Source organism: Colletes gigas, unplaced genomic scaffold (assembly GCF_013123115.1).
Source record: "Colletes gigas isolate AHSC1104 unplaced genomic scaffold, ASM1312311v1 Colletes_gigas_Sc00031, whole genome shotgun sequence".
In the NCBI taxonomy this organism is placed as follows: domain Eukaryota; kingdom Metazoa; phylum Arthropoda; class Insecta; order Hymenoptera; family Colletidae; genus Colletes; species Colletes gigas.
This window is the reverse complement of record NW_025106660.1, coordinates 906,078-1,049,381: the sequence shown is the minus strand read 5'-3', so window position 1 is coordinate 1,049,381 and position 143,304 is coordinate 906,078. Positions and strand designations below refer to the sequence as shown.

At 37.3% G+C, this 143,304-nt stretch overlaps 13 protein-coding genes across 17 annotated transcripts; 7 read left to right on the top strand and 6 right to left on the bottom strand.

The window, feature by feature from the left end:
• Positions 1–3,305: 3,305 nt before the first annotated feature.
• LOC122402011 (nuclear hormone receptor family member nhr-48-like) lies at positions 3,306–7,511 on the bottom strand. Its single transcript, XM_043404502.1, has 3 exons — positions 7,353–7,511; positions 5,235–5,312; positions 3,306–4,743 (listed from the first exon to the last, which is right to left on the bottom strand). The coding sequence occupies exons 1-3, from the start codon at positions 7,509–7,511 to the stop codon at positions 3,706–3,708; spliced, it is 1,275 nt and encodes a 424-aa protein (XP_043260437.1). The 3' UTR covers positions 3,306–3,705.
• A 16,258-nt stretch (positions 7,512–23,769) lies between these two features.
• Positions 23,770–25,083, top strand: LOC122402015 (tRNA-uridine aminocarboxypropyltransferase 1). Its single transcript, XM_043404508.1, has 4 exons — positions 23,770–24,203; positions 24,273–24,413; positions 24,491–24,674; positions 24,788–25,083. The coding sequence occupies exons 1-4, from the start codon at positions 23,973–23,975 to the stop codon at positions 25,081–25,083; spliced, it is 852 nt and encodes a 283-aa protein (XP_043260443.1). The 5' UTR covers positions 23,770–23,972.
• A 465-nt stretch (positions 25,084–25,548) lies between these two features.
• LOC122402009 (UBA-like domain-containing protein 2) lies at positions 25,549–45,263 on the top strand. The gene is made up of 4 exons (XM_043404500.1): positions 25,549–26,135; positions 33,196–33,270; positions 41,026–41,119; positions 42,910–45,263. Exons 1-4 carry the CDS (start codon positions 26,028–26,030, stop codon positions 43,059–43,061), a joined length of 429 nt encoding a protein of 142 aa, XP_043260435.1. The 5' UTR covers positions 25,549–26,027; the 3' UTR covers positions 43,062–45,263.
• Positions 45,264–45,595: 332 nt separating this feature from the next.
• LOC122402039 (1-phosphatidylinositol 3-phosphate 5-kinase) lies at positions 45,596–53,352 on the bottom strand. Its single transcript, XM_043404550.1, has 14 exons — positions 53,232–53,352; positions 52,852–53,063; positions 52,585–52,774; positions 52,272–52,509; positions 51,974–52,180; positions 51,689–51,903; positions 51,289–51,631; positions 50,864–51,224; positions 50,521–50,791; positions 47,737–50,449; positions 46,742–47,295; positions 46,310–46,642; positions 46,082–46,243; positions 45,596–46,015 (listed from the first exon to the last, which is right to left on the bottom strand). Exons 1-14 carry the CDS (start codon positions 53,344–53,346, stop codon positions 45,819–45,821), a joined length of 6,111 nt encoding a protein of 2,036 aa, XP_043260485.1. The 5' UTR covers positions 53,347–53,352; the 3' UTR covers positions 45,596–45,818.
• Positions 53,353–56,054: 2,702 nt separating this feature from the next.
• Positions 56,055–58,000, top strand: LOC122401993 (targeting protein for Xklp2 homolog). Its single transcript, XM_043404482.1, has 2 exons — positions 56,055–56,082; positions 56,287–58,000. The coding sequence occupies exon 2, from the start codon at positions 56,489–56,491 to the stop codon at positions 57,998–58,000; it is 1,512 nt and encodes a 503-aa protein (XP_043260417.1). The 5' UTR covers positions 56,055–56,082; positions 56,287–56,488.
• Positions 58,001–60,067: 2,067 nt separating this feature from the next.
• Positions 60,068–66,436, bottom strand: LOC122401992 (probable chitinase 2). The gene is made up of 8 exons (XM_043404481.1): positions 66,293–66,436; positions 63,965–64,162; positions 62,387–62,546; positions 62,217–62,313; positions 61,632–61,838; positions 61,357–61,554; positions 60,402–60,530; positions 60,068–60,328 (listed from the first exon to the last, which is right to left on the bottom strand). The coding sequence occupies exons 1-8, from the start codon at positions 66,354–66,356 to the stop codon at positions 60,068–60,070; spliced, it is 1,314 nt and encodes a 437-aa protein (XP_043260416.1). The 5' UTR covers positions 66,357–66,436.
• A 1,457-nt stretch (positions 66,437–67,893) lies between these two features.
• On the top strand, positions 67,894–69,115 carry LOC122401975 (protein KTI12 homolog). 2 transcript variants are annotated; one of them, XM_043404450.1, is made up of 5 exons: positions 67,894–68,084; positions 68,171–68,432; positions 68,501–68,603; positions 68,718–68,780; positions 68,910–69,115. In XM_043404450.1, the coding sequence occupies exons 1-5, from the start codon at positions 67,922–67,924 to the stop codon at positions 69,105–69,107; spliced, it is 789 nt and encodes a 262-aa protein (XP_043260385.1). In that variant the 5' UTR covers positions 67,894–67,921; the 3' UTR covers positions 69,108–69,115. The 2 variants fall into 2 exon arrangements, with proteins under 2 accessions (XP_043260385.1, XP_043260384.1); XM_043404449.1 differs by having other exon boundaries at positions 68,501–68,639.
• A 732-nt stretch (positions 69,116–69,847) lies between these two features.
• LOC122401974 (carnosine N-methyltransferase) lies at positions 69,848–72,593 on the bottom strand. 2 transcript variants are annotated; one of them, XM_043404447.1, is made up of 7 exons: positions 72,413–72,593; positions 71,666–71,891; positions 71,155–71,312; positions 70,873–71,013; positions 70,629–70,791; positions 70,332–70,565; positions 69,848–70,262 (listed from the first exon to the last, which is right to left on the bottom strand). In XM_043404447.1, the coding sequence occupies exons 1-7, from the start codon at positions 72,517–72,519 to the stop codon at positions 70,092–70,094; spliced, it is 1,200 nt and encodes a 399-aa protein (XP_043260382.1). In that variant the 5' UTR covers positions 72,520–72,593; the 3' UTR covers positions 69,848–70,091. The 2 variants fall into 2 exon arrangements, with proteins under 2 accessions (XP_043260382.1, XP_043260383.1); XM_043404448.1 differs by having other exon boundaries at positions 71,684–71,891.
• A 7,149-nt stretch (positions 72,594–79,742) lies between these two features.
• On the top strand, positions 79,743–84,819 carry LOC122401991. The gene is made up of 2 exons (XM_043404479.1): positions 79,743–82,828; positions 84,666–84,819. The coding sequence occupies exons 1-2, from the start codon at positions 79,743–79,745 to the stop codon at positions 84,817–84,819; spliced, it is 3,240 nt and encodes a 1,079-aa protein (XP_043260414.1).
• Positions 84,820–92,411: 7,592 nt separating this feature from the next.
• LOC122402006 (phosphatidylinositol 5-phosphate 4-kinase type-2 alpha) lies at positions 92,412–98,588 on the top strand. Of its 3 annotated transcripts, XM_043404494.1 has the most exons (9): positions 92,412–92,728; positions 93,623–93,720; positions 94,179–94,289; positions 95,163–95,342; positions 95,927–96,065; positions 96,129–96,428; positions 96,494–96,669; positions 96,742–96,884; positions 96,953–98,588. In XM_043404494.1, the coding sequence occupies exons 1-9, from the start codon at positions 92,591–92,593 to the stop codon at positions 97,138–97,140; spliced, it is 1,473 nt and encodes a 490-aa protein (XP_043260429.1). In that variant the 5' UTR covers positions 92,412–92,590; the 3' UTR covers positions 97,141–98,588. The 3 variants fall into 3 exon arrangements, with proteins under 3 accessions (XP_043260429.1, XP_043260432.1, XP_043260431.1); XM_043404497.1 differs by lacking the exon at positions 95,163–95,342 and having other exon boundaries at positions 96,760–96,884; XM_043404496.1 differs by lacking the exon at positions 95,163–95,342.
• A 1,713-nt stretch (positions 98,589–100,301) lies between these two features.
• On the bottom strand, positions 100,302–104,955 carry LOC122402005 (kinesin-like protein KIF23). The gene is made up of 15 exons (XM_043404493.1): positions 104,945–104,955; positions 104,198–104,767; positions 103,648–103,818; positions 103,382–103,580; positions 103,184–103,322; positions 102,920–103,119; positions 102,737–102,841; positions 102,576–102,661; positions 102,374–102,504; positions 101,912–102,015; positions 101,750–101,854; positions 101,528–101,674; positions 101,197–101,466; positions 100,851–101,087; positions 100,302–100,772 (listed from the first exon to the last, which is right to left on the bottom strand). The coding sequence occupies exons 1-15, from the start codon at positions 104,953–104,955 to the stop codon at positions 100,584–100,586; spliced, it is 2,664 nt and encodes an 887-aa protein (XP_043260428.1). The 3' UTR covers positions 100,302–100,583.
• A 414-nt stretch (positions 104,956–105,369) lies between these two features.
• LOC122402007 (CDGSH iron-sulfur domain-containing protein 3, mitochondrial) lies at positions 105,370–106,029 on the bottom strand. Its single transcript, XM_043404498.1, has 2 exons — positions 105,953–106,029; positions 105,370–105,729 (listed from the first exon to the last, which is right to left on the bottom strand). Exons 1-2 carry the CDS (start codon positions 106,016–106,018, stop codon positions 105,370–105,372), a joined length of 426 nt encoding a protein of 141 aa, XP_043260433.1. The 5' UTR covers positions 106,019–106,029.
• Positions 106,030–122,313: 16,284 nt separating this feature from the next.
• On the top strand, positions 122,314–127,476 carry LOC122401990. Its single transcript, XM_043404478.1, has 2 exons — positions 122,314–122,470; positions 127,205–127,476. Exons 1-2 carry the CDS (start codon positions 122,314–122,316, stop codon positions 127,474–127,476), a joined length of 429 nt encoding a protein of 142 aa, XP_043260413.1.
• Positions 127,477–143,304: the final 15,828 nt, after the last annotated feature.

The following is a 143,304-nucleotide window of genomic DNA, read 5'->3' as shown; positions in this document are numbered from 1 at the left end:
TTCATACCGAGACGACTTACGATGTTTACTGTGCCCGAAGTTACACGCATACTCTAGCATATCAACGTTTCCAAACGCGTACCCGACTAATATCGATGTCGAAATTAAAATTGCCTTACTGGAGCCACGTTCAAGTTAGACGGTTCTTCGAAAACAAACAACGTGAGAAATAAATCTCTCCGAAAGAGATAAATCCCCACTTTACTCTTCTTTTGTCCCGCCGTTGCTTCATTTTTGCACGAACAGTGGTCTAGAAGCTGCAGAAACCGGAAGAGCCAGGAGGACTGCCTCCAATCCTTCTACCCCGATTTGCATCTCGCCGCGTATTATCGATTTCACGCCTCGTTTATTTAATTACCGGTTGCTACTTCGCGCTTAATTCATTATCGACGCCCTTTTGCATTCCCGTCGAGCAGGTACATCGCGATTTTTCACGTTGGAGCATCGAAGGATTGCGTCACCGTGTGGTATTCCAAAGAGTGGCAATAATCGACGCTGATAAATCGCGACACCTAGAACGATCCTCGTCGAAAACAACGGCGAACATTTGGCTGTACGATCGAGAAGACCTTGATTTCGACGATTCGCGAGTCTGTGGCCGTCTGTAAAAGGAGCCTCTGTAACCGCGAGACGTGTCACAGGTGTCTGATAATGACACTTGCTCGTTGTTTATTTTTGCAGATTTTTTGTCAGACGACGTCCTTGGATATTCAATACCCGCGTCTTCCAAAGACGCTCCTCGAATTCTCGATACGTTACATCCGTGAACCCAAAGGGTCGAAAACGATTCGGAATCCTTTAAATTTCTAAAATCATATTATTGTTGTCCTTTCTAAATTATTCCTGGCGACCGGTCCAGTATCGACGAAGATCAGGTAAACCGCTTCCAGGCAAAAAAAGCGTTGCTCAAACAATTACACAACTGGCTTCGACGAGCTCGATATCACCTTTGCTCGGCCGAAACCGCCCCCAAAAAAATGGTCTGTTTGGCGAGTTTACGTAATCCAGGAACTCCGTGCCTCGTGATGTGTGTTCACGCGTGTATGCACACGTCATCGCGCGTTGGTAGTACTTTTTCTCCGCGCCCGTAAAGCAGCCAGATCCTCGGAAACCTGAATCGTCGGGCCAAGAAACCACTAGAGCCCGTTCGACGGACATCGAGTGGCCCCTTCTTCTTCGTCCCACCTAAGTCAACAAGCGAGAAGTCGCCAGGCATTTTAACGTCCGGGGTTACGGGCACGAGTGCTCGTGAATACACGCAGGTGCACGCAGGTGAACGCTGCCGATTGTGTCGCTTCTCGTGAATTCTCTCTCTGAACGGTCCGAGGAAAGCCGCCGGAAACCGCGCGCTTGTGCGGTCATTGAAATCTCCCGAGAAGCGTTCGCTTTGGAAACGCATATATAAGAGACGATTTCGCTGTTCACGAAATTATTGGTCGCGAGTCCTGATTCTCGCGTGCAATAAGGATTAAAATCGTCCCTTTCGAAACGATCGAGGCTCAAAACCCTGGGAGCGTAAGAAGGTTTTAATGATTTTACAATTTTTGCTTGGTTCGTCCGTGTATGTCGCGACCTTGCGCCGAAGCACGCGCGCAAGAACGAGAATCGTAGGCAAGATTTATGCGGTGTGTATTACGCGGCAAGGGTTTATAGATCCGTAGAGGAGGAATGATAATAAATCAGAGGAAACGCGTTTCTATTGTTGGCGCGGCGAAAAATAAGAAAACGAGCGGCTTCTTGCGTCGTGCCATAAAATCCACGAAACGTTGGGAAAAAAGTGGCGTTCGCGATCGTTGGGGAAGTGGAATGGAGTCGCATTAGAAACGCGATACCCGGCTACGATCCTCGTCCGAAGATCGAGACCGGGAAGTCGTGCATCCAGTTCCTCGTCGGTGCACGTTCATAAATTATCGCAACTTATGATATATTATCCGAAGACCGTGAAATTCCCTCGATTCCAGGCCAACGTAATTAGCAATAAACGCGGCGAGCAGGGACGCGTCCCGAGCCACTTCCTCATCGCTGGACCTTCACGTCCGACGCGTCCTCTTAAATTCTTTTCCCCTTGGTCAAGTACCGGTGTCACGGTTAGGTCAAATGGTCCCCGGCTGCTTTAAAACCCGATATACACCGGGGTGTTTATTGCCGGACTTTTAAGAGAGTCCCCGGCCGTCTTCGACGTCGTCAGGAATCGCGTCGTTCTACCAGACGTCGCGTTAGAACGGAATTATCGGGAAAACGTGTTTTGCGTAGTACATCAAGACGGGAAAATTTATTACTAAATAAATAACTCGTGAGACACGATGATACCGCGTATGTGCGTACGTCGTTGAACGACGTACTCGGCGGTACGCGCCGACGATCCCGGAATGTGAAAGACGCGCGAGACGAAAGTAATCGAATACCATCTCGAGTTCGAGGTACGCGATTACGGACGCTCGCGTAAGGGAAACGATGATCGAGGTGAGATTTAATGAACGCCGATCAAGGCGCCACATATTGGCTATACAATATTCTTTATTTTACTTCGTATTTTTCGCCGAACGCTCGGTGTATTTGCACGCGTATCGGTCGATCGTGATCGCCTCTCTCTCGGTCGCGCTCCTTCTCCCCCCTCGCCGTTCTCTAACCGACCGTTTCGCGTAGAAAAACATTTTTAATACGAATTACAATTTTCTGCGAAAGCATCTCGCGGGAATAAAATATTTCGGGACTCTGGAATTTCTTGATTTCGCAAGCTTGAAAATGGTGATTGCTACACTGATTTCTTAACGATACGGTTTCTGAATTCGCGAACGATCTTTCCAAGGAATCGATGCATTAATTTTTTGTCTTCTCGTGGAGAAAAAAACACTCGACGCGAAATACGTTCGGAATTCGAAAGAAATTGGTGGAGAAAATAGAGTAATGAGTTTCCAGCGACGCGGAGAACGATGGCGCGTGCACACGAGCGACTGGATCGCGTTAAATAAAGAGTTGGACATAAATAAAACGAACAAAATCTCGTCGAAACACTGGCCATTCCCGAGCGTCGAGAGACATCGCTCTCGATCGCTCTGTTCGATCGCGGTTCTGCTTACGCGTTTCCACGATATACTCACCGCGTGCATGGACACGCACACACACACATACACACACACACACGAACATATCTATCTATGCATACGTGTTGCACGCGCGCAGGTTATTATTTAACGTTAAACTATCACGTGGTTTTTACTGGCACTCTCCTGCTCGGTGGAGAAGCTCAAAGGCACCGGTTAAGGCACAATCGTCCGTCGTACATCACGCTGCGAAAGGATGTATCGAGCTGATCTTCGGTCACTCCGTCGACGAGCACCTGGCGAACCCGTGCCGACCAAAGGGACCTCTGTATCGACTAATACCGAGGACTTGAGCAATTTTACGTCGATGCGATCGCCGATCGTAAAGTCATTTGTGCGAGGCTGCTCGCGGGGCACCGTGACGTCCGCTCTTCCGTCTGATCCATTCTTCTCCCTTATCTTCCCTCTCGAACCTTTCACCGTCCGTTGCTAAAAAATCTCCCGTTCGTCCTCTCGTATCGAAATGTCCCTAATTCTCGAAACGATCGGAATTCCTAGAGTCCCCGTTAAAGACTGTTCACGAACAGCGGTTTTAGAGTCGAGCCACTCTGGCCAGAGCGAGGCTCGTTCTTATCGAGAGCCGTCAACGCAGCCGCGGGGGTCATGTCTTTCTAGTGAGATCGAGAGGCGGCCCAGTGTCCTGCAGAAGCTCGTTGTCCTCGCTGTCCGTCGACCTTTCCTCTTCCGTGGTGGCGGCGTCTGCCTCCCGTCCGTCCGTTCGCCCGCTCTTCATGCTCAGGTCGATCGGCTCGTCCTGCTCGGGTCCCAACGACCGCAGGAACGCCAGGCTCTTGTCGTATGTGGCCTCCATTTGCGTCCTCTGGCAGCCGACGTTCCCATCCGCGCATCCATCGCGGGAATTTCTGTTCTCGTCGTCCCTCTTCGGCGACGGCGTCGATCTGGGACTGACGCTGTCGCTGGAGGAACTGGTCAGGCTGGCTACCATCTGCGACGCGCCTACCTGATTAACGTAAGGGACGATGAACCGCTGCTGGAACGGGAAAAACGGCGCGTTCAGCAGCTGCATGTGCGTCAGAGCCGGATGGAAGAACGGCGGACCCCGCCACATGGGGAACCTGGACACTTCCGGCCTGAGAAGCTCGTGGGGCGCCCTGACCAGGTCCACGGGCCTCAGAAGAGGATCTTGGCCGGCTCTGGCGGGCATGTCCGTCGCCCTGAGCTGCGGGGGAAGGTCCTGCGTCCTCAACACCACCGAGTCCTCCCGTTTAGGATACCTATCTTGCTGATGGTGGTGATGGTGGTGGTAACTGTTCGCGGTGGTGGTGGTCGTCGTGACCATCCCAACCACCGAGGCGCTCGTGGTGCCTGCGTTCTCGTTATTGTTATTGTTGTTGTTCGCCACGTCCAGGGAGCCGAACGCCTTCTCGTACGCGGACTTCGGGTCCTTGATGAGTCGCGTCTGCGCCTGTTGCGACTGTTCCTGGAGCAGGCAGTGGATTTTGAACCAGTTCGAGCGACGTCCGTAACGAGAGCCCGACTTCGACATACCCACGATCAGGCACTTCCGCAAACGGCACGCCTTGCACGCGGTGCGATTCTTCTTGTTGATCACGCACACGCCGCCGTTCTTGCACTCCGAGATGCTGCCCAGGTTGTTGTACGTGCGCCCGAAGAACGACTGCGGACCAGAAAACGCACGGAGGATGCCATTTTTCAAATCACACAACTTGCTCGCGTTACAGGGGTGGTTTTTACATGGTCGCACCGTTTGAAACTATATTTAGAAATTTATGTGCTTCGGTAAATGATAACAGCTTTCAAAGAGTCGATCGACAAAATGTAATTTACGTTTAGGATCTTTGACAATTCCAATGCAGGATAGATTGACAAAACATTCGATGAATAACGAATACTCAAAGAAAGTTAAGATACGTCACGTTCACCCTATTTGACAACACCAGATTGTTTTCTTCAGGGCTACTTGAAAGAAAAAGTCTATGACGATAAGCCAACAACAGCTTAAACGTTAAAAAATGTTTTGTTTCAACGTTATTCCGGAACAAAGTGGTGCTCTCGCGTAAAAAACCAGCCTGCGTTGGAAATGCGTTGAATTTGATTGATGCAACATCGACGATCTAGAAGGAGGAAAGGGCTTGGGCGGATACTGACCTTGCAACCTTCGCACGTGAAGGCCCCGAAGTGAAAACCCGCGGCCGGCTCTCCGCAGACCCTGCAGAGCTGATTCATCTGCAACAAAAAGATGCGACACGTGGTTACGCTTCGGCTGTGAAACTGGGGGCGCTTAGAATGCGCCGGTGATCATGCTGGAAGCACGCGCAATACGTGCCAATCATGAAAGAGTATTTCTCGCCCGGCCGCGGCGCCCGACGAAAAACAAGCAAAAAGATCGCTCAGACCAGACGGGACGAGAGAAAAATAGCGTTTCCCGCTGGTAACGCTATTTATTTCAGCGACGATCGCGAAACGTGCCCAATAACGATTAATCATCGGGTATTTAACCCCTATCCGAAGAGTTTTTCCGGGGCTCTCGCAATTAGATGGATTTTCACGTTCGTAATTTAACATTGCAACTCTGACTTTCCTCTCAAGTCGTAGCCATCTTCGTATTCCGACAAGTATTCGAAAACCGAGCTGGTGTAATTAATTCTACTTAACTATTTGTACACAATGTTCCGTAACTCTGTGTTTCTCTTAATGGGGGAGATTAACAAGTCAATTTCATGCAAATTTCTCGACTGGTCGTGTAAATTATTCGAAGGAGCTTCGTTTGAGTAGGATTGTGGTTTGTGCACACATTTCGGTCTAACAGACAGTTCTAGAACGGTTTTTTAGCGGATGGATGGATCATGTATGTCCCGCTAGAGGCTCCAAAAGTCACCTTAAGAGCTGATCGACAAAGGCTATCCAAAGAGCCTCCAGTTTAGCCACGATTTACAAATTATCTAACTCTTTTACATCTAGAGATTTTGTATTGATTCGAAAAATTCTAAAAAACAATCGTTGATAGAATTCTACCATCGATTCAAATTCTAAATCATTAGCCGTGGCACGTACATACTTCACGCTCGTTCGTTAAATGTTTGGTGACTTATGGACGTATCTTCGAGACCACCAACGGCTTTCGAAAAGCCTGAAAATATCAGAAAACGGATGTCCCGTTTCACCGAGTGCGGGGGAATCTGGGTGAGAGGACGACGCGTTGTGGGAACGTTCGCAAAAGCTCTGTCCGTGTAAAGGTAAAAAAAGGTTAAACGTCCAACAGATGACGCGGCTGTGTCACCTCGGTTCTAATCCCATGCTCTCGGGCCTGAGCACTCCAACGGAACCGCATAACGTTCCTCGAGAACTCGATGGGCTCTCTCGCGTCGGCGTTCCTTCTCCCGTCGCCGGTTAGGCTATCGCGTTCTCTCGATTCCACCTCTCCCGACACCCGCGATTCCGACCCTCTCGGGGCCGCTTAATCGCACACCCGCATCCGCGGAGACGTCTCATTAAGTAACGCGCGAAGGTAATGCCGATGACGAATGGCACTCGACGGAGAAACGAAAGTAGCGTGCCAACCGCGGGGATCTTTTTCCTCGCGTTACACGGCCGATGATTCGCCTCCGCGGCGTTCAACCAGGGGTTACCACGTGCCATCGATTTTTCCTACGTCGAGGATCCTCGCGCGAAATGTGAAAACATCCAGCTTCTTACATTTTCTCGATTCGCTACGCGCGCACCAGAAGACAATTAATAGATTCGATCCGTGAAAGCTGACCCTCTCCGGGTGTAGAAACTAAACTGTCGCGAACTCGGTATATTCATCGAAATTCCACGCGAATCCTCGATGGAGAATATTTACGATTCCTGTGGCTTCGAATGTAGAGTCTGAAATCTGAAATTGACACGTTCCATGGATCTGGCGTTAACCCCTCGAGGTACGATTTAATTAATTTTTAAACGTCAGACTTCAACGCGAACGTAGCCTCGTTACTGTGAGAATTGGCACAGTATAGATTTGTATAAAATAGGCCTATAGGTTTCATTTCTCTCAATGTGGCCACGGTCTAAAATTTCTAACAGGTAGTCGCTTCATTAAAAATTATTGTGACTTCGTGGGTCGTAGGTCACCATAATGTAGAAGCAAAGCAAAATTTAAGAAAGAATCGTTCAAGCGTTAAATGGTACCGGAATGGCGGACGATCGACGAGGATCGATCCCGTCTGGAAGATTCGAGGACACGAACCAGGTGTAGGAAAAAAAATACTCTTGAAAAGGACTCACCACGTCGGTGTTGGCCGCTGCCGAGGCGATCGTCGACGTAGGCGTCCACCACCCTGCGGTGGCGGATGTCGTACTTGTAATGATACCAACACCCGTTGCTCCAGGGATGGATCCGCTCCCAGCCAATCCTGCCGAGCTCGACAAATCGCCCACGTCCATTCGATGTTCTTTAATCTCTGGATGTAAACCGTTCGCGCCGGTCCTTCGAGCCGTCTGTTCCGTGTTTGATGTCGCGGGCCGACATTTTCGCGCGTGTCCTACAACCGCCCCCGCCGTTGGAAATTTCGACCGGCGCTACGGATTCTTACGATCACGTCCTCGAGGTTCTCTCCGAACTGTAATCACGGAACAGTGTTTCGAATATTTCCAACGATCGATGGCCCACTGCTTCTGGCGGATCTCGAGAAGAAAGATTCGTCGGATCAAAACCGTATAATATTCTGCAAGACTAAAATTTCGAGTTCAGACCTACAATTATTTTTGCAACTACTTTATTTTGTACTAACTCTTTGGTAGCTTTAGATTTCTAGTAAGCATCGATCTGATTGTTTACAAACCCGACGTAAAGGGTTGCAAATTATTTTCGCATTCGTGAAGCACATAAACCTGTACATATGGTTTCAAATGTTAAAGAAACTAAAGAAAGCTATTCTGTTTGAAAATTGAATTCGGTTAGCGCAGAAATCAGAGCGGATATTGGTGCGGAGTCGCAGCTACCGTCGCCCCCGAAAAACTCCGGAGCGCAGCCGCCATTTCTTGCGCGAATCTCGTCGGGGTCGGTCGAGATAACATGTCGTGTTTACAGCGGTGTAACGCCATTACCATGTTAACGGAGCCCGCCTCGCATGAGGCGCATAAATACGAGCGCTAATTACAGCGCCGACCACGTATTAATTTCATCCGCGCGCGGGAACCGAACCCCGTGCACGCCTGGTGAACCCTCGACGCGTGTAAACGTGCCCGCTTCCGATTAACGAGATTTCATTTCCGATTCGATAAAAAAGGATCAACAGTCGCCGTTGCTTCCTGCGGCTCGCGTCGCTTTTGCAAACAATCGCAACTCGATGCCACTTTCCGCTAAAAGATTTCGCCTCTGAGAGTTTTACGCTACGATCTTGGCATTATTTCAGAGCTAATTATTATCTTTTAAAACAGAAAACCTTGAAACTTTGATATCCACCGGAGAATAACACGAGAATCTATCGAAAGCTGGGATATTATTCGGGAGACTTCGATGCTTGGTGTGCAGCATCGTCCGAGTTTCACGCGAATTGGCAACGGAATATGTAAAGGCTATTCGAGTGATTTGAACGCGTGGGAGGCGGGGACTCCGTACCCAAAGGGCGTTAAAACTATTCGATAAAAAGGAATGAGCTTTGTAAGCTCGAGCAGCGCGTATCGCGAGAGAATATGCCATTGAAACGTTATGGAATTTCAGTAATGATCCGGCAAACGCGTGAGAGGATTAATGTCTAGGTGGTTGTGGTCTATGGGAGTCTGTCGAGGAAGCTCAAAGAAAATTCGAATGATGCATGAACCGGGAAGCGGTTTTCATCTTTTTCTTGTTAGATTCGACTTGTTTGGTTGTCTGAAAGATATCGATTCGATTGAAAGATGAACGACAAGCGAGAAATACGACGGGTATCCCGACGCCGTGACGTCTGGTAAATTTTATCGCGGGACGTCTTCCTTAAATAATGACAAATTAATTAAGAGTCGTATACCCGCAAGAGAGACCGGTTCGGTTGAATGTGTACTCGCCTCGCAGCCGAGTCCTATAAATCCCTGTTTCTGCGGGCTAACGTTCTCGTTTAATGTGGGAAATATAACGCGGTGAAATGAATTTCCATAATGGAGTGCGGTCCGCGGAGAGAGACCCGCGAGAAGATTGCAACGTCGTTTCGGTTTAACGGCGGAAGAATTAAAACTTTTAAGATCGGCAAATGGGACGTAATTAACTCGACGTTAAAATGTGTGTTTCTCCAACGATAAGCAATCTAGTAGTTAAATTGTTCGGGTAAATTCACCGAGGCTGATTCACGATTACCCGCTGACAGAGTCGATCGCCGTCGAGATATATATTTTCGTCGTGAATTCTGAAATTTCCATTAGCCGTCCGATGTCCGTCGTGTTCTCCAAACACGGAGGAAGAGTTTCTAAATTTAGGGGCAATTGTGTGGTATTAATATTCATTACAAGCGCCGTTGCGTAATCCTGACCGTGGTTAGAGACTTTTCGCGCCTGAATCGTACGGCTTTTAATCGGCAGGCCCCATTACTCGTATCAAGATTGAGTCGTAAAGAGCGTCCCTGAAAGTTTGACTGGATAAGCGATTCAAGCAGGAAATTAAGTGGACAAAATTCTTTTCCAGCTCATTTTCTAAATCCAGCGATTAATATTCACACGCGTCGATATTTTCAAAGCCACGGAGAAGAACAGAGGCTCTGTGCATCGTTACCGCGACAGGCTGGATTAGCGGCACACACAACGCATTCGAGAAACACCGCGAATTATTTCACATTCGGGGCAGAACGTACGAATTTTTGCTATTTTCTAACTGCTAGAAGAAAACGCAGAGTCTCGTTTCTCCATCGAACAATGATTTTTTTTCTACTTTCCCGTACCGTCGCGGATCATTAATATCCTAATTGTCGACTTTTCCACCCCGGCTCCGAGAGTCCTCCGCGACAATAATAATGATTGAAAGGTGAAACACTCGCGTCAAAAGTATCGCCCGTGTATCGTTATTTCTTTCTTTTTCTTTCCCCCCTCCCCTGGTTCGTTACCCCTACCCACCGGGTGGCGTGCTTCTCTCTTTTCGAGCAGCTCTTTTTTTCTATCGCAAACATTCACGATCGCTGCCAACCCGTGGCAGCCAATGAGTGACGAGCGGCTGCAGCTTTAATGAACCGGTTGTGAGCGGCACGTCACACGGATATCATGGCACCGACTGCAGACAGTTGAAATTGTTGTGCCCGGACGTCGTGACAAATTAATCGTCGGCGGACCGTACGAGGAGCGACAGAGACGCCCGAATTGCTATTTCGCGCGATTAGCCAGCGGCTAGTCGGCTCGTTACAATCCACCGAGGCGGTTTCGACGATTCCCCATTCGCCACGAACGTTCCCTAAACGATCCGCTACGTTCTGCTCTAAACTGACCGTCTCCTTAACGAACTACTAAAGACTAAGGAACCAACACTTTTTCCTCCCCCTGTAGACATACGATAACGATTCCTAGTTTTCGTTTACCCCAAACTCGCACTGAATACACTCCTTCGCACCACGAAGGGAAGCTGTCCACGCACAACGCGCGATTCTTTCTTTCCGATTCCAACCGGCGGACCATGTACACCTACCATCAGCCGGGTACTCTGTGTCTCGGTCAAGTATCCTGGTTCGAGTCGCGTCGCACAGATGTTTCAGAGCACGCTGGTCTCCGTTCGCGCACCATCCTCGACAGCGGGCAACGTTCCCATCCCCCCGCCGTCGAGACGAAACCGTGAAAGCGATCCACCCGCGTCACAGAATCCAGCCGCACGTCCGGTGCGTACCACTGGTCGATCGCGAATTTCGAACGGGAACACGCGCGTCCCCCGCGAGACGCGCTCGAGCGGCGTCCACGGAATCCGCGCGTGGCGAGGACGCCCGGAAACGGAGGAGGCGAGCGCCGATAAAAGGGTAGAAAAAAAAAAAACTAAAAAGAGGACCGTAAGAGGAACGCGACTCGGTGCACGAAAGAAGAATGGAAGGGAGAAGGAGGACCCAGGGAAGCGTGGGACAAAACGGGACGACGAAGAAGAGGACGGAGACGTGGCTGGACCACCGGCCGGCTCGGGGCGTGCGCTCGTGTAGCACGTGGCCGCGAGACTGAATATCCCCTACCTCGGCCACCTTCGTCAGTCCGTTTGTCCGCCTCGTCCTTATCTTACCTGCTCGACCGAGAAGGACTACCGCGGCCTTCTCTCGTTCTCACTCCTCTCCCCCACCCCCGATATCCCCCCTTCTAGCATCGTACGCTTCTTCTTCCACTTCCTCTGGATCCTCTTCTGCTGCTTCTTCGATGATTCTGCTTCTTCTTCTTCTTCTTCTTCTTCTTCGTCGTCGTCGTCGTCGTCGTTCTTCCTCCTCCGCCGCCTCCCGTGTTCGCCTCTTAGGTTCTGTTTCTTCCGATCTTGTCGATCTCTCTCCGCGCAGCATCCATCTCCGGGGCCCCGCGAGTCTTCGTCTCCCTTTCCGTGTGCACGCCGCGGTCTCGCGAGCGATTCGACGATCTCCGTTTCGCTCGATACCGACAACCTGTTCACCATGGATCGCGCCTCCCGCGACACAGCGCGCCTACGTGATCCCCTCGGTGGGTGGATCGCGATCTGAAAACCGGAAACAGTTAAATTAACACTGTGCGCTTGAAACTTTCCCAACGGGAGCGACGGATCTTTCCATCGAAGGAAAATGAAGACAGTTTCGGCGAAAGTTCTCTTCTGTCAATTTTACGTATTTAATTATTTCCTGCCAAGAGGAATTAGGAACGAATGGAGGCAGTTGGTTGTCGTCCGGGCAAGAGTGATACTTTTGACGCGAGTGTTTCGCCTTTCAATCATTATTATTGCGAACGCCGCTGCCGCGGAGGATAATCGAGATGAAAGAGTTGATGGACAATTAGGATATTAATGATGCGTGAACGGGGTCTGGGAACGTCGAAAAAAAAACCTGTACACGAGCGAAAGCACCGACTCACGATTTTGAAACGACCGTCTCTCGATGGTTGTTTTTGGATGAAAATACGACTCTAGTAGCTTCTTCCGCGAGGAACAATTATTGTATTATCTGTACCATCCAATGAAAATTCGTCATAATCGATCTTAAGCTAATGCCTAGGCCAAGACCTAGGATATATAATCCTCCGTAATCGAATGCTTTTTCGTGTGTTTCGAGAACAGCGTTTCTTTCCTTTCCTTTTCGCGGCGAGTCGAGCCCGACCTTTGCGGACACTAATTTATGCCGAATATATTTCACCGGGCTGAAAAACGCCGTTCAATTTATCCGCGGACTACGGAATCACGGGATGACAAATTTCTCCAATGAAATTCTTCGCGCGTACACGCGTCATTTATACCGAATTGATTGCGCGGCTCCTCCGGTGCGGGGATCACGAAATCCGACGAGACGCGGCGCGAACCGTGACCGGCAATGAAAATTATAAACTTTCCACGCCGCGAAAACATTTTCTAACCTTTGTAACGAGACGACGGTTCATAAACTTCCCGGGGAGTACATTTTCCCGGGGCCGGCCTCCGCGTAAGTATCGAGATAACCATCTATATTTAATGAGCCGTCCGTTCGACGCGATTTCCCCGACATCGAACCCGCAACACGTGCGGAAAAGCGGCTCGCCGCTGCAAAATCCGCTACGACGCCTCGCCTGACGGTTAGTCGCCCAACTATAGCAAACCTAGGAAAAACATATGGAGAACCATTCACCCGGACAAGCCTCTACCTGACTAAACTATTTTTAGAGCCGATGTTCCATTAACATTTTATTCGTTTTCCTCAAAGCACGATTCAGACGATTTTTTAAACGACACTAGAAATCATTAAATGAAGTTACGCGACAGTCTTAAGGCAGCAATTATTGAAACACTTATCCCGTAACCAATTCTTAAAAATCACGCGGACGTTAGCCAATTATTTATTGTCATATTGAAGTAATAAGGAAGTTGTAAAGAAGTTATCAAGCAATATTTATAAATACACGGAACGTTAAGCAAAAACGATTGCTTACGTTAAGCATTTTTGCTTTGTGATTCCGGTAGGACCGACTTGAAATAGACAAGAGACTTCAACGCCTGGCCAGCAGGATCGCATGGTGATTTCAATAAAGTTATTTTAATTTTCCTAAATTATCATTTACTTGAATTACTTTACTTCGAATGTGGTGCAGTTTCTCTGATAAACGATTGAGCGGATCCGTCGAACGAATCGCGTAACGCGAAACAATGAAAAATATCGTATTAATTTTTACGTAATCGCGTTAGAATTTCCATCGGACGACGCAGCGACGCGAAGCATGGAAGATGGTACAGCGCTTGATTACGTCGGATCCTTTTTAAAAGTAACGCTTCGTTAAAAATCGAGTCGTGCGAGCTGCGCCTTTGTTGAGCGCCGGTCGAGAGATCCGCGAATGTATTTCAATTACACCCATCCGCCGTTCCCTTGCCAACTCGTTTGGAACCAGACAAATGGTATATCGCGGTATCACAGTTGAATAGAATAAACCAAGAGAAGGTTACGTCGTTCGAAGTGGGAGGCGCCCGATCAGCGACCAATAGAAAGAGCCGCCACCCACGAAGCTATAAAAATTAATTTATCACATGGATCGCCGCCTACGCCATTGCTCCGTACGCGGGGCCATGGTTCCACAGCATCCCGCGAGATAGCGCTATCTGTCGGGTCCCATCGAGGACCGGGACTTAAATTTTTATCAGAACTGTATTGAAAATCTGTGCTTTGTAATGTTAAATCAACCTCTTGAAAAGTTTTACTAAGTATATCTTAATAGACGCGCAAATTTCAAACATTTTTGTACGAAAAATAATAAAAAGAATGTCATCTTTCGTACCTCTACATGTAATAATTTTTATTTCGCTTATCGTGGAAATTGTGATGACGATTGCAAGTTCCATTATAATTTAATTTTATATTACACAAGCATCAGTCTTATTCTCGGAAATCGATGTATACTTGTAGGTGTAATTTATAATAATATACGTGTTTGCACGTTGTATTTCATATTTAAAAATTGACGGTGATATTAATTCTGTATTTACATGTGTTTCTATCGTAGATGGCACTACTCTACAGCTATTGAATTATCCGATGAGATTTCACGATCGATTCTGAAATACCGACTGGAATCGAAGAAGAAGAAGAGATAAATAAAAGATAAATAACTATCGCGAGTGAATAAAAGATATATAATCACAGACGAGATATATGAATAGACGTTTCACGTAATGTAATTTTTCGGCCGGAGTTTCTGGGGTCCCGGGACCCCATTACCATTTTCGTGTCACTCGCTACGTTATCAACAGATTCAGAAATTAACACAAGAGGAAGTGAGACAGAAAATAAAATTACATAAATTTTATTATTTTTTAACGGAATTAAAGCTGTAGGGTCCATCATTGGACATTAATCGATTAATTTCATTGGAGAAATCAATCGATTAAGAGTATTTAAAAATTTCAAGATTATTAAAATTCATAAGGATGTATTTCATTGATACGTACACCGCAAATTCTCTATTTTTTATTTTAAATTGTAATACATCATTTATTAAAAAAATAACTCGGCAGAAACGTATTTGCGACTTGAAATCAGTTTAATCAGACTGTGCATCGGGGCCCCGGAAACTCCTCATTCCTCGCTTTCGCACACTATGCTCAATTGCGTGTACGTGAGCTCGTTGAGTTTCGGAAGAGCCGAGAAGAACAGGCTGATACTCGCTTTCCTTCTCGCTCTTGCATCGCTGACGTCGCTTACATTTCTCGAAAGCAAGCCTGGCATCGCCAACAATTTGAAGATTCATTGATTTTCCATACGAAGCGACCATGCGTTATATACATATACATGTTATACATCCTAGGAACTATAAATTGTATAACTTTCGTTGTATATCTACTTTCTAATAACATGGGAAAATTTTAAAATATAAAAAAATGTAAGAATACTGTAGAATTTTTGCAATGGAGAATTATTGAAAGAAAATGAGGTAATTATTTAGAAAAGGCCGGGTCTCACCGATTTCGATGATTTTTGAATATGTTGTAGAAATCAACATTTTGAGCAACTTTTTTCTATACATATAACCGCCGCTCGGCCTTAGTTTCCGAGATTTTTCTTCAAAAAGATCGCTACTACTACAATGAATTCTGTCTATATGTACATATCTGTGGCTCTGTATTGCATCAGTCCATGATCGTTGCTTTTTTCTCTTATTTGTATTAGTCGGCATGACAACCGACGACAAATAATGTATAATGTGTCGAGCTAAATCTAGTTCTGCATTGTTGTCAAAGGTTCGAATATTCTGAAGTATGGAACTCGCCAAATACATTATGTAGACTATTTAGGTGAATTCTTCTTCCGTCGACAATATCATGCTAATGATCTAATAATTAAATTTGTCGAAATAATGGCTGAAATCTTTCCCACTTCTGATAATATCAATAAAGAAAATTGAAATAGAAAATGAATGCGTGGCCGCCGTTAGGCGGCCGGCTACACAAATCGAGTTTTTAAGCACAGCTGTTATACGCATTCATTGCCGGCCGCCTCGATGTATCTATAGAAACAATAAACAATCGGCGAGTCGTATACATACTGCAGATTTTTTGTCAACAATCGGCGAGTCGTATATATATAACAGGCACGTAAGTGTAGATAGAATTCATTGTAGTAACAGCGATATTTATGATATTATATGGTACAACTTTGGAACCAAGTAAGGCATTGTGTTGAAATTTGGTTTATATGTATTTATGGACATTGAAGAACACATATTTACAATACAAAATAAAAATTTATTTCTCATAATTTTCTATGGTATGGTAAATTCTGAAACAATTCCCAATATACATAGCAGGTTGATTTATACATGTTTCACAATAAAATGTTGTTTGACGTCTTTCTCCTGGTGTTTTCCTGTCGGAACAAATAATGCAGTCCCGGTTTCTTTGGCCTACATTTGGAATATGTAGCTTATTATTCATTCTATTGTCCGACAAAGAACGTTAATTTATTTAGATTATAACGAAGATAGCAATAGGAATGGTTCGACTTTGAATGAAGTTTCGATTTTACGTTTATCGTTTTTTACGTTTACGTTTTATGTTCTTTATGTTAAATAATTTTAGTAAACATTAAATAATATAGTTTATATAGTTACGTTTATTGTCCACGTGTTTGAATCCGACCATACGCCTCTGACCATCCTCGACAATCCTTCCACTTCCAGCGTAAAAACGGCTGATATATTTCTGATTTTAATAGAATATTTCCCATTTTAATAGGAAAGTACAGGAAAACATGTGTTTCTTAAAAAATTGCGGTGAAATCAGTTCATTCTCCTTAATCACTAATAAACTTTCATGTCCCCTCAGAGGGGACAACCGAGTGCAAAGGGTTAAAATATGTTCATAAAATATTATCGTTTTAAAACGTGTATTTCCGTAAAAACAAATTTTTGTAATTTTTTCTTCATTATGGTATATTGCTTATACATTGTATATGCCTACACAGGTCGGAAAGTCAAAAATGCCTAGGCAGTCGAGAATCTCGGCTCGAGAATATGCGAGATCGAATTTCAGCTGTGTTGAGAGCAAGAAGGATAGACTGACATTCGCCGCCTTTCTCGAATCTACGAAGCTATACGAAACGCCAGAACTCATATACAAGGTGGTTGGCATTAGTGTGTGTGAGTGGTGGGGCAGTTCCCTATGGGCACGGGTCTGCCGTCTGATAATACTCCACTGTCTTTTCCAATCCCTCCCATAATCAACTCACATGTATTTACGTAAACACTCAGCTGGCTGCCCATCAATCCTAATTCAGTGCCTAGTTTCTCAACTAACCGTCATCCATGAGAAGAGGCCGCTAAAATCAGCTCCGAATTTTCAGGTCGGTATGGCAGTCAGATTCGGCCGCGAAAGTCCATAAGGTGAAAGGTCTATTCATATATCTCGTCTGTGATATAATCATTTACCTGTTATGAAAACTCTGAAATTACGGATATTATTAACTCTTTAAAAATGTTAGTAATTAAACCAGCATCCTTATATCATACGTGCATGTAACTAGTGATTAATTGATGATGGTAGTTTAAGCATTTATGTGTATTTACCTTAAAGCGAATAAGCAGAGGGCGCCGTATGTTATTATTGACCAGAGCGCCAAAATACCTAGACACCATGTATGAATTTCTTCGCTTAATTCCAAACACTACGAGTACGCAAGTCGTATTTTAGTCTAAACGAATAATCTTGGCAATTACATGGAAATGATAATGAAACTCGCAAGCCATAATCTGTGTCACACAAAAGTCTATGGTGTTATTCTTGTATTGTAATTACCCATCTATGCTATATATCATCTATGGCGATGGTAATTACGTGCATATATGAATAGACCTTTCACCTTATGGACTTTCGCGGCCGAATCTGACTGCCATACCGACCTGAAAATTCGGAGGTGATTTTAGCGGCCTCTTCTCATGGATGGCGGTTAGTTGAGAAACTAGGCACTGAATTAGTATTGATGGGCAGCCAGCTGTAGTGTGTGCGTAAATACATGTGAGTTGACTATGGGGGGATTGAAAAAGACAGTGTAGTATTATCAGATGGCAGACCCGTGCCCAAAGGAAGCTGCCCCACCACTTACACACACTAATGCCAACCACCTTGTATATGAGTTCTGGCGTTTCGTATCTCTTCGAGGATTCGAGAAAGGCGGCGAATGTCAGTCTATCCTTCTTGCTCTTAACACAGCCGAAATTCGATCTCGCATAATCTCGAGCCGAGATTCTCGACTGCCCAGGCATTTTTGACTTTCCGACCTATGTAGGCGTATACAATGTATAAGCAAAATACCATAATGAAACAAAAATTTTTTTTACGGAAATACACGTTTTAGGACCCCTTGATCATATTTTAACTATTAAAAAAAAGACATTTTTTTATTATGCTTATGAACGTGCGTTCATATATTTATACTATTAATACTATTGGGTCTAAACAACCGAATAAATTTCACTGTAATTTAAAATTTTTAAATCTGAAAATATTTGAGAATACTGTCCTATTTGTCCTCTTTGTTTAGCAATTTAAAAAAACGCTGACTCATTAAAATCAATCATATGAAAATGAATGGAAGTTGACACCGCCCCTACTGAAAATAAAGGACTGGAAAATTTTTGTTCTTTCAATGAAGAAAACTCTTTTGCTTAATCTTTTTCGAAGGCGAAGGCAAAAAAGTCGATTTCGCCACGGCAACAATGGTTGGACGCGACGCGTGGACATTCCCCCGAAATAGGGGATCGGTTTTTGTTTTCCAGAGACGCTAGCAACAATGTATTTTCCAAGAGAGTCGAATGTAAGGACCACTGAAGAACGCTCAGTCTACGATACATTTATGACAAAGTTTTGGGGTGCATGTGGCCTAAAGAGAGAATGAGACTAAACAGGCCTGGTAACGGGTGACGCGATAGCGGACGACCGCGTTGGGTCTCCAGGTAGCGCGTGTCGAGGCATTGATTGTTTATGAATAGAGAAAGAGTAGTTAAAAGAGGCAGACGACCTGATGTCGTACTGCTGGAAAAAATAAAGACTTTGTCCTGAAGGATCTGGCCACGGAGTGGGGAAGGCGTGGGACCTTCCGGTAAGAGCACTGTGAGGAACGGCACAGGACTTACCCCAGAACCGTCAAAGGCAAAATTTCTAACATACAGGCATGTCTCTATAAATTTCAAATCCATTAATCAATATGAATTTGTGATATCATGTCAGCCAATTTCGAAAATATGGTTTCGAGAAAAACTCATTTAAAATTTCTGGTATGATTATTTACCGTTGGGTACTCTTCCCTCTAAATGGCTATAACTTTGTTATTTTTACGAATTTTAATGAGTCTACGTTTATTATAATTGCTAAATGAAGAGGACGAGTTCCGAGTCAAAGATCAGTTGCGGGGTTTTAAAAAAGGACAGATTTGCAGTTTTGTTCTCATTAATGTTTGCAGCGTGTTTGCGAGGGATGTGTCCGATATATACATATGTATATAATCAATTCATTTTCCTTCAATAATTCTCCATTGCAAAAATTCTACAGTATTCTTACATTTTTTTATATTTTAAAATTTTCCTATGTTATTAGAAAGTAGATATACGACGAAAGTTATACAACTTTATAGTTCCTAGCATGTATAACATGTATATGTATATAACGTATGGTCGCTTCGTATGGAAAGTCAATGAATCTTCAAAAAGCGCCCAGGTCCGATTTCGAGAAATGTAAGGTCTGTCAGTCACGATGGCTTTTGTCGTTTACTGACGATTCGAACGGGTGGCGATGCCAGCAGGCTTGCTTTCGAGAAATGTAAGCGACGTCAGCGATGCAAGAGCGAGAAGGAAAGCGAGTATCAGCCTGTTCTTCTCGGCTCTTCCGAAACTCAACGAGCTCACGTACACGCAATTGGGCATAGTGTGCGAAAGTGAGGAATGAGAAGTTTCCGGGGCCCCGATACACAGTCTGATTAAACTGATTTCGAGTCGCAAATACGTTTCTGCCGAGTTATTTTTTTAATAAATGATGTATTACAATTTAAAATAAAAAATAGAGAATTTGCGGTGTACGTATCAATGAAATACATCCTTATGAATTTTAATAATCTTGAAATTTTTAAATACTCTTAATCGATTGATTTCTCCAATGAAATTAATCGATTAATGTCCAATGATGGACCCTACAGCTTTAATTCCGTTAAAAAATAATAAAATTTATGTAATTTTATTTTCTGTTTCACTTCCTCTTGTGTTAATTTCTGAATCTGTTGATAACGTTGCGAGTGACACGAAAATGGTAATGGGGTCCCGGGACCCCAGAAACTCCGGCCGAAAAATTACATTACGTGAAAGGTCTATTCATATATCTCGTCTGTGGTTGCGTAAATACATGTGAGGTGTCTATGGAAGAGATTAAAATTCATTTCTGAATCTGTTGGTAACGTTGCAAAAGACACGAAAATGGTAATGTGGTTTCGAGACCCCACAAAAATAGGCCGCAAAAATAAATTGGATGAAGGATCTACTTCTATACCACATCTGTGACAACACTCTAGAATCTTTGATGAATCAATGAGAATCAAAACTAGCCTAGCGAAGAAGCTCTATATTTATGATGACCTATGCAAAGCGGATCGCAGCCAATTTGCTAATAATATTTAGTTTTTAATTAATAATTGCATTACCCAGCTAAGAGTGATACGATTATTAATTAAACGCTAAATAATATTACCCAGGTCTCACCACGAGGAGGTTGCTGCGAATGGAGACCCGCCCTAACCGATTCCCAACCACCCTCCATTAATAAAAATCTGTGACCAACAATCGTTGGTCGAAGAAGAAACAAACGAAAGTGCAATCAACGATGGAAACAATCAACGAAAGAATTTTTGAGAAAGAATTTGTTTCTAAATTCTCATCAACAAAACAGAGAAATAGACCAAAATATTGCCTGCCTGATATAATGATTAATATAGAAAATCAAACTCCTGCCTAACTATAAATCTAAATTCATTTACATCCTACCTATCTAATCATCTAACAAAATACATAGTAAATATATTCTTCCTTGTTGATCCTTCGACGAAGATTTCCTGAAACATACTGTTACATTCTACCTAACTATAAACCTAAATTATTAAAACATAAATTGAGCAATGTGAAACAAAATACATGAAATACATTCTTCTTTCTTCTTTCTTCTATCTTCTATTTATCCCACGATGATTTCCTGAAACACGAACAAAGCAATATCAAACAAAATTGTAAGAATTCTTAACTGTTACCTTTATAGACCTAAAACTTCCATAGGAATATGCTCTGTAACAGAAACTTGTTTAATAGATTAGTAAGAGAACAACACTGAATCTGTAAAACTACAAATACTACAACTACAGGCAAGTGCTGTGACAAAGTAAAAATAGTAGATAATATACGAGGTTACTTTGACTCTAAAATATATTTATCGCGAAATATCTTCTTGCACGTAAATCTAATGATATATTTTAATAAGTAAAGAAAGACTTTGGGTATCCTCGATATCGAAGATACCCAAAGTCGTCGACTAAATTATGAAAATGAATTTAATTATCGAAGAATGTAAAGAACAATCGGAAGCTACTAATTTGACACTCGTTCTAAAGTTAATATAATTATAAGTATTATAAATGATATTAAAATCATGACTCTACTTTCGATCGATATTACGATATTTGTCATATTGAAAATTGCGGCGTGTAAAAGCATCGCACGCTTGAATAAAACGCGACGCGACACGTGCTCATAAGCGTGCAGTGAGTGTGGGTATCAGATTGATCCCCCCCCGGCCTTGATTATCAGAAAAGCAAGTCGCGCCCCTGACCCACGTCTATCGGGCCTCTCTACGTACAACCGCCGGGCCCTGGAGGACACACGGTCACAACAGGACCCGCTTAGTACTCGAGAACGGATATGGGTCAGGAACTCTCGCCGGAGGTCATTCTCTTTTCCGTATAAAGAGGAGAATATATGCGCTCGGCGAGGCCCCACTTAAGCTGAACCAAGCTGCACCGGGGTTGAAGCGGTAAGAGCTATCACACCTACTACACAGGCGTCACATGTTTCATTCTATCAAACAGAGGTGATCGAGCAAAACTCTCCGATCCTTTCGGTCGAGACATAATCTCGGAAAGCGAGAACCAGAGAACAAGCGAACGAGAGGAAGTTGTACTATTCATATATGTATATGTACTCATTATATATTCATTTTAAAATCAGTGTCAAATTAAAAATGAATCTACTATGACATTCGTCATCTTGAAAATCGCGGTGTGCAAGAAGATTATAATTTTAAACAAAAGATACTCAGATAAAACAATATACATGTGTTACTATTCACGGGTAACATTCATACCCGCGGTCACTACACTTGCCAAAGGTAGCACGTATACAACCAGTCGAAGCTTAAGTCTAGTTTAATTGTACCGAGCAATTATTTTGTTTAACCCCTTGCCTTACGATTTAATTTCCAACTGTGCGTGCCAAAAGGTCCAAGGTCCATAGGTCCGGTAGACTTATCACATCTTTGAGACGTCTTGTTCATGTTTGGCCCGGTAGACTTATCGCTTCTCTGAAACATCATTGTAAGCTGAGGTATTAAAAAGGAGGTTCTTAAACACTTAAAAATGATCTATCACCTAGCTAAAGGGAATTGAACAGAGTATATTGGCAATATGTTACAAGAATTTAAGCTGAAACGTAAAAATAAACATCTTATATTCATCAGTGTCATCGAAGCAAACATGGTATATGCATTGACACCATGTTATACATGTCAAAAGGGGCATTGTTATATTCATCAGTGTCATCGAGACACCAAGTTGAATCGACACCAAACAATCAAACGAAATGGAAAAATCAAACAAAGTATCTCCGTAGAATGTTACGAGAATTCGAGCAAGAATATACTATTACATTATTATATCTTGCAATATTATACATATCAAAGCAGTCAGATACATAAATAAAGTTGAATTCACATCAAACAAACAAATAAAAATAATAAAATATAAATAAGTGGAGTGGACTTACTACTTGTTGTCAGTATATAGGGTAGTTACCACTGGATCAGCTGTAAAGTAAGAAAATATTCATATTATAGCAACGTCAGTTAGGCAAGCAAGGCAAAATCAGTTCATTGAAACGAAATTGGTATCAAACGATAGAATAGAAGAGGGGAGAGAATTTTTAAACAGTTCTTACCGTAGTCATCACCGTCCGGCACTGGTCAGTAGTGGTCAGTAGTGGCAGGAACGCGAGCCAGCACTCGTCAGTAGTGGTCAGTAGTGGTCAGTATTGGTCAACCATGGTCAGCGCTGGCCAGTAGTGGTCAGCAGCGGCCAGCAGAGGTCCTCGGTTCACTTCAGGCGATTTGTACACTCCCGAATCCGCGACGCGACTGAAGAATTCTTCGCAGTGACCCTGCTTATACGTCTAAGGTGATGGAAGGGTGGGGAGACCAGTCAGAGCCAAAGCTGGAGTTAACAGTTAAGACTGGCTTGTCTACGAAGAAACTATTTCGATTGGTCCCACCTCTTGACCATTTCTGGCTCCTCACTGGAATGCTGACCTCGATGTCAACCTCACTGTTGACCACTAGTGACCATAAGCTAGTCATTGTTGATCATCGACCCACCGATCCATTACGAAGATTAAAGCCTTTTTACGAGGAGCCCCTTACAATTTGATGCATGATCTTTTTAACATTTTGTTCCACTTTGGAAGAGTGCATCTCCGCAACCAAAAATAATTTTTCCAGAACGATTTGAAATTTTTTGTGTTTTGCAGAAAAATTTCTGCACCTACCCCCGTCAACAATATTTTGAACAGGCTTGAAACACAGACGAGATCGTCTGTGGTTAATAGACACGAAATCGTATGCCGATTGGCGCGAGTCGAAGTTTTTAGAGGGAAAAAGAAAGGCTCACGATCACCATCTTTCGCGAATTCCTGAAACTAACTGAAGTTATCCGCAGTGCAGAACTCACGTACACGTAGCTGTGCATTAGTGTGCATACGTGGAAGGGCAGTTTCCTTTGGGCACCGGTATGCCGTCTGGTAACACTGTATAATTCATTACGAAATTTATCACACAACTTGAGGTTATTTTTCTATAGCTATGTGTACTTCCGCATTCACGAGTGATAACCTGCTTATTAACGATACTTATTACTTTGATAATTGTGTAAAGTATCGTTACGGATAGGAATTATATTTTATGTTTAATTAGACATTCATGTTATTAAAAATATGGCGAAACCCGACGTGACAATTGATCATACCAAAAAACTTTCAAACTTGGAGAAAGAACAGAGAGTAATTGATAAGGCGCCATTTCGTCATTTAAAAATTACTGACGCCCAAGTTTTGAACACGATAGAAGGCCGAGAGATATGTAACCGATGTTATAAATCACGTAAATTCTTTTGTTACTCGTGTTGTTTACCGGTCATCGCTGAAAAGTACTTTCCTAGAGTGAAGGTATTGCAATTAACAGAATACATTTTTATATTTTACGTGAATTACAACTGAACAAGTTTTTGTTTTTAGTTACCAATTAAGATAGATATTATTAAGCATGCACGTGAAATTGATGGGAAAAGTACAGCAATTCATGCAGCTGTATTAGCACCGGATGATGTGAGAATTTATACATATCCTGATTTCCCAGAAATATTAGACAAGGAAAAGGTATAACTGCAAAAACAACCTACGTATCGTTTAATTAAGTAAAATATTAATTTGATCTGAATAACATCATTGTTTAGACCGTCTTAATTTTTCCTAGCCAAACTGGCATAAGCATTGAATCACTTTTTGAAAACAAGTTTAAACAAGGTAATAACAGAATCATTAATAGGACAAAGAATACATTTCCCATAAAAAGAGCTATTTTTATCGATAGTACATGGCATCAAACAAAAACTATTTATAAAGATCAAAGACTACGAGGTGAATATAAAAACAATTTTTATATATATATTTAGATTTCGTAGATAATCTTTAGTAAGACAAATCTATTGATACAGAAAAAATGTAAAACAATATTTAATGTTAATTTGTAGACTTACAATGTGTCATTTTAAAATCAAGAATATCCCAATTTTGGCGTCATCAAAAGAAAAGTCCACGATGGTATTTAGCTACAATTGAAGCAATTCATCAATTTTTAGTAGAATTGCATACGTGTGCATTTGGTACGATAGAAGGATACACTGACATAGAAGATATACCTGAAACTGATCAAAGGTACAAGGGACAATACGACAATCTTTTATATTTTTTTAAATACATGTATGAAAAAATTCATACTATCTATGATCATGATAGGTTATGGGCATATAAAAGACCATTAATATAATTCTGTGATAATGAATTATTCTATAAAAAAGTATTTAATGTCTTATAGTTTAATTAATAAAAAAAATTGATGTTAAGAGTTTTCCTGTAATATATACTTTAACCATAAAATAAGTCACTAAGTATGTAACAAATCTTGTGGTAACGACAAAATTATTAACCTAAATTAATTTTTTCAATTACTTATACATCGATAAATGAGGTAATAATTTTATATAATTTTTAAATAGAAATACACACAATATAAATGTAAATGTTTGTTACTTTCTTCTCTTATTTGTTAACCACAATCGGCAAGTTAGGAATCATATTATAGGAAAACGCCATAAGCAGGCTTGCAAACTTACAAACATTAAACGTAGTCTCTAAACATTACGAAAACGATGTTTCTCGAACAGAGGTGGGTGACCTAATAGGTATTCCCAGCAAACGAAACACGAAATCATGTTGTCTATTTCTGTGTTAAAATTCCAACTTGACCAATTCTAGAACGTAAACACGTAATTTATTGAAAGCAAGAACACGAGAATATTCGAAAAAAATCAGGTACTCGGAGATGCACGAGTGGATCGTTTGTCACTTCGAAACATTTTACACTGTTTATTATGTATGAAAATAAACAATCGAAACGGAGAGCGTGCACGGTAAAAAGAACGTCCCCAAACATAGGGGAGGCGGTACGCTCGCTCGCAAAGAACTGGTAGTGACGTCACACCATCCTCGTCTCTTACGTTCCGTAACCCGCGGTGTCCATCAGCCGACTGCGATGAGTTTAGTTTTGAAAACAAGAGGCTGGTCGCCGCTCGTTGGCCGCGCTCGCGTCTAAACGAAAGCTCGAGGCAGAGTCAAAGCTCGGTGATACGGAAGATTGTGCCGTACTCGTGTCTTGTGCGTGCCTCGTTTCGTCTGGTATTTTCTCCCTTTTCGGAAAAACGTGACGAAAACATGGACGCCCTTCGCGAGCAAGTGATGATCAATCAGTTCGTACTGGCCGCAGGTTGTGCCAGAGAGCAAGCGAAACAGTTGCTGCAGGCGGCACACTGGCAATTCGAGGTGAGAGAATGCTTTTCCGCATCTTTTTCGTGCGAAACACGGGGAACTTCACTATGTTTGCGTACACCGCGGTTCGATATACGGCTACGTAAACAAAGCCAGCGAAAATGGCCGACCGTCCAGGCGGTACTGTCGTCGATTCGACTCGGAATTATTACGTGTTCGCACGATTTGAATTGATAAAGCCGACGTAATTCACTGGACCAACGTTACGTTGCCGGTTGGCACGTACGTTCGCGTTGAAGCCCGATCGATTCGTAACAATTCCGATTCGTAACAGTTCGCGAGTCCGTGAATGCATTTACTACCACATAGAGACGAAGTCCATTCATAAAAATCGTACGATGTTGCTAAGAGGTTTTGTTCGTTATTTGTTGCGACCAGTGGGGATCGTCTGTAGCCCGCCAAGGTTACAGCAACGCACGATACTTTCTGATTAACGCGTTACAAAACGGCTTTTGTTTGTTTTCATTTACCACGCTTGTATTTAGCAATAAATTTCGATTTTAGACTTGGCTTTTATTCACTGACATTGTCGAAACGCGCGTAAAGTTTCGTTCTCTTAAAATAGATCTGTGTATCTATGTATATCGCGTTCAATTTCTTCGAACATACCTTGTTAACTGGCTCGGCTATTAACAATGGAAACAATGCTGACATCGCGTGTGCGGCAATCGTGAACAATAATTATCTTTTCGGTGCCAGGTTTCCAGGCCTATCGATTCACGAGGTATCGTTTGTGCTAAAAGCCTCCTTCGGTTTATGCAAATTAGATCGCATTTAGCTCTCGTCCGATATACCGTACACTTGCAACTTAACGACCCTTCCTACGTAATATCCAAGAAAAGTAGTATAATCCGTGCCGGCGTCGTGTAATTATTAGAACTCGTGTGATCGTTCATTAAAATTGTAAATGAAAACAAAGCGCAACGACCATCTGTGAACTGCCGCGTTCGATGTAAACAATCTTGATGTACAAACTGTTTCGTTCGTTCGTATACGAAAGTGTATTTTTGTATACATTTTACTAAATCCTTTTAGTACAAGAAACGTATCGAAAGTACGATACCACATGTTGTACCTATCTTGTTAATTTAGTCGTGTCTCAAATTATCTGTTGAATATTATTTCTCGACGTGTCTACATATCACGTACCCATATACAGGGTGCTCATAAATTAATGATATGAATTTTATCAGTACTAGGTTGACTCTCATTGAAATAAATAGAACAAATTATATTTTCTCTGTCAGCGATTAGTCAATAATTTAACATTGTTATATTGATATTAATTATTATCTTATTATCTTCGTGGCTACTTGTGATGTATCTTTAATATCGTAACTTGAATATACTTAGTTTTCGAACCCACGTTCGCCGACGTTTCCTTATCTATTTCAATGGTTACCACACACATGCAAAGTTGGTATACCACGATTCTATGACCACATTGTAAACGCGTGGCGTGTTTTAAACGGAATCCGTAACGAAATTCGCGCTCGTTCCTGTCGATACTTTCACGGATTCGTACGGCTTGCGATTTTAAGCTTAACGGCTCACAGTAATGCCAATCCACGAGTTAAAAATTAATAACGCTACTCGTCGTGTAATTCCACGCCGTTAACCGAAATACGCGAAGTTGACGTTTCTGGTACTTTCACATGACATACACAATGAGGTCAAGAACCTGCAGTGGCCTTTCCAGCAATTAGTATCTTATCCGCGACCGAGTATTATCGAGAATTTCTTTCGCGAAATGGTTCGGCGTTTCTGGTCGCGAGTTCGGGGAATAAACAGAGCGCAAAAACAACGCTGCTAGAATTTTGCTAGTACTATTAATAAATACATAGTGGTCGTTCCAACTCCGTGGCGATTGATCCTCCTTATTCAGAATAGCAGGTTATGTAACCAGATCGTAATATTAAATTAAACGTAACTGTGTTTACCAGGCGATTATTAGCGCGTTTCATACTTTACGCTTGGACATCAGTCATGGTATCGTAGATACAAAAGTTAATATATATTTAACATGATTGTTTTTACACGAAGTTAGCGGCGAACGTGTTAATTCATAATTAGTTCCTCGATGATAGGTTGCGAGATTAGATTGGTTATTCCGCGCTGTGTTTACTAAGCGATTGCAACAGAAGGCTAGACTTGAAATTGTAATCTCGCTTGTACTTCAAATATGAGATTTCACAAGAGTCGTAAAGGATCTTTAATATTTATGTAATTCTGTTACTATTATCGTATAATCGCCTTTTGAAGACAGGAATACGTTTTAAATAATTCTGTAATAATTTAATTCGGTACCGTTTTCAAAATTATCTAAATATAAACACGTAGAATGATGTATTGTTATTGTTGTTAGAAGTTACAACACGTGTAATGTAAAATCAATATTTTATGTCTGAGAAAGTATTATTTGCTACTTTTTAGTAGTTTAGAGTAGAGAGAATTCAATGCTTTCGTTGAATTCAGACTGAGAACTTTCTCTGCTCGGCTGCTAATACGTTTAACAACAGATTACGACATGAGTTGTAATGACTACTGGCAAGTCTGTTACGTTGCTCCAGTAAGTACCTTTCCAGTTCTCTCTCTCTCTCTCTATTCCCCCTCCATCTTGACCCCTCTCCTCCCTCTCTATTTCACCGTCAATACACAATACTCAAGGTATTTTCTTGATTAGTAGCGATGGAATCGAACATATCGCAAGTACTAACGAAATCTGATCGGATATATAGCAGGGTTTCTCAAACTGTGAACTACGAACCCCCAGGGTCGATGGTGCATACAGAGGGGCGTCCAAAATGTTTGGAACGTGCCCCTAAAACAAAAGCAGTGTCCTTTAATGCAGGCTCAGTATTCGCATTTATTATTAACTTATTATATTTTATTAGTGAAACTTTATTCTTTTATTCATATTTTTTATTTATTTATTTATTATACTATACAATTTATTATTTATTACATTTATTTTTATTTTATTCATTCATATTCTTTTTAGAAACAAAAAAAGTATTACGTAGAAACGGTATTTTTTAACAGTTTTAAACGACGCGGTAACCTTTGAGCCGCCATTAAATACGTTTCCACAGATTGTCTACGGTCTTGTGTCAACACTTTCATATTAAAATATTAATTATCTTTCGTCATCGGCTCTAGACAAAGAGAATAATAACTGTACACAGAGAAAATAAAATAAAAGGTGGTGCAAATTACCGCGTTCAAATATTTTCCAAGCAAATCGTATACTTTTGTATACAGTATGCAATAAACGTTGAATCGTTTCGAACACCTTTATTCTTTTTTGTGGTTCTGTCAGGAGTAAAAATGGTACAGAAGAGTATTATGCAAATATTTACTGCAGACTCCCGAAGAAACAGTTTCAATATTCTACTGAACGATAAAACATTGTTCGTATATAAAACCAACTGGTAAAAATTTAGTGGTTGTAATAGAAAACCTGCTAACGTAACGATACAAAGATTGAATATCATCTTGAAAATAAACTGGTAAAGAGAGATAAAATGTCTAATATGAAATTGACCGTCAAATGACCTTGAGCAACAAAAGGTACGCGTAAATTTACGAGTTCCGGTATAAATATACGCGTATTTCGTTTCAGAATAATTTTGTCAACCAATATAAGAGAGGTTAAAAAAAGAAATACGTGACACGAAAATAAAATTCTATGAAAATCAGTCTTCGTCGACAATAAATTCGAATACTAACTGCGAATGTGTATGTATATCCTTTTTAGCTCGGTAAACATGTTAAAATTTAGTTGTAATTGGTAGCATAAACCAGGATTCGATGACATTCAGGGGTCTAGGATAACGTAGGATTTGGATGATGCAAGATTTAAATGACGTAAGATTTGTGTGACTCAGAGAAAGGCAGATATGAAATTTATGTATGTGTATGTAGTTCGACGAGTTAGATGGGATCTCTGAATCCGTGACAAAAAATAAAAGCTATACGACAAAGGTACATAAATAAATCGAAGATATTGTAAAAAGAATTTTGCCCGCTTCGGGCGTACCTAAATACACACACGACCGTCATCGTATTCTTAGACTTCGTTCGGAACTCGCGCGATATTGATCACTCGAGATCGACTTTTCACTCGTAGTCACTGTTTATTTTTAGCATTTCGTATCGTATTAGCGGGAGCGTGCAAGTGCCAAATATTTTTCCTTATTTTCGCGCTTCATTCTAAAACGTTTTATTTCGTCATACGACGCGAACCGCTATTAGAAGATGCGATTGCGCGGTTCGCCCGCGAGGATGTTCACTCGGCTAGGGGAAAACGAGACTATTGTTATCATTATCGTGCGCCCGATCGTCAAGGCATGCCATTTAATCAGAGGTCCCTTTCAAAGATCGGGTTCCAAGCTAGAGACGCGGGCAGATTACGACGATCCATTGCAGTGACATCTGGCAAAGTCCATCCGTTCTGTTTTTGTCACCGTCAGTGTGTCTCATCGTCGACTAGGGATGTTCGATTTAGAACCGATGTTCTAGAGATCGAAATTTTTTATCTGCGACCACAGTGTCGTACCGCGGACAAATTGATGGTATTATGCCCCTAACCTATTTCGTTCGACGTGTTTTTATTTCGGCCATAGACTCGCGAATATTTCTTAAAGTCGTCAAGAAAGATCAGTTCAGCCGGTCAGCTCGTCGCATTTCCGAAATTATTCGTGCACGTTCGCATATAATGTTGATCGTAAGATGAGAAAACAGTGCCAGTACATATCGGAGAACCGTGAAAAATAGCACACAGCATAGGTGGCAACGTGCCATTCTCTTTTATTCTTAAGACACGGCCCGGTGTGCAGGATACTTTGTTTGCAAACAGCGCACAACCGACTATTCGCGAACGATGTTTTCATGGAATTGGTGTTTTCGTGAGAAACTTACCTCTTTCAATTAAAAATGTTACTTTCGAGTGTTATCTATTAGCAAGGATGGTAAATCCAATGATATGCGATACTCTATATAAATTTCAATTTTTGACGATGGAAAAATAAGACCCATCCTAATGTATACTATAATTAATGTAACAAACGTAATGATAAGAATCTTCCAGGTACTCGTACTGTGAGATAATTGAGTACATATGATTTAACTACGGAAAGCTTCCACATAACATAATCATCCGATCGTTTTATCAAATGATCAAATAATTTGATTATTTGTTATCTTTTGGCAGGGTTTGTTGACGTGAGTAGAATTAACATTAACATACTCGTTTCGGGATTGTTTGTCGTACGCAGCTTTTTCGACAAACACAGATAAGATTTATTACTAACGGTTTATCGGTATCATTTATGCGATACAAGAAAGACAGTTATAAATGTGCTGATACCTCATGCACCTTCAACGATTCTTCCCATTCGATTTTATTCTCAAAATCATTCGATTCAAAAAATCAATTGAAAACTCTAAATAATTATAGTACGAAATATATCCACACGTATTTGCCCTATACTTTTCTATCGACAAGTCGGAAGCTCATAACCTATTCGTGTCGACAATTTTCTGCGGTTTGTTGTTGCACGGAAAGGTATTTCCGACGAAAAGTGAGTAATATTATGAACGTAGTTTCCAAAGAAAATAAAGGAATACCAAGAAACAAACAAACGGAATGCGTCATGGTTTTTCTTGGCATTAACTTCGTTTCAGGCTTCGTGAAATCGAGACCGTCTCTATCCATGTGTATGCGAGAAACGAGCGCGAGATTGTGTGTAAATTTCCGTGGCAATTGGGTCGGTTAAAAGTCGTTACGTTCGCATCAGCCGTTGATCAGCGGTCGGTAAACTTTCGTGTGATCGCCTAAAGCGCCGATAAAACGCGCGTTTATAATGTTCTGTCCCGTAATTTAGTACGCGGTACTCGACAAACACGAACGTGTCGCGGCGAGCACGTAAGGCATCTATCGACGTGTGCATTGCGGTCGAACTATGGTTTCAACTGTATCAACAAAATACCAAATCAAAGCATGTATACCTGTCCACGTCACATTTAATATTTCAACCAGGGCTAAGACATCTTGTCAAAGATGATTATTTGCCCGCTAGAAAGTATAGTATAAAAGAATAATGATATTGGAATAATATTTTAGGTTAAGAATGACACCAGAGCTCTCCTACGCGCGTTAATATTTAGTTAGAGAACCCGACCCGCAATCGTTGACCAGAGTCACGCGATATACATACATACATACAAATGTATGCTATGCGCCGCAATGTACCGTTTATAGCAAACTGGCATTTACGTTCTCTGGCGAGCACACCAAATTTTTCGCGCGTAACGATCGACGAAGTATCCTGACAAAAATTTCGATGAACTCGGCGTAGAATTCAACGTACGTAGGAATTTTCGTACGTAACGAAATATCATTGGGGGATCGTGTTTCAGCTTGCAATTCGATCTTGTAACACTCATTGAAGTGTTAACATTATCGCTATACCATACCACCGTTGATAAAGCAGAGTGTTTGCATGTAAAGTAACGATAATCGACGAAGGCTTGACATTTAAATAAACAGCAGAATTGAAGAATTAATTTATCCTTAAAAAACAAGACACGCTTGTAACTTGAGAAATATCGCTGAAGAGTTAAGGCAGTGTTTTTCAAGCCGATTTAACAATAATATTCAACTCTGTATGCCACTATCGATATTTACAAACACCAAACAAATATTACAGAGAAAAGAAAAAGTCAGTCCTGGTAGGTATGGCAAGTTGTATTGGGTCAGACATTTTAGTCAGGATTTGTAATACTTGCGAGTAAGCAAACATGACTCGACACTGTCCACATTCTACTTAATGATGTTACCACATTCCCTTCAATCTGGAATTGATCTTCCTTTCTCTCTGCAATAGCAATAACGAGTAATCGCCAGATTATAAACGTATCGTTACAAGACCAAGGAAAAGTACGTTTTTACTTTATTCTACGCTACTGTCGAGTGTAAACTAGTTTGGTGTAACCGGAGAAGGTGTCGAGTGTCGTTCGTATCTAATCTTGGTTCTTTTTTTGTACTTTCCAGACTGCCCTCAGTATTTTCTTCCAAGAGGCTGCGATACCTCCATGCGCGCAAGGACCTGGTACGCATTTCGGCCAAGTAAGTCGAATCCGTCGTTTTGCTTTCGACGAAAGTTATCGGTTAGCGTAATGTAAATAATGTTCGAACGAAAGGCACAGCCGGTCTTCGATCGTTCGTACTGGTGAACTAATCGATACGAAAGTATTTTCGCGTCGCGAGCGTCGACGGCGGTTTCGTCCCAGCCCCTCTCTCTCTTTTCTCTCTCTCTCTCTCTCTCTCTCTCTATTCCTTTCCAGCGGCTCTGTTTTATTTGTGTCACGTGCAACGATCCGCGACGCATCACACGAACGACTTTATTCATTAAGTTCGTCGCGCGAATTGCGACGAGATCACGTGCCAGAAAATAAATGTTTCTTTCATATATTTTTTTATTCGCTGCGGCCTTTCGTTCGCGCGAAAGCGTATTTAATTAGTTCTCGTAAACATCCGCGTATCTGGAGACCTATCGGCTGTTTTCGTTCCGTGCGAAGTAATCCATATTTTTGCTGTACGTTTCTTTAAATAGCCATCAATCATTGTTTATCGATCTGTTCGAAATAATTATACTGTAATCGTTAATTAACGTCACACGGTAATTGTAACGATCGTCGAAGAACATATGTAGTATGTTATACAGGGTGTTTTAAAATTATTTGATCAAACTTTATCAGCATGTTTTGACTAATTACAACAATGAAAAGGAGTCAATGCCTTATGTACGCGTCTGGTTTCATCAAAATCAGAGATCGTCGATTAGGTGATATTTTTTACAAGACGTAACTTGTTCGGATAATAGAACGATTGAGTATTAGGGTACATAGCTATTCAGATAATAGCGTTTTCATTGTAGCTTTATATCTGTGCTCCTTCCATACCTAAATATCCGAGTTATCGGTACTGAGTAAACGTAAGCTTATCTAAGATACACGTAACCCTCCAAGATGTCCCCTTTAGAATTAAGAAAGCCTACGTATCAGTGTTGTAATGAAAATCCATTGCACGTAGATAATTTTATGCGTCGGTGTAGAAACACACAATCTGTGAGTACAGATACACGCAACAGGCAAACAAACGCCACAGGTGCAAATATAGGGTGAGTCATCTAACTTGACGACTTTAAATTACTCGAAAATTACTTGCTGTACGGAACAAAATGTTTCAAAAAAGAATAACGAAACGAATTCGAGGGAGACAAAATTTAATGTAAATAATTTTTTTTTTGTAGACTTCCGAGTTATTTAACTACTAAAGTGTTGCTATTTTGGACGGGTTTGATGGTAACGCAGTTTCATATAGAATTTATTATTATTTCACAGGCGCGTCACGCGCTAAATAACAATAAAAGATTTTCTTTCGCGACCTTCTTTGATTGCAGGGCGCACCTCACCTCGGTTAGGGTCGGGCCCCCACTTTGGAAAATACTGGTTTAAATTCAGGCCAAGGTGATAATCATGATCATCATTCTAGTAAACAGCGGTCCACTGCAGTGTTTGACGTTAACTAGTTCAGACTCCTCTTCTTGTACGCGTACTAATATTTCACACATATCTTTGAAGATATACAGGGTGTTCGGCCACCCCTGGGAAAAATTTTAATGGGAGATTCTAGAGGCCAAAATAAGACGAAAATCAAGAATACTAATTTGTTGATGGAGGCTTCGTTAAAAAGTTATTAAAAAATTAAATTAAAAAGTTTCAAATTATTCTGAAAAAATTATATTTAGTTACAGGGGTCAATTACAAGCATTTTTTGTGAGTAGACATACCCCTGAAATCCTGCCCACTTTCGAGAAAAAAATTCAATGTGTGAAATTTTTCGACTAAATTAAAAAATTTCAAATCGTTCCGGAAAAATTATTCTCGGTTGTGGGGGTCAATTACAATAATTTTTGATCATTTGGCATACCCTCGAAATCCTGCCCACTTTCGAGAAAAAAATTTGAGAAGGTGTGAAATTTTTCGACAAAATTAAAACATTTCAAATCGTTCCGAAAAAATTATTCTCGGTTGTGACAAATTATTGTCAATTACAATAATTTTTGGTGAATAGACCTACCCCCAAAATCCTACCCTCTTTCTAGAAAATAATTTAGTACGAGCGTAACTTTAAACGTTAATAACTTTTTAACGAAGCCTCCATCAACAAATTAGTATTCTTGATTTTTGTCTTATATTGGCCTCTAGAATCTTCCATTAAAATTTTTCCCAGGGGAACACCTTGTATATTGTATCATACATATTAAGGAGTTGGACAAATGGTTCGTTTTTGTCACAGTATTGCAATTATCGTGCTTTTGTAAACTGAGTATCTCCTGAGGCGAGAAACGTCAATCATTTGCATCATCGGTCAGAATAACCTACGCAAATAGATTGGTCCTATATTCGTATACACTTCGAGTATGTTTATTCGTGCACCGAGTATTATTAAACAGTACGCAACAATGTTGATACTCGAAATGCAACTGGCACTATTTCTAAATCACCGACAGTAGCCAACCACCCTGTACGATAAATCGACTATAAAATTCGTCGACTCACCGCCAACGATCTCGCTAACTCAATAGCCGGAATTATTATGAAACGCGTGACAAAGTATGTATGTTTGGAATCCGCCTCGTGATTAAGCAGGCAATTTAATGACACGGGCATGAAATAATTGAACCATTTTACATTCTTACGATTAAGTGAGCCTCGTTCGGAATTAAGTACCGTTTACCGAACACTTGTCTGGTTAATGCGCAATAAAATGTTCATCATTTACGTTTTTTTTTCTTTTACGTCCGACATTGTTAATGTACCGAAATGAATCACTCGATAACATCGTAATTAATTGTATCGCGAACGTAACGTGATCATGCGTGAAATTTATTTCGATGAATGACATCAGCGGCGATTCTCTGCTATTAAATCTTGAAAAAATATAACATAATATTTGGTATCGTTCTATAAACGTTCGATTCGCAGATACAAACTAAAGTCAAATACTCGTGTACTGTAATAAACGTTGATCTGAAATTAGTATATCGTGTTTACGTTAAATCTACCGTGAACGTCGTAATGCTTTTTCATTGTCTAAATCAGATAATATTACGAGATTTCTTTGTAAAGCGATTTTCGACATCGATAATTGTACATATTAGCATGCAACGTTACATAATCCGGCTAGAACGAAACTTCTGATAAATAATCAATATTGCCGCACCTAAACGCCGTTTTATACCAGTATTTATACTTTCTCGTATCTATTACGCTCAGCAAGCATTATGGAATTTTAAATATAATCTTTTACACTTTATTTGGAGCACGTGGTACACTTCGGCTGTCGGAATTAATAAATGTATACATTCGCTCGGTTCGTGCATTGACTGTGGCATGTATGAATAGTATCCTCGTTCGTTCCTTTTGAAGACTCTAATTTCTGTGACAGTTTTTTTTAGTGAAAACCCTGTCCCAGTTTGTCAACCGTTTGTCGTGTCTTTTTGCGTTTCAACTCGCTCTGCGACCGATCTATACCTGCTTAGAACGACGTGTCGACATGACGGACCAATAGGATTGCAAATCACTTTACACCACTTCATCTTTAACTTGAACAGATAGTAGCCACGCGTAAAAGAAATTATAACTGCACACATACCACAAAATTATAATTATCTTAATTTTGTTTTAAATTTTGCACATATAATTCTTCTTACTTAAAAAGAAACGAACTTATTTTTTTTATATTTAACGACTTTGTTTGCCATAGTAAAAAAAAAATATAAATTTAAGTGCAAAAAACATAATAGCAGAAGAAATAGCAATGTGAAATGGTGAGATTCGACAAGTTAAACCTATGCATTCGATATGATACAGAAATATGAAACATTGATATTTCCATTTTAAAGAGAAGTTCAGATATCAATATTATTTGTTTCGTTCCGATCACTTGTAGATAGTACAGGAAAAGTCAAGACCTGTTTTATTATTTATTGGTATCGCAATAACAGTGTTACGCAACAGTATATGACTTTTACGAATAAGATAACGAGTATATAAAATTTTCATTGATTTATTTCCGAATCTCAAACATTGGTTGATACGTCCCTAAAGGTTTCAGCGGTGCATGTTCCCGTTATCAGTCTCGTATAAGGAAAAAACATCGCGGAGGGTTTCAAACTACGCGTTACGTAAGATTTTGATAAGAGAAGAGGCAATCTCGACCATGTGCATTTACTTTTCAACGCTTCCGTCGTTCAACGTCACTCCATTGATCGATTCTAAAAATGTTAGTCACCGTAGGTCTCCTCCCATTTTGTTGCCAGTACCACGCTCTAAAATGAAGCTAAAATACTTAAAATCCTTAACCCTAATCCTATTGGACTGTTTGAATCATATTCCAAGTTTGAGTAACGATAGGGTTTGTAATTAAATTGATATGCTAATGACATCGTATGTATTATTAAGGTTTCTAACACTTGTTCTTCTGTTCTAACAAACAGTCGCATAATTTATAGTTCAAAGGAAATGGTGCATACGTTTACAACTTATGATTATCTTAAAGATGACTCAACACGTATGAATCAAATATTAATAAAAATAGCTTGTTTATGGTTGATATAATTAGCTATAATGAATGATTGGAATTAATGTTTTGAAAACATAATGGCAAAGAAATATAAGAAAATTTATGGCACATTTGTTCGCTTGTGTTCTTCCCGTATTAGATGTAAGTAATTGACATTATGACCCCGTCGATAAGGCACTGCGACAAAAAATTAGGTCATACAAAGATAGATACCGTTTGCTATGCCATTCAACATTTTCTTCCAACACGGTTTTCCATCGTGAAACGTGCTAGAAATAGGATGATTCACTCTGTATATTATGTACATTTATCTGTACACATAAACAAGTAAATACTTTCGTACATGTCTACATGTATACGATGTATATTCATTGTTGTCCGTTGGACGTAGCGTGTGTTTATTAGATCGAATCTGTACTCGAGTTGCAGCACGTGATACGTTTCGCGAAGTTAAATTGTCAATTAACCGCTTTAGGATCAGGACAAAATTTTACAATTGTTTATCATTGATTCGATGATATTCGAATACGCTTAACTTTATGTCGCGATTAGAATTTTTAAACACTACTAAATTCGAAAGAAATCGTCTCCCTCAAAATTAAAAAAACCCCTCGGGACCCTTTGACTCGTTATTACGAAATAACATTGGTATTTTACGGAGCACTTCGAGAATTAATTTATACAGGGTGTTCGACCACCCCTGGGAAAAATTTTAATGGAAAAATCGATAATACTAATTTGTTGATGGAGGCTTCGTTAAAAAGTTATTAAAAAATTTCAAGTCATTTTGAAAAAATTATATTTAGTTATAGGGATCAATTACAATCATTTTTGGTCATTAGACATACCCTCGAAATTCTACCCACTTTCAAGAAAAAAATTCAAGGTGTGGAATTTTTTAACAAAATTAAAAAATTTCAAATCGTTCCGAAAAAATTATATTTAGTTAGAGGGGTCAATTGCAAGCATTTTTGTTCATTAGACATACCTTCGAAATCCTACCCACTTTCGAGAAAAAAATTCAGTACAGGCGGAACTTTAAACGTTAATAACTGTTTAACGAAGCCTCCATCAACAAATTAGTATTCTTGATTTTCGTCTTATATTGGTCTCTAGAATCTCCCATTAATATATTTCCCAGGGTTGGGGAACACCCTGTATATCGCTGATCGCGATAATTCTATCAATTGAAATACTGTTGCCGTGTTACTAAATACGTTAACATTTACGCGATTCGAATCCGCGTAACCGCCGTCGCCGTTAAAGCCCTATTATCGGAGAGGGATCGTATTAATTTCACAGTCTGTTATTTTCAGACATCTGCGCAACAACGAATCGGTCGTATTTGGCTTAATTAAAAGACTCGTAAAGCCACGGCGGCATGACCATCGTTGATTCAGCAGAACGAGTTCTTCCTCGTTAACTTCTGCGCCCGGTTATTCAGCCGTCGGTTAAGATTTTGTTTTCTCGTCTCGCCTTCCCCCTCCACCCCCGCCTCGCCCCTCGCCTGTAACTTCGCATTCTTTTCGCCCCTTCTCTTCCCCCGCTTTACTTCGCGACTCCCCCTTGTTGCACTTCGTGTCCTCGGCCTGTTCCTTCCTCCCACTTTATTTCGGTCCTCTCTCCTTCCGATACTTCACATTATCGCCATGCTTGTCGGCTGCGGTTCGAACTTCATTGAACGAACTTCAATACGATAATGAAAGGCGGAGAGAACCACTGCAGGCAGACAGTTGCTAGGTGCGTTACTATTCTCGGTCGGCGGCATTCCGATAAGCCGTGTGCCAAATCTTGGCCCAACTACTGGACTAACGACAACGCTCGTATCCGACTGCGAAACCTCTTCGACTCTCCGCAGACCATTTTCGCTTTCCATTGTGTCGCGTAGCTGTTCCACAGATTTCAACGTCTTGGACAGTTAACGCGAAGATCACTGCTGGGACTTGCACGATACTTTATCGACTACGTTAACACGTTGACCTGCTACTCTGCTCTCTCATATGTACCTTCACTGGTCTCCATAGATGAACTTTAATTAACCCTTCGCACTCGGTTGCCCCCTCTGAGGAAACACAACGATATTATTGTTTTGAAGTGATTATACAGGACCAAATACATAAACAGAGAATGTAAAAAAAAGATACGTTCACTTGGATATTTGCTATCTATTTCGCAAGGAATTGTGTTTGAGTTAATAGTTAGGTGGTCGAAGAAAAGTCTCCGCGTGCAAAGGGTTCCAATTGCACAAACCGGTGGACTTTTACTTAAAATGTTATTAATATTTTTGTGCAATTAAATTTCTCGAGAGACGAAAATTATAACTCTTCGTCTAGGCAGGATTATCGAGAAGGGAACTCGAAAGTATTTCGCAGTTATTAAGCCCTCTGTTTAGATTCTTCTATTTATTTATGTAATCAGCCGGTCGTCGCCGCCCGAACACGTGTGCCCGTTGTATTGTCGCGTTCTGTCCACCTGGTACACCCGACGGTTACATTCAGGTCCTGGAGGTTCGACGACCTTAACAACCAACGGGTTCTCGGCTCGCAGAAAGCTGCTTTTGTTGCTCCCTTTTCACCCACCTACCATAGATTTGTGTCGCTTCGTTCGGCGGCTTACGTAAAACATTCGTTCGATATTTTTAGCTTCGCGGGCGAAACCGATGTTCCGCGGCGTATTTCCAAAATACAAGCAGAAAACGGCTGTAACTCTTCCCACCGTAACGTCTGTATGCTTCGGGCAGCAGTCGCAGGTGAAATTACATGAATGAAACTCGAAATGCGATTCAGCGAACGGGACGCGTCGTATTATTCATCGGCTCTGAAACACGATATAAAACGCGAATAAAATCTTAGCGTTTTAACAAATGACTCTATCGCGGAATGCTTCGTGAGCAGCTCGTACGGTGCATAACCAAATTAACCGAGTGAAAATCAATTTGTTCGAAATCATGTCGCGCAATATACGGTGACGGTATAACAATAACCGCGATATAAAATCTCTGCGTTCTTGTGACTGGCGGAAAGGCACGCGAAAGAGGTTGATTGTAGGTATCGATCCACAAACGAAGAATCTATGTTTGCAACCGTACCAGTCATGCGCCCTGATCTCGACCTAAATAATCATACACGCGATCCACACTAGAATGTAAACAAACAATGTTATTAAACGGACATACATCAATGATATTTATCGAGGCTTCTGAAAAGTCATAAGCATACATTTCTTTCGTAGATAACGCCCTGCAACACACCGGCCACGCCGCCAAATTTTCCTGACGCGCTTCTCGCGTTCTCCAAAATGTCCGCAGGAGAGAAAACTCCCTCGGGTAAGTTTCACTCTAATTATTTCTGCACTAGCGCGCTTTTTATTCGACAACTACCCGATCCTTTGTATTCATAAAAAAAAAAACTTTTCCTGAAATGCATGTAATCTTTTTCTGCGTTGCGTAATGTTTCATTCGATTAAAATATTAATTTATACGATAGTTATGTACGGAGCAGTAAGTAAGTACTTGCCAACCTTTCTTACATCACGACACATTTGGTGGTGGGGAGGTGCTATCATTTGGAGAGGCTAACATTTATGCGTCACGCTTGTTCAAATAGTAGAGATTGTGGTAACATAGTAAAGTAATTTTACAAGCAATTTGTAATAAATTAAATTCACAAACAAATCTTTACGATTAAGAACAATGTATTATCTAAATAATTTACGCGGCACACCTGTTTCGATGCACATTGATACGAAGCACCTGATTAATTCTTTCTTGAAATTTGAAATATTTACGAGGAGAAATTGTATTTGTTAACGTTTATAAAAACGATGAATATTATAAACTAATTATGATTGATTGACCTTTTATCAATTGAAATTATCAACGGATGTTGCAATATCGTTTTTATAACACCATTTGTTGATAACATTGTCTTATGATTAAAACAAATTTAACGCGGAAATTTAAAATAAATTAAAGCTAATCGGAATCAATTGGCTGATCGGCCTAAGGAAGCCGTAGACAAACGATGAATGCTAGTTGTATCTTGTTGGCAAAAGTGTACCGAATCTGTTGAAGCTTGCTTTCGCTAATAAAATTTAATTCTAAACTATTGTTATTATAGAGTAAAGATTTCATGTACAAAAATCTGATGGTAATTTCATATAACGATAAGACAGATACTTATGTGATCACATTTAGATGAGACACCTCGTATATTATACATTGTACCTGTTTTCAATATGTATCGTATTTGTTCAGAATTTGATAAGGTTCTCCTTAATACGATGAAAAGCACAAAAGTAATTGTTAACCTAAAACAGAAAAACGATAAATTAACTCGTATAAGTAATTACAATTATTTCGTTCGATAAAGTATTAAAAATAAAAAATTAAATAATACATGTCGCATAATATATTTTGGTAGTATTAAAACTATTAGTTTCTTCGTTTAAATAGACGATCCTATGTTTAAAAACTAACCATGTAACATTTCACTGATACGTGGCTTTTGTTGTTATAATGGTGTACCTAGATGTATTCTGACTTATTTTGTATTTTCATTCTAACAGTACTATTATTTTTAAATTACTATTCCACTGTATATCTGTTTTATGAACGTATACCATCGACGTTCGCGTCGTAATTTTTCGCCGAATCACATTTCGTTTTCCTTCCACCGAGGAACTTGTCGCGTTCCTTTTGCGCATACTAATCGATTTGGTAGAACGTTGAAAAACATTCTTGCACTTCGTATACGTTAGCCGTTGCTCTGTAACTCAGCCCTCGTGGCCATTTGTGGCCTACTTGGAACTTTAAATCAATCATTAAAGCACCGAAATGGTGCATTCTTACCGATTATTGAATTTGTTTTCGATACGAATACAAACTACTCTATTCAAATTGCTATAATTTCGACATTACATTTTGTTACTGTTTGAGTTTAATCGGTTTCGAGAAAAAGAATTCTCTATCCACGCTTTGTATATCATAAATGGCGGCGGTTCTGATTCTCGAGCATTACGCGATGCGCTACTGTATGCTTGTCATTTGCCGTTTCGCACGGTATAGCTGAAACGAGAACGAGGGGTTTAAATCAGAAATTCGTTGTACCATTGCAGGAATGTCCCCGAGTCAGAACGGATTGCACCAAAACTCGATGCAGATGGGGTCGACGGCGCAACATCACGGTGGCCGGTGTAGCGTGACCGGGAACGCGCAACAACAGACGCAGAGTCAACAACAATTTGGCCTAGGCGAGCCGCAGAGATAAAAGAAACTGGTCACTCGGCGGCCCCGTGCGCGTGATCCCGAGATCGCTATGCGATATGCACGTTAACGGCGTTTAAAAGAGGATGCAATGGTTTCACGAAAAAAATCTACTGCTCCCAAGAGTTACGCGCTGTTACGACACGAGCGATTATACCCCGAGATTCGCACACGCTCGTATCCTCATCCTCAAAAGGACGCATGATTTCCTTAAAGATACGCGCACACGCGTATGCGCACCGAAAAGAGGTTAGATTTATTTAGCGCGTGCGCGCGGGTAGAAGAGGCGATCTCCGTAAAACGGTCCATCGCATCGAATCATGGTGTATATGGATCTCTAGTAGCCGGTTACGACCCTCGATTGTTTGTTGTTCTTTGATGGTGCATCGAATGTCAAATCGTGTGATCGACCAAGCCTCCCGGAGCTCTCGTAACCATTTTTCTTCCGTCGATATACGTGTATGGTATGTCAAGTGATGTACCCAGAACGCGAGAGCAGAGGCTGCAAAGACTATTATCTTATTTTTTTTTTTTTTCTCACCTTTAAAACGCGCTGGGACGGTTAGTTCCTACAATTATGAAAGACAGCGATACTCCTTTAGCGTTTATAAAACAAAAGTTAGTATGCATCCAGAATGCCGCTTGATTGTAAATGAGTAGCGAGAAGCCTCCTCCACCGTCCCGGGTATCTTCCTCGTTGTTTCTCGATCTACAGACTCGCGGCTAGATAGGAAACATTTGCGGTCCGAGTACCGCGGAAGTCAAATGAGAAATTTAATATCACTTCCACGTCATAGTACAAAAAAAATTGCCGGCACTGGATAGCGTTTAGCGAAGAAAGTTAGGTTTCTTATTTTGTTATAGACGAACCCAGAAATATTACAAATCTAATTAAATTCTATTTAACATCGACTGATTAACAGATCGAAAAAGAACTCGACGAAACTTGTATTTCTTGTCGCCCTATTTTCGAACGATGATCGAACTTGATCAAGAGATCGACACGAAATCTGATATTGTTCTGTTTTGTTTTGTAACGATAACGTGTAAACGAATTATTCATGCTCGTCGTGAAGCGAGCGACGAATAAAAGAAGAAATACAAGAGGCTAATCATAGTGAACAAGAAACTACCACGAATTATAGTTATGTAAAAAAATGTAAAAATGAACATATTCATTATGTAATGTCCATTAGATGTATTTATATAAAGTTATTGTTTAAAAAATTACGAATTTCCAATCGTTATTCACAACAGAGAGATGACTTGCTCAGATTGTGGTATCCAGTGTGGGTCATTTTTTTTTTCTATTGGGAAAATAAGCAGTGGAGCCATATTAGCTGAGCTGTTTCATCGTCAATTGAATTTACAAAATACGAATTACAAATAGAGATTTCGTACTGCCTGTTTCACGTATAAATGATTTCATCATAGAATTTTCATATTATTCGCAGAAATTCTTGTACGGCAGCTTGCATAATTCACCGCAGATCAATATACAATAAAAATGATTTTTCATTCAATCATCTTTGTTTATAGTATGCCAATCAATAACGTAATGCTAAAATTTATTTACATTTTTCGCTCGAACGATTGTTTTCCACAACAGTGTATTTAATCTCACAGCGCATCTACAATTCGTATTTAGTTTGAGAGACAGTGTGAAAGAAAATATTACAAATGGATGATAGGTATCCAACAATGAAGCTTTGCTGTGAAAAAATTTATCTAAAGTTCAATTAATCCAGTCATAGTTTGTAAATTGTTTACACACAATTTATAATCGTAGCTTCGAAAAATGCAGTAAAAGATACTGTGATCAAGTGTAAACTAATTTTCATGGATGGAATAGTTCAAATATTCGAGTTTCGCTGCAGCTTCATCACTATGCATTCATTTATGTAAATATGACAGAATTATGGTCATACAGAATTTAGTACGACGAGATGTTTTTCTGTAAGGTGTATACGCTTTAAATATCTTCCCTGTGTTTGTAACGTATAGACCAGTGTCCCGAAATTTATTTACCGCAAAATATAGTTTATGTGTTATACTTTGTTGTTGTGACCTGATTGTAAAATGTGTATAATGTATTGAAATTACATTGGCGTGATACAATATTTTTTTAGAAGATATTTTGTTTGTCCTAGAGGCACACAAATTCCGGAACACTGGTCTCGACTATTATGAAAATACTATTATGTTAAAACTCATTATTATTATTATCATTATTATTATATTATTATTATTGTTTATTTGACTATCAATAATAATAAATAATGTTCATGTACATAATTCTGAAAAAATGATCTAAATAAAACATTAATAATGGTGCTTTCATAGATTTTTATATAATTTTATCTAACTCATTCATGCCCTTTATACTTTCAGCTAAAAGAGACATTGCTTGTAAAATTTATAATAAATATTATATACATGTAATACAGTCATTAATATGCTAACAAATATAAACATAACTGATATGATGTAAATGTTTATCGTTTGATAAATTATTGAATTGAAACTATACAACGGGGCTTTGAAATACAATAAGGGTAACTTATTTTTATCACTTCATTACAAAATGCTGTAATGTACTAGTAATTCCATAAAATATTAATATACATTATGTACCTCTATACGTAGCACTGTTCTTTTAGATACGTTAGTTGTACAGAAAATGTATGTACAATATTTTTAGTGTAGAATATTTCTGAAAAATTGATAATCTCATTTATTGGAAATTATGACTTTTTTTTTTTTATTTTTCCACGTCTCTACCTAAACCGGACCATCTGTCCGGTACAGGCAGGAAATATCGGTGCATAGCAGCTATGAAACGAGCTCGATATTCTTCTGGCGATATTATTGTTGGTAATTTTCCTTGGCCACCTAATATGCCTGATTTTTTTACCATTGTTTCTAATTTTTTATCCCACGTAAACGTTCGTATGTAATCTACAAATACGATAATAAGGAAAGAAAAAAACTATGTACCTGAAAAAAGATAATCATGTAACTTACCTATTATACCTAGTACGAGTTCATCTGAATTTGGCTCTAAGCCAACTAACAATGAATAATCCATCACAGAATTATTAGCTAAGAATTTTGTGTCTTGTTCAATGGCTCTGTTTAAAACCGCTTTGGAATGCGATCTGATGTATAGCGGCGAATCGCAGCTCACTAAAAATACAATTTATCCCGTAACTAAAAAACTTTTCACACGAAAAGCATTAATATGATACTAACTATTTAATAAATTTTCATCGAGCAATACTAATTCTCCCTCGTGACACGTGTCGTCAGGATTTACAAGTCGATTTCTCACCGATCCTTTCAAATCAAATTTATCCGTTATCGTTCTATTATAAAATAAATTTTCCATCACTAGCACGCTCGTGCGAAGCGCCGCATTTGTCGTGTTATTTTTGAAAGATACCCTGTAAACGCCGACTATTTTGCCTAATAATGTCGGCTGTTTGGTTTGCTGACACTTTTCCATGTAGGAAAAGTAATTCGGCGCAAAGTCAAGAAATATTTGCATTTCTAATCGTGACATCTCTTTTATAATGAACCTATCGTCTGTAAAAAGAAATCCTCTCGATTATTGAAATTCATATCATCGAACGATAAGTTCAAGCAGTTTTTATACAAACGATCCGACGTATAATAATTATTCACCTCGACTTTTACAAAACGTAGTACCACTCTTTCCACCCCTCGCGGCCCATTGCACGCTACGACTCAAGCTTCTTGTAAATCCATCTTCGCCGCACGTTAAAACGCTTTCTCTGAGAGCAGCGAATTGCGCGGCAAAATATATTCTGCAATAGAAATTAGTCGTCTCGTCGTTGAATTGAACCTCGATGTAATTTTGCTGTTTTGTCGCCTTCTTGTCCTCGTCTGTCATCTCCGACGTCGATGCCAAACTTTGCGCGCTAAAATCTATATTCGAAACGCTTCTATCGGAGTCTATCGGACTGGCTGGATTTGGACTGTTCCCTCGGAAGAATGACAAAACGGACGGTCGTTTAAATTCTCCCGACTGAGTCAAGTCGGAAAGGCTCTCTTTATTTTCGGGGAATTTACGCTTGTTCAATGGGCTGGGATTCAAATCGGGTCCTTTTGTCGTACGCATCAGTTCGTGCAATGCATGTTTGTAATCGTGCGAGTCGAGCGCGTGTGCAATAATGGACGAGGGTTCTGATTCGTATACCACAATTGGCACAACCGATCTGTAAAATAAGAATATCTTATACAAGTAATGTTGCAAAGACTAGCAGTTTAATGAGTAAGTGTCTGCAATTACTTTACTGCTATTAAACTTAACCCCATTTAACTCTTTGCGGCACAGGGTTTCAGATAACAAAATGGACCCATGTTGCATAGAAATTTTATTGCGATTTAAATTAAACAATAATAGTATATTTTTATTAATAAAGGTATCACATAATGTAAAAACATAAAAAAATAGTAATAGCTTAATTAAATTATGAACCTGATTTGGCATGTTGAATGTTGCCAACACAAGTGAATACAAGTAAATAAAACAAAATATAAACCTATGCGCATGCAGCTATTGCTTTTAATCCCAGTGTGCCACAAAGAGTTAAATGACTCGTTAAAGATTAACCAGCTCCAAGTTTTCAGATACTTCTATTCTACGATTATCTTACCCAAGAGGCAGCAAATGATGTTCCAAAGAACCCAAAGGATTTGGTATCGGTTGAGTTACAGGTACAGATGACAATAATTGAGATAAAATTGTTTTCTTCTTCTTCTTCTTATCCGGCATGTCTTCTAGAGTGAGGGGCAACACATCAGAGTGTGATCTTTGATGCATTTTTGGGGATCCCTGAATGACAACGATCTCGTCAGGATTATTATTTTCTAAAGGTTCGTTATCGGAACTTTCTACGCCTTCGATCGCTTGTAAATCATTCTGTGCAGCCGCGATAGCGTCGATGGCATTGTAATCCGCCGACATAGGGCTTAAATCTTCGATTTGCGATTCCGATGCTGTGTCCTCCGTTATATATCCGTCTGTATCGATGATGCTTCCAGCCGTTAACGATCGTTCGGTAAATCGCCGTGGTCTTTCGTCCTTTTTCTTAACAGACATTTCCAAAATCTTTATGTTCCATTGAAATACTTTTTCTGATATCAATCGTTTAAGAATCACAATCCCGTCTTCGATTCTAAACATCAAAGCTTGAACCTGTTTCTCGGACACCTTGCCCTCGAGCTTTTTATTCTCCAACGTCGGGGATGTCAGTTTCAATTGAATCTCTTCTCTTTTATTCTTGAAATACTGTTGATCTTTGGTCAATATTTGCTTGGCAGCATTTATACTATCTATATCCAACTGCAAAGTCGTTAGTTTCTCTCGTATGGTGGAGAAAACTTCGTCGCCCTTCAATGCCAAACTTTTCATCTCTTCTATCACGTCCGCGTGTTGCCTAGGATCGTAGATAATGTTTATCAATGGCGGCGGCAAAGAAATTTCCCATTGCGATATCTTCGTATATTTAAACACGGCCAGCATGTTTTTCTTTGTGAAATATTGATAATGATCGTGGTGTAACAAATGCTGACAAGTGTCCGTGCCGCGTCTGACGTAAGCGTTTCCATGAAACCGTAATTCCAGATACTTGGCGAAGGACAACGACCAGGTATCGTCCGACATCGGTACCACCGGTGAAACGCTTTTACATTTCATGCATTTGCTCCACATCAGAATTTGATTCGTGTCCTCCTGGGCAAATGGTTCGCTATTCATTTCGTTTAAACTAATGTGTATGCAACCACCGTCATGCGCGAATCGTCGAACGTGGTGAGCGATCTGCGCTCGACAGGCCTGAGCAGGACACTTGTACTCGGACGTTAAACAGTAACGTTCTAGAAAACGTCCAAGTGCAATATCGTTTCTCCCATATAAATCCATATTAACTACCCACGGATTCACACAGAATGCTGGTGTATCGTTCCCAGTATGCGAGAAACTACAAAACAACACGGACAGACGTTGATGACTTGCTAGATCCAAGCAATCAGGCCATGTAGGAGTTTGATCGTTAACTTCAGTCTGTATTAGAATTTGTTGTTTGTCCGACAAAACGTTATTTGTTGGATATAATCGACTACCACATGCCCTAAAATTAGCTAATAAAGTTTGTACTTCCCGACTGTCGACGTCCGTGGTTAACCTTGCTTGAACAAACGGATGTTGAGGCTTCAATTTTAATCTCATTAATGGATTTTCAAATTCACATATCTCTACGGACACGTTGCTCGTTTTAACCTCTTTCACTTTGTCTAAAAATTGGACAGAATAAAAGATTTCTCTTGGGAAGAAATCTCGCAACACGCAATTCCTTCCTGTTTCGGTTTCCAAGTACGGTATAGAAAATTTCAAATAGGGCGAAACGGTTAATATAGTTCCCTCCAGAGCTTTTTTAAATTTATTTAGTAATGGTAAATCAGCAACGCTTAAATGCTGACCGTTTGGACTAGTTTGATTAAACACGTCCTCTTCGTCTTCGTTTAAATACTGATGCAATGGATCGCTCCAATCACTAATAGATTCTCCATAAATACGTTTCTCCTCTGAAATGAATTTGTCCTTCATTTTTGGTTTTTCTATTTCTTCTTCGGTTTCTTTGTTCGCCTTTTCACCACTTTTACCACCAAACAATTCCATAGTACTATTTAAATCGTTGCTACAGTCTGTACCAAGTCCAGAAGTATTATTTAGATTATCGTTACTATTCAATGTTTTACTTGTTGTGCAATCCTCTGTGCTTTTCGAATCAATTACGGAAGACTTTGTTTTAGTTTTGAATAATTTTAAAGTATCGTAAGGGTCAGTGTCTTCGGATAATATAGAAGATATTTGTTTAATAGAGGTCGAATTTAACTTATTCTCGGTATAAGTCTGATCTGCTACTTTATCTTTCAGAGGTGTACTCCTACTAGCGGGAAACTCAATTTCTATGCATTGTCTATCGTTTGATGTACTTCTCGAATCCGCTTGAACTTTTGACATTCTTAAAATTTCCATACTATCTGCATAATCTCTGTCCTGACTGAAAGCTGTATCATTTCCTTCGTTAGTTTTGGTGAGCAATACTTTACTAGTTTCTTCAAACTCTGTGGAGTCCTTGTGCGATGTTTCATCCAAAAATGAATTATCCTTAGGAGATGGGGGTCTTGCAAATTCATCCATTAGAAATGACTTTTCAAGGCGCCAAGAGTAGGCTGCAAAAATCATCATTGATGTTACATTTTTTACCTTTTTCAATTCTGCTTGAGGGCCACCTCGTAGTAAAATTGTAGCTCCAAGATGTGGATTTGAACACCCCTCGAAACACATCAATGTTTTAATACCATCTGAGAAAAGTCATTAAATTCTACACCACTAAAAGAGAAACTATAAATTAAAGGAATCTTTAACTACTCACTTTTTTCACATGAAAAATTTCGTAAGTAAAATTTTTTACATGTACCGAGCATATATCTTGCACTTATATGTGCGTCAATGGTATTGACGATATTAGCTCCTGTACAACGTGCAACTCTTTCTAAAACACTAAGTTTCACGTTTAAAACAAGCGTTACACCACATTCTCGAAGCCTATCTTGAGCTAATCTTGAAACAGATCGATGTACGAGAACAACGTCTGGACCAAGGGCTGTAATTTTAGCAACTGTATGACCCAAGTATTGATTCTCCTACAAATTAGACATTTTTATCGCGGTATAAGATAATAATATCGAATATAAGTTAATAAATTTTATTCATACTTGCAACATCACAGGCTCTAAGCTTAATAGTTTTCCTTCTACGCGTTGATACATAAGTCCGCACTGAAGTAATAATATCTTTGGATGGGCTATCATTGCATTCATTCCTCTGTGCGCAACATTTTTGGTGCAAACTACACCAGACACGATTTCACAGTCGTCCCTATTACCGCCTGGACATTTTTTTATTTGAACATATTGTCGAATATCCAGATCATCGACGTTATGATTTAGATCGGGTCTAACGTAGTCTACAATTTGGTGAGCAATAGGAAGTATTATTTCTGACCAAGTTTGGGATAAGCCTTCTTTATTCAGAAGTTGTTTAATTAGTGAATCTTCGTGCTGCTTATACGCAGATCTATAATTACGTCGATGTAAGCATAAAGTTTAATTACTTTTATTTATGTATGCATAATACTTACGTCAAACACTCATATGCATGTAATTCACCTAATGTGGTTCTAAGGTTCGACGGTTTATGCCAACCGTTTCTTTCTTTAAATTCTTGTACCTGTAGCGTGTCATTCAAAAGATCATCGGCAATCTTAAAATTACACTTATGAGACGTTACTGTAGCTTCTTTCTGTTCGATTACACCATCACTGCTATCTATAGAAATTGTGGTTAAATCTTCCGAGGTGGGTCTTTTTAATGTAACAGTAGATGATTCTAAATTTAGATCTAAGTAAAAACTTGAACTGGATGATGGTAAACGTCCGCTAGTTTGTTGCATTACATTTGAAGGTTTCGTTTCACTTTCAGAATCTGAAATACATTTATATAGACATTTCTTCTTGCATAAAATACAATAATAAATATTACCTGTTGTTGAATCATGCTGTGGAATTGTTTTTACCCATGCAGGTTCTTGTGCATCACACGTAGTTTGAGTTTCATTTAATAACTCCATACTCTGCATATGAGATAATTTTACTGGTTTAAATACTGTTGCTGTATCGCTAAACACATTATCAACGATTACGGGTTCGATGAAACCTGCTTCCAGTAAAGCCTGCCCTATAGCAGTAGCCTGCACACTAGAAACACATTATGTTTTAATATTTTATCATAATACTTTTTCCGTTTATCTATTTGTTGTATTCGTACCGCGTGGCTGCTTTATTTTGTGCTATCATCCAGTTTACTAACTCGCTAGCTAAAAAGCAGTTGTAATAACTTTTCAGTCTAATTCTGTGAGTTTGTAGAAGAATTGCTTGACTCGATCTAAATAACTCTTCGTAAATCATTCTTAATGAAGCAGAGTTTTGTAAGACAAGAGAACGTTCCTGAGACGTTAAGTAACTATTTCCTGATCTGAAAAGTATATTTATAAGACAGCTTTATATTTTGCAAATTTTAACACTCGTGAGATTCATTAAAATGGCAGAATAATGCAAAATTATACCGTCCAATAGCATATTTTTCTTCCATGTATCCTACACTTGGTTTTCTGCAGATTAAAGTTTCATCCTCTACCAATTCGTTTGCACATTTCAGAGACATAGGTGGTGAATCATCTCCATATTTAACTTGAAGATCTTCTTGCAATGCTTTTAAATCTGCTGATAGATTGCTTCTCATGTCTGATGATTGTAAATAGGATAAAACTACTTTGCAGCAATATGTACAGACTCTAAGATCCCCTACAACCAAAGTTTTGTTACAATTAAACACACAAGAAAATAAATAATAGATACATATATGTGATATTTTCATACCTGTACATCCCATAATTTTTCCAGTAATCTGATCTGAACAGCACTTTGAGCAAAATATTTGACCGCAAACACGACAATGATGTCTTCTACGAAATGTTGTAAATCGTTCGCCACATTCATAGCATTGCTTACTTACACTATCTGGCATCCAATAACTTTTTAATTGGGAATCTTTGTACGAGCATAGGTTCTGTATTTAAACAATAATAATATAAATTTGACTATATCTACTATTAACATTTGCATAACGTATAAAAAATAACTTACATTACTTTTCAGAGCCACAATGTTACTAATACGTTTCAAAACATTTGGTAAACTTCTGCCTTCACGAGTATCTAATGGAAAATTCATTATACTAGAATTGTCATCCTCTGGTGTTTCTTCTGTGCTTTCTGATTGTTTCCACGATTCAGAATCAGATGAACTTTGCTTCTCATTATTAGAAGAGATTGTAGAATCGTCAACATTTTGTGAACCTAGATTTAAGTACTACATAGTATAAAATCTTCCATGCTTATTAAATATTTTTATTGTACGTTATGACAAGACACAGACAAACATTCTTTTAATTAAAAAAAATTTATTTCAGCAACATACACGCTTCTTTCATTACATTCAAGCACAAAGTACAAAAAGGTTCTTACTCCTAGCGAAATTAAAGAATTTCGAAAATAAGGAAGCTACAACAGGTTGACTTTCTTCAGGACTTAATGGAGCAAACTCCGTAAGCTTAGACGGTGAATTTATATTCTTATTCATTTTGTATGATGCTATCTTCTTACAAACATCTTTAATATAAACATTCACGAGAAGCCGTCTTCGCACCTGCGCCGACAAGTACAGACAGAACAGTTTTCGGCAGAAACGTCAGATGATAGTGCCGCTACAGACGAAGTCGTCTGTATACTATATTGATGACGTTATATGATGTACCTACACACAGCAGTGTTATCAGACCGGGCACCAGGTGCACCAGAGAACTCCTCATTCCACTTTCGCACACTATGCCCGATTACATATACGTGAGCTCGTAGAGTTACAAAGAGTCGGCAAAGGTAAACTAACACTCGTCCTATTCCCCGATTTCTTGAAGTGCATTCGCACTCACGTCGGAGGGCTTCGGAGAATCGAGGAAGAGGATAAGTGTCAGTTTGTCTTTGTCGATTCTCTGTAACTCTACGAGCTCGTGTATATGTGATCTGGCATAGTGTACGAAAGTGGAATGAGGAGTCCCCTCCATTGTAGGTTCGATAGGCCTGGGTTAGGTTAAATATTGAAACCAGAAACTTGTAAATATATTCCATACGCAAAAGAAAAAGTTAAAAGAAGATGTGAGAATTAGATAACACAGTTAAAAATCTTTCCCAATTTATAATTAAACAATACATAGTACATAATTCACAAGCCAAATGCGAAACTGCTCCGTAATAAACTAAAAGAAGGAAAGACGGAAACTCCGATTTGACACGGCCTTTAGAAAATATCGCCAGCTTGATCGCCCACGTTGAAAAGCATACAATTGCATTGTTCATTATAATACGTTGGTCTGTTTGAATTTCGCTCTTAATTAGAATGCAGTTACATCACTATGCACTCGACGGTGAGTAATCGGGTTTCAATTAATTCCCGTTGTGGCGCTACGTGCATTAAACTGTTGCGCGTCCGGCGGCGTATTTCCGAAACTTCGTAGGGAATTCGGCGGGGAACGCTGCCCGTGGAGTGCTAAGGCACTCTGCTCCTTGGACGCGGGAGTTTCAAACGGAGATCGCTAGATAAGGAAAATAATAACTGGATACAAGGATTTGAACACACGTAAATAGTACTTTAATTAACTCAATAAAGGAATATAAAACAAAACAACCAAGATTTTGTATCTTGTAACCCGTTCGTACACTTCCGCTCTCTTAATTCAAGATGCATCCTCTCTTTGCCGATTCAACTCTATTAACTAACTCAAATAATACAAGTACGATCTCGCTTAAGTTACAATGATACGTCCGTTCACTTTCGATCTCCGGATTCAAGTGTCGCTCTGCCGGCCGGTCGAGGCCCAGCCCAGCCCACACGTAGGTCCCTCCAGATCGTCCCTTCCTTTGTTCGGGCCGGGCGCAAAACTCTCGCACGCGCGTTCCTCGGCACACCCCCGATCCCTCGAGAACGGTCCTCTGCAGCACGTGGCCGTTATCGGCTTTCCCACGCAGCCCGTTTCCGGCTATCGATAGCGCACGGCCCAAGTTCCAGGAATTACACACTTAGGAGAAGGGATCAAAGGGGAGCTCACGACGATCCAAACATCCGTCTCCAATAAATTATTGGCTAATTTATGACCCGAAGTGAAGTCATTAAAAGAATCTCTAACCACTTTTAAACCTTAGAATTGGCGCGGACTCCACTTTGTCTCTCTTTCCTATTACATTCGTGTAATCTGATTTAAACCTCGCGCCCCCCAGAGCTTCTGCTACACGGCGCCAGGCGGCGACCACAACAAAACTGTTGCGTCCCGAGATCGTGGTTTAGGGAAAAAGGACGGTGGATTGGTGCCCGTGGAGCGCTGAACCGCTCTGCTCGGCGAGGCGCGCAAAAATCAAACTACTAAGTATGTTCGAAAAATGGTTGGTAAGATTTATTCGCCTTCGTCTCGACTTTTAGATACAATTTGGTTGACTTTCGAAATCGATCTGTTCCTCCGCGGAAATCTTCTCGTCGTCCTCGATGTTCATCCCTTCTCCGGAATATTCCTCGATCCTCCCTCTGGATTGTCCTGGTCCAATCGGGGTTTGTGCCCTGCCCCATCCGTCCGGATCGTCTTCGATCGATGATCCACCCCCGAGCCGCGTGGAGGTGGAGGTTACGCGGCCATGTTGGAGCGGGCGCGCGTGAGAGAGAGCGTGGGAGTCGAGAGAGAAAACGAGGCTAGCGGCCTAAGCAACCCTTAAGAAAATTTATGACCCTTGTGAAAGTAAACGAAACTCGAAGCGAAGTGTCGCGAGGCCCTGCTGTGTGTCAAGACCATTGAAACTCTTAACGGAAATAGCTAATTCGGCACGGTCCGTAATAACTAAACAATAAACTAAAGGAACGATGGAAACTCGAATTCGACACGGCCTTTAGAAAATAAACTAAGTATCTAAGAAATGCTTTCCTTTCTCTCTACCTTCCCCAGCTTGATCGCCCACGTTGAAAAGCGTACGATTTCGTTGTTTATTACAATACGCTGGTCGGTTTGAATTTCGCTCTCACATCAAACCTTGATATCCCTATGTCTTAGAGCTAACTTCACATAATACACAGATTCATACCAGCGGAGATCGCAACAAAACCTACGTTCACGTGATAGCGTAACAGTGCAAAATTATATAGTGATATTTTGTTTTTAACGTGTGCACACAGTTGTTTTCTCAACCAATCAAGTAAATGTTCAACAAATTTCAAACTCAAATTCGTTAACGTATACTTTAACCGCGTCTCCTGTCTTCGAAGACTAAAATATTTAAGGTAAGACGCAATTTCTTCCTAAGAATGAGCTTGTTTCCAGAACTGTAACAAGATTATTAAACGCACAAACGATTGGTAGTATGAAATTATGAAGATGGTATAAATTTTAATTATTACAAATATATTTTCAAGATGCATATAAATTCTGTCACGTACGAAGTACGTAATATTTCATATTTTATTTATATTTTTGTTTCCTTACAGATTATGCTCACATATTATCCACTTGGTGCCAGTGTAGTGTAATTTCTTCGTAATTTTATTAACTAATTGATCACTTTTTAATGATGGACGACTGTATTACAAAAAAATATTCTGACAAATATAAATCAAACTAAAATGAACCAAATGAACTAATAAAATTTATTATCTAATTGATTAGTACACTTTTTAAGACTTTTTAAGAATGGACGACTATTGTGCTCCACAATGGACAGACTTTACATGCAGTCCGCAATTGCCATCCGATAATTATTTTGACACACATATCGAATATGAAGCACATAAACCTTTGATACAATTGAAGTCTAACTTGAAATCCAATTTATCTGTATTTTACAAGAATGATAGTATAGCTAAATCACCAAATACAGAAAGACATTTCGATGATAGCTTAGAACCTGTACAAAATGCTAAAGATAACATATCATATTTTATATCACATGATAACAAAAAGCATTTTGTGAAGACGAAGACCAAGAATAGTCTAAGCAAAGTTACGAAAAACTTGGTGAAAACAAATTTCAATGATAGTTTAGAACCTGTACAAAATACTAAAGACAACATAACATATTTTATACCGTATGATAATAAAAAGCATTCTGTGAAGACAAAGACAGAAAATAGTTTAAGCAAAGTTATGAAAAACTTGACACTGGATGAAAAATCTTATAAAATTGGTTGTGCATCGAACGTGCTGCAAAGACAATCTAAAATGTGTAAAGTCAAACGATCGCAGCCGAAAGTACTCACGTGCCAATATCGCAGGCACAGTGTAATAAAGAGTCGCAGACGTTCAAGCAAATTTATAAGTTTGGCAGAGGCAGTCTCTAAATTTCAAACTAATACACCGCAAAGATTTCGCACAATCAGTAAAAAAAATTTAAAGCCAGGTCCCTTGATAAACTTGAAACAATTCCCGATGAAACTGACTCATCCAATTTCTCCAGCATTGAGAAGTATGCGGAGAGCAAGACATACTACTATTTTAAGTAAAGAGGAACGTGAAACCTTACAACTTGAAGAAATGAAGAAACATCAAATAAAAGCAAACCCTGTACCACTTAACATTTTGAAAGCTCCATCCGCTCTAAAGAAAGTAGCAAAAAAACCACTTACCGTTGCAGAAGAATCTCGTTTAACTCGGCCGAAGAAAACGCCTCACGCCTCAGATTCAGAAATAAATACATCACAACATTCTATGGACAATAACGTAAAATGCGCGGAGAAAAAATCGGAAAAACTGAAGAATATACAGATTCAAGATACCAATAAAATAAAAGTCGAATTTCGTGCAAGACCCGCACCAAAATTTTTAAAATCGACAAAGCCGACTGAAGAACAATCAAGAACAAGCGAAGAACAAACTGTGAAAAAACGAACAGTAGTTTCGCATCCGTTTAGTTTTGCTGAAAGGGATAAATGTCTTGCTCAAAAGAAAAAAGAATTTGTTAAACAAATGCAAGAAAATGATAAAAAGATACAAATATTTCGTGCCAATCCGGTACCAAATTTTAAGGAAGTCAAAGTACCCAATGTAAAGAATGCCGCTAAATCAGTTACAACCAAACAAATAAAAAGTTGTAACAATCAAGAGAATAAACAGCCAAATATTCGCGTTTCTACAATTGATACAAAAAAGAAACCGACGAAGCAGGATATTGTAAAGAATACTAAAAAAAAGGAACACGCTTCTTAAATTCCACTTACATCTGTATCCAACTTAAAATATTTACCTTATAATTATTCTGAGTGTATGTAGTGAGTATATTATTGAATATATTAATATTTTCATATATAGAATATTATTATTCAGATATAACAAATATTTAAACGTTACATGTATATACTGTCGTACATACATGAATAGTGCAATCAAGCTCTGAATTTTAACTAAATGTATCTCTCTCATTCTTTGTGATTCTTTTTATCCAAACTAAAAACATCCCTTTCATTTAACTGTATCGATTCTACTGTTAAAAAATATTTTACGTAATTTTAATATGTATAATGTCTACTATAATAGAAAACACGATCGATAAATAATAATTATTTCACTGGTATTTTATTAAATCACATACAATAACACTTTTTATAGTAATCTCATATAAACATTCTAATTTTTTTAGTCTAAATGACCATACCTTTTGAAACCCTTTGTATAGATTTGTAATTATATGAATTGTTTTCATAAAAAAACAATCTATCTGTACTCATATCAACATTAAAATTGCTATTTAATTGAATTAACTAAACGTTCAATGATTCATTACAAAATCTGGCTATAACTCTTGTAGTTAAAGATGAGGTAAATAAGTTTATTTTGTTTATTTTTATTATCATTATTCCTTTTTTATTTTCTTTTTATAAGATGTGTTCCCTACTAACAAGATTGTAATGGTTACTTTAGTTTTATATCACATAAAATATATAATGAATTTGTATTCCAAGAATATTATATAGCTTCAACAATATAGTTTAATTCATTTCAAATGTACAAAGACCACACTATTGTACATCTATTTTACTTCTGTCCGTCTTTCCAATAACGGAAAACGAGCATCATAGGCATCGCTTCTGTTTGATCTCTAATTTTAACTATAAATCGTATGCCGATTATCGCGAGATCGTATTTCAGCTGTTACAAGAGCAAGAAGGAAAGGCTCACACTAGCGTTCTTTATCGTTTTCCCGAAATTGTGCGAAGTGTCGAGCTCGCGTACACGTGGCTCGTGCGATAGTATATGCCTGCTATCTTGTAGATCTGCATTACAGTTTCAGAATTAGACATTCTACAGTTGGTTGGTACAATTATTAGAAAAGTCTGTAAAGCTGTTTGAATTTATATGAAAAAAGAATGCAAATTGTTTGGCGGCAATTGATGGGAAGCATATAGAATAATCAAACCTGGAATGTTTGGATCCTTGTATTAGAATTATAAGAAATTGTTTTCAATCATATTATTTGGAATTGTTGTTCCAAATTATACAGGATGTTCAGCCACCCCTGGGGAAAATTTTAATGGGAGATTATAGGGGCCAAAGTAATACGAAAATCAAAAATACCAATTTGTTGATGGAGAAGAAGTTATTAACGTTTAAAGTTCCGCCCGTATTGAATTTTTTTCTCGAAAATACGTAGGATTTCGGGAGTATGTGTAATGACCAAAAATGATTGTAATTGACCCTTGCACTGAAAATAATTTTTTTAGAATGATTTAAAATTTTTTTTCACATAATCGTTTCGAGCCATAGATCGCGTTCAATGTTTTAATACCTTTTTATCAAACTTTTATCTTTTAATGTTTTATCGTTATCGATTGTGAAGCTAGGCAAGATTTCTGACAATACTGTACTAATTTGATACTAATATAGGGTGTCGTTGCCTGAAAAATAACTTACGTTAAAATTATTTAGCTTATTAGAATCTACAAAGTTTCTATTGCGATTTTTCAATTCAGTACAGAAACAATAGGAGAATAGTGGAAAAGTATGATTTAATAAGTACATTTCTATTCATCTATACACATAAGTATACACTTTCTTACAAAATTGTCCGTTGTATGGTTTCTTTATGAATTATATACACGGATAATACAAACTCTAACAGTGCATAGTCACTAACAAGATATTTGTTATAAGTCGTACCTATTACTATGATATGGACTGTAATAGGTGGTCAGTTTTAGAACTCCTTTCAGATTGCTATTTAGAGATCACGAATCAGTCCTCAGAAAGTATCGAACTTTTATGAAGTTTTTGGTATTTTTACATCTTTACTAATATTAATGATAATATTAGGATAGCTTGATATAAAGATATTTGGTTCGAAGAATTACTTCCAGGTTTGTTTGGTTTAGTAGATGTAGTTGAATTCTCAAGGATAACGTTGATCGATCTCATCAAGGGAAAAGTGTTGTCCGTTTGATCAAAAGAATCCTTCAATGAGGCACAATTGCCGTGAAAATCGTCCGTGTCAATGCTCCAAATCATCACACCTGCTAGCTTCATTTTCATCGCGTATTCCACCTGAAAATGTTCAATAAAATTTACAGCGATAGTACTTAACAACTGACGCAATTCTATGCTGTAAAACACAAACCTTTGCCTTCATGCTAATCGGATTATCGTACACGATAACGTGATCGTCGTTGATTGTGTAAGGCGTGCTACTCTCAGTATCCCACCCGGTAGTCCAGTTTCCCGGATTTCGTATTATCTCTTCGCAAATCTATCAAAGTACATGGTATACCAGTTTTAAATAAAAATAAAACAGTTTTGAAAACGAAATTCTAGTTCAACATTCTAGTTTTTTTATTTCGAAGTCGTTTTTTTTATAGAAGTAGTTTCAAGCTCCGGAAGTAAAAACTAGATTTTTAAACAAAAGTAGTCACTAGAAGAAACACTGACAGTATCGTTATACATTATCATTACTTTATATCCACATATTATTTAGATGTAAACCATGTAACCATGAAACCGGAAATTGTTTTATTTCAGACAGATCTGGGCAAAATTTATTTCAGTTAATTAATAGTAAATTGAAATTTTATTTCATAATTGATAAATTATTTCTAAGGCATTGAATAATATATAGGAATAATTGCAGTAAGTGTGCAATAGTATCACTAAAAATAGTAACACTAATTCTTCCCTTCATTCATCATTTTTAAAAACTTCAAAATTAAATGAGAATAAATGGCATCACATGTGAAAGCTGATTCAGTGCCAAATGTCTTTCTACATTTGATAAATAATAATGTTTTATAGCAATAACAAACACAAACCATAACAGTGAATCGGTTTTAAGAAGCGTAGTAATAATATAAATATTTAGCATATTAAGAAATTAGTTATTTCCGTTAAAATCACATAAGTAATAACAAATAATTTATTCCGCGGAGTGATAAATAAATTATTCAATTGGAAATGCAACAATTCATTTTCCATACAAAATGCTTCATGAAACAGTAAAATTTTTTAAACGCCCAGGTCTGATTTCAAGCGATAGAAGCTTAATTGGATAAATGGAAAGACTTTTGAAAAACGTGTCGTACCTCGTTGTATCCCATAAAACCTTTTTCACCGGTGTAAGGACCCTTGAATCCTTGCTGCAAGCATGGTTGATTCATAGGACTTTTTTGGGGGAAGCTTGGTTTAGTAGTCAATATGAAGGTCCTTCCGTACATAGGTAAACCTAACACTAATTTGTTTGGAGGTATTCCCTTATGTAACAAATGGGAGATCGTATCTTCCTAAAATGAAACCTCTTATGTACTTGCATTCTTGACAGAGTGACCATTGTTTATTATATCTCTTTGCGCGTTCTTACTACGTCAAGACCATCTGGGCTTATCATCGGCGAATTCGGGAGCACCTTCATGTCCCACGTACCATGAAAATCGTAAGCCATCACGTGAATATAATCTAAGTACTTTGAAATTTCGGGAATATCGTATGCTGCGTCGACGGTTAGTTGATTGGCGCTTATAGCTGCGGTCAATTGATAGTTCGACCCCCTGAACGCTTCTTTGAGTTCCTGATAAAAAAAAATATACTTTTCGTTATGTTATTTATGTGTAAGCATCATCATTCGAGACACCTAATGTTTTCCAATCAAACGAATTCGGTAAATCTGCATTTTAGCGACTCCGAATCACCATATTTTTTTCGATTTTTCCAAAAAGTGCTGTATTCAGCTTTAGGAGAGCTTAACAAAATAATGTACCTATACTATTTTTTTAAACAAGAAAATATAAAGTTTTTCAAAACTACGTAATGTGTGGACCAAATCTCGATAATTTTAAAGTAAGCGAGACCCGGGGCAAGTTGATACACTTTTCACTTTTCAATTTTTGCAAATTTTATTTGAATCACTAATCTAATTAACTAGTGCAATTGTTTTATAAAATCACACCTTTACGAGGGAGACGAAATTCGCTTTGTCGTACCGCGATCCACCGCGTGCTGCGGGGAATTCCCAGTCCAGATCGAATCCGGTGAAATCGTATTGCCTGTACAAAACAGAATTCATCGTTCGATGGAAATTTCATAAAATACAAACGATCTTTAATTTATATTCTGTACCTGAGATAAGTGACCACACTATTGACAAATGTGTTCCTTGATGCGGGCGAAGAAGCAAGCTTAGAATAGTTTTCGCTACCTTCGTTCCACCCACCGATCGCGAGAGAAACTTTCAATTCGGGATACATTTGGCGAAGTTGTGTAATTTTCTTGTAGTTACCTGGTGAGGATCGAAACGTTTATTGTTCGTTATCCTAACGCCAACACTACAAATTAAAACTCATTAACGCATTAACCCTTTGCACACCTATGTCGAGTGTGATTCGACATCAATTTTTATCTCAGGAGCTCCCTCGTCGAGTCCCATCCGACACTTTTTCAAGTCCAAACCAAAGAGATATCGTACACTTGAAAGTTACAAAATGCAACAACGGTGTAAATAAAACAGATATTTTAACAGGTAAATTTCAAATAAAACACTTAAAGGCGTTGGGAGCTGCTGGTAACAAAATTGAAATATAATTCGGAGCGCAAAGGGTTAAATGTCATGCCGCACAGTGTGTCCAGCAATTAACAAAAGTAAACAAACCAAAATCTATATTTTACAAATTCTTATATCTTGAAGTACATACTAATAAAGAAACGAATTTTCACGAATCGATGACCTTATCCGTCGAAATTTGCGTCGAGACGAACAATGTCATCGAAGTGGCCGAGAAGAGCGGGAACTTAAAAGGTGTCTCGGTGAGAGATTTGAAGTTTGCAGCAGAGTTCATCCATGTGGCTGCAACCGAGTTATACAACCTCCCCCCCTTTTTGTCCCAAAGCCAACTCCCAAAGCGGTGAAGAGCGGTGAGGTGAGAAAGAAGGAGGAGTGAGGGAGGGGGGTTTCTTTTCCCCCCTCCATCGCTAATGTTGAGGCCCTGATAATGGATGTGGAGACGGATGTGGAGATCGCCAGGGCGATGAGGGAGGTGTTACCCCTTTTATTTGGTCGCCCGACCGCAGGCCAAGAAGTCTGCATTCGTGATGTGCCTCTTATTGTTAGAAGGCCTTCAGCGCCTTATTTCTTATTTACAACTAACGAATCGAAATTTTAGATTCATTTGTAAACTACCTTTTACACGTTGTTTAGCATGTCTAGATGTCGATTTAAAAAGTCCATCAATAAATTCTAATTTATAATTTAATTTACAAAGAAAACGTAAAGAGAAATTAGTTTACGAATGAATATAAAATTTTTATTCGTTGTTCGTGAATAAAATTTGTCCAATTCTGATAATTACCGAAGGCCTTTCGATATGTGAGAGAAAATGGAAAAAAAGAAAACTGCTATCAACGAGCTTAGTTTATGAAATATTGTGTCCGTTTGAAGTAATGATATAGCGAGGAAGTTAATCTATACAACGTGAATAACATATAATAGAGATACAAGTATAAGATTTCGTAATCTTTCCCGCGTTGTTGCGCAATGATTAGTCACATTTCATAGTAACTTGATGATTGATGTATGTATGATCTGTATTAATCCGTATTAGTGTAATACCGTGAATTGAACGTTGCAGACGTTAAAATGCAGATCATACACGTGTACCGGTGTACTCGAATTCTCGTAAAATAGATACCTCTACTATTTACCATTGGTGATATCCTTATAGGGATCCAAACTCTTGATCGTCCACGTTGTGGCATTTAAGCCGGCGAACGCATATATGAGGTGTGTGCAAAGTTCCGGACGAAGGTCTTTTATATCGAATTTTCCATTGGTTGGCCGGTATGACGCCCAGGAAGCGACGTAACAAGCCACAACCTTGTCATGTTTTGGCCTTATTGAAGCTTGTAAAAAAATCGTTAAGTATTAGTCGATTATAACGATCTTATAAGTGTTCTGTGACAAATACGCGTTCTTTGTGCGTCATTCTATACAGGGTGTTTGGCCATTTCTAGGAAAAATTTTAATGGGAGATTCTACAGGCCAAAATAAGACGAAAATCAAGAATAGTAATTTGTTAATGGAGGTTTCGCTAAAAAGTTATTGACGTTTAAAATTCCGCCCATACTGAATTTTTTTCTAGAAAGTGGGCAGGATTTCGGGGGTATGTCTATTCACCAAAAATTATTGTAATTGACCCCCGCAACCGAAAATAATTTTTCCAGAACGATTTAAAATTTTTTAATTTTGTCTAAAAATTTCACATCTTCCCGAATTTTTTTCTCGAAAGTGGGTAGGAATTCGAGGATATGTCTAATGACCAATAATGCTTGTAATTGACCCCCGCAATCGAAAATAATTTTACCAGAACGATTTGGAATTTTTTAATTTAGTCGAAAAATTTCACACCTTCTCGAATTTTTTTCTCGAAAGTGGGTAGGAATTCGGGGGTATGTCTATTCACCAAAAATTATTGTAATTGACCCCCGCGATCGAAAATAATTTTACCAGAACGATTTGGAATTTTTTAATTTAGTCGAAAAATTTCAAATCTCGAATTTTTTTCTCGAAAGTGGGTAGGAATTCGAGAATATGTCTAATGACCAAAAATGATTGTAATTGACCCCCGCAACCGAAAATAATTTTTCCAGAACGATTTGAAATTTTTTAATTTTGTCTAAAAATTTCACATCTTCCCGAATTTTTTTCTCGAAAGTGGGTAGGATTTTGAGGATACGTCTATTCACCAAAAATTATTGTAATTGACCCCCGCAACCGAAAATAATTTTTCCAGACCGATTTGGAATTGTTTAATTTAGTCGAAAAATTTCACACCTTCTCGAATTTTTTTCTCGAAAGTGGGTAGGAATTCGAGGATATGTCTAATGACCAATAATGCTTGTAATTGAGCCCCGCAATCAAAAATAATTTTTTCAGTATAATTTGAAATTTTTTAATTTCGTCTAAAAATTTCAGTACCTACTCGAATTTTTTTCTCAAAAGTGGGTAGGATTTCAGGGGTATGTGTATTCACCAAAAATGATTGTAATTGTAAAACCCCGCAACCAAAAAATTTTCAAATGGTTTCTTCAACTTTCGTTGTAATGTTATGAAGAATGTAGAATTATGATTGAGTTTATAATTATTCACAGCATTGTATTTCAACTTTAGAGAAGCGAATTTTTGAGCTCGACTAAAGAACGTTTTAATCATTCGATCAACACTATCAGTATCGCGACGAGGATCGTACACGTACATACCACTCTGGACTATCCGTCCATGCTGTTTCATGTTTTCGTTATTAAAATTATCGAATATTTATATTTTTCACGCTAGAATTCGACCAAATGTCGAGGACATCAAATCCTTCTTCATTCATTGATTTAAACTGTGCAATTACGATGATTTGTTAAAACAAGAGTTCTTGTTCTATTTTATAGTACATCTTAAACATTGCACCTTTTTCCTGATAACAATAATTTTTGCAATTCCATAAATATCGTAAGTCACACGTAATTGATAAAATTGTTACTCTCGATCCACTGAACTTTTTAATAACCGTAAATCGTCGACGAAATTATTAATTAAACAACGACTAACGCAGGAAATCGAAAGTTAAATCGGCTTGTGTTTCTCGGGGAACGAATCGGAGGGTCATTTCTAAATGTCAGATTTGCATTGCACAAGGCATCGAAGAAAATGTCAACACACATTCCAGACTTTCTTTAGTATCGTTTCTGGACGAATGAATTATGAAATTATTAAATAAAAATGTACGTGCTTTCGTCGCCCTTCGTTGGATCAGCCATAATAATTTCGTTTGGAAACGTCGTAGGAAAATATTGCTCCCAGGGGAATAGTTAAATATTAGTTTAAATAGAAAACGTTTCATTTAGCGACGATCGACAGACACGACGAGTCCCTTTGGACGAAAAGGATTCGCTAAAACGAGACAACGATACTATTGCAATTTCTAAAATGTTTTTTTTTTTTTAAATAAACGAGCAATGTTGATTGTATCGATAGGTACTTACATAGAGTGTTGTTGACAGAGAGAAACAGTATCGCGAGTAAAGATAAGAAACCGCACGCCTTCATTGTTGAAACCAATGCCGGATTATTGGCCAAGTATCCACTGATTTACCAGAGAAAATACGCGAGATGCGTGGCCGGGAACTTGCGACGTTGTCGATTGTTCGGCTACCTCTTAACCAATCTTATTCGAGCACTGACTTAGATTAGCTTTCACTCGGGTTAAAGCCACAGTACGGTACTCCATCCTGGAAAAGAAAGGAGTCCATCGGTGATGGTGTTCGAGAAGAGGACGGAGCTAGAACCTGTTGCTGACAACTATCTGTGTGTAGCACACGTACGTGCATATATGAATACGCAAAAGTGTTTACAGCATTTCAAAATTTTGATAACTATACTTAAGTTTATCTTATCAAAATAAGATTAATTAATGATATATACAATATCTTTAAATGTTTTTAAATTCGTCTAGTTCTAATTTCGGTTACGTTAAATCGATTCTTAATTAGACTCTTCGTTTAGCATTTTTGTTTAACAAACTTTTACGCAAGTAGATCTTACTAACACCACGTGAAATAGGATATTTTGCTGAAACTCGAATATATTCCAGTCTTTAGCGATATTCAAACGTACTATTTCGAAAGATTTGTCATACACGTCTATGGGCAAGCAAGACTTGATTGATACGAAATTGAAATAATTTCTGAATCGATTAATTGCACAATTTTGAAATGCGACGATACAATTCTTGCATTTCATTAAGATCTGATATGTCTCATACATTTACTCAAGCACTAAATATATGTACAGGGTGTTCGGCCAACCCTGGGAAAAATTTTAATGGGAGATTCTAGGAGCCAAAATAAGACGAAAATCAAGAATACCAATTTGTTGATCGAGGCTTCGTTAAAAAGTTATTAACGTTTAAAATTCCGCCTGTAGAACGGCAACCTGCGTACAGCTGATAGTGGTTCTCACACAGAAAACTTTAAGGCTGTCGATATCTCAGTAAGTAGAGTTTCTCATGCTGAATGAGAGCCACTCTCGTGCGCACGCAGCTCCTCCTGGGCGCGAAGTCTCAGCCGGTGATACTCGGGGATACCTGGTATTGCAGGGAGACTGGAGCACAGGGAAGGTCTTCCACTCCTCTGATTACTCAGAATTTAACGAAAGACATTAAATAAAAGGAACGTCTCCTCCTAATGTGGAGCAGAAATAATGCGCGTCAATAGTCAGTCAGATAGACAGTTAAAATGTCAGTCAGAAGAAGAAAGTCCAACTCGCAAGGCCGCCTTGCCGCAGAAGAAGCGACGCCACCCCCATGGTGACTCATCCCAATGGAGATGCCACCCCAATGCCTTGACCGCGTCAATATCCCCGATCCCCGAGAGCGATCCACGGACTACGTGAACACTTTTGCCAGATCGGCACACCATCCCCGGAGGAATAGTAAACCAAGTAAGTCTAGGGAAATCCGTTTTACCAATGTCGACGGAGGACGGACGTAACAATTCTTTAGTACCGAAGCATTTCGCCTGTGGCGCTACGAAGGGGCCAGAAAAATTACAAGAGTTCCTTACGTCTGTTTGATTAGGACATTTATGGTAAATTGTCAAATCTGAATTTGTATAATGCCGCTTATTATTATAACTGGTATACCTTGTAGTGGTAAAACAAAACGGTGTAACGAATTAAAAGAATATTTTCAAAATAAAGCGGGGAAAAATGTAGACGTAATTAATGAGATTGATGTTGTGATTAAATCTGGCTATGATAAAAATACATTTTACGCTGGTTAGGTTTCACCTTATGTTATTTTTTATTGCAATCTTTACGTTTCGATGGGAACAAATTCAAATTGTTGCTCCTATTTACTGCAGATTCTAAAAAAGAAAAAAGTGTAAGAAGCGATATAAAGTCTGCAACACAGCGAATGCTAAATGTAAACGATGTATTAATAATCGACGGTAGTAATTATATTAAAGGATATCGTTACGAAATTTACTGTATGACAAAATTATACAAAACTCCTCAGTGTACAGTACATTGTGATATACCAGTAGAACATGCTTGGCTGTGGAATGAAAGACGTCCAGAATGTGAACAATATAATAGAGAAATTTTTGATGCTCTTGTAATGAGGTAAATTAGAACATTACAAGAGTTCTTTCTATTGCAATGTAATAAGACGTGTATAATACAATGTACAGGTATGAAACCCCAAATAGTAAGGATCGTTGGGATTCACCATTATTTACAATCTCTGCAGAAGATGAATTAAAGTTTGATGAAATTTATGGATCGCTATATAAAGTGAAAGCACCAAAACCCAATCTAAGTACACAATGTGTTAGTACTTTTATCTCTGTGAATTAGACTTTGTTACCATTCATACCAAATTTATGAAAATTTTTATACATATTTCAGCCACCATTAGCATCTACAAATTATTTATATGAATTGAATTCAGTAACACAAGAAGTTGTCAATGTAAGTTATTCAAAAATTTTTATTTCCTAATCAATCATGATAAAATCTCTTATGATACTACAAATGATAAGAAATCATAAATAACACAAGTACGATAAATTATAAATTTTCGTGTTTTCTTTTATAAAGGCAATATTGTCAGCCAAAAAGTTAGGTATCGAAAACGAAATTAAGATACTTGACTATAATTTAACAGTGCAGAACTCATGTACGGAGGGACAACTTATGAGATTACGAAGACAATTTCTAACTTACAGTAAAATGCAACAAATTGAAGTTAATCAAATTGCAGCATTATTTGTACAGTATCTTAATAAAAGTTTATAAGCACGAAATATGTTGGTATCATTTTTTTTTTTTTCACTGTCTCTTTTTGTACCTTGAGTGCTTTAAAGCAATATGATCTTCTAAAAGGTAATAAATATATTAACAGAATTTTCCATCGTGTATGTTTTAATAAAAAATTATATTAATTACATTGTTAGGCCTAACTTATTTTATAATTAATTTTTGCCTGCATGTTTTCTGCATTGCAAGGCAAACTTTCTTTTTCATAGTAACATAACATCAGATATAAACTGCTCTGAAATAGATAATTCAATTTGTGCGACTTTTTATAGCCTAGCAAAAATATATTAATAAAGAAAAAGCAAAAGAAAACACCAAAATGAAAAATATCAGAATTTTCACATTGTACCCTTGGGGTACTAATATTCGTCAATTTGAGACAAAACTAGATAAGGCAACACTGGTTTCTGCAAAAACTTGTAAATATTCTTTAAAAGATATATCTGACACTTAAATCAAATTTTTCTATAAAGCAAACGAAAGAGAGCTTTGCAAACAGGGGATATTGCATAGTAACACATGCAACAAATCTAGTTCCTTTTATTTTATATTATCACGATATTTGGTAAATAATTAAAACAATTAACGATTATGCTAAATTACTATTATTGAACTAAATAGGGAAATTGCAAAACTGTTATCGAAGAATATTCGCTATTTTGAATTAAAATCAACTTATACGTTGATATTTAAAAAAATAATTATACCATTTTATTATTCAATTTGTTCACAATAAAGCGAATTTATTTAATTACTTATAATGAAATAAAATTTTTGATAAAAAAATATCAATTTAGTTGTTAAACGTCTTTAAAGATTTCCGTTTCCTTTCTAAATTGCCTAATATTGACTTGTATTCACACAGTATAACAGCTTTGCTTTCGTAGTTATGAAACTATTATGTAATGCATTTACAGTTATATCAATGTTCCTTACGCGTTAAACGGATCAGGTCGTCGATAGTTAATTTTCTTGTTCTTGTATACCGTTACTTTCAGAGCCATTTCTATGACTCGTATCGTGATCTATGCGTCTTTTAGGTTTTCGACAAACAAAATATACGCTATTATATTCACATTGTAACATACTGTTAACATTTTGCGCATAGCGCGTTCTCACGTGTGTTTCTTCCTTCTGAAAATACAGTAAATACAGTAAGATTAAGTTAAATAGTATTGTTTACAGTACCAGAAAATTAATTACTTCTAATTGAAAGCCAAATCCTTGAATTACATTACGAACAACATCATAACTCGGTTCTATTGAATCTTCCATCGGCATGTCGCTAAAGTGATACAGTAATGGTCCAAGATTTATCCATACTCCCCCAGGTTTCAGAATTTTATAGATTGTTTCGATAAACTGTACAACATTGTTCGCACAATCTATGAAAAAACATGTTGCAACACAGTCCCAATGATTGTCCTCCGTATAAACCTATAATGTAGAAAACGAATTCTTATTACATTTACTTTTCTTTTTATGTATCATGAATCCTACCTCTAGAAAATCTCCCGCTGCCATTGAAAATTGCGCGTTTTCCGGAAGATCGCTAGGATTTACGTCAGGAAAGAATACAGCTTGAGTTTGATGTTCTGGCTTTAAATTGTTCATATACTGATGTACCCAAGGATGTACTTGGTATGAATTTACTCCCCTACATCTTGAAAATAATAGTTATTGATAAACTCCGTTTTATTTTGAAATATTTGGTAAAAAAAAAAAAACCAAAAATTATACTCACTTATTTAATACAAAATGAGATGCAAAAAGCATAAAAAGAGAAAATTCATTTCCTTGGCAAGTATAACCGCGTCGCGCAATTTCATATGCAAGTCTCCCTAAACCTGCTCCAGGTACTAGTACTTGCACTTCCGACGGTGTACTGGAAATTTACCTATCATTTCATACTTTTCTGAACAATGGTTTAGTATAACACAGTAGCTATTCTAAATGTCAACAGCTATTCTGGTAGAGAACATTCTATTTCTATCCGAATTATTCATAGAATTTGAAGGGTTCATACCAATACTCTAAGGGAAATTGATTCAAGATTTCATCTATAATAGGTTGATAGCATGCTGTGCGTTCTTCAGTTCCTTCCACGCTCCAATCACGGACCAGTTGTTTAATTGTAGCTTGAACCTTTTCCTGATCAGCCATTATTGGACGAGGATTTAGTGTCTGCAATCAGACCTACCTATATTTTGTACAATAGAATATATAGTTATGAAAAAAGAAGCTTGTTAAGATGACAAGAAAAAATCCAAGCTTGAGAAATAGATCCAAAATTTCTTATTAAAAATATAAGGAATTATTTTTTTAAACAAAGTTAATGGTTATATTCTACGAAACATAAGAAAATGATTGTATTTATTACTTGATGGTAATTTTATTTTTTAATAAAGTTAAATAAAATATTAATCATTTTGTAACATTGATAAAAATGGATTTTTTTTATTTAATGAGATTAATAAAAATATTTCTTAATGTTAAAAACATGTAATATTGTACAACAGAATATACATGCCACACACCATGTAAATTTTTCTTACACTGTCAGTCTGTGCACTAGCTGGGCTCACATTTTCAAAAATATGGGCCACATCTTTTATGATGAGTTTAATTATTTCATCATTGTTCTCAACACATCTTTTAACTTCTTGCAAATGTTCCCTATATTTTGACAGAAGTTTCTGATGATGAGCTGGGAGTGATAACAAATAAGACTCTGTTCTTTTTACCCTTAATAATGAGTGATTTCTGCAAAAAAAAAAACAGATTGCAAAATAAAAGATACTTATCATAGAATTACATTTACGGAAAATATTCATTATACGCTTCTGTTATGCAACTATTAGTTGAAGACTAATACTGATTTCAGGAGAACAACACTTGACAAATTACATGTAGCCATATCTGATTGCACAAATCTCAAAATCTTTTAACACAATTTGCGTTGAACACAAATCGTTGAACTTTCGTCCTATGAGCATCGATTTAATAACAGTATACAAATCGCGATTTCTATAATTACAAGATAAACCACGAGACGTTGCAAATAAAATATTATGGTGCAGCACCATATCATCGAAGGTTAAGCAATATCGATGAAAATATTAAACGACAACCGGAAAATCGTGAACGGTATTGTACCGAGTTATCGTTCGCGTATTGTAAAGAAGAAAAAATAAAAAATTCAGGGTAATAAAGATAAAAGGAAATCGTCAACTCGAGAATTAAAACGAAGCAAACAGAACGATTTTTTGATGAAGTTCACTAACTTGTAATATTTGAAAGCCGACACGATGCGTTGAAAGTGTTTCCTTTCCTCTTCATCCTCGTAATTGTCGTGCATCTTTCTCGGATAAGGATTCGTCATTGTTTCCATTTTTATATTCGAACGTGGAGCTCTGTATTTTAATAAGATTTTTAGAACGACGTTCGGTGGCGGCTTTCTTAGTGCACGCGTTACGACCCGTTCACATTGTTATATTGAATCTCCCTTTAAGGCTAAATCACACATACACCGATTTTAGTTATCGCAAATGCATTAAGATGTTACGTCCCGAGATAGCGGTTTAGGGAGAAAGGACGGTGGGTTGGTGCCCGTGGAGCGCTGAACCGCTCTGCTCGGCGAGGCGCGCAAAAATCAAACTACTATTGATTGCTCGAAAAAGATTGGTAAGAGTTTATTCGTCTTAAGCTTGATTTTAGATACAATTCTGTTGACTCTCAAAATCGATCTGCTCCTCCGCGGAAATCTTCTCGTCGTCCTCGGTGTTCATCCCTTCTCCGGAATATTCCTTGATCCTCCCTCTGGATTGTCCTGGTCCAATCGGGGTTCGTGCCTTGCTCCCTCCATCCGGATCGTCTTCGATCGATGATCCACCCCCGAGCCGAGTGGAGGTGGAGGTTTCGCGGCCATGTTGGAGCGGCGCGCGTGAGAGAGAGCGTGGGAGTCGAGAGAGAAAATGAGGCTAGCGGCCTAAGCAACCCTTAAGAAAATTTATGACCCTTATGAGAGTAAACGAAATTCGAAGCGAAATGTCGCGAGGCCCTGCTGCGTGTCAAGACCATTGAAACTCTTATTGGAAATAGCTAATCGGTCACGGTCCGTAATAACTAAACAATAAACTAAAGGAACGATGGAACCTCGAAATCGACGCGGCCTTTAGAAAATAAACTAAGTATCTGAAAAGAAGTGCCTTCCTTTCTCTCTACCTTCCCCAGCTTGATCGCCCACGTTGAAAAATATACAATCGTATTGTTTATTACAATACGCTGGTCCGTTTGAAATTCGTTCTTAACTAAAACGCAGTTACATGACTCTGCACTCGACGGTGAATAATCGGGTTACAATTAATTCCCGTTGTGGCGCTATGTGCATTAAACCTATGTTCACGTGATAACGTAACAAAGATAAAATTTCTATTAGTATGTTGTTACGTTCGGAATCCGTCGGCGTTGGCAAAAAGGATTCCCCTAGATTTATTTGGTTTATTATTCCTCCGGGGGTGGCGTGCCGATCTGGCGAAGGTGTTCCACGTAGCGCTGCTGTCGTGGATGGCCCTCGAGCAGAGATGCCAGAAAAGCACCGTCGGGTGCACACGCCACATGCCAGATACGCGTACGTGAGCTCGTGGAGTTTCGGAAAGTCGATAAAGGCAAACTGACGCATGCCCTCTTTCTCGATTCTCCGAAGCTGCCCGAAGTAATTTCGGATCGCCTCGTGGGAGTCGAGAGAGAAAGGCTCACATTTGCCTTCTCGCTCTAAACAACTGAAATCCGACCTCCCGTCAACGGCATACGATTTGGATTCTCGAGCCGAGATTCTCGACTGCCCAGGCATTTTTACTTTCCGACCTATGTAGGCGCACATAAGCAAAGTACCCATAATGAAAAAAAAATTTTGTAAAATTTATTTTACGGAAATACACGTTTTAAGACCTCCTGATCATATTTTAATTATTGAAAAAAAAGAAATTTTTTTTATTAGTCCCATGTATGAGCGTACATATGTACATATATTATTAATACGATTTTTCAAAATCAAAATACTTTAAGATTGAAAATTAATAAATTAAAATGAGATTCCACTCTTTACCAGTATTGTGCACGCTGTGGTATTTTTCAATAAGAAGAGTTCTTACTTTTATAACATAAACAAAACAGTAGAATTAATAATTGCAGAAATTAATTAATAATGATTTTCCTCGATTGTTTTGAGATAACCGTATCAATTTGTTATGACAAACTAAATAGAACTAACTAGAAACAAAGGAAAAGTGATCCCGTTTGCCAGTTTAATACAAAGTATGGGTTGTATCTTAAATTTTAAAAGGACATAGTCGAATATTTTTAAAGGTACAAAACATAGCGTTTCATTGTAGAACAGTAACATAAGTTAGCAGGTAATGTCATAAAACTGTTTTTCCCAGCTATATCCCTTTTTACCTGAAGTATAAGGTAAAAAGTACGAGCTACAAGGTACGACTATCCGAAAATCGTTCACATTTTATCAATGTAAATGAAGCGGCCTTTCCATCAGAGTTAGATACAAAATTTTGTTATTTCTGTGAAAACAGAACTGTCATTAGATGTAGGTGGTGCTTGAAATTGTTATGTTTTCACTGTTTTTACGAAAAGTACCATCCAAATTCATGTACTTCGTACATTGAAAATAACATATGTTAAATTCAATTTTAAAAAAAAATTATTCGAAGGTCAGACAAAAATATAATGTCACATTTAGTGTACGATTAAAATATGATTGAAAAAATAAAAAAAAAGGATTTGTTTTGGCAGGGTTTGAACCTGCAGAGCAGAAGAAGCTCGGAACTTGCAGGCAAATACCTTGTCATTCACGCCACGCTGGTTGTTGAATGTATTTCTATTTCTGAAGATAAGTATCTGTAATAACTTTATTAATATCTCAAAGTAAAACCTAACCCAAAATCGGGTACCATTCCAACTTTTCCTTGTTAGAACCGAGTTTTCAATTTGTCTTAGCGAAAATCGTAATCACATTTTGCACATTATTCTAAAACATTTGTGGTACACGTTTGGGGGTAGGCACGGGTAATGCAGCGCGCTGTAAACCGACACAATTTGGCCCGAAATAGGGGGTTTCGAAATAAGAGATTTTGCCCTTATATGAGCAGCTTTTGGGTCGAATGAGGTCTCATTCGAAAGAGGAAGGTCCAATGCAGTGCGCTCTGGTCAGAATCGAACGAGATTGTGTTCACATTTATTAATATCAACGTCGAAAGTCGAGAAAAAAATGAATGAAATACAGCCACAGAATCGAGGTCTTTTTAGGTTACTAAAAGAGTTGTACGCTTCCAATACTGACCAGAGCGCGCTGCATTGGACCTTCCTCTTTCGAATGAGACGTCATCCGACCCAAAAGCTGCTCATATAAGGACAAAATCTCTTATTTCGGAATTGCATTCCCACAAGCGAGTTCCGCCATTACATGGGTAATAGCAGAGCAAGTCACGTGACAAATTTAGTTCAGGCAGTCGCTACGAGATGGCGCCTAATCAAGAGGGCTGTGAAGGTGAAACCATACCAAAGTGAAGCGTTAGCTTCGATATATAGGCCCGTCGCCCCCCACCCCAAGAAAGCATGATGCTGACAACCTAACCCATACCTCGATTCTGCGGCTGTATTTCGTTCATTTTTTCCTCGAATTTCGACGTTTATATTAATAAATGTGAACAGAATCTCGTTCGATTTTGACCAGAGCGCACTGCATTGGACCTTCCTCTTTCGAATGAGACCTCATCCGACCGAAAAGCTGCTCATATAAGGACAAAATTTCTTGTTTCGAAAACCCATATTTCGGGCCGAATTGTGTCGGTATACCGCGCGCTGCATTGCTCGTGCCTGCCTATCTCCCTCGGTGTCTTTCAATCATCGATTCATTTTTGCTCATTTATTTATTATTGACAATAAATTCAACATAGACTCTCCCACGAAGCGGGATCTATGCAGGTGATTCAGTATTGGAATCGTACAACTCTTTTAGTAACCTAAAAAGACCTCGATTCTGCGGCTGTATTTCGTTCATTTTTTCCTCGAATTTCGACGTTTATGTTAATAAATGTGAACAGAATCTCGTTCGATTTTGACCAGAGCGCACTGCATTGGACCTTCCTCTTTCGAATGAGACTTCATCCGACCGAAAAGCTGCTCATATAAGGACAAAATCCCGTATTTCGGAATTGCATTCCCACAAGCGAGTTCCGCCATTATGTACATGGGTAATAGCAGAGCAAGTCACGTGACAAATTTAGTTCAGGCAGTCGCTACGAGAAGGCGCCTCATCAAGAGGGCTGTGTAGGTTAAACCATACCAAAGTGAAGCGTTAGCTTCGATACATAGGCCCCCCCCCCCCCCCCCCCCCGAGAAAGCATGATGCTGACAACCTAACCCATACTTCGATTCTGCGGCTGTATTTCGTTCATTTTTTCCTCGACTTTCGACGTTTATGTTAATAAATGTGAACAGAATCTCGTTCGATTTTGACCAGAGCGCACTGCATTGGACCTTCCTCTTTCGAATGAGACCTCATCCGACCGAAAAGCTGCTCATATAAGGACAAAATTTCTTATTTCGACATAATTGAGTACATCGAAATCGACAGTAATGACGGCGAACTTCCTTAGCGTCTAACGTAGTGAAATAAAGAACGCTAGTGTGAGCCTTTCCTTCTTGCTCTTGTAAAAGAGAAACAACTGAAATACGACCTCGCGATAAGCGGCATACGATTCCAAGCCTCGACTGCGCCAGCATTTTTACTTTCCGACCTATGTAAGGTATAAGGAAATTTATGAAGTATAATACAGTGAAAACTCGATAAATGTCCTCAAGAGCTGTTCCATAAATGATACATTTTTATCCCCACCACTAGGGGGATCCCCCTTGAACCAGTGAGGCGAAGTGTAACCGGAGACGTAGCGGCTTTCTTTAAAAATCTTTATTGCCTTCGTCACTTAGTTTAAATGTCCCTGTCAGTGTGACCACACTACTGTACAAGAAGAAAGTTTTTTATTTTTTACTTTTTTTTAATAAAAATTTTACTATCATGTGGGGAAGATTTTTCTAATTAAAATGAGACTAAACACGATATAAATCGGCCAATATTTGTTACCATAATATTGAATTAAATATTGTGTACTCGTATCTTCGCAAGGTCAGTGGATAGTACATTTATCGAACAGAGGTAGCTAACGAAACCTCCTATCTCATAAGTGTTGCAGTTTTTGATCACTTACGGAACGGTGGAAGCGTTCCGTTTGAAAATAGCTACCTCCCATTCGATAAATGTAGCCAGCACCTTGATCCGTCGTTCTTTGATGTTTCCGAATATAGAAAAGGACAGCACACGAAGGATAAATAAAGAGAGAAAGACTCGCAAGTACAATATTTAATTCAATATTATGCTACCAAATATTGACCGATTTATATCGTGTTTAGTCTCATTTTAATCAGAAAAATTTCGCCCATATGATAGTGAAATTTTTATTAACAAAAAGTAAAAAATAAAAAACTTTCTTCTGTGCAGTAGTGTGGTCACACTGACGCGAATATTTAAACTGGGGCGATAAATCCGAGTTTCAGTCCCTCTTTCTTCTTTAGCTACTGACTCTTTCTACGTTCGAAGCGTCGGCAAACTACAATCAAATTCGAAAGACGATTCTGCTATAACGTAAGTGTTGCTGACCGGACCCGGAGTAGCGACATTTATCGAGTTTTCACTGTAATGTAAAAAAAATGTCGAAATTTTTTTTTAGCGGAAATACACGTTTTAGGACCCCCTGATCATATTGTGACTATTAAAAAAAAAGACTTTTTTTTTGTTCCTATTACATATAAACGGCTGAATGAATTTCAATGAAACTTTACATTTCAGTTTTATGTTCTCGTTTCAAGGTGTTCGCGCCCGAATTGTTGTAGGTCGGATTGGAGTGATGCGATGTCGTCGTGTTGGAGAGGTTTCAAATGGTTTATTTTTAATAATAACAAAGTGGACTGTATGAATGTTTTCAAGCGCGTTGAACTGTGGGAGGAACTGTTTCCCCCGCGCTTACTTTATCAAAATGCGTTCAACTCAAGTAAAACTGCTGTACTGTTACAGACTTGTTAGTTAGACTTGTTAGACTTAGTCGCTTAACGACTGAACCGAGAATTGAAAACTGGTTTGTCGGTTGACGACTGAAACTAGAATGAACCTGGTTTGTCGGTTGACGACTGAAACTAGAATGCCCAATGTGTCCGGAGTCCGTTTCCTCCTCAGCTTAGATCCCCTCCAAGAGGTACACTTGGGGGTGTTTTGCAAATTCCTCTGTGGAATCGTGAGTCGATTGATTGGCCATCGACTTGGGAGAGGAGGACCCATTTTCCTGCCCCAGTTTGGCAGCAAGCTCCTCCTTCACCTCGGTGGTGGAGGAAAGTCCCAGGCCACGCTGGCGAGGGTGGCCGAGGTTTCCTCCCCAAGTCGACGGCCGCGTTAATTTATCGAGGAAGAAACGGAACTCCGGATTATCCACGCAACAAGGGGTTGCGTCTGGTCTACGTCTGCTTTTATGGCTATATTGTTCCGCGTGTCGGCGGTGGCCTTTGTCGTCGGTGCCTACATTTGGCCTCGACGACCGTACCACCCGCGGAACAATATAGCCCTTCGCTGGTCAACTCGAGTGTCGCGTTTCTTTCGTTTTCCAAAAATGCTATTCTTTTACATTGACATTTGCCAGATGCGAGAGACTCGAAGACGTTTGCAACGTAGTACCGATCCCGCATCTGGCAACATAAAGGACCGGAAACAACTTGAGTTGGCCAGCGGAATGAGCGAGCTTTCGTTTACCGAACATGCCGCTCACCTTGAACGGCTGTCGTTCAAAAGAAATATCAATAAATACCAAAAACATGGAACAAACAACAGTGGTAGTGTACTAGTTTAACACATATCTATATCTAATTCGATTGCAAGGCATCCTACGCTACTATTTACAAATGGTACAATGGTTGATGATCTTGCAACGTAAATCTAAATATTCTACTACACTTAACATTGAGAAAGTTTATACACATGCAGGCTCGGCTGCCGCGGATTCATTGTTTTTTGTGTCACGATTAACACTCCAATCCGACCAGCAACATTTCGGGCGCGATCATTGGTCCTTCGAGCCGGATCCTGGATTGAGAGTACACTCGATTGCAAAGAGTGTGATACGGGGACAGTCGCCGTATCGTGTGACCCATCACGTTCGTGAACGAGAGAGGATAACTGCCAGTGTGGCAGTATACCTACGAGGCGACAGGCGCTTCATTCCGCAACCTACGAGGCGACAGACGCTTCATTCAGCTACCAAGGAGGCGACAGGCGCTTCGTGCAGCTACCCAGGAAGCGACAGCCGCTTCATCCAGTGGACCAGGAAGTGACAGACGCTTCTACGAGTCCAGCTCACCAAGGAGCAGTCCAAGGGCACGACAACAGGACCACCGATTCCTGGAGAATTGCAGAGGCCGTCTAAGCGAGTCCTGTGCAGATTCTTGTCTACGTCCGGTGAGTCGAGTTTTCATTTACTTCTCATTTTGCGCTGAACAATGGCCACCCCACGAGAGGATACTTTGAATAAGTTAGTCGAGGAACGCGGTCGCGTTAAATCGTCGCTCACGCGATTTAAGACATGTTTCGAGACGCAGCGAGCAACCACCGGGGCTGCTGCATTGGAGGAACGGTTGCACAGAAATCTCCATTTACTCGATAGATTTGAGTCGATTCAGGATCGCATCGATGCGATCACCGCCGGGACACCGGAAGAACACACGCAAAATCAAATTCGCGAGGCGTTCGAAAACGCGTATTTCGATATCATAGGCGCGGTTCGCGAACATGTTTCGGCTAAGCGTGCTCCGGTTCCGAATCCGAGCTCTACCGCGCAACAGACGTTTCGTGTAGATGCTGCATCACCCACAGCCTCCGTAGCGGCACCCTCGGTTAGATTGCCGTCAGTTCCGTTGCCCAGTTTTCACGGGACGGTCGGAGAATGGGTCTATTTTCGAGACAGCTTCGAATCATTGATAAACCAAAATACCGTGTTAAGCAATATCGAACGGTTTCACTATTTGAGATCAGCAGTAAAGGGAGACGCTGCTCGGGCATTGAAAGCATTACCGATGTCAGATGAAAACTACACGGCCGCGTGGAAGCTCTTGTGCGAGCGTTACGAAGACACAAATGAATTAATCGATTTCCACGTCGGTGCATTGTTCGACTTGCCGACGTTGCCAAAGGACTCACCGGCGAGTCTGAGGCAACTTTTAGACGACTTTAACAACAATTTAAAATCCTTAACCTCGCTGGAGGAACCCGTCGAAAAATGGGACACGATCTTGGTCCATTTATTAGCGACCAAACTCGACCGGAAAACGAGCGAAGCGTGGGATAAACGGGTCGCGGAAATAGGCCGTAAGAAAACGTTGGCAGATTTACAGACATTTCTCGAAAAGCAGTACAAAATCCTAATAAAGTCAGTTCGAGTAATACCTCCGGGTCCGTTCCCTCCGAAAAATAGGAACCCAGGTCAGAAACCGCAACCTCACCCCATGACGCTGGTTAGCATGCAAAGTTTAGAATGCCCATTATGTTCGTCGGATCATCCTCTCACACAATGCAAACGGTTTAAAGCTTTGACTCCGTACGCTCGGTTTATGAAGGTCAAAGAATTCCGTATTTGTTTTAATTGCCTGCGACCAGGTCATGGTTCAAACACCTGCAACAAGGGGAATTGCCACAAATGCAACGGCAACCATCATACGTTGATTCATTTAAAAAATGACTTGACGCCTACCGTAGATCCCGTGGTTGCAGATCCCGTCGTTAGTATAGCAAATGCAGTAAATAATACGCCCCCTCAGAGTTATGCAACTCATGACTCGTCGGGAAAGGAGCATGTTCTTTTATCCACGGCTATTATACATGTCCTCAACGACAAGGGACAAAAATTTGAATGTAGGGCGTTACTCGACCAAGGCTCGCAAGTAAATATCATAAAAAAGTCATTTGCGAAATTTGTCGGCTTGAGTTGTAAACCGACCCAATTAGCGATCTCGGGGGTAGGGGCCGCGGACGCAGGTAAACGCGCTCAGGGTAAGGCTCGCGTTACAATACAATCGCGGCAAAACGGATATTCAACTACGATGTCATGCATACTGATGCAAAAGATCACTTCCGATATTCCCAATTTTAAAATCGCCAAATCAGCATTGAACATCCCTGCAAATGTCAGATTAGCAGATCCATCCTTTGACAAACCGCGTGATGTAGACATGCTAATAGGGAATGGGCATTTGTGGGAGATAATGAGCGTAGGACAGAAACGCCTGGGACAGGGTCTTCCGGTATTGCTCAAATCCCAGTTCGGATGGGTTTTCGGTGGGAAAATTCGGGCGTCGCTCAACGCGGAGTCGCAGTCGTGCAATGTAGTCACGAATGATCAATTAAATTCACAATTAACTCGATTTTGGGATATCGAACAAATCCCAACACTCGGTCACCTTCCAGCTCACCCGTGCGAGGAGCATTTTAATGAGACGGTAAAGCGAGACTCCGACGGCCGGTTTATTGTTACGATTCCGTTTAACTCGGACCTGGCAAAGCTCGGCGATTCATATTCCATGGCGGAGCGTAGGTTCTTCGGCTTGGAAAGAAAATTGAACAGGACACCTGTTCTGAAAGCAGAATACGTGTCTTTTATGAGCGAATACCTCGCACTGGGTCATATGACTCAGGTAAGTCGGGACTCTCGAACGCAGGCCGGTCCTGCCTATTACCTGCCACACCATGCGGTGACAAAGGCAGCAAGCACAACGACCAAGATGCGCGTTGTATTTGACGGATCCGCGAAAACCAGTTCCGGATATTCTTTAAATGATACTCAAGAGATCGGTCCTGTTGTTCAGGACGATCTATTTTCCATACTCATTAGATTCAGACAGCATCAGATTATTTTGAGCGCCGACATCGCCAAGATGTATCGGCAGATTTTAGTCGCTCCCGAGCAGCGAGTTTTTCAACGGATTCTATGGCGCGAAGAACCTACGCTCCCATTAGAAACGTACGAATTGAATACGGTTACATACGGCACTGCGTCCGCGCCGTTTTTAGCGACCTGCGTCCTTCGGCAAATTGGATTGGATCAGTCTCATCTAGATCCAGTAATAAGTAATATCATCATCCACGACTTCTACGTGGATGACTTGCTAACGGGCGCGGAAACAGTAGAACAAGCAATAGAAATTAAAGTATCACTTGAGAAAATATTGCAATCTTCAGGCCTACCACTTAGAAAGTGGGCCTCAAATGTTCCGGCAGTGGTTCAAGAGGTTCTAACGGAATCCAGAGATCTGAATTTACAAGCAGAAAAGGACCCAAAGACTCTTGGACTACTGTGGGAACCATGCACCGATGAGTTGCGAGTCAGTGTAGAATCTCAACCAGTCTTACGGACTACGAAAAGAACAATTCTATCCGAAGTATCCAAAATTTTTGATCCGCTTGGGTTAGTGGCGCCTGTCATCATCCAGGCAAAACTAATTATACAGTCGCTATGGCAATTAAAACTCTCATGGGATGAATCCGTACCACAAGCGATTCATTCCGAGTTCCATGATTTTTATGCGGACCTCAGGTCATTAACACGGCTCGCAATTCCTCGGTGCGTATTGTGCCCGAATCCTGTGCAGGTAGAGATGCATGGGTTTTGCGATGCCTCCGAACGGGCATTTGGGGCGTGCATCTACCTGCGCACGATTTCAGAAACGGGCAAAGCATTGACACAGCTCCTCTGCGCAAAGACACGCGTGGCACCGCTTAAAACAATAAGCCTTCCTCGCTTGGAATTATGTGGGGCATTATTACTAGCGCAACTTGTGAATAAGGTTCGAGTAGCGTCCCGCAGTCAAAAGGTCCAAGAATTCTATTGGACCGATTCAATGATAGCACTAGCGTGGATCAAGGGGTCCCCGAACCGATGGAAAACCTTTGTAGCGAACAGGGTTTCTGAGATTCAAACACTTTCGACGGGACCATGGAACCACGTACTTTCTGGGGACAACCCAGCTGATTTATTGTCGCGGGGAGTCAAGCCTTCCGCTTTGGACAAGCTATCTTTTTGGTGGAACGGTCCATCATGGCTCGCACAGCCATCAACGGAATGGCCAATCACTGGGTATATCCCAGCAGAAGTTCCTGAAGAAAGGGCCATTTCTTGTATTGTAATAAGGGAAATCGCATCCCAAGTACCGGGGTTCCTATTAAAATTCTCAAACTACACACGTTTGCTCCGTGTGATTGCGTACTGCTTAAAATTCTATCACACAGTAAAACATAGAGTGAGTCTTCGTAACAATCGCACCACTCGCCCGTGGAGCACTCAATTGACGGTGCAGGATCTTGATCTTGCAGAGGTAGTCATCCTCCGATTAGTACAAGGTAATGCATTTACGCAAGAACTGTCTGACTTGCGTAAAAACCAAACAGTGACATCCAATAGCCCGCTGCGGTCATTAAACCCATTTATTGACGACAAGGGGCTCATTAGGGTGGGCGGTAGGCTTGCCAATGCGGAGCTAAAATACTACCAACAACACCAAGTGATTCTACCGAAGAATCACCATGTCACGCGAATGATTATTCGTCGTGCACATGAACGCGTTTTACATGCCGGTTGCGAAACGGTATTATCAATGGTTCGAACGCGGTATTGGCCATTGACGGGACGCAATCTGACCAAGGGGATAATCCGAACCTGCGTTAAATGTAATAGAGCTGCGCCAAAGGGTACCAGCTACCTGATGGGGCAGTTGCCTGCACCGAGAATACGAATAAGACCGCCGTTCTTTTCTACCGGTGTCGATTACGCGGGTCCGTTCTACCTGAAAGAAAGGGTCCGTAGCAAGACGACGACTAAAGCCTACCTTTGCGTGTTTATTTGCTTAGCCACAAAGGCCGTCCATTTAGAAGTAGCTTCAGATTTATCGACGGATGCCTTTTTAAATGCGTTGAAACGGTTTGTTGCGCGAAGAGGCCGGTGTCGCGAAATATATTCAGACAACGGCACCAATTTTGTAGGAGCACGCAATGAAATGCAGAGAATCAAAGAGTTCTTTGCAGACCAAAAACGAAGGGATACCCTCTCTGAATTTACGGTCACTGAGGGTATGCAGTGGCATTTTATCCCACCATACTCTCCACATTTCGGGGGATTGTGGGAGAGCTGCGTGAAGTCCGCGAAACGGCTTTTGACTCGAGTCGTTGGGGAAACTCGGCTAACATTTGAAGAACTGGCCACTGTTCTGGCGCAGATAGAGGCGTGTTTGAATTCTCGGCCACTATGTCCTGTATCAACCGATCCCACAGATCTGAATCCCCTCACTCCTGGTCACTTCCTCACCGGCAGCCCACTCATGGACCTTCCATATCCTGACGTCACTGACGTCAAACCTACTCGTTTAAGTCGGTTTCAGCTACTCCAAGCAATGTCGCAGCACTTTTGGAAACGGTGGCAGTTGGAATACCTCCATCAGCTGCAACAGCGACATAAATGGAAAATCGCTGTACCAGAAGGATTCGGAGTGGGCACGATGGTCGTCATCAAAGACGCTAGTCTCCCTCCTCTAAGATGGAAACTAGGAAGAATCACGGCTCTACACCCAGGCACTGACCAGATCACCAGAGTCGTTTCCATCCGGACAGCCGATGGAGTCATAAAGCGACCTGTGGCAAAAATTTGCATTTTGCCTACGGAGGATGAAAGTTCATCCCCAAAGGATCAGCCTGGATCGAGTGTTAATCGTGTTGGAGAGGTTTCAAATGGTTTATTTTTAATAATAACAAAGTGGACTGTATGAATGTTTTCAAGCGCGTTGAACTGTGGGAGGAACTGTTTCCCCCGCGCTTACTTTATCAAAATGCGTTCAACTCAAGTAAAACTGCTGTACTGTTACAGACTTGTTAGTTAGACTTGTTAGACTTAGTCGCTTAACGACTGAACCGAGAATTGAAAACTGGTTTGTCGGTTGACGACTGAAACTAGAATGAACCTGGTTTGTCGGTTGACGACTGAAACTAGAATGCCCAATGTGTCCGGAGTCCGTTTCCTCCTCAGCTTAGATCCCCTCCAAGAGGTACACTTGGGGGTGTTTTGCAAATTCCTCTGTGGAATCGTGAGTCGATTGATTGGCCATCGACTTGGGAGAGGAGGACCCATTTTCCTGCCCCAGTTTGGCAGCAAGCTCCTCCTTCACCTCGGTGGTGGAGGAAAGTCCCAGGCCACGCTGGCGAGGGTGGCCGAGGTTTCCTCCCCAAGTCGACGGCCGCGTTAATTTATCGAGGAAGAAACGGAACTCCGGATTATCCACGCAACAAGGGGTTGCGTCTGGTCTACGTCTGCTTTTATGGCTATATTGTTCCGCGTGTCGGCGGTGGCCTTTGTCGTCGGTGCCTACATTTGGCCTCGACGACCGTACCACCCGCGGAACAATATAGCCCTTCGCTGGTCAACTCGAGTGTCGCGTTTCTTTCGTTTTCCAAAAATGCTATTCTTTTACATTGACATTTGCCAGATGCGAGAGACTCGAAGACGTTTGCAACGTAGTACCGATCCCGCATCTGGCAACATAAAGGACCGGAAACAACTTGAGTTGGCCAGCGGAATGAGCGAGCTTTCGTTTACCGAACACAAGGTCTGATTAGATTTTGAGCGTGATCAGCCCCCGGATAATGATGATTATACGACTTTTAGTTTTATAATTATTTCGATACATATACATTATTTGTAACAAATTTTGGCAATTATTTAGAAAAGGGGGAGGTCTCACCGATTTTGATGATTTTTGAATATGTTGTAAAAATCAACATTTTGAACAACTTTTTCCTATACATATAACCACCGCTTGGCATTATTTTTCGAGATTTTTCTTCAAAAAGATTTCTGCTACTGCAATGAATTTTGTCTATATGTACATGTCCGTGACTCTGTATGCGTCAGTCCACGACTTTTTTCCTCGACTTTCGACGTTTATATTAATAAATGTGAACAGAATCTCGTTCGATTTTGACCAGAGCGCACTGCATTGGACCTTCCTCTTTCGAATGAGACCTCATCCGACCGAAAAGCTGCTCATATAAGGACAAAATTTCTTGTTTCGAAAACCCATATTTCGGGCCGAATTGTGTCGGTATACCGCGCGCTGCATTGCTCGTGCCTACCTCCTTCGGTGTCTTTCAATCATCGATTCATTTTTGCTCATTTATTATTAACAATAAATCCAACATAGAGTCTCCCACGAAGCAGGATCTATGCAGGTGATTCAGTATTGGAATCGTACAACTCTTTTAGTACCCTAACCCATACCTCGATTCTGCGGCTGTATTTCGTTCATTTTTTCCTCGACTTTCGACGTTTATATTAATAAATGTGAACACAATCTCGTTCGATTTTGACCAGAGCGCACTGCATTGGACCTTCCTCTTTCGAATGAGACCTCATTCGACCGAAAAGCTGCTCATATAAGGACAAAATTTCTTGTTTCGAGAACCCATATTTCGGGCCGAATTGTGTCGGTATACCGCGCGCTGCATTGCTCGTGCCTGCCTATCTCCCTTGGTGTCTTTCAATCATCGATTAATTTTTGCTCATTTATTATTGACAATAAATTCAACATAGACTCTCCCACGAAGCGCGTATATAAATGAAGAAGACTTTCGCGGCAATATTTTATTTTAATCAACATGCAACCCCACTCTAAAATCTTCCACAATAATGTTTCCAAAAAAACTTGATTACTATGCATTCATTTGAAAATTTTACTGTACAAAATAAAGTAACATTTATTTTCGTGAATAATGTAGGGTATGAAATTGTAGACAATAATGTAGCGAAAAGCTGCAACACATACTTTGAATATTCGCGCAAGTAGAGAGGTAACGCGTGCGCGCTCTAGCCGGATTGGAAACATTTGAAAACCTGGAAAGTATTGTCAGACTCCAAACTCACAAAACTATTGGCCGATTCAAAACTTGATCGACTCCGAGATCCATATGGAATCGATAACTTTCTGTAGTAATTTGTGCTTGACGATTATTAAATATTAAATGTGGGTAATTATTTAGATTACGGACGGTAACACCGATTTCGGTGATTTTTGAATATGTTATAGAAATCAACATTTTGAACAACTTTTTCCTATACATATAACCGCCGCTCGGCCTTAGTTTCAGAGATTTCTCTTCAAAAAGATCGCTGCTACTACAATGAATTCTATCTATACGTAAGTACATGCTGTGGCAGCGTGTGTGCAAGCGTTCAATCGCCGATTGTTCATTGTTTCTATAGATGCATCGAGGCGGCCGACAATGGGTGTGCCTAACGGCAGCCGGCATAAAAACATCTAACCCTTATAAACCTAATTATTCTACCTAGTAACTAATATAATGGATTAGGTCTGGGTTAGATTTTCTTATACCGGCCGCCGTAAGGCGGTCGGCCACGTATTCATTTTCTATTTCAATTTTCTCTATTGATATTATCAGAAGTGGGAAACATTTCATTATTCGATCATTAAAATCATATTGTCGATGGAAGAAGAATTCAGCTAAATAGCCTACATAATGTATTTGGCGAGTTCCATACTTCGGAATATTCGAACCTTTGACAGCAATACAGAACTAGATTTAGCTTCACACATTGTGCATTATTTCTTGTCACAAACAAGAGAAAAAATCGGCGATCGTGGACTGACGCATACAGAGTCACGGACATGTACATATAGACAAAATTCATTGCAGTAGCAGCAATCTTTTTGAAGAAAAATCTCGAAAAATAAGGCCAAGCGGTGGTTATATGTATAGGAAAAAGTTGTTCAAAATGTTGATTTTTACAACATATTCAAAAATCATCAAAATCGGTGAGACCTCCCCCTTTTCTAAATAATTGCCAAAATTTGTTACAAATAATGTATATGTATCGAAATAATTATAAAACTAAAAGTCGTATAATCATCATTATCCGGGGGCTGATCACGCTCAAAATCTAATCAGACCTTGAAACGAGAACATAAAACTGAAATGTAAAGTTTCATTGAAATACATTCAGCCGTTTATATGTAATAGGAACAAAAAAAAAGTCTTTTTTTTTAATAGTCACAATATGATCAGGGGGTCCTAAAACGTGTATTTCCGCTAAAAAAAAATTTCGACATTTTTTTTACATTATTATACTTCATAAATTTCCTTATACATACCTTACATAGGTCGGAAAGTAAAAATGCTGGGGCAGTCGAGGCTTGGAATCGTATGCCGCTTATCGCGAGGTCGTATTTCAGTTGTTTCTCTTTTACAAGAGCAAGAAGGAAAGGCTCACACTAGCGTTCTTTATTTCACTACGTTAGACGCTAAGGAAGTTCGCCGTCATTACTGTCGATTTCGATGTACTCAATTATGTCGAAATAAGAAATTTTGTCCTTATATGAGCAGCTTTTCGGTCGAATGAGGTCTCATTCGAAAGAGGAAGGTCCAATGCAGTGCGCTCTGGTCAAAATCGAACGAGATTCTGTTCACATTTATTAATATAAACGTCGAAAGTCGAGGAAAAAATGAACGAAATACAGCCGCAGAATCGAGGTATGGGTTAGGGTACTAAAAGAGTTGTACGATTACAATACTGAATCACCTGCATAGATCCCGCTTCGTGGGAGACTCTATGTTGGATTTATTGTTAATAATAAATGAGCAAAAATGAATCAATGATTGAAAGACACCGAAGGAGGTAGGCACGAGCAATGCAGCGCGCGGTATACCGACACAATTCGGCCCGAAATATGGGTTTTCGAAACAAGAAATTTTGTCCTTATATGAGCAGCTTTTTGGCCGGATGAAGTCTCATTCGAAAGAGGAAGGTCCAATGCAGTGCGCTCTGGTCAAAATCGAACGAGATTCTGTTCACATTTATTAATATAAACGTCGAAAGTCGAGAAAAAAATGAACGAAATACAGCCACAGAATCGAGGTCTTTTTAGGTTACTAAAAGAGTTGTACGATTCCAATACTGAATCACCTGCATAGATCCCGCTTCGTGGGAGAGTCTATGTTGAATTTATTGTCAATAATAAATGAGCAAAAATGAATCGATGATTGAAAGACACCGAGGGAGATAGGCAGGCACGAGCAATGCAGCGCGCGGTATACCGACACAATTCGGCCCGAAATATGGGTTTTCGAAACAAGAAATTTTGTCCTTATATGAGCAGCTTTTCGGTCGGATGAAGTCTCATTCGAAAGAGGAAGGTCCAATGCAGTGCGCTCTGGTCAAAATCGAACGTGATTCTGTTCACATTTATTAATATAAACGTCGAAAGTCGAGGAAAAAATGAACGAAATACAGCCGCAGAATCGAAGTATGGGTTAGGTTATCAACATCTGGCTTTCTCGGGGTGGAGGGCGACGGGCCTATGTATCGAAGCTAACGCTTCACTTTGGTATGGTTTCACCTTCACAGCCCTCTTGATTAGGCGCCATCTCGTAGCGACTGCCTGAACTAAATTTGTCACGTGACTTGCTCTGCTATTACCCATGTAATGGCGGAACTCGCTTGTGGGAATGCAATTCCGAAATAAGAGATTTTGTCCTTATATGAGCAGCTTTTGGGTCGGATGACATCTCATTCGAAAGAGGAAGGTCCAATGCAGCGCGCTCTGGTCAGTATTGGAATCGTACAACTCTTTTAGTAACCTAAAAAGACCTCGATTCTGTGGCTGTATTTCATTCATTTTTTTCTCGACTTTCGACGTTGATATTAATAAATGTGAACACAATCTCGTTCGATTCTGACCAGAGCGCACTGCATTGGACCTTCCTCTTTCGAATGAGACCTCATTCGACCCAAAAGCTGCTCATATAAGGGCAAAATCTTTTATTTCGAAACCCCCTATTTCGGGCCAAATTGTGTCGGTTTACAGCGCGCTGCATTACACGTGCCTACCCCCTTAAGTAAGCATGTAATGTATAAGATTTCATTTAATTTTTTCTTTTCTAGTGAAGATAGAGAAAAAGTTTATATAATTTTTTTTATATGTAAGGCGTCGGGAAAAGGCGAGGCACAAGCCGAGGCGCTGGCAAGGGACCGCGTCTGGCCTTCGTCCGTCAACACTCCCACCCCTACCGATGGGGGAGAAGGCTGACGACAAAGGCGAGGGTCTAGGCCCAGGACGGGCTCATTTGTTTTTCCGACGCTGAAAGAACGGGAATAAAGCATGTATACTAATACCCTATGTATTTCTTAATTCCTAATTCCATTCTACGCGTCTGTATAACATATATAAAATTTAATTCGTCCTAAGATTTATATGAAACATTTAAAAGATTTTTTATACATTATGCCTATACATATATCGGAACAACTATGAAACAAGAGGTATAATCATTATTATCCATGGACTGATTATAGTCAAAGTCTAACCGGACTTTGAAATGAGAACATAAAACTTAAATGTAAAGTTTCATTTAAATTCATTTAGCTATTTATACTCAATCGTAATAATAATATACATATGTGTGCTCATACATGGGAATAAAAAAAATTTCTTTTTTTTCAATAATTAAAATATGATCAGGAGGTCTTAAAACGTGTATTTCCGTAAAATAAATTTTACAAAATTTTTTTTTCATTATGGGTACTTTGCTTATGTGCGCCTACATAGGTCGGAAAGTAAAAATGCCTGGGTAGTCGAGAATCTCGGCTCGAGAATCCAAATCGTATGCCGTTGACGGGAGGTCGGATTTCAGTTGTTTAGAGCGAGAAGGCAAATGTGAGCCTTTCTCTCTCGACTTCCACGAGGCGATCCGAAATTACTTCGGGCAGCTTCGGAGAATCGAGAAAGAGGGCATGCGTCAGTTTGCCTTTGTCGACTTTCCGAAACTCCACGAGCTCACGTACGCGTATCTGGCATGTGGCGTGTGCACCCGGCGGTGCTTTTCTGGCATCTCTGCCCTCGAGGATGTTGACGCGGTCAGGGCGTTGGGGTGGCATCTTCATTGGGATGAGCCGCCACGGGGGTGGCGTTGCTTCTTCTGCGGTAAAGCGGCGTTGCGGGTTGGCGGCGGAAGTCTCGTTTTCGATTGGCGGAGCCCGAACTCCGAGTAATTGCGTGTCTGCGGGGGCCGGCTGATTTAAAAGGATCGCGAGACAGCAAATTTGTTAGCGACGGGTTCTCTTAGGCATTTAAATTTTACGAGGGTTTCCCAGGGTGTTCGGCCACTCCTGGGAAAAATTGCAACGGGAGATTCTAGACGCCAAAATAGGACGAAAATCAAGAATACCAATTTGTTGATGGAGGCTTCGTTAAAAAGATATTAACGTTTAAAATTTCGCCCGTATTGAATTTTTTTCTCGAAAATGCGCAGGATTTCGGAGGTATGTCTATTGACCAAAAATAATTGTAATTGACCCCCACAACCGAAAATAATTTTTCCAGAACGATTTGAATTCTTTTTTTTTTCGTCGAAAAATTTAGGCAACTACCCCACGTCGTTTTTTATTTTTACTAATTTTGTTTGACGTCTTACAGAAAAGTTGTCTAATACTTTTATTAAAATACTACGTATATCTAGATGCTTAATCCGTGCTTAAAATATACGAATTATATTTGTGGAATATTTGAATTGTTAAAGTATTTGAATATTCGAATACAGAAATAATTCAACAAATAGTTAAATCCTACTATCTGCAAGAAACCACTGGGTACTTGTGACTTGAACACCCTGTATACTGCAGTAACGCTTATATCGGGAATCACATGAAAAAAGTTAGTAGTAAAAAATGTAAATTGCCTTAAAGTATCAAGATAATTGTATCAGTGGTGGTTTAAAAAATGTATAAAAACGACTTATATCGAACTATGGATCTTTACGACGCACTGAAAGTTATAGTTTGAGATATAATCGAAGGGAAAAACACGTAGGCATAAACAAAGTATGCATCGATATTTCGATGATATATATTGAGTATAATCAAATTTAGTTAACTATTCTGTGAAATAATTAGCACGAACGTAACGTTGCAGCAAATTTACGGGTGAAATTTCTTTGCCGTGATTGGAAACGGTGCCAAGGCGCAACTCGCATATCCGCAGAGTTTCTATAGCTGTGGTACGGTTGCAGGTAGGATGGCTCTGCTCGCCATTTTTAAAAGGGGCTCAGTCGCTAATCAACCGCGGTCGGGTGCGTTTGGTATTTCACGACGATCGTCACCTCGTATTTGTGCGCTTTTTTCTTCCGCATACGAGGCAATCCCGCAATGACGACAGTGTAAGAAAGTTCCTGTGAGTTTTTTCGTTGTGTGTGCAACAGAGGTGTTAGCAAAAGGTGTTCGTAAGTAAGCACCAACGCGAGAAACATGTCCAGTGCGCCGCAAATGTCCAGTGGACTTAGCAAACTTAAAAAGAAACACTTTCGCGTTAAACATCAAAAGGTTAAGCTGTTTCGTGCGAACGAACCTCTTCTCAGTGTTTTCATGTGGGGTGTCAATCACACGGTGAGTAATAACGTATTTATGTGTGACAGTATCGTACGTCATCGAAATGCCATTTTCCATGTTCGTTCTTTCTTAAAACTTTTAATAGAATCCGGAAATTTAGGCGAACGTCGCGGTGTATTTTACCGCGTTTACAATTGTTCGATTCTCTCGTGAAGTTCTCCTCGATTTGAAAAATATTTTGGCGTACACAATATATTCGGTCACCTTTTCCTCGTAGCCAGCGAAGTATTAATTTTCTTCGTGAATTATTATACATTTGTCTTTGCGAAGCACGCAATGACGCAGATTTTTTTGTCAACGAAGAGATCGATCGTCAAAACATTTACGTTTCATTTTGTGTATCGTTTATTTATGCGTTTAAATCCGTTATAATTGTCTTATGTTTATTTATTTTAACTTCAATTTGAGTTCGATTAAAAATACTTTCGTTTGATAAATGTTGCCCGTTATTAACGTCACTGTCAGATTAATGAATTGATTATACAATCAAATTAGTTCCTTTAACGAAGTCAAGTAATTAAAATTAATTATTTGTGTAGTTTCACATAACTGAAAAAAACAAAAATATTCCTTCTTTTTATTGCTTTGATGTTTTAATAAAGTTTACGTATATGTTTAAAGATAGGTACAAGATAAAGAATTAATTATAAGAAAATATTATCGGTAACTAGAATTTTTGTCTGTTCAAAATGAATTACATTAAGGATTAATACAAGGAAATATGTATCAACCTATTCCTTATCCATTTATGGATGATGAAATTTGTATATACAAGTGCTTAATCTTGTTACATATAGATTATATGATAAATGTTATTTAATTAGAGGTTGCAATGAAAACTTGTTTAAAGAAATTATTGTCACACAAATATTATGTTTTTATGTATTGCAGATAAATGAACTTAGTCATGTTAATATACCGGTAATGCTCCTGCCAGATGATTTCAGAGCTTATAGCAAGTTGAAAGTGGATAATCACCTTTTCAACAAGTGAGTTCTGTACATTATATAGCTGCGTTCCCTTCGGTTAAAAATTAGTTAAAACGATATGAAGATAGAAAAAAAGCGAATTAAAATATATTTAACAGCGGCGCAAAGCACTAATTCAACTTACCATCTAATCTAGAAAAGAAATCATTAATGTAAAATTAAAGCAAACTGCAGAGGTGGCCTATTCTAAATATATATCTAAATACTGAATTAGTAGGTTGGTTACTGCTTTTAATAATAGAATCAATGAAGGTCTTCATGGTCCAAGATTACGATTAACAATAAAGATATGAAAAATTTTATTTGCTAATGTGAAAGCAAGCATTACTTTTCATTTTGACATTTTCCCTTAAAAGTTATTGAATATTAAAAAATGTAAGAACTTTAATGAGATTTATATATTTTTATTTTCTAATAAAGAACTTCAAATATTCATATATTTAATTTGTTTGTTTTAGAGAGAATATGCCCTCTCACTTTAAGATCAAAGAGTATTGTCCGTTAGTATTCAGAAATCTACGGGAGAGATTTGGTATTGATGATTTGGACTATAAGGAATCAATGACAAGGTAAAAGATAGCTTATTTTATACTTATATTTTTCATGCATTTAGGTACTTAAAATTTTATAAATTGTTCGAGAAATACATATTATCGAAGTCATGACAAAACCCAAGATTTATTTGCAATGTACTTTATGAATAAAAAACAACCTTTACTTTATTTCTCAGATTTCTTTTTTTTGTTGATATTACACTGCATGCTAAAAACGTGTTATGTTTTGGGAAGGCTTTCTGTATAAGTTGATAGCTATAGTGCACATGTAAAGTATCCATGTATGTATTAAAATAATTAGTAAATGTTTCTTTATTCTTTCTGCTACAAGGCACGTTTATTTATTTATAGAACATTGCAGATTTAGGGGCTTTACTTGATACAACCTTGGAAGAAGATAATCTACGCAATGACACATAGGCAAATCATTGTAAATGAAAACTTTATTATGGTATTTAATATCAGTTTGAGTCATGAGAAAGATATTTTGTTATAATATTAGTAACATTTTGCATTTAATGAAGATGCATATGTTTTGTGTTTGAATACCTATTTCTAATATGTCTAAGTAAAGTAAATATTGAAAGATCGAAGAAAATCAAAACATAATAATAGAATGTCCTTTCTATAAGGCATGTAAACAAAAGTGTATTACTAAATAATAAATTGATTTTGTGACTAACATATTTTTTATCTGCAATGAAGTTTATATGCAATATATCAAGCAATATGCAATTTTTAAAGTACTACCTTGTAGAAATATGATTACACGAGAAAACAATGAGTTAATTTCTTTCACTTTGTCGTATGTACAAAGTGTACTTTTCATTTGAAAATATCAAATAAACCTGCTGATGGTAAATTGTAATACAAGAATTTTGATACTAGATGTCGGGCATTTAATCCTTCGCGAACAGAGAGGCATTCGGATTTGACTGGGAAGGCCCGTGAATTGGTACAGCGCTCTGCTACTGCTCCTTCTATAACCCTTTCTCCTCCTCTTTTCTCACAAATTCCAGTCCTAAATAAGCCACTTCGTTCCTACAGTTTTAAGCCAAAGCGTCTGAGGTTAGCCAGACTTGATTTTTCATTTTGTGCGTGTTGCTTGTGGCTAACACGTTTCCATGAGTTTTCTCATTAAGGACAAAGAATCACTTAAATGAAACAAAGCACATACATTAGTTTATAGTACTGTCTTATCATACACAAAGAACATATTTATTTATATATTCCTTTAAAATGTCACAAATTAAAACCCTTCAGAATTACATATAATATTAGCATGCATTTTTGGTTTAACTTGATATACTTTTAGTTTTTGCAGTGTATAATATTATAAGGTTCTTTAAGTTTTATGTGATTGACCGTTAAATGTCATTTTTATGGTTTTGTACCAACTCTTTTTTCTTTTTTTTTTCTTTATTCAACAGAGTGCACAATATAATACATAAATGATAGTATTGTAACAAGTGAATTATTATGCTTAATATTTATATGGAAAATTAGTCTTCTTTTTTTTTTGTGCATGTTAAAACGTAGTTATAGTTTTTAAAATAAAAAAAACTTATGTAAACAAAATCGTTTTTAATACAAATTTGATATACTTGAAGATCAATGATGGGAATAAGTAAATCGTATTATTATTTTTTCAGATCACAACCAGTACTGGATGATTCTTCTGGTAAAAGCGGTGCGAAATTTTACCAATCATATGATAAATTGTTCATTATTAAAACTCTTACAAGCGAAGAGGTAGAAAGGATGCATTCGTTTTTAAAGCACTATCATCCGGTATGGAAGAATTTTTATTGCGATGTGCTTTTATATTTTTAAGACTAATAACATTATTTACAGTATATTGTGGAAAGGCATGGAAAAACTTTGTTGCCCCAGTACCTTGGCATGTATCGTTTAACGGTAGACGGAGTAGAACATTATGTTGTTGCTATAAGAAATGTATTCTCGAATCACTTAACGACTCATAAGAAATTCGATTTAAAAGGCTCAACGGTAGATCGCGAGGCGTCCGATAAAGAAAAAGAAAAAGATCTGCCAACTTATAAGGATAATGATTTTGTTAAAGAGGGAATGAAAATTTATATCGGCGAAGATGCGAAAGCTAAGCTTATAGAAACGTTATCTGCGGATGTTGATGTGAGTTTTCCTCTTCCTCTATTGTATGTTATTGTACTGCGTTAATAATAAAATTACTATTACAGTTCTTAACGCGATTACACCTAATGGATTATTCTTTACTACTTGGTTTACATGATTGTGCGAGAGCCGAACAAGAAAATAGAGAACGTGCAGAGAGGGAGGAAGAAGAGGATAATCACGAAGATGAAGAGGATAGTGAGTCTGGAAGTGGTCTAGATTCACGAGGTCCAATGGGAGAGTGAGCATCATTTGAAAATTATTTAAAAGATATTTGACTATCGATATTTGTAATGTTTATTTATTCCTTTAGTCGTGTATGGGGTTGGAGTGGTGTTGCTGGTATGGCAACACCTCCTGAATCACCACATGCCCCGTTAAATCGCGACACGAGTCTTCAATATGAAGATGCAATAATTCCTGAGTTAGATATTTATGCAATTCCTAGTAAAGAAGGTAAGTAATTATTTGCTCGACTCATGTTTCACTGCTGAATCTGACATTCGAATGGTATTTTGTTTTAGGCGCACCTATGAAGGAAATCTATTTTTTAGCCATAATCGATGTGCTAACCCATTACGGTGTCCGTAAGCAAGCTGCTAAGGCAGCTAAAACAGTGAAGTACGGTGCTAATGTTGATGGTATATCAACCTGTGATCCAGAACAATACGGCAAGCGATTTATAGAGTTCATGAGCAAAGCTATAGAATAAGCTCGTTGTTCGTTGTTGCTAAGCTTGTAAATTTTGACCGTTCGTTCGAAAGTCGTAATGATACAGTCGCTTATACTACGTTTATTGCGTTAATGGGAAAGAAAGGCTTAGTACATCGGATGTTTATTCTTGCACTTTTGATGTTTGACCACAAAGATTTTCACTTGGTCCATCAATAATGCCTTTACTGTCGAATATCTCAGTATTCCTTATGACATTTATAATGGGAGTTAGAAACATAACAAATGATTGAATTTCACGGATTGCCATTCTGAGGAGACCCTTCAAGAATTTTTTTCACGGGAATGTTTGTTAACTTCTATAACCAATGACATATTTTCTCAGTATTAGCTTACAACTTTTCTATAGTCACGATCGTTGAACACTGTGGTTTTATTATTTTTATTTTTCCATCACTTTATTTCTACTTTCGAAACGCAGGCTATATTTTACGTACATTATGTGTACAGACCAAGATATACAAAGGCCTCTATACAATTTCAAAAAGAATTTATCGTTTGTGCTGATTGTTTCGTAAAACGATACTTGACGTTATAATCAAGTTAATATTTCTTATACGCAAATATTTGTTGTACATCTATTATTTCGGTATTCTAAACGTTAGCATATCGGCAGTGATAACAAAACTGTCTATTGTACGTTGTTATTGGTACACATAATGTGCTATAAAAGCTGTGTTAATTACCGTCACACCTGACAGTAAATTACACGTAATGCTATTTTACTGGGAAATATGAAAATTAATGTTGATGTTACACATAATAATCTCAAATGGAAAGCGATTTAAATGTTTCGCGAAAAAAAGCCTATTACCTATTATAAAGAATCTCTCCGGTTTCATAAAGAAGAATCATTATACTTCTGGTCTAGTGTTTGTGGTATTATCTGGAATGTTTAAATATTCGAGTTAGAACGTAATCGCTTTTACGACGAGAACTTTTGTTTCGGTAGGTCTAAAGAGAGGAGAGAAGTAATATATTATACGCGCAGAAGGTACTACATGTATGTATAATACATACATACATACGTACTACATACATACTACACACATACATATATAGATATATATATATATATATAATAATAATAAGAGCATCAAACTTTAAGAATTATGGGTAAATGTTAAAATCTGTAAATGTCATCCCCTCGGTCGTTTCAGTTACCGCGAGTCCGGTGTTTAGATCATCGATTCGCTTAGTTCGTGAAATATATTTACAGGGAACAAAGCGAGTCGTATGTATTATGCATGATTCATGTCTCCTTTTACTCGCGAAAGTGCTCAAAGTTAACCATGTGTTTCGATTATAGAATTTAAGTAAATGGGAATAGCATATACAGGGTGTTCGGCAGCCACCCCTGGGAAAAATTTTAATGGGAGATTCCAGGGGCCAAAATAAGAGGAAAATCAAGAATACCAATTTGTTGATCGAGGCTTCGTTAAAAAGTTATTAACGTTTAAAGTTCCGCCTGTAGAACGGCAATTTGCGAACAGCTGCGTACGCGTGATAGTGGTTCTCATTCACAAAACTGTGAGACTTTTGATACGTCAGTAAGTAGAGTTTCTCATGCTGAATGAGAACCACTATCACGCGATGAAACTGTGCGCAGATTGCCGTTCTACAGGCGGAACTTCAAACGTTAACCTCTTCAGGGACGATTTTTTTTTTTTGTAATCTGCAGTGAAAATTTTGGTCTATTTATTATTGACAGTAACTATACTTATAAAAAACTAAACGTTCACATATGTGGCCAAGGGCGTGAAGAGGTTAATAACTTTCTAACGAAGCCTCGATCAACAAATTGGTATTCTTGATTTTCGTCTTATTTTGGCTCCTAGAATCTCCCATTAAAATTATTCTCAGGTATGGCCGTACAACCTGTATATTCTTCTTTTTTTTTTAACGCATTAATAGGACGGCGACTTGTTCCTTCCCTAAAGAGTGTACGATTGAACCAAAGTATATTCATACTCTTTTCTCGATATAAAATTAAACAATAGTTGTTTGATGACAATATGTTAGTTTTTGTAACGAAATATATATGTATGTGTGTATATATATATACATATACACATGCTCCCTCCACACACGCGCGCAAATACACACACATACACGTACACATACAAACGATAAATCGATTAGTAGCATTCGATTCTCAATGCGTTAAGACTTCAACTGCACAAGAACTCGCTTACCTACCAATTTCTATACAGGATAACCTTATTACAGCTTCACTTTTTTATTCGATGAATTTATTATCTTGCAACAAATAGCTTCTAATGGGCAATGTTCTACTGTTTGTACTGCGTCAAAAAAAAAAAACAAAGGGGAGAATGCATCGTCGCATAACACTCTATCTCTAAATAATCTAATAATCGATTTTTTATAATTTCTTAAAACTTATCATAATATAACGATTAATTACTTTACTAATTAAGGTATTCATCTAGTCTCGATACTTTGTATGATTTTATACGTTGCCAACACATCGGGAGTCTAAGAAGTAAACAATGAAAATGTAATTCATCTTGTCGACGACACTGTATCATACAATAACAATATCAGTTGCAAGAGTATGCTCAATTTCTGTAACGTTGTAGTTTCTATAAGATAAAAAATATAACTTGTTCTATCGACTTGTGTTTAATGCTACACGGTAGCAAATTTTTTGAATATATATATATATTTTTTTTTTACTATTGTATCAACTGACTTGCAAATACTAAAGGCAATCAGAATTGATGATAAACGTTCGTTCGATTATCGAGTTTAAAATTCGACAAATTCGAAAAACCGCTTTTGTAATTCAATTGTAGAAAAAAAAAAAAAACAAATAAGGATGATTTTTCAATTTAGATTTTTGTAATTTGCACCGTGTAGAAACAATGTACATATATATTTACCATTTTGCTGTTGGCAATACATATCCAGGCTTCTGTTGTCCTAACGTTTGTATTATTCACGGAGTCTGTGTTGTATAAGCCACAGGAAACAAATGGACATTTAACACGATTCGGAATTATAAATAAAAAAGGAAAGATATTAAAAAAGAATATATTGAATTTTATTTTATAATAAGCTGCTCAGGAATTAGTTTGTTTTTTAAGCAAAAGATATTTTGCGTAACAATATCCACTAAACTACAAACAGTTAAATTATTTTTCTATTATTAATATAATTCGGTAACAGAAAATATATATTTCGTTGTCAAATTAAACAAAAATGTACTAAACGTAAATTTCTATACTTATAATTGATTTGTACTTTTCGTTATTGCATAAAAAAAAAATGAAGAGAATCGCATCTCTTCGTAACTTTGGTTTTACATATTATACTATGTACTTAATTCTACTTGTAAAACAAGTTTTTGTTAAGTTTCACGAGCGAGGTGAAATAACGCATATAAAAGTTTAAGTAATATTGCTAAACACGTGGTTTCTTCAAATTATTTTTCTCCGAATCGCAAGGATCCGTTTCAGTAACGGAATCTTTATTTTCTGAGCTGGTAAAACCGCTACGTTTTCTTCTTACAACGGGAGACAGTTGTTTTAAGTGTTCCATATCGTTAAACACAACTTGTGCACCTCCTCCACTAGTTGGTAATATATCACCCTACGATGTAAAACTTATTTACAATTTATACCTTGTTTTATGAATATACTTACGCTCAAGAAAATTACTAATACTGACTTTGTAAAGTTTAGTTTCAAGTTCACCGTCTGCATCCTGCTCCTGTGCAATGAGGCAATATCTGGATGCTCTATCCGTTATATCCTTCGGGTCTGTTAATTGTGTAACGCTTAATTTATGTCGTATTAATGGTTGTAGAATAGTACCAACTGGAACTAAACCAGGAGGCCGATGGTCGAGCCATCTGTCTGCACTCTGTGACCGTCTGTATCGCAGATTCACCACTGGAATTTTTTCCTAAAAATTGTCACAGAAAATAACTCGACGTATATGCGGGAGTATGTGTGCACGCGCGCGAGAGAGAATGATAAGAACGTAATAAGGTAATTGTATACTAAATGTTTACTTTTCTGCTTAATCGGACGTCGTTATTATTCTCAAACTTAACAGTAGACACAGTATTTCCTATAATTTTTGGAGTGTCTGTCATACAAGATATACTTTCTGAACCACTATTCGAACTAGTCGCAGGTTTGGAAGACGTAGGAATTTCAGCATCGTTCGTTGCTGAAATTGTTTCCTTAGATTCTTCTTTCTCCTTATTGTCAACATTATCGTCGTTCACTAATATCTGTTTCATTAATTTTAGTTTGTCCTCCTTCTCCTTCATTTGACACTAATTAAATATTTACCAAGGTTAATAGCCATATGAAATGTATGCGAGCATAATCAAATACCTGGAGGAGTTCACGTTGGCGGCGTAATTTACATTCCAGTTCCTTACTCATTTTATCAGTCTCTGCTTGAATTTTACTGCTGTATTTTTCTTTAACTCTTTGTTTATCTATTTCACGTTGATTTATTATCAGATCTTTGTTCTTCAACTACGGAGAGAGTCTGTCAATTTTTTACTCAACAAAAGATAGAAATAAGCCATAAAATAAAATGTTAAAAATTACTTCTTGCTTCATGTGTCTGATTATGTCGTTCGCGCTATTTAATCGGTACAGTAAAGTATCGATTTGGGCTTCCGTTTTACAGATATGAGATTCCAAAGTAGATATCTGAAGTATTTCGATATTAGTAATTACCATGTTTAGAATATTCATTTAAATACTTACTTTCTTCTTTTGCTGATCATTCGTTGCTTTCAATGCACAATTTTCAATTTTTAGTGACACGGTCTCTCGCTCTATTTTTACCAGCATATTTCGGAAATTACTTTCTAAAAAAAATGAATTTTGTGTAAACTTTTTTTCTGGGAAAATGAATATACAGGGTGTTCGGCTACCCCTGGGAAAAATTTTAATGGAAGATTCTAGAAACCCAAATAAGACGAAAATCAATAATACCAATTTATTGATGGAGGCTTCATTAAGAAGTTATTAATGTTTAAAGTTCCGCCTATACAGAATTTTTTTCCCCGCAACCAAAAATAATTTTTTCAGAATGATTTGAAATTTTTTAAACTTTTTAACGCAGCCTCAATTAAGAAATTGATATTCTTGATTTTCGTTTTATTTCGGTCTTTAGAATCTCCCATTAAAATATACATCTAAAGTTAATACTCTGATGAAAATTACGTTTTTGTCTCAAATCATCTTGTAAGACGTTTCGTTTTTGAATACGTGTTTCCAGAAAGTGCATCAGCGTCGTAATTAATTCGTCATTGTGCGGGCTGGATAAGTCCATATCCGGAAATGGACCTCCAAGACTACAAAAAATACTTGTATAACAAAATAATATTGTTGTAAATACATAAATGGTAACAGAAGGCGAATGTACCTATATACTAAACCTAAATCAACTTCTAAGTCACCAGCAGCTGGGTGACCGGCACATTCCAATCTATTCTTTGCTTCTTTAAATATCTTTGCAGGAAAGATAATGATAATCAAATTCAAACAAGTTTAAAAATATAATGTCACGAAAATGAAGTTTCTTACTTTATTGGCTTGTCTTCTACCGGGTATATATCCTAAATCTAGTTTCGGAGTTGCAGAATTTGTAACTTGCACTTCTTGGCTAACTTCAGCAAATTTCATTACTTGCTTTATGGTAAAGGTATTGTTAGCATGAAATGAACGTATTTTGTGGATTATTTAGCTTTATAAAAAATAAGTACTCACGATAGTTTCGTCATAGTCGTCGACACTAGGATTAACGCAAACGATCATTCTCACAGCTCCCTCGCCGTCGAAATAATTCTTGAAAAGGTGTGTCACTTTAGAATCTCGATAAGGGACTATTTTAGTCGTATTCTGGGTTTGGTTTTCGCGTAGTATCTCCAAGCATGTTCGCAATGTCATTAATGAATTATTTATATTTCCTATTTCAATAAATATGAGTTATGCACATGATAATAAAATGATTAATATCTCTGTATTGCTTACCTGCTTCTCGGAGTCGTTGACCCGTATTTTTGGAACGATTTGTACGTTCACTTCCAGCTAAATCTACCAAAGACAACTGACTGATACAAATCACTCGTTTATCTTGAACAATTTGTTCACCTTCTCTATCTAATGGTGCCTGGTAGAAGATTAATGTAATTACTATAAGATTACAATAATATCGTCGATTTGTCTTACCTGTACCAGTCTTATAGTGAAAACACTGTGAGATCTACTTGATTCTGCATTAAGGGCTGTATACGCGATATGCCTTTTATGCTGACCTAGCTGAAATACTTCAAACGCTTCCTCAGAGTTTTTAACTTCTACTTCTGTACATCCATGAACATACATGTTTCTGTATCCATCCTCGCGAATAATTTTACTCTGTAAAGTTCTAAATTTTCCAAATTTTGTCATAAATCTTATAAAATGTTAGTTATTTTTCCAGAAAATTCACTCACTTTGCTTTACCCTCATTGTCCTCCAGTAAATCGTACACACTGTTATTATAAATTTCAACATAAGTTATAAATACAGCATATACGTTATCCTCATCAATAAGTACAGTTTCTGAGTCACTAGTTTGTATTAACCCATTTTTGTTATTGTTATCCTCGTCAATTAGTTTTCGCCTTTAGAAAGTACAGAAGATATTAGTTTTATACTAATAAGTAAACATTAAGACTTGTTACCCTCAGAATTGCATCAAATCTTCCATAAGGCTGTATTTTTGGGGGTTGTTTCTGGTTTGAACCTCAATAGGACCAATTTTATTTTTTATATTACCTGTTAGTGCTTCTATAGCAATATTTTTACATTTACGTTTTATACATTGTTTTAAATCTGTTTAAAGTCACTTTTTGCAATTTTACATTATACTTTCATAAATACATCAAACAATAACAATTATCAATATAATTTGCCATATGCAAAGTTTTCAACAATTCTGGGAAGGGTCAAGTCTTGACATTCTCTCATAAGCATAATTCTTTATACAATAAAAGAATATACATTTTAGGGGTTCTTCCATTTTGAGCTGCTATAAATCTTTGAAGTTCATTTTGTCTATCTAACATTGCATCAGTTTCAGATTGAATATCAAATCCATTCAACTTGTCTGGTTTGAAGATAAACTTCTTGGTCTGATAGTTTGCTATAGCTTTAAAAATAACATCCAAAGTACGAGACATAATGCCAGCATCATGAGGATTGCCAGACATAGTATATGTTTTACCACTTCCAGTTACTCCATATGTGAAAAGTAAACTGTTTTTACCACTTATGAGATTTTCTATCAGTGGTAATGCAATAAAATTAAACACTTCTTTCTGAGAAGCATTCGAGCCAAAAATATGGCTGAAAGACACTTGAATAGCTCTGTTCGTAGTACGAATGTTTGTTACAGATTCAGGCGATGAGATAACTAAGCTTGTATCAGAAATAATCTTTATACATGATATGTCGTTAGGACGAATCATTGGTCTTAAACGACAGAAAACTTTAACAGGTTCCTTGGACATTTCGTTATCACATTTTGGACGGTTTGCGTGTTTTTGTGTGACAACAGGTGGTCTTAAATACCTAAAGCATTTGAAAAAGTAAAAAATTACTTGAATGCTATTATAAAATACACGTTTATATAAAGTGAAATTTTGTCAACGTTAATACCATTCTTTTGCGGAAAGAATTAAAAGTTCTTTATTATTATGTAAAAATCTGAAGCTTGGAATATAAATTAAACAAATAATGGATACTTGCGCGGATTTCATGATGAAATCGATCAATGGTCGATGAGATCTACTGTTTATTTCGTAAAATTATTTAATTGGCTTTTACGATTAATTCAACATTCTACTTCTTACAACATGCATTTAATGCATTTGCCGTTGCACGCGAGTTACTACCTATACCTATTACTTTCAAAATTCAAACGACTGTAGAATGAAGTTCGTAACTGAATAGGTTTATGCTGAGATTCTATTTAAAATGACAGACATTTTGATTCGTCCTTGTAAACTTGTCCAAAAAATTGGTCAAACTTGTTTGTTGCATCGAAAACGAAGCATAATGATATTAGGAAAGAAAATGTAAAATTCATGTCTATAAAATGAAGTTATGTGAAGGAAATATAATACATATTAATAAAACAAATTTTATTTAAATTTATACAGGTATATACATTTTTATTTTTTATTTCCTATATCCTCTCTGTTATGTGTACCATCACAAAAAGGTCTGTTCGATGTTTGTTTGCAATTACACAGCCAGTAAGACTTAGTTTCTTTAACACTAAAGCGTATAGGTTTCAGCTTAATCTTAAGATGAATATTTTTGTGAGTGCCATCGCAGAATGGTTGTTTATGACTCTTGCCACATAAACACCAAGAATAGTTTTTACCAGCTTCGCAGGTGAATTTGAAGGGTTTATTATCATATATAAAACCATTTTCGACTTGATCATTTGCGCTATAATATTGTTTCAATTGATTTTCAGGAATTTCCATATCCTCTTCCTTTTCCTTTTTCTTACTATAATACCTAACCTGTAATTATTAAATTACGGTCAGAATACCACAAAAAGAACAATGATAAAATTGTAATTCAATGTATGAATGTGCTGTTAGTGTTTCCATTTACTATTTGTTATTCAAATGTTATAAATTAGGTTAGGACAACGTTACGTTAGATGAAAAAAAAAATTGAAATACGACGTTTGGTATTTTTAACTCGTTAAACAATATTCGACTTTATATATTAACAACTAACATTTTGACATCTGTAAATGTTAAAATATACGAATCGTGGAATTTTGTTTAACACTGTAACCCCCATTTTATTCAACGTTTTTCCACATAGATAAATAATAATACTATCTATCTAGATACGCATCTCCACGGAATTTCGTGCATCTACTGTGCTGCAGGCGGTATTCCACAGAATTAAACGAACGAGAAAAAAATGTTTAAATTTACATTGTAGTTACATTTATTTACAAATAATATTTAATTTTATATTATCCTTAATTACTAAGCGTTTTTACACATTACACGATTTTTATCTTTTAATCTTAATATATTTCCATTCTTGAATTTGCACCATTTTTAAATGTGTATTTCGAATTTACATTCATTTCTGAAAATGACGCGTTTCTGAAAATTCAGGAACATGTTAATATATCTGTGGCGTTGCAGTCTCGGTTAGATGCAGCGCGGGTTACCGACCAAACATTAGTACCATCGCCATCCACCATGCGACATGCAAATCTAGGGTGTAGACTAGAGATGCCAGCAGAGATGCCAGAAAAGCACCGCCGGGTGCACACGCCACATGCCAGATACGCGTACGTGAGCTCGTGGAGTTTCGGAAAGTCGACAAAGGCAAACTGACGCATGCCCTCTTTCTCGATTCTCCGAAGCTGCCCGAAGTAATTTCGGATCGCCTCGTGGGAGTCGAGAGAGAAAGGCTCACATTTGCCTTCTCGCTCTAAACAACTGAAGTCCGACCTCCCGTCAACGGCATACGATTTGGATTCTCGAGCCGAGATTCTCGACTGCCCAGGCATTTTTACTTTCCGACCTATGTAGGCGCACATAAGCAAAGTACCCATAATGAAAAAAAAATTTTGTAAATTACGTTTTACGGAAATACACGTTTTAAGACCTCCTGATCATATTTTAATTATTGAAAAAAAAGACATTTTTTTTTATTCCCATGTATGAGCACACATATGTATATTATTAATACGATTGAATATAAATAGCTGAATGAATTTAAATGAAACTTTACATTTAAGTTTTATGTTCTCATTTCAAAGTCCGGTTAGACTTTGACTATAATTAGTCCATGGATAATAACGATTATACCTCTTGTTTCATAGTTGTTCCGATATATGTATAGGCATAATGTATAAAAAATCTTTTAAATGTTTCATATAAATCTTAGGACGAATTAAATTTTATATATGTTAGACAGACGCGTAGAATGGAATTAGGAATTAAGAAATACGCAGGGTATTCGTATACATGCTTTATTCCCGTTCTTCCAGCGTCGGAAAAACAAATGAGCCCGTCCTGGGCCTAGACCCTCGCCTTTGTCGTCAGCCTTTTCCCCCATCGGTAGGGGTGGGAGGGCCTCGCCTTTTCCCGACGCCTTACATATAAAAAAAATTATATAAACTTTTTCTCTATCTTCTCTAGAAAAGAAAAAATTACATGAAATCTTATACATTACATGCTTACTTAAATCGCATTGAAAACGAATACCACAAATGTTTTAGAATAATGTGCAAAATGTGATTACGATTTTCGCTAAGACAAATTGAAAACTCGGTTCTAACAAGGAAAAGTTGGAATGGTACCCGATTTTGGGTTAGGTTTTACTTTGAGATATTATTAAAGTTATTACAGATACTTATCTTCAGAAATAGAAATACATTCAACAACCAGCGTAGCGTGAATGACAAGGTATTTGCTTGCAAGTTCCGAGCTTCTTCTGCTCTGCAGGTTCAAACCCTACCAAAACAAATCCTTTTTTTTTATTTTTTCAATCATATTTTAATCGTACACTAAATGTGACATTATATTTTTGTCTGACCTTCGAATATTTTTTTTTTAAAGTTGAATTTAACCAATTACATTTAACATATGTTATTTTCAATGTACGAAGTACATGAATCTGGATGGTACTTTTCGTAAAAACAGTGAAAACATAACAATTTCAAGCACCACCTACATCTAATGAAAGTTCTGTTTTCACAGAAATAACAAAATTTTGTATTTAACTCTGATGGAAAGGCCGCTTCATTTACATTGATAAAATGTGAACGATTTTCAGATAGTCGTATCTTGTAGCTCGTACTTTTTACCTTATACTTCAGGTAAAAAGGGATATAGCTGGGAAAAACAGTTTTATGACATTACCTGCTAACTTATGTTACTGTTCTACAATGAAACGCTATGTTTTGTACCTTTAAAAATATTCGACTATGTCCTTTTAAAATTTAAGATACAACCCATACTTTGTATTAAACTGGCAAACGGGATCACTTTTCTTTTGTTTCTAGTTAGTTCTATTTAGTTCGTCATAACCAATTGATACGGTTATTTCAAAACAATCGAGGAAAATCATTATTAATTAATTTCTGCAATTATTAATTCTACTGTTTTGTTTATGTTATAAAAGTAAGAACTCCTCTTATTGAAAAATACCACAGCGTGCACAATACTGGTAAAGAGTGGAATCTCATTTTAATTTATTAATTTTCAATCTTAAAGTATTTTGATTTTCAAAAATCGTATTAATAATATACATATGTGTGCTCATACATGGGAATAAAAAAAAATGTCTTTTTTTTCAATAATTAAAATATGATCAGGAGGTCTTAAAACGTGTATTTCCGTAAAATAAATTTTACAAAATTTTTTTTCATTATGGGTACTTTGCTTATGTGCGCCTACATAGGTCGGAAAGTAAAAATGCCTGGGCAGTCGAGAATCTCGGCTCGAGAATCCAAATCGTATGCCGTTGACGGGAGGTCGGATTTCAGTTGTTTAGAGCGAGAAGGCAAATGTGAGCCTTTCTCTCTCGACTCCCACGAGGCGATCCGAAATTACTTCGGGCAGCTTCGGAGAATCGAGAAAGAGGGCATGCGTCAGTTTGCCTTTGTCGACTTTCCGAAACTCCACGAGCTCACGTACGCGTATCTGGCATGTGTGCGTGTGCACCCGACGGTGTTTTTCTGGCATCTCTGGTGTAGACCAATTAGGAAACGACTGCTCGTTCCACGCGGGGACTGGGGATTCCCCAGTGGGAAGCGTCGAAGCGTAGACGTCACACGTGTAGCAGACCGCCAGAAGAGAGGACGAATTGTTTGTGCACAATTCACCAGCCGAGTGTATCTTTCGTGATTGTACATTTCAATAAATACAGTAAATTAATATCCGCTGAAATCTCAAATTTAATTGCATCAGAATTCGTACGTTCTATATACACTACCGGCCATAAGTGTTTGCCCACCTTCAAATTTCGTTACTATTCAAATGACAGGCATTTTATTGTTATGAAAATGTCCGTATCATTAAATCCTAATTATAAGACTAATAAAAACCATCCAAAAATTTCTGTACATATACAATCAGGTAGGTACTGTAAATGAGTTTACAATTTTTTATGAAAAACGACAATTTTAGAGTTCAGGTAAAGAAACCCATTTTTTTGAAGTTTTTATAACGATTAGTAGGAAATATGAAAGCAGGTAGTACGGGCACCTTATTCTTCTTAAATTTCCTACTGCATTTCATTATGCGTTAAACTTTCGTAGAGTAAACAGTTGATTTTCACGTGCTTAATGAATTTTGCGAAAATTTCAAATAATGTCGGGGAGAAAAGAATTATCGATTGAAACACGCGCTCTAATAGTGTGCCATCATAGTATCGGAAGAAGTAATAGAGAAATAGCAAAGCTATTGAAGTTAAACCGTAAAACCGTGGACTATAATGTTAAAAAATATAAAGATACTGGTAGTTTATCCAACAAAAAGCGATCAGGACGGCCAAAAATAACCACACCAGCAGAAGATCGGGTAATTAAAATAATAAGCAAACGTAATAGAAGAAAAACGGCACCGGAAATTACTGCTGAAATAAATTCATCTCGCCCTGAACCAGTAAGTTTGACAACAGTTAAAAGGCGCTTACGGAAAGCAGGTTTGCATGGACGAATTGCTATGCGAAAACCCCTTCTACGCAAACAAAATAAAGCAAAACGGTTAGCCTGGGCAAGATCGCATAAAGATTGGACATTGGAAGACTGGAAAAAAGTGCTCTGGACCGACGAGTCTAAGTTTGAGGTATTCGGCTCCAAAACGAAGATTTTACCTACGGTAAAACACGGAGGAGGATCGATTATGGTTTGGGGTTGTTTCGGAAGCACATCAGTGGGCGACTTAGTCAAAATAGATGGCATATTGAATAAAGAAATTTATAGAGGAATTTTGGAGACGAATGCCCTTTCATCTGGAACGCGACTAATCGGTGAAAACTTCGTGTTTCAACAAGACAATGACCCCAAACACACTTCCAAATTATGTCGCGAGTATTTACAACAATTGGAACGAGAAAAAAGAATTGTACATATGATCTGGCCTCCTCAAAGCCCCGACCTGAATCCCATTGAGCTTTTATGGGAAGAACTAGACCGACAGGTACGAAAAGCAGCCCCAACATCTACACAAATCCTCTGGCAACAACTACAAGATGCATGGTCCAGAATAGAACCACTCACACTTACAAAATTATTGAACAGGATGCCGAAATTATGCAAAAGCAATAATAAAAGCTCACGGTGGAAATATCGACGAAAGTAAAATATAGATATAATTGTGATAATTTTTTTAACAAAATTGGAAAAAAACTGTTTTTAGAGATCTAAGTTGTACCATTAAAAAATAAATTAAAAGAAATTGATTTTTGATTAATATTTCCTTTGTTTTTGTGTTATTTTGAGGGTGGGCAAACACTTATGGCCGGTAGTGTATCTTTTCTCAAAATTCAATCGTCCTTTTAATTTCATTTATAAAACACTTTTTCTTGGTCGTTCCATAATCTCCTTTTCTCCTTAAAAGATTGTATATTGTACTAGAAGCTTACGGTCCTATTACGATTTCCGTGGCCCCTACTTTCAAGGTTAATTGGGAAGGTGTATTTATAACTTTCGGGCAGTCATATAATTGCCACATTTTGGCAATATGCGACGTATGTTTTGGGTCGTTATCACTATAAAAAACAAAATTACTAATTTTTCGGCACTACTTTTTAAATTCTTTTTTAAAAAAATTTTTAAAGAAAATTTTCAATAAATTACCCTGTTCCAGTAGCTGATATACACCCCCCAAACCATCACTTACCCACCTCCATATTTAATAGTAGGTTTCATATTTTTTATTTTAAATTCTTTATTAGGTTTACGCCATACAGTAACTTTGCCATCCGAATGAAGAAGATTAAATTTGCTTTCATCAGCAAAAATAACTTCTTTCCAAAAACTAAAATCCTCAGTTAGATACTGTCTCGCAAACTCTAGTCTCCTTTTCTCATTTTAATCGCTGACAAATGGTTTATTTCTTGCTAAACGCCCATGAAAATCATTCTTTCTTAGTACTCTTACAATTTTTGGATCAACAGATATTTGTAAATATTTCTCCACCTCGTTCGACAATTTAGGTGCACTCAGCTTTGGATTTTTTTTTATTTTTCTAACTTGGCTGTGACTCACTGCACAATACGTGAAATTTAACATTAAAAAACCGAATTTACAATAGATGTATTCCAACGTAATTCGACAAATTTCGTGCAGAAGATTACTCGCAGGAAAGACTAGTATTTTTTTGCAATTTCTAGCTGAACATTTTCAAAACGAGTAATTTACCACCGCGTGGATAAGAAATGCGAACAAGTTAGGGGAACGAAATTCAAATGTAGCGAGTGGGTATCTCTGTATCCTGAATCCAGCTAACCGGGACTCGTGAAATGGTAATATTTCGCGTGCGTTTATGGCACGAGGAAGGGTTTGGCATCGCTTTTCTCCGGAGATCGTGAATTTTCCTCGCGTTCCACAATGAACCACAGTCTCGAGGGGGTTGTTTTCTAGCAACTTGAAATCTAAGCAGTCGCAATCACAGAGAAGATTGCGGTTCTTCGCGTCATATGCACCGCGAATTAGGGATGCGTTTTCCACCCCTTCTTAGCAGAACTGTTCCTCCTATTTTCGGTGCCTTATTGTTTCGAATGGATCATCGCGTTGGCTGCGAATTGAAAAGTAAAAGGGTATTTTAGCTTGACATACACACTTTAAAAAATCGCTTTTTTCTTTCATTTTTCATTTACTTATAGCTTAGAATTTTTTAATTATTGTTGGGAATTCCAACAATTTATATCACAGGACAACTAATTGATATTCTTGATTTTCGTCTTATTTTGGCCTCTAGAATCTCTCATTCAAATTTTCGAGTGTAATAGACAGTACCTTGAACACCACTTGAAATAAAATTTATTTAAAAAACATCTCAGTAATTATTCATTTGAAGTCCCATTTTGTGTAATACTTTTTTACGCAAAATTTGATGATTTATCCGAATTCGAAAAAAGATATTAGGCATTCCATTTAAAAAACTGAAGGTGATCCTAATATCTCAATAAAAAAGTAAGGTAATAAAAAACAGATTAGATCACTGTATGCACCCCTAGATGCCATGCAATTTTTGTTTGAAACGTTTATTCGTACAACGAATACCTTACGAGTTATTCGAGGTCATCATGTTAGGGGATTCGCCCTGTATAATCGAGGACAGAACTCAGTTACAAACAGAACCTTTACAAGTTACACTCAGAACAGAACATTTACAAGTTACAGAACAGAACCACGTTAGATCAGAACATTGAACAGTTAGTTACACAAGAACATTTACAAGTTACACAAGAGCAAGTTACAAGTTACGAACAGAACTCAGATACATAGTACACGAGATTGCAATAAAACATAATTAGTACGAATTAGAAGTCAGAAATCTACGAACCATTTATATAACTATAATTGTTAACACGTGTATATATATTTGTTAATAAATTTTAAGTGTTTGTAAATAGTTAATGGATTGATGTATTTACTAAATAACTCGGCTCCACGAATCTTGTGGGAGCCAACAATTATACTGTTAAAATTTTTTATCAAAATAAAAAGGTCACATTTATTCGAAGTGATAACAGCGAAACGTTTTAAGTTTGTTGAAAGTAAAATTGTTCTATAGCAAATGAATACGACTTGCCTGGCTTGTCTGTCCATTAATCGCTGTTTCTACTTATATTGAAGTCCAACTCCGTACCCTGTCGCGTGCATACACTATGAATTTTCGGAAGTCGATTTTCTGGAAAACAATGTCTCGAACGATGAAATGTTATTCTTTTATTTTGATTTATTTTTGCACGTAGAATCGATGTAATAGTCAAAAAGAAACAGTAGCCACATAATTAAACGGATAATCCTATCGACGACTGACCAGTGAAAGCAGCTTCTTGTAAATTTAATAGAATTCCATTATAATTTGTAATAAAAAAGAATTCCATTTAATATCAACGTTTGTAGACTCCGCCATAAATGGTACTTCAGAGAAAGGTTCGCAATGCGAGGTGATTTTTCTTAAAACCGGACGGAACACTTTCGGGGAAGTGAAATTTCCATTATCCCCGCGATTTAACGACTCGTGCATTACGAAGAATAGTCGATGATTTTAGGTTCGAACGTATTGAACGTTGATACGTTTTGTATTCTAAATAAATTCGACCGTATCGTTTTTACGAAAACGTGATTTATTTAATCCGTGACATAATTTCTATTAGTTTCTATTACTTTCACCTATCGTTCCACGAGTTTTTTTAACACTATCGTCGTAAAATCGTTGTGCTTTCGAAGAGAAATATTTTTTATAGTCAGTTTTAATTTCTTCGTAAGTTTTGAAGCTTTTTCCGTGCAGATCATTTTGCAATGACTCGAAGAAGCCATAATCTGACGAGTCGTATCTCAATTTAAAATAGAAAATAGGTAATTTCCATGGGACTTCCCCTTTTCATTTAGTCAGTGCGTAAACATAGGAAATGCGTCTGGGTTTAATTTAATTTTTTAATAACTTTTTAACGAAGCCTCAATCAACAAATTGATATTCTTGATTTTCGTCTTATTTTGGCCTCCAGAATCTCCCATTAAACCAAAGTTGAGGCTTCAATTATTAATTTAGGTAGTATAAGCCATAAATGTAAGGACCAAAACCAAAAATTTCCCACTGTGATAATATTTCATAATTTTTCTTTGTATATTTAGGGTAATTAGAGATTTATCTAATTAGTAGGCTCAGGTCGAAACATTCCTCTCTTTTTTTTCCATTTCTCTCACCCTCAAGCCTTGTCTCCAGTTTCTACACACTTTACACTTATGCCATATCTCTACAAAACAATTTCATTCAAATGGGGTAAAATTGTATTCAACATGCGTGTGTTCATCAAACTCCAAAAGAAACCATAATCATTCGTTCCCCAGGGAATCTTCACAATGAATAAACAGTGTTTTGTCATTATAAGTAATTTGATATTCAACCGTCGTTGTAGTTTTTCGCGGAAAAATAATTACCCCTCGCCGAATTGGTTTTTAGATTTGTTTGATATTCGGCGAGGAAAGGGAAAATAAGGCAAACAGAAAGTAACTTTTCCCTTTATTTGCAAATTCTGCGAAGGCGTACGGCCGACATGATTAATTAGAAAGGCCAGTTACGCTCCTTTTTTAGCCGCGACGTTCGGGCGTTTCGGAGACGACAACGCAACAAGTGTCGCGAGCAGTTTCTTTACCCGTTTTACGCGATGCACTCTAATCTTGGTTAGTTTCGTTCCCAGAGGCCAGGACTACGTTCTGGAAGATAGCAGATGCGAGCTAGCGCCCGAGGAGGTTCGAAAGGATGAGCGTTAATTGAGCAGGACTCTGCTTGGGAACTGTAAGGATCTGTCCCGTCCGTGGGACTCTCTCATTCGTCAAGCCAGCTTTTCGTTGACTCTTATGGTCAATGGTGTAGTTAAAGTTTCAGAAAATCGAATTTCGTTCCGTTCCTTTAAAATATACAAACTGATTGGCGATGCTTTAGGGCAGTAGTCCACAACAATTCTTTCCCACGTACCAATCGACCGATATCTGATCAAGTCATATACCACTTTATAGCTAGTGTCTATTTGTACACGTAAAAACAATTTCGATCAGAAGTGTAAAAAAATAACTATTTCATCTTTCTCCTTTACGTCCATTCCAAATCTCTTTTCCCTTTTGCTTAATATTGGGTCATCAAAAATTCGCAAGTATCAGTCAGTTCAGGGAAGGTCGGAATATATAAAAAATGTTCAAATCTCCAGACTATCATATTTGGTATTTAACGAAGAGTTTGGATTACTTTCCCAGATTAAGTTTCCAAAGTAAACTACTCAGGCGGATTAATTATTTCGTACCAATTTTTAAGTACGACTCCTAACATTGTCGCGTTCATTTTTAATTCAAGGTCTATCGAGTTTCGAAGTTTCATCATTTCTGTTTCAAACAACTATCATGTATTTAATAGGTCGTCTATTCAATAGAAAATAAAAATTGCTCTGTTAACCTTTCGCGGAGGAGACGTTTATCCAACCCTATATTTGTTTTCATAATTTTAAAGCAATTTCACTAAGTAAACGTGTTTAGTTTTCTAATATTTACATAAAACTACCCCTGAACGATTGTTTTTACTATTGATGAATTTACAAATCCAGTAACCCCCGAAATTGATTACTTTTACTAGATTTATAACTCAAAACTTAAGGTACGTGTTTCTTGATCGATTTCAAGAGTTACTGTATTTAGAACAGGAGGGTTGCGAGGAAGATCAATTTATACCGGAGAATTGTGTTTCAAACGTGGAAAATGGTTGTGCCAATCATTTGGAAGAAGCTTATGTAAATTGTTGTGAAGATTAGTTCGTACGAAGCATTTTAGATCGTCTAAGAACGAAGATCTGTGTGACTTATTCGATGATTGTATCTTATTAAAAAGATTATTTCGATTATGTGTTTGAAAATTGAAGAGATAAAACACAGTTGGAAACTATCCCTTATCTCTGTTGCTTCGTTAAATAAATTAAATATCGTGTTGCTCATTCAACGAAAATATTAAGGATTTATTGTAACTTAAAAATACGCAAACAATTTCTTGGTATATTTTACTCTGTTTGAACATTTCATACAAAAGGAATATTTTATTTACAACATTTTCAAGTAATGCCAATATTTTGTAGTGTAACCCTTTCAGTTTAATAATGTTGAGAATAATCTTGCTTCAGGACATGTAACATTTTTCGAAAATTGTTAAACCGGGGTTAATTCAAGTTGCAAGCAGACGTTCTATACCACGAAACGCGTGAACTACCAGTGATAATGGTTTCTGGGTCATCGATACCGCATTTGACGACAGTCAGCAAATAAAAAGCACGCGTTCTTCTCGGAAGATTTTCTACGGCCATTTGTTTTTTATGCCGTGGCCGTTTTACGAGCGCCGCACTCGAGAAATTCCCGATCGACCAATCCTGGAAAATCGAACACGGAATCACCCCACGTTGCATCGAGCGAAGATTAATAAAGTAAGTAGAACTTCATTTATATGAGCTTCGTTTATCAGAACGAAATTTTCGTCGATGCTCGATTTAATGAACTTCTAAAACTGTCTTCAAACTTGTTCTACAGCAGAACTCCATTTGTACAAACCCAACCGATGACAAGCAATTCATATAACTAAACGAGTCCACCGATTATCCCTAGTACTTTTAAGTCCATCTGATGGACTTAAGTTCTGCTGTAGAACAAGTTTGAAGACAGTTTTAGGATCATGCGATTTAGAAAGGTGTTTTCATCTATCAAGCGTATCGGGGTTCGTTTGTTTCGTAGTAAATTGTTACCCGGTTAGGAGACTTAATGAAGTTCCAGTGGAGTCTGACCGGTCTGGAGATACCTGGTTTGAAGTTGCAACTAATTGTGATTAACGCGTCTTGCAAGTTGCAATAATTGTGGAGTTCCGTGAAAAATTCATCGTCGCGTTCGGAACACTTGGCAGCTGACCGATGTATTTCCGAGTCTAACATGGGTTTAGTATAAGTGTTTGTTTCCTTGATTGGGGAGTATGAGAATGCTTCGAGGAAGAGATGTAAAAGATCTTCATTATCACTTTTTGTAACGTATCGATTCTTAAGAAGGTATATACACTAGGGTGATCATTAGTTATGGGGGTTGAAAGTTTGTTGTCTGTTTTATTTGAAAATGATTCCTCCATTTTCTAAATTTTAAAGTGATCAGAAGTTTTGAAATTGCATAGAAGTATCAGTGATTAATTCGAATTCATAAATTTCAGTGTAAACAAAGAATCGACATTGGATCTTCACCTCTTGATGGATTGAAAAATGATGTATTTAAGTTTCGATTAGTTAATATATTAATATAGCAATAGTTCCTGCTAAATTGCAATGAAAACAGATCAAGAAGAAAAAAGGTGATTGATCAAAATTTGAATCCTAATTTTTTGTATTTAAAACAGTAATAATAAAATGAATTGATCCTATGACTGAAGAAATTCTTGTAATATCAATTGAAAAAATTGTTCAATCATAGGACGATATAAAATTAATGCACATTTCTTAGATACGTAATAGTAACATTTGTTACTATTTAGTAAAATTCGAGTATTTCTTATTTTTTAATAATCAAATAAGTAACTATTAGCAGAAAGAGATAATCAGAATTAAATATTGTGTTGTTTAGTTCTTCGTTTGAAAAATCTTCGTTATAATTTAAATTTTTATAATAATCTTTGTATTATTCTGGTATCTATTGTAACAGCTTTATTAATTCCATATTTGTGAAATTTGGCCTAACACATTTACCTAACGAGGAAATGTATCCTTTTCTAGCAATTTTGGTATATTTTCTAATATTCATCTTCATATTTTCTCATATCTTACGCATTTCTGCCTTTATCTTTAGTAATTACAATTAACTCGTCAGAATTAGTATCGTAAGATGGCATTAACGACGTTTTATCTCTTTCCACGACAAAATCGAATCATCTGGAATGTATCCAGAGCGGTTTGCATCTTTTGCATAAGATAATTAAGTAATTTAATATTAAATATAAAGCATATACAAGGTACATGCAATGTTATTGTTTAATTACCTATTAAATCAAAATTTGGTGACCCGCTAGTATTACGTTATCTAGAACACATTTTAAATATAATAAATTGTCTATCTTCTACAATTAAGCAAGAAAATATGATTTTTCTGCTAATAATAATTTTTAATACGCGAATAAGAAAACTAGCTTTCCAGATCAGAATGAAATCTGTGAAAAACTAATGAACTTGGGTTTGTTTGGCTTGTTTTTAAGTTGTCTATGCTGTTGAATCTTTGTTATTTTAACATGTAAAATAATCGATATCCAATTGTTTAATCGAAGTTGTTTTTTACAGTGATGTTTGGTATAAAGTATTTTATGTAATTATGGACCAATAGAAACTTTGCATTATGTATTTGATTATGTTTTTTGATTAGACTCTCAAAGTATACTATTATCTTTTTTAAGCTACGATTTGTCTTGTTGTATTCAACTGATATAAACAATTGGAAAACAATTTTAATTTATGTTCAAGTCGTTGAGGTCTGAATCACAAAGAAACGAAAAAAATTTTGTTTGCGAAATAGAAGTCGTATAAAGTCAAAAGTTATAAAATTTGTAACTTCTTCAGGCCATAAAAAAAAACTATTGTACACGTGATAATAAGGAAATATTTATTTAACATGTGAGTAAAATTTCGAGAAGATTTTTGAGATATCATTGCAATCATTCTAAACAATATACTGCAGAAAACATACACACAATAACTCCCGTAATAATAAAGATAATAGTATAAAAATTCTAAAGTATTACCTTTAAAAACGACCTAATACATGAAAATAATTAAAAAATTCTTGCTTCGTAATTTTATAATAATTCTTTGTTTTTAAAATCTCTTGGAATCGACACCCCTAAATGAAAATACTCCCTTAACACTTTGACTGTCACGTCATCCATATATGGGGGTCAAGACTTTTCAAAAACAATTAATTGTGAAGCTAAAATGTTAAAAGAAATAAATTTGAGTACGAAAATAATTATGAAGAAAAATTCTAATTTATGTAGTTTACAATTGTCTAAAATCAATTAAAAATAAAAATAAATTTCCTAAATTTTAATTAAATTAAAAATAAAAAATTGTACAGTTTTGATCTGGCGATCAACGTGTTAATGGACATATGAGAGCGTATATACAGGGTGTCCCGTAAATAGTGTAAGAACCGGAAATGGGGGGTAGCTGAGACGATTCTGAACAACAATTTCCTTTGCAAAAATGTCGGATGGGGCTTCGTTTTTGAATTATTAACGAAAAACACTGACCAATCTATATACATCTTTCACAGATAAAGGGTTAAAATCAAAGTTACAGGGAACGAAGAACAATGGCACGAGAAGGGTGAATCCTTTTGCAACGATCGTGGAACGTCCGAAAAATGTTGTTGACGTCACAGCGGACCCGGTGCATCCGAGGATTCCGGTGTCTAATTCGTCGGAGGCGGCGACGAGTCAGGAAGAATATCATCCGAAGTCAACGAGGAGAGGGCACGGACGAGCTGTTGCGCGATTGGTCGCCGTTAGGGGTGCCTGAATACTTCGTGGGTGGTTGGGAGCGACTATATAAACCGTTTCACGGATCATGGTACATCGCAGTCGCTCTCACGTGTTGCTTCGCCACCAGTTCCGGGATTATTTCTTCGTCGGGACGCGTCCGGTACGCAACACTGGTTGCTCCGTATCTGGAACCCTCCGTTTCCGGTAGAATCGTCGCAGAGTTTTCAGTTTCCACGGTCCCTGGGGTAGAGAGACAGGCGTCATTTGTACCGTACTCGGACGCGTGCAGGGAAAATGGTATAAATTATTTCGGCGATGTCGCGACCCGATCGCGAAAGCAGGAAATGAGGGTATAATTTGCCGCGAGAAGGTAAAGGGTGGAAGAGTGACGGAGACAAGCATTTTACGTTCGAAGTACGCGCGTGATTTAATCGGCGATCGAGGCTCCCTGTCGTCGCAGACCGTCGACTAGACTAGAAACGTTCGAAAGGGCGGAAAATTGCATTCGGGGACGATTATTCGAACGTGATACAATTGCTCGGGATCGATTGCTGGATAAACGTCGGTTAGAGGTTCGAACCATCTGGTCAGGATTTAATTCCCTCTGGTAAATATTCAATGAGAATTGGCATGTTGGGGAATTACAGAAACGATTCAAGTTTCACCAGGTTTCTTAACAATTTACCAGTCATTGTTTTAGTCATCTATTAAACTTATTACCGTTTGTTCAGTTTTAAGTTTTATCTCCTATGATCGTTATGGTACCTGTATTTTTTATAACAATATTTCTAGCATCCGTGTGTGTCTCGCTTCGGCGTTCATGTCGTATCGATCGACGATTCGTTTTTGAATGCACTTGATAGTTTATCGAGTTAAATTAACTCCTTACCGTACGATTTAATTACAAGTAATCTTTCAAATGTGTATTATTTTATTTAAATTTGTTTACATATGCAATGCTCGTGAAATACCAACACTTATTGCCAAATCGATTAATAAAAAGAAAAGGGAAGAAGTTGACAAAGTAACATACACTCTTTCTTAAGGTTTCTTTTACAATTTAAATTTCTTTTCGTCAATTTGTAGTGTCGAGCTAAATTATTAAGGAAATTTATTTTAAATATATAAAATTGTATAAATGGATTTTATACGATAATCACTTTTAAAATATCAACGTATGAAAGAACAGCATTGAATAATATTTCAATGAAATATCAAACAAGTTACATTGCGACGATGTAATAGCTTTACCGGAGAAAGAGGAGGGAATTGATCATACACGATCGGGTTTAATGTTTTTCATAAAATTCTGTTTAAAACGTTACTTCAAGTTTGAGTACAAAACTCGGCACGAATTTGTGGAATGATCTTTTATATTGTAATAATATTGAAATGTGGTACTTTACGTATCTTCAAACCTGATTACTTGGTTACTGGAAACAGAGATTCCTGGAAACAAATTTTACTTCGATTTCACTGTTTCGATTTATTTTTGGCCAAGAAAGCATTATGTCATGAATTGAAAGGCTCTTATGATCGTATAGACAGATGTACGATCTATAGTCGAGTTTCACAAATATACGACACACTATTCGGTGCTTAGCAATATTTTTATCTAATAGAAAACATTTTTTAAAAATTTTTTTAAATACTTTTCTTAACATTGTTCAGTGAAACTCTCATACATTGAATTAAAAACTACTTTCAATGGTACTAAAAAAAATGTGACATTTTCTGTTGAAAGGAATGAAATTGGATTGTGATCCCAGAAATAATTTTATCCTGAAGAATATCTGCAACATAGTTTGAGACGTCGATATAAATCGAATGTAGGTTCGTGTTATTGTTCTTCTTGATTTTTATACTGCAGATATCTAAGTTTACTATGTCATGTCTCACATTTTATAGGCATTTTCGTTTCTTTATCTGTAGCATTCTGTCTACTTCCTGAAAGAAAAGATTTGCTTTGGTCTTGATATCAGTACGACGTTTTAAACTCTTATTACTTTAACTTATAAAGTATTATTATTAGAGTAATAGTTTTAGTAATGATTTAATACAGTTAAACGTATCGACAATTAGCGATATTTTTGCAACTTTAACATGCAGCGAAGAATATGGAATAGATTACGATTTCAGTTATAATTTTGTTAGCAAATTTGATAATAATCGAAACAAATAAACATGCAAACTATGAAGGTAATACTAGATAGTTTCAGATTTTATCACGACAAAAAAATGGCAGAAAACTAATGCCAATGAATTTTATGTCTTTCTTACACTTCATTTAATAGAATCGACAATGCAAAAATCTATTCTAATCTGTTTTAGAGTGATACTGGTAAAAAAGACATTGATAACCCCTTTGTATTATAAGAAATATTGTCATGTCATAGATTTCGTTTACAGAAAAATTGTGAAAAATTATGAATAAAATCATAAAAAAACCGACAAAATGGTTGTATAAACGACACTGTATTACTTCACTTTTGAGTCACTTGCAAGATGAATTTGATTTTCTGAACGATGAATATGATTGGCAAAAGGTCTAATTTGGTATACATAACTTTCAGAATAAATTTTGAACCATAAAAATGGGCATTTTTCTTATGACTTTTCGTAAATTTATTAGATTGTTAAAGGATCAATAGAAAATGATTTCGATCTGGAGTCATGGATTCTAAACACGATCGAATGTTTCTAAGTGTTTTCGTTAAAATCAGTTGGATTCCCAAGATTGCAGGTAAACGTTTTGTTGTCGAATCGTTGAAAGGGTTCGAGAGGTAGGGGATGGGGTGGAGAATGGTTAGCCAGATATCGGTGAAAATATTTGGGTATTGTTTTTGCAGGCAAGAGGATGCTCTCGCGAGGTAAAAGGGCTCAGTTGGTGCCGTGTTTCGGTAGCGTTGAGTTCGCGATGTGTTTGTGGATTGCGTGTGCGATTTTAACCCTGGTCGCTTCCCAACCGAATTTCTACACCCTCCGGTATGGAAAACGACACGAGTCACGTGCGGGTGAGTTACAAGTTTCTCCATAATTTACGATATTTTTTACGGTCACCTTAATTATTAAATACAGTGGTACCACAATTATTTCATCTAATTAAGGTACAGGACGTATACTTCGGATAGTATACTTTTCATTTGGTTGACATTAAAGGCAGTTTAGTAGGAAATAAACTACCCTTGCAAGTAAAACAGAAAACTTCAAAGAGATTCTATAGAACGTCGAAGAAATTCATCCTTATGCAAATCAAATTAATACAATGTCACATGGGCGTTTGTTGTAATCAACGAATTGTTATTCTTGATTTTCCTCTTATTTTCACCTCTAGAATTTCTCATTAAATTTAATTTCCCTGTGTATTAAAATGTAAAAGTGGAAGCTACATAGATAGAATATTTCTCTTAGTTTCCTAGACGACACTGTCTGGATAATAAAAATTTCTAGTTAATGATCAGATAATCGAGGTTCTACTGTACAATGTATTTAGTTATCATACTTGAATGAGACATTTCACAGAAAATTGATCAGATTTTGCACTCGATGTCAGGAATTTTTATAACATTGTGATGCTGATTGTGCTTAAAAAGCTAGAACTTTTAGAGTACTTTGTGACCAGCTTCTTCTTGAGTTATTACGACACAGAGTTATAAGATTATGTTTTATAAGTTGTTCTATGATATTTTAATTTTATTGCATCAAGTATCACTTACTGTTTACGAGGCAATGTGATGCAAATTCTTAGACTTCGTGATAGTTAAAATTAAGCGTGTAATGAGAAGAGTCGATCACAGTTAAGAGTTTAATGCTACTGTCCTAGTTTCAGCTATCGTATAATTGTACCAGATTCACCTACTTTTTCAAAGAGATTACAAAACTATTTTGTACTTTTTATATTAGTTTTGTAGTGTTTTTCTCGACATTCTTAAGCACCTCAAAAAACATTGGCAGGTTGAAAATAATTTTTTCGTTAAGTCATCCTTTTAATCCATACCATAATAAAATATTTACAAAAGTACAACACTTGTTTCTCTAAAAGAAAAACGAGTATGAACAAAATTCAAAACACTTGTTTTTATTATTACACGGGCATGTATTTAAAAATGAAGCATTTTATAGTTAAATTTCAAGCAGTTCGTTTCATCACTTCATATTTGTGCGATGTAGAAAGTAGAAACAATACACGACGCACCCACAAAACAAAAACTTCTAATTTCTGTAATTCACATTTCATGTACGAAGCATAAAAAGAAACTTTCATAACCGCATTGCACGTTCTTCGAACAAGGATGTGGCCTTAAAATTGGTCAATAACATATTAAAGGTTAAAAATAAGATTTTTGAATAGTCATTTTCATGATTTCACTGGATCGTTAGACATATTTAGTAAAAAATTGAGCAAACAAATCCGTAAATCGAAAACCCTAAACCGCGTACTACAATCTTTGAGCTATTTAATATTTTATTGCATTTACGTTTGTATACGGTGTACACCGGAACTATAAAGAAAGTCTCAATTAGCTAATGGAGTTCAGAAAAACAAAGAAGACTGAGTAAACATAGATCATTAAATCTTTATAAGACTACTATCACTGGATTGGCTATGTTTTTTCGATGAAAATGAGTCCGAACAACACCCTATTTCTAGTATTTTTAATTACACGTTAATGGGATCATTTTTAAAAGCTTTTAACTACGTGTAGTTAAAAATTGGTTGGACAGAATCCTCTTTGAAGTTATTTTTACTAGAAAAATCTCACGAAGGCACGATAACAAATCTAATATAAAATTTTTTATTTTCGTTAGAGGAGTGATAAAAATTGTCGCTAAAAAACGAACACCACTAATCGGTTACTTACGACTCTAAGAAAAGTTTGAATAAGTTTTCCGCTTATACAATGGTGGAAACGAAACAAGAAGATTGAAAAAACGAAAAACAAAAGTCAATACCGGAAAAAAGTGGTTTAATATAAATAGTTAGATAATGAAATATACAGGGTGTTCGGCCACCTCTAGCAAAAATTTTAATGAGCGATAGTAGAGGCCAAAATAAGACGAAAATCAAGAATACTAATTTGTTGATGGAAGCTTCGTTAAAAAGTTATTAACAATTAAATTCAAAAATTTCAAATCGTTCTGGAAAAATTATTTTCGGTTGCGGGGGTCAACTACAATCATTTTTGGTGAGTACACATACCTCCGAAATCCTATCTACTTTCGAGAAAAAAAATCGAGTAGGTGCTGAAATTTTTCGGCGAAAAAAAATTTTTCAAATCGTTTTAAAAAAATTATTTTCGGTTGCGGGGATCAATTACAATCATTTTTTATCATTACACATACCTCCGAAATCGTACGCACTTTCGAGAAAAAAATTCCTTACTGAAAATCCAATTAGGTGCCTAAATTTTTCAACGGAGAAAAAAAATTGCAAATCGTTGTGGAAAAATTATTTTCGGTTGCGAGGGTCAATTACAATCAGTTTTTGTCATTAGACATACCCACGAAATCCTGCCCACTTTCGAGAAAAAAAATAGAGAAGGTGTGAAATTATTCGAGAAAATTAAAAAATTGCAAATCGTTGTGGAAAAATTATTTTCGGTTGTAGGGTTCAAGTACAGTCATTTTTGGTGAGTAGACATACCCCCGAAATCTTGCGCATTTTCGAGAAAAAAATTCAGTAAGAGCGGCACTTTAAACGTTAATAACTTTTTAACGAAGCTTCCATCAACAAATTAGTATTCTTGATTTTTGTCTTATTTTGGCCTCTACTATCGCTCATTAAAATTTTTGCTAGAGGTGGCCGAACACCCTGTATAATTTAAAAATGTAAACATGTACAATTTTACATACATAATAAACAATAAAATGCACAATTTTCATCCATTATTAATAGTAACTGTTTATTACATCACTAAATAGAAATTTATCAAAAATTTATTCCAAGTATAGTAGAAAATATAGTTGGTCAGTAATGGGGGTACAAATGGTGCAATAAAAAGGTCAACGAAACTGAATAAAATTGAATACAATTTTCACTATAACTTTTTTATAAATAGCCAAATAATACTTTGGAACTGCTTTAATTATATAACTTCTTTAAATAGAGATTTCAATGAGTACAAAATTACATACTGTACACGTTTCTTAGAATAATGAAACGGAGCTGGATGAAAATATTAATTGCTAGACGATTTCATGCTATTAAACGAAGTTTCAGAAACAGACTGTGTCGTATTTTAACTCTGTTCTCCGATTGGTCGCCGGTTACAGAAATGATCTGAGTTCATTTCTAGCGTCGAACAGGAACTGGAAACGTGTAAAAGGTGTCCAGTAATTTTCTTCCCGTTCGTACCCTCTGTTTTCGCGATTCTGTAATCAGACACGGTACAATCGTTTAATGGGTGAACAATGATGTCGTCTCCAATTAGACCTTACCAGGTTTCCGGTTACATGATCTTTCCGCACGGAATACGATTCGAACGCGAATGGAACCGTGTGATCGGTCCTTTCGATCAACCCTCTTTTGTCGCATTCGACGTATGCTAATTGATCATTCTCTGAATTTTTTTCCTTGGCCAGTTCCAATTAAAAATACTCCTCGCGAATAATTCCCCTCTTCTTCAAATGCTCGTGTTTTCCATGAACCGTCGAAGACGATGCTCGTCAATTCGTGTCAGGCGTTAATAATTGTTATTGTCTCACCGACGACGTCCTTTATGCTTTCGTTTACAGATTCACTTTCGGTCTCGGATTCGATAATGAGACAATTCATTAACTATGGACAACTCCATCATATTGGACTCCGTGCAGCAAATAGAACTTCGAGAACATTTTTCGGATTTGGGGGACGGTCGAGGGTGGAATTTGGAACATTGACTTTCTGAAAGTTCATTTAATCTCGGGAAAATATGTAGGATTTATAAATTTCTTAAAATATCCGGAATATTCCGGGAGTCAGTCACTAAACAAGGTTAACATTTTCTCTATACTAGAATTTCCAATTTTATTTCTTCTACTATTATTGTATAACATTAGCAGTTTAAATGTTATTTCAAATTGCTTTTATCGTAAGACACCTTATATGTATACTATACTTTGTGGCCCAAATATGGTGTTGGAAGTTGCTTTTATTTGGGTGATAGAATTTTTCACTTAGGAGTTAAAAAAATTAATTCTAATGAATTTCGACGAGGTTACAAAAATAAGTACTACGACAAATTTGGAATTCGTAGAAAATTTCTGGCAGTCAACGTATTAATTAGGTGGTCTAGTGCAGTAGAATTATTATATTTATTATACCAAAGAAACTAAAAGGATAGATACTCGAAGAAATGTATATTGCAACAGAAATAAATGTTTCTTCATTCTTTTATAGAAAATTTTCAGAAGTTCAATCGAGTAAATTTTTTATAATCTTTCTAGTATTAAATGAAATTGTTCTTTTGTCAAAACTTATAAAACTGAATAATATTCGCTAAAATTAATTTCTTTATCGTGCATGGTTATAGAGTTAAGCAGTTGGAAGTTGTATGTTTATAAAAAAATATTTTTCGCCTTGACTCTGTAATTATGTACAATAGAAAAAATGTTTCAAGCCAATGTTATTCACTTTTATGAGTTTACAAGAGAACAATATCACTTTGAAAGGTATATGTTGCAAGCGAAGTGTCATTTAATTTAAAAAGAAGTGAAGTTGATTTGTTAGTTTCTAGATTATTTTTCATAGAGATACATTTGAATTGCAGGTAATCTGTTCCCGTTGGGAAGCAGGTACGGACGCAGTGACGGTTTTCAAAAGGACGGGAAATCGTTGCCCAAACTGGTACAAGTGGTTCCAAGGGTGGATCGATTCTTTTGGGGTAGTCGATACGGGAAACGATCCTCCCCAGATTATCGGACTGTTTCCTCGGTGAATCGATTCAGCGCCGTCTTGGATTTCATGGATCACGTAAACGAAGTAAATCTCGAACAACAGAACGACGCGAGTAACGTGAACGATCCCGATCTACTGACTTAAGACTATCGTTTCATCGGTCTGTATTGTTTATCTGAATTCTGTCAAGTTTCCTAAATAAAACGTATTTCTTAAAAGTGAGAAAGGAAAATAGAAATAGAACAATAAAGTAGAGAATGAACCAGATACAGAAAACTAACTCTTTGATTCTAAATATTATTTCCATTTTTAAGTTACCGACAAGATGCATTTAATGTTTTTTCAGTGACGAAATCATGTTAATTTCACGATAGTGTATATACATATAGCGAGCTGAAAACAGTTAGGGTTTAATTTATTAATCAGATCGATTCGGTGCTTAATCTGGCATTGAAGTCACTTCTAACGTCGAAAATGTATTTTCAAACACGAAGTCTTTTGGTTTTGATTTTTATGAGAGTTTTTACAGTAATTTACACGTATTGAACTTTTACTTAAATCTCTGCATTTATTTGTCAAATTAATGGAAGTTCAAGTACAAATAATTAGCTTTTTATTTAACTATATTAAGTTTTGCTTACATATAGTTTACACACGAATTATTCTTTGTTGATTTCTTGTATTCAGCTAGTTAAATATTAGGTTAACTATGTTAAAAATGTTATGAAAAACCTGTGACAAATTATTAAGAATGTTCAGTTTAAAAGATTAATCCCCAATCTTCAATCTATAATTGTTAAAGTCCTCTGTAACGATGTAAGGGTTAAAAATCTGTTGAAAATACGAAGCACAAAGAGATCTTTTTTGGAGTTACGTACATTGTCTCCAAAGAAGAACTCTCGATGTTTTCTTTCTTTTCTTGCAGATATCTGGAAGACTCGTTATCTATTCTTCTGCAAATAAAACAAAATAAACGAAGGGATGAGAGATTATAAGACGCACAACAGAGATCGTGGTTGGTCCATCGATCTGACGGGCACCCCTCGAATTTTCGCATAATTTCTCCGTAATAATGGCTAATTTTTAATCGGGTCTAAGGGTCTTAATATACCGAGAAATTCGTTCGAACACGCCGAAGATGAACATTTTATTGAAAGCAAGCATTTGACGTAATATTCTGCACTTTTAAAAATATTCTTTCAAACTACTTAAATAAGTTTTTGTTTGAAGAAAAGTTTGTTAATTTATCCTGATAAAATAATTATTTATTTTAACCTTTTATTTTATGAAATTAGACTTTAATCATTACTTATATGTATATTTGAACATAAAGTACTCAAAACAAGCATTAATTTCCATGGAAACTAATTAAGCAATTATGTCAAGAAATAGATGTAGTTGTCTCTAAGCTATTCTCGATTTTCTTTTTTCACAAATAATTCAACGAGACGTAAAAATATTTACTTGCAAGTTGCAAAGCGTTATATCATTTAGTAGGTCACGACTGAGACAGTTTTTTTGTAGTAATTCACTTTGCGAGCAACTTTCGAGGCAAGCTCGATTGCCTTAAGGGAACAATAACGCTTTTTCGCGTAGGTTAACACGTTGTAATTATTTTTGCAAAAGTTTAGCCGGGCAATCAGTAGCAGAGGTGCATGTTAGGTCGGCCCATCGGGAAATTCTACTTTCCGGTATTTTATAAATCTCTTTCTTCCCTCGAGCCCTCTTTCCAGTTACTTCGCCTCACTTAATATTACTGCTTAATTATTTAACGCGATATCACAATTTTTTACCATCAAACAACTTAAGAAATCTCTGAAACTTTGGTCTGGTTATTGATCTTCACGAACTATTGTAATTAAGAGAGAAATTATTGGACCCAAGCCATTGAAGTTTTGTAAAGATACTTGTTTGTATTTTAACCCTTTCCAACCCGAATAAATAATTCCAAAAAGAGAAGATAATTTACTCAAAACCATTAGCGCGATAGAATCAGAAAACGCATTTATACAGGAAGATTATAAAATTGAAATTAAATGATTTTTTTTTCGTATTTTCCAAGTACAGAGAATTTCGATAGCTTTTCCGTTACATTACTTTCTTTTTGCAGACATTCTATTTTTATTTCCCGTAGTCTCCGTTGAAGAGTGCAACAAATTCCCATCGCAATCGAACAAGCGAATTCAGATTTGATTATTTCATTTGCTTTTACGGTTTTTACTTTTGAAGCCATTCGAGTGGCCATTTCGTTCTTTTTCTCGGAGCTTGGAAATTGCAAAAGCGATAACAATAACATTTAATTTCTCGGTCAAGCGCGGCGTGCTCGAACGATCTCGGATTGGTACGGTTCGTTCGCGATAATTAAACGATTCAGGAAATGCGAGACACGTTCGTTTCTGTAAACGTTTCGCGGATTTCGAGCGAACTACTCTTCGATACAGTTTACTACTATTGTTTCGCGAGTCAACCAGCGTACTCACTATGTTACAGTCGTGAAATATGTTTATGAGAATATATAATAAATAAACGATCAATTTATTCCCGGTAGAACGATCAATTTGTGACGTTCTTAATGGCTGACAAAAACATACACGATCTATGAAACAAATAACCAAACTTCTTAACAAAATTCAAAATGCAACAATCTTTGCAGAACAATGTTTTACTTTATTCAAAGTACTATATTTATTGCTGACTTAATATATTTAAAGATGCTTCTGTGCCCATACGACGATTTGCACGGTCAACCAATGCATTGAACAACTATAGTTTTAGATGTTTGAAATGTTGTCATAATGATGTAATTACATGGTTCTTTGGCTTTGTTTCCGAATGATATTAGAAACATCTTGTTCCATCACCAGCAATAACCTGATACTCCATTTTACATACTTTTTTGCACAACTCAACTGGGCCTTGACATTCCTTTTTGATAGAGCAAGTCTATTTTCTTTTAATGCTCTTCGAATCGCCTACTTACTAATTTTCTTTCCTACATCACTTTCTAATAGTTTTGCAGTCGCCTTCAAAAGATATGGGGACTTCATTACAATATTTCTTCTGTATTTTATGTATAAAATCATGAACCTGATTTTAATTGAAAAATAATATTATACCGTACTCCTGATCAAAATTCATAATCCCAAGAATCTTAATATGGTGCAAAACCATCGCGAAATTGTGAATGTTAAAGTTTCGAAAAGCCAGAAGATTACAGATAATACCATCTATTCTGTTTCTTTTGTACCTCGCATGAAAGTAAGAAATTATTTCTGTTAACAGATTGTATCTGTATTTAATTAAAAGTATGGATTCAAACTGAATGGAAAAAAAAATACCTTTAATAAAAATTTGTGGCCTGGATGGGGATACTCAGTTAAGGGACGTTCGAAGGTAAAGCGAATGTCCCTTTCAGAGTCGACGAAACTTCGCGCAGAGATTTTTGCAGTGTTCGTTTGCATCGCGATATCGATTACGAGCGTGCAGCTCCGAGTGTCGAATGGCGATAGGCCAATTAGAAACATCGACGCGTTCCATTCACTTTCGCCGATGAAAACGAAGAGAGCCAGCCGGTCGAACCGCCGGCCATGGCTCTGCGTCGAAAGCAACGAAAGTAAGATGATGGAGGAGCGACGAAGAGCTGGCGCGCGACGTCCTAGCGAGGAGATGCAGTCTACTGTGGAACGCGTGTTTCACCGGGGTAATTGAACGCACAACCGGTATCGTGGAATTAACCGGAGCAGGCCACCGAGTCACCCTCGATAGGAAACAATACCGTAGTATCGATTAGAAAGTCGGACAAACGCGCGCAAACGTTGTCACACATGATCCTCGAGGAAGGTGGGACCTCTTCAACCCTTGGAATTCCACTTTCCGTCGTGTGACTTGAAAAAAAACGAATTTTTTGCAAGGGAATACACCAGTGAACCACTTAAAGCAAAAATTGAAAAATCATGTTAAATTAATTGTACTTTTTTAATCATAAAAACTAAAAAAAGAAGTACCTTACCACTTAAGGAAGTGCAATTTGAGAACAATTTTGGTAGCGTAATTGATACATAAATCTGATGGAACAGGTTCAAACGCTATGTGCTTGATTACAAAAAAATATTTTCAAAATAGCGTTAGTTGTACAATTCTTGGAATTTAGTTCCCTAATTTGAACCATTTTTATTTTTTATTATTTTAGGTAAGAATTAGGTCCAATTTTTCTTTTATTCTCTACCGTAAAGTTTTTTGTCTTTTCCTTTGATGGTTTATTTTCTTTCATTAAGCGTTTTCTTTTCTTGTCATCTACAATGGTCTTGTAAAGTATTTACTATTTTTTATTGTTGTTTGTTTGAATGTTGTTTGATTTCACTTTTTCTGTCATCCTTGTACGTTCTCACAACAAAAACATAAAAACATTTTAAACAATTAAGTGAAAAATATTTTATACTGTTTACTTGGGGAAGTGGGACTACCATTACTCAAAAAGCCACCGATTATTTGAAGGCAAAGACGTGTACTTCGACTATAAAGAGCAAAAAGTTATAAAAATACTACTTTAAATGATATATTCGACGATTTCGACATCTTTCACTCCAGTTTAGCGACTATACATATAAACCTCAGTGTAAAATATTTACAATTCAATTTCACTCAAACCATTGACTAACACTTCGTGTCGTGATTCTTAATCCTCCTGTTCGTAAGCCTCGTTTCATAATTTATAGAAATTTCACTTTGATTTATGTATTATACAACACTTCAAAATCGACCAATTGCAGCGAGGCTATAGTTTGGGACGCTTAGTTTGAAAATTATAGTTTTTTTAATAAGCCTCCATCCATTTCGTTCTAAGAAAGGATCTTAGAAACTCTCGTTGAGAGTTTTTTAAAGTTTGATGAATAATTTAAAGATTCGCGAGATGAAGGAGATTAGGAAAGAAGTCTGCGGTCGGTAGATCGAGTGGCAAGGTCTTTAAAAGATCGCTTAATCCTATTTGGGACCTACTTTTGAAGCAGCTCAGAGGAGAAAGTAAGAGAAGTGACGGCGGTCGCGTGCTTGAGAAAGTAGTCTCGTTCACACGTAAGAGACGATGCTCGTTTTTACAGACACTCACACATTACGCCGGAATAGAATTGCGATTACCACATTTTAATTTTCTTGGGATTTCTGGGCCAAGGAAGGAGTCCATTATTTTTTTTTTTCAACCTCGAAAGCGGACTAAAAACATAATGAACAAGCGCGTTACGCGTCGTGGTATTTTACACGGCTGAGAAGTTTGATATATAATTGCTTCGATGATTAATAGGATGATCTTCACCTATACACAGAGGGCAACATTTTTTTTTCATGTTTTATTTGTGGCTTCTCTTTAAGTTATTGCACTCGGTGTGTAAATGACGCGTGCAACATTTCAAAATGATTTTATGAAAGTTTAAAAACTGTAATGATTCTATATTAATTTTAATAAAATTTTTTGCCACTATTTCAGAAGCAATTGTAGATATTTTTTAATAAAAGCATAAATTCTTGCGTATATGATAATTATATTTGTGTATTATTTTCGAAAATATACACAAAATTGTTCAGTTTAATAAAATTACATACGGTGCATCTTTTATTTAAAAAATTTCATTATTTAATATTATCTTATAATTATGTAAGTAATTGAAATGATAAACATTCATACATTAATAAACAAAATGTTATTAAAATTTAAATAACTTAATATAAATATAATCTATTATAAAAGAATTTGTTATATATTTATTACCCTACGTCAATTTTTTAAGGTAGATTTACTTGCATCAGGCATCACTAACATCATTGGTATTCTTCTAATATTTGTAATGTGTACTGATTATTTTCTGAAAATCTTCTCAAAGGGGAGGATTTCACCCTTTCGACGTCTCCTTTGCAATTGTACGGACGAAATTACTTATTACACGATTAACAAATTGTAAATTATCATTGACAAGTATTCTCTATTTTTAATCAATTTTATAAATGAAATCCTTGTAAAAATTAATTAAAAGTTTCAATGAAATACTCTTCATTTACTAGAATTTAATCAAGTGAAATGTTTTTTAAGTTTAATAAAGAATATTTATGTACAGTAAATGAACAGTTATTATATTTGTGAAATGTGAGAAAAAAAATTTTTCCCAGTTACGTAATTTACGTTTGGGGTAAAGAATTCGTAGAAATAACGAGAAATCATGAAAAAATTGAAAAATTCATGGAAAACTGTGGTATTGCGTTGTAGAAATTTTAATATATTGAGAAGTTTGCGTTTATTTATTATTATCGAGCTTCATGCAAAGTGTCTCATTCTCTATTCTGATTGCACGGCCGCTTTTTGGCTGTGCCATCATTAAGCCGCATTAATTTCGCGTACGTTAATGGAAATCGAAAACAATATTACTGCAACAGCATATTCGTCGAGTTGTGACATCATCCCCGGTGACACGTGATGTCATTGCGATTTGTTTTCACTTTTTTCTCGTGATGTCACCCCAAACGTGATGATCGTGAACCACTAAAATACTTTCCCTCGAAATTCCTAAGACAATCTATCAATTACAGCGTTTCGAGCTGAAATTAACAACTCACGTCAAAATAATACATAAACATGCGACGCATGCTACCAGAAAGATTGCAACAAGTATTATAACAATTCGTTATAAACTTCAAATAGAACGTTCGAATTAACATTTTACACGACTCTGTTTTCTATACGAATAAATTTGTTATCGAGCCGTATTTCGTATTAATTATTATTATTATTTAACGCCTTTATTACGCGAGTGAAATATATGAATTGAAATATGCATTTATCAGAAATATAATAGCAATAGGCATACTTTAAATCAGTGTTTCTCAAACTTTACCCTTTGGGCGAATCTCCTAGTACATAATTAAATTCTTATTTTTCGTATATAAATAAAAATTAGTTTTATCAATGTTTATTCGATTTATGTCATTTAATTTCAATTTGTTCCTCTATATCTATAATTAATATGTGACAATGTTGTGTATGAATTTTAATAAATGTTATGAAACAGATGGCCATAAAAAATGTACTACTAACTGGTATAAACATATGGTTATACATAATAATAATTAATAATACAACAAGTCGTGAATACATTTATTTTGTAAAATAAATGATAAAAACTTGGTTTACTTTGTGGTAGATAGTCAAACAGCCTTATTCACTGAGCTTTGTTCTTTCATCCTGCTTAGTATAATTCTTTTGTATATTTCGTTTTCATTTGGTGAATAATGTCATTAAATAAAATAAAAAAATATGTAAATAACTAACGTTAAGGACTAATACAATAAACACATGAGAGTCATTTAGAAATGCATTTTAATTATATTTGCTTAAGCGAATTTGAAATTCAAGGACCGAAATTTTAATGTAAACACACGATTTAAACTAATTTTGTTACCGCTGTACTATGTATAATTTATATTTCCTGTCGTTCAAAATTTTGCACGAGTAAACAATTGAACGACAAAATCGAAACTAAACGTGCTACGGTGACGCGTGTCCGATTCGAAAGTTGCAATCGCATAAACGATAAATCGAAATTTATCGCGAGCTTTAACGATAGCATCGGTTAACGAACCACAATTACGATGAGATTGTATTTTCTGAAACGTTCAATTACAAACGCCGTGAATGTTTCGTTAACATTCCGTATGAATATGCAGGTCGTCGATTTTGTCGAATTTATGCATGAACATCGAAATCAACTCAAAAGCACATGGCCTTTTCACGGCGACATTTTGTTCGTTGAGAAATTTGTATGGCGAAAAAAATTTTAATGGGAGATTTTAGAACCCAAAATAAGACGAAAATGAAGACTACCAATTTGTTGATTGAGGCTTCGTTAAAAAATTATTAAAAAATTAAATTTAAAGATTTCAAATCATTCTGAAAAAATGATTTTTTTTAATTATTTTTTCGCATTGATCCCTGCGACCGAAAATAATTTTTCAAGGATGATTTGAAACTTTTCAATTTCGCCAAAAAATTTTAGCACCTCCTCGAATTTTTTTCTCGAAAGTGCATAGGAATTCGAGGATATGTCTATTCACCACAAATGATTGAAATTGACCCCCACAACTAAAAATAATTTTTTTAGAACGATTTGAAATTTTTTAATTATGTTGAAAAATGTAGGTTGATTTTTCCTACACATTCGTTTTTGATTTTTAGTAATTTTCTCTGACATCCTAGAGAAAAGTTGTCTAATACTTTTTGGTAGGTATCCATGAGAACTACTTCAGAAAAAAATTTCATTGAAATATATTCACTGTTGTAGGAGTTATGGCCGTTTGTAGATTGGACCATTTTTATGGTGTTTTTCTCATTTTGCGGGTACAAGGAACAACTTTTCGAATATTTTTGGAATTTCTACTTATTCTAGATTAAAATACGCGTCGTTTGCCGTTTGAAACATTAAAATCCTCAAATCCGTTCAGGAGTTATGATGTTTTAAAGATACGCATGAAATTTTAGGGAACCATTTCTACCAGAAATTATATTTTCGGTAAGGAATTTTTTTCTCGAAAGTGGGTAGGATTTCGGTATAATATCTATTGACTAAAAATGATTATAATTAACCCCTGCAATCAAAAATAATTTTTTTAGAACGATTTGAAATTTTTTAATTTCGTCGAAAAATGTCACATTCTCGAATTTTTTCTCGAAAATGCGTAAGAATTCGGGGGTACATTTATTCACCAAAAATGATTGAAATTTTTTACTTTAATTTTTTAATAATATTTAATTTTGAAATTGATATTCTTGATTTTCGTCTTATTTTGGCCTCTATAATCTTCCATTAAAATTTTTTCCAGGGTTGGCTGAACACCCTGTATAGTTCACAGAATGTGGAGGGTAATTCTGAATCAATTACAAGGTAATCAGTGAGTGGTAATTAGAGATGTGTTTAAGAGTACTCTACGGAACGTTAAAATCTGATAGAACGTGTTCAAATATTACAAATAATTCGAGCAGTACCGATTAAGATTATATTTGGCGATTTCACATGATTTTGTTAATCAAATCCTTTCGATTACTTCATTATAAATTTAAAAGTAAAATGTACGTTGTGTGTCAATTTTCAAGAAATTAGAAAAGTTCTAAAATGTTTATTCGCGTTTATAGGTTTCCATTTGATGTTTTAAGTAAACGAATTTATTGACTAAAGCTAACAGTTTTTCAGCTTTAAATAACAATTTATTAACAATGTATTTATATATAATAAATTGTTTATTTGAAGTGACGTTCTAAAAATAATTTCGTTAGAAGATATTGTAATGACCCTCTTTTTGATCGGTTAATGTTAGAAGGAAATGAAAAATTTCATAATCATCTCATAAATCGAATATCTAAATTATTTTCGTTACTATGAAAGGTAGGAAAAAAGAAGGGTTTAAATAGTATCAATGTGTTAAATGTGTTAATAACATTTTTTATAATGCGATCTTATAATAAACACCAAGGCAAAAACGACCTAGAATACCATGATTTCAAAGTCACCTTGAAGACGAAAGAAACGAATACAATTTTGAAAGTGATCAGCATGAAGCCTTCGATATAGCGAAATATGACTAATTTACCTAATTGGCAGTCACCAATGTCATTTCACTTCCATAAGTACACTATAACACTATGCAATAAAGTGTTAATAAATGGATCCAATAGAGGATTCCATAGTTTCAAACGATTTGTATGAATGAGATTGTCGATTACTCGTGGTATTTGTGGTCGAAATTAATTTGTTAGACGTTTATTAAGAACCCCAACGAATCACTAGAGGCCGTCCACGAATCACAGCAGCAAACTTTTCGTACATACCTCGCGAACGTTTATTCGACACGACTGCGATGGAAATATTGGACTTTCCAGTCCACGGTGAAAGTTATGCTCTAACGACTCTAGGCGGGTTACTGAAAACTCGTCTGGACGAATAAAAGGCGCACCGATGATCCAGCAATGCTGCTTTTGCGATCCAGTCCTGACACAGTTTTTTTCCTCCGGCGTGCTGCGCTCGATCAAAACAACGTTCCATTAGATATTTAAGTCGAACACTCTCGATCTTAAATCGTCATATTATGCGCACCGTTCTGGATTCCGATCTTTCTCATGGGAAATTTAACGCGATCTATGAAGAAACGTTTAAAACAAGAGACTCTGATAACTTGCCTTACTTTATTCGATTAGATCTGCTTTTAGAATATTGTATTCAAATTTTCTTCAAAATTCATTATTACTTTAAAGATATTAGTAGTAGACTCTGAAAACTTGTCTTACTTCATTCGATTAGATCTGCTTTTAGAATATTGTATTCAAATTTTCCCCAAAATTCGTTATTATTATAAAGATATTAGTGGTACAGCAGAGTCTCGATTATCTGAATGCCATTTCAGCAATCATTATTTCCATAAAATTAATAAATATTGATATTTATACTCGAAAATTCCAACGAAAACGTTAGGCGAAGCGAGTGTTTCTTTCATAATATTGTGATTGTTTCCATTATTAATACCTCGTCTTCCATTAACAACTTTCCATCGAATTGAATTATATTTTCGTTTTTTCAAGACCTTCGCGTTCCGCTGCATTTTTCTCGATCGTTAAGCCGCATTACGTTCGCAATTACGCTGACGCAACATTGTTCAGGAACGAATTGGCTCCGATCGATGGGAGTCAAGCGACGCGGGTTGAATTTCGCGAAAAGAATTATGCATGACGATCCCCGGTAGCGTAATTGCTTTCGCTGGTCGAACGGCATCCGGCGAAAACGCAGCGGTTTATGCAAATTCGATTCTAGGATGAAAACGAAAGTGACCGCGGAACGTTTGACGCGTAATTAATCGCATCAGAATTAACTACCTTTTGATTTCATTCGAACGAATCGACGTTTGTCCGTTGTGATCCGTTAGAATTTCCTTGGAAATTCATAGTACGTGCAATAAATAACGGGACTGAGTTCCCGTTACTGCAGTGGTTCAAGATCAATTAACGGAAACGTCGATTACAGGGAAATCTATTATAGGAAGGAACGAATTAAGTCTGTGTAATTATCATGCATTTGTAAATCGCTGACATGTGTTTTATACGCTTATTCTTTTAGTATACTGGGTACTTCACACTCTATCACAAACTATCTTCAAAATGTTTGTAAATGGCTTAGAATAGAACATGTTTTGGTATTAGTTTTATCCAGTTTTTGCATTGCAATGTTAAAACAAAAATATCAAGAGAATATTTTAATAGAATTTTATAAATATCTCCCAAATGATTAATATAAACTTTAAACTAAAATTAAGTTTTCATTCACATAAAGAATCTGTGAAAGTACTTATGGTTTTAAATTATATATACATATAATTTTAGTCCCTTGGCTCTCAAAGACAAAAAGTATATATTAAAAATAATTTGTTGATCCTTGCCTCATTTTTTTGAAGACTAAAATACAGTTTTACAAATACTTAAAAAGAAACTTATTTGGTAATATTTTGTTTAATTTGAATGTATATCTATTTAGAGGGAAAAGTGGGACGTGTTTTTCTTGAAAATATAGAAATTGTCTAAAATTACATAAAGTAATGTACCAACCTTCCAAAACTGCAGAGAAGAGACGTATCAATAGCATGAATTCCGACTTTATCGCGATTCTGTTGATCGAGGAGAATTTAGATTATTGCAAAAATCGTGGCTGTGAATTCTTGCAATAATCGAAATAGTCTATTTAATAAAAAGAGGCCTTACTCACTTGTCGACACGATGCAACGAACAAAGCTCTCATGTAATAATTGAGATTTTATTACTATAATATTGCAGTACAGTGCAAAAAGTTCGTAGAAAGAAATCAGAAAAATGTTCCTCTCAATGCCTTGACGTAAAAGAAATATAATCTCAAATGCAAAGAAAAGAACTCCTACTGATATGACTATTGTTTAATTTTGTTCTGCCTCGCTTTCATTATTTATCAGTCTGTGTATTGATTAATGAAAGCCCCGGAGTAGAAAAATAGAAGATTCGGAATAATTGGTGAATATATTTAATTACGATGGTAAAAGGAAATTATCGAGCAAAGTTCGAATATTTAAATTAAAGGAAATGTTCCATTATCGATTTCAATATTAAAAATTATTGAATGCAGAAATTAGCATTGAATGCGTCGCAGAAGTAGTTCGAGATTATTAAAACTTTCAATAGAAGAAATCTACATTCAATTGCTCATAAAGGGTACCAAAGGAACGGTTTGAATTCGATGGCGAAACAGAGATTATGGTAGACATATGTGTAACGATAGTGGAATAAAAACAGGTTTTACGTTATGATATACAGCGGGGGCCTCGTTAATTGCATGAAAACCTCGTTTGTTGCATTGTGTTGACAAGCTGAACGAAGCTGGAGATTAGGTTCAGCTTAAGAGTTATTAATAACTAGAATTTATATTGTAATAGATACATCGTAAGCGTAAGACTTACTTCCAATTAAAAAGCAATACAATGACTGAAAAAATCACATCATTGTAACATTTTTATTCATTTTATTGCACAAAACTGACGATATTATACAGTAACTCGCTAAAGTATAGATGCAGTGCTGTTTTTAGATTTGATTTCAATTTATCAGCTCGTTGTAGATCTCCCTTAGTAATATGATAAGGGTTGCTAATTAAATGTTATTTTTTATCCTTTCTCTGGGAAGAAATATTTTATTACAGATAAAAATAAGCTACGAGAAGATATTTTTATTTAGCAACTCGTTGTATCCACTCAAATCACGTTCCCAATAGTATCGTTAAAATAATGTAACATCAATTGACTGTAAAAATAACAAGGAAGTGACAAGTAGCTCAGTTCTTTTCTAATAAGTTACCTGCGTGAAATCATTAATTTCTTTTTACATAGTTACGGTGTAACCTTAACCTGGGAACGCCTGAATCATGGAAGCCTGGGTTCAATTGTTCATAGAAACCTTCAATTTTCCACGCGAACGAACGAGAAATCGTGCAAATAATGACGCAAAACGTGACACGACAAAAGTAAATTTCACGCTTATAATTACCAGAGTATAGCGTCGAGCTGATTTGCGAAACTATAGGCACGGATCTCGGGAACAATTGGATTCTCAGGAAGAAACTCAACCGGGTCTTCCTGTTTCGTAGCGCCGCAAACAGCCATGCAGCGTCTATCATCAAGAAATGGGAAAATAAGTCTGCAATTTGTAGGACTGGATCGATGCTAAACGATGTCCTAAGCACAGCTTAACAATACATCCTTTAATTGCTTAATTAACAAAACTTTAGTGCTTAATATTTAATTCTTTGCACTTTAAAAATTGTTTTCAAGACGAACGTCTAACAACTTCGAAGTAATTTTGTGATGCTGCTTCTGAGAATCAAAAGTGTTCTTTTTTTACAAAAATAATTATAATTTATATTTTATTTGTGTGTTTCGTTAATTCAGTTTGTGTTGCTTGAAATTAAACTTGAACTGAATTGCGTTTATGTATGTCGTTGCGGCGGTGTCAGTGAAGTACAAAGGATTTAATAATTATGCTTTTACGATCATATTACTTCTTCTATAGTCACGCATGGGGGGAAAAAGTGACACGCCACTATCAAAGTAAACACAAAGATACGTCAGATAGTAATAAAAATGATTCATTTAATTGAAATTGAAAAAAACAAAGATATCCAAATTATTCGCATATTTGCAGGGGGAATCACGTGACGCGTTCTTGCTATTGTAATGTAGACATTGAAAAATTGGATTTCTCTTAATGTGTCTAGGTGATTTGTGAAAGTTAACGGGACTTAATAGAAGCGAACATCTGATCTCTCCATTAATGATCTTAAAAAGAAAGGTTAATGCTATTACTATTCCGCGATAAACCAATGATGATACGTTAACCATGTCTGACAATAGAACGTAGTCATCGTCTAAATGGAGCACGTTATTATGTAATTTACACGATGCAAATTTTAGAAATTTAGTTTTTATAAAATTTAATGTTGTATATACAAAACAGTATGTATAATATTATGACAGCGTTTAGAAAAATCTAACACGAGTGTAATATAAACAAGGAGGCCAATAATCTGATAATAATATGGCATTCAGAGAAATTTAATCCCATTTTATATGATTTCATTTCGATTATTTCACTGTTAGCGAATCGATCAAAAATATAAAAATGAATGGTATTAAATTCAAAGCAGTAAAATGAAAAGGCAAATAAGAAAAATTGAAATGTAATAAAATGGAGAAGTTTGTGGGCGAACAATGGTACGAACACGAAACAAAAATGGTTCTTTTCGTACTTATTATGTATCGTATTATATCTTATAACTATAATTCCACGTACAACTATCAAATTCTCACCTTTTTTTTTAACTGCTCGTTCACTAACAATATCTATACCGAATAATTAGTTAATATTTCGTGTCGTTTCCACGGCGCGGCGCTGCCTCAATTTGAACCCGCAAAAATAAATTAATCGAGCTCGACGATAATCGATCATCTGCTTTGAATTGCTATTAGACAAACATAAATCTCATGTTATTAGCTAATCTGAAATGCCTGCAAGACAATAGATAGATTGATTGTATGAGTATATAGATTAATTACATAGACTATAGGCCTCAATTTGATATGTATACAATTTATGATGAAATCTGTCAATTTAGGAGCACATCCATTTCATGTGCAACAACCTGATGCTTGAATAGATTCGTCACGTTACGAAACTCTCCCCGTATAGAGAGGAACAAAGAAATTATACGAGATATTGGGTCGATTATAAAAACCTGGCGCACGATAGTTTAAATGCTTCGATCGGTCGATCGTTCCGCGCGAAAGAAACGAAAGGTTCGATGGCGGATAAGGCACGGGAAGAAATATTGTCGTAGGCGCAGCAGGCTAGTCGGAATTTTATCTAGAAAGACGCTTTCGCTCGGACCGTTTCGAACAACGTCACCTAAATTCACGACTTCCTTCTCGAGGAGCCGCTCTTACTTTCTTCATTGATACCCTCCTTTGTAACGTGCTGTCACGCAACGTGCCTGCCATCACGCGTCCGGCTGTCTAGATGACCGTTCCCCGTCCAACAATTAAGATTCTGACACCCACGGTAGCTATAAACAAAAGTTGGGCCGTTTACAATATTCTATTTTACAATATCACTTTCGATTCTAGCCTCTGTTACGACTCCAATTACAAAAATGAAAGTTAAATTGAAGCATAAGCTCCAGTTTTTCTAAAACACAAACTACAAATGAATGTTTCGTAATACCTAAAAAAGGATCATTTTTGCCGACTTTCACATTTTACGACAGTCTGCTGGAAATTAAACGTAAACGTAATGAAGTTATGATTTTATAATATATGGTGGGTTATCAACAAAGAATAATTATTTTTCCTGTTATTTCTTATTTCAGTAGACATAAATAAATAGGGAGATATCGTAAAGAATACGAACTATTGTTTACAATTTGGCGACTAGTTTTATTGGTAATTTATATTGCTCTAAACAATTACAACAGGTCGTTTGCCAGGTTCTTACTTTTTGCAACATTCTTGCTCATTCTGTTGTTCAGTGTCCAGGTAGAACATGCAAGGGTGAGTGAGAACGTTGCTTTTTTAATAACAATTTGGGGAAAGTCGAGGAAGAGCTCCAAGGATTCCAAGTCCCGTGCGGAGTTTGGAGATTCCTTAAAGGATTCTAACGTAATTTGCCAAAGAAATGTCTCTAAATTCTGATCTTCAAAAATAGCCCTAAGTCACGTCCATATCATAAACCCCGTGATATTAAAGTTAAAGTTCGTTAAGAATCCTTAACAAGCTGTTTGATCGGTTGTTTCGTTCCTCAGGATTCCAATGTGAGCGGGGATCCATATTAGAATAATTTTTTTGCCTTTATGAGTCTACGTGAGTTTCTAGTACTTGGAA

Excerpts from the sequence above, each read along its gene's own strand:
- LOC122402011 (XM_043404502.1), bottom strand. The coding sequence starts at position 7,511 with ATGGACGTGGGCGATTTGTCGAGCTCGGCAGGATTGGCTGGGAGCGGA. Across the intron at positions 5,313-7,352 it reads CAGCGGCCAACACCGACGTG|ATGAATCAGCTCTGCAGGGT; the intron begins GTGAGTCCTTTT and ends TTTTTGTTGCAG. Across the intron at positions 4,744-5,234 it reads TCACGTGCGAAGGTTGCAAG|TCGTTCTTCGGGCGCACGTA; the intron begins GTCAGTATCCGC and ends TCTGGTCCGCAG.
- LOC122402015 (XM_043404508.1), top strand. The coding sequence starts at position 23,973 with ATGGCGAAACCCGACGTGACAATTGATCATACCAAAAAACTTTCAAAC. Across the intron at positions 24,204-24,272 it reads AGTACTTTCCTAGAGTGAAG|TTACCAATTAAGATAGATAT; the intron begins GTATTGCAATTA and ends TTTTGTTTTTAG. Across the intron at positions 24,414-24,490 it reads AAATATTAGACAAGGAAAAG|ACCGTCTTAATTTTTCCTAG; the intron begins GTATAACTGCAA and ends ATCATTGTTTAG.
- LOC122402009 (XM_043404500.1), top strand. The coding sequence starts at position 26,028 with ATGGACGCCCTTCGCGAGCAAGTGATGATCAATCAGTTCGTACTGGCC. Across the intron at positions 33,271-41,025 it reads CTGGTACGCATTTCGGCCAA|ATAACGCCCTGCAACACACC; the intron begins GTAAGTCGAATC and ends TTTCTTTCGTAG. Across the intron at positions 41,120-42,909 it reads AGGAGAGAAAACTCCCTCGG|GAATGTCCCCGAGTCAGAAC; the intron begins GTAAGTTTCACT and ends GTACCATTGCAG.
- LOC122402039 (XM_043404550.1), bottom strand. The coding sequence starts at position 53,346 with ATGAATAAGAATATAAATTCACCGTCTAAGCTTACGGAGTTTGCTCCA. Across the intron at positions 51,904-51,973 it reads CAAAATAAAGCAGCCACGCG|TGTGCAGGCTACTGCTATAG; the intron begins GTACGAATACAA and ends ATGTGTTTCTAG. Across the intron at positions 50,792-50,863 it reads TAGAGCCTGTGATGTTGCAA|GAGAATCAATACTTGGGTCA; the intron begins GTATGAATAAAA and ends TCTAATTTGTAG.
- LOC122401993 (XM_043404482.1), top strand. The coding sequence starts at position 56,489 with ATGGACGACTATTGTGCTCCACAATGGACAGACTTTACATGCAGTCCG.
- LOC122401992 (XM_043404481.1), bottom strand. The coding sequence starts at position 66,356 with ATGAAGGCGTGCGGTTTCTTATCTTTACTCGCGATACTGTTTCTCTCT. Across the intron at positions 61,555-61,631 it reads GCCCAGATGGTCTTGACGTA|GAAGATACGATCTCCCATTT; the intron begins GTAAGAACGCGC and ends GTTTCATTTTAG. Across the intron at positions 60,329-60,401 it reads CGATTAGCATGAAGGCAAAG|GTGGAATACGCGATGAAAAT; the intron begins GTTTGTGTTTTA and ends GAACATTTTCAG.
- LOC122401975 (XM_043404449.1), top strand. The coding sequence starts at position 67,922 with ATGCCGCTTATTATTATAACTGGTATACCTTGTAGTGGTAAAACAAAA. Across the intron at positions 68,433-68,500 it reads TTTGATGCTCTTGTAATGAG|GTATGAAACCCCAAATAGTA; the intron begins GTAAATTAGAAC and ends TACAATGTACAG. Across the intron at positions 68,781-68,909 it reads TAACACAAGAAGTTGTCAAT|GCAATATTGTCAGCCAAAAA; the intron begins GTAAGTTATTCA and ends TCTTTTATAAAG.
- LOC122401974 (XM_043404447.1), bottom strand. The coding sequence starts at position 72,519 with ATGGAAACAATGACGAATCCTTATCCGAGAAAGATGCACGACAATTAC. Across the intron at positions 71,892-72,412 it reads TCGGCTTTCAAATATTACAA|AAATCACTCATTATTAAGGG; the intron begins GTTAGTGAACTT and ends TTTTTTTTGCAG. Across the intron at positions 71,313-71,665 it reads GTGTAAGAAAAATTTACATG|ACACTAAATCCTCGTCCAAT; the intron begins GTGTGTGGCATG and ends GTCTGATTGCAG.
- LOC122401991 (XM_043404479.1), top strand. The coding sequence starts at position 79,743 with ATGGCCACCCCACGAGAGGATACTTTGAATAAGTTAGTCGAGGAACGC. Across the intron at positions 82,829-84,665 it reads GATTTTTATGCGGACCTCAG|CTACTCCAAGCAATGTCGCA; the intron begins GTCATTAACACG and ends AGTCGGTTTCAG.
- LOC122402006 (XM_043404494.1), top strand. The coding sequence starts at position 92,591 with ATGTCCAGTGCGCCGCAAATGTCCAGTGGACTTAGCAAACTTAAAAAG. Across the intron at positions 92,729-93,622 it reads TGTGGGGTGTCAATCACACG|ATAAATGAACTTAGTCATGT; the intron begins GTGAGTAATAAC and ends TATGTATTGCAG. Across the intron at positions 93,721-94,178 it reads GATAATCACCTTTTCAACAA|AGAGAATATGCCCTCTCACT; the intron begins GTGAGTTCTGTA and ends TGTTTGTTTTAG.
- LOC122402005 (XM_043404493.1), bottom strand. Across the intron at positions 103,819-104,197 it reads AATGGAAGAACCCCTAAAAT|GCGAAAACTAATTGACGAGG; the intron begins GTATATTCTTTT and ends TACTTTCTAAAG. Across the intron at positions 103,323-103,381 it reads TCACTATAAGACTGGTACAG|GCACCATTAGATAGAGAAGG; the intron begins GTAAGACAAATC and ends ATCTTCTACCAG.
- LOC122402007 (XM_043404498.1), bottom strand. The coding sequence starts at position 106,018 with ATGGGGGTTACAGTGTTAAACAAAATTCCACGATTCGTATATTTTAAC. Across the intron at positions 105,730-105,952 it reads ACATTTACAGATGTCAAAAT|GTTAGGTATTATAGTAAGAA; the intron begins GTTAGTTGTTAA and ends TAATAATTACAG.
- LOC122401990 (XM_043404478.1), top strand. The coding sequence starts at position 122,314 with ATGCTCTCGCGAGGTAAAAGGGCTCAGTTGGTGCCGTGTTTCGGTAGC. Across the intron at positions 122,471-127,204 it reads ACGACACGAGTCACGTGCGG|GTAATCTGTTCCCGTTGGGA; the intron begins GTGAGTTACAAG and ends TTTGAATTGCAG.